At 46.7% G+C, this 143,043-nt stretch overlaps 2 protein-coding genes and 1 long non-coding RNA gene across 3 annotated transcripts; 2 read left to right on the top strand and 1 right to left on the bottom strand.

Moving 5' to 3' along the window:
* The first annotated feature begins 28,290 nt into the window (after positions 1–28,290).
* Positions 28,291–67,632, top strand: ERICH2 (glutamate rich 2). Its single transcript, XM_089328632.1, has 6 exons — positions 28,291–28,428; positions 30,060–30,384; positions 49,548–49,723; positions 58,107–58,164; positions 66,043–66,114; positions 67,439–67,632. The coding sequence occupies exons 1-6, from the start codon at positions 28,291–28,293 to the stop codon at positions 67,561–67,563; spliced, it is 894 nt and encodes a 297-aa protein (XP_089184758.1). The 3' UTR covers positions 67,564–67,632.
* A 1,082-nt stretch (positions 67,633–68,714) lies between these two features.
* On the bottom strand, positions 68,715–84,376 carry LOC149127388 (uncharacterized). The gene is made up of 3 exons (XR_016230819.1): positions 84,238–84,376; positions 71,325–71,434; positions 68,715–68,791 (listed from the first exon to the last, which is right to left on the bottom strand). It is a non-coding gene; the product is annotated as an uncharacterized LOC149127388 (long non-coding RNA).
* Positions 83,684–126,958, top strand: GAD1 (glutamate decarboxylase 1). Its single transcript, XM_002712277.6, has 17 exons — positions 83,684–84,000; positions 85,461–85,605; positions 89,002–89,064; positions 94,438–94,596; positions 95,738–95,980; positions 102,565–102,655; positions 110,550–110,662; positions 111,792–111,907; positions 111,992–112,071; positions 112,296–112,350; positions 113,587–113,703; positions 114,720–114,784; positions 119,838–119,916; positions 120,971–121,120; positions 123,214–123,321; positions 124,754–124,843; positions 125,613–126,958. The coding sequence occupies exons 2-17, from the start codon at positions 85,524–85,526 to the stop codon at positions 125,784–125,786; spliced, it is 1,785 nt and encodes a 594-aa protein (XP_002712323.1). The 5' UTR covers positions 83,684–84,000; positions 85,461–85,523; the 3' UTR covers positions 125,787–126,958.
* Positions 126,959–143,043: the final 16,085 nt, after the last annotated feature.

The following is a 143,043-nucleotide window of genomic DNA, read 5'->3' as shown; positions in this document are numbered from 1 at the left end:
GCGCTTCAGGCCAGGGCGTTAACTCGCTGTGCCACAGCACCGGCCTCTATCTTAGGTCTTCGCCAAATGCAGCTGAAATCACAATCCTTTCCTTGTCAAAATGTAAGCGTAGTGGCCAGCGCTGCGGCATAGTGGGTAAAGCAGTGCCTACAATTCCAGCATCCCTTACGGCCGCCAGTTTGAGTCCTGGCTGCTCCACTTGCAATCCAGCTCCGTGCTAAAGTCCTGGGAAATCAGTAGAGGATGGCCCAAGGGCTTGAGCCCCAGCACCCATGAAGGAGACCTGGATGAAGCTCCTAGCTCCTGGCTCCTGACTTCAGCCTGACCCAGACCTAGCCTTTGCAGCCATTTGGGGAGTGAACCAGTGGATGTCAGCTCTCTTGCTCTCTCTCTCTCTCTCTCTCTCTCTGTCTAACTCTGCCTTTCAAATAAATGAAATAAATATTTTTTAATGTAAGAGTAAAGACATTAATAGTCAATAGAATTTGCTAAATTCCCAACTAGAATTGGGTAACTTCTGAATAGAAGTCAGAAAAATTGAGATAAATAGGTATCTCATTCAGAGCTTGTATTTTTGGTGACATTTCAGAATCAAAGATTCATCAGAGTTTATAATTAAAATCATCTGACAGTCCTCCAAATCAAACCTGTTCTTTGTATAGATGAGGCAGCCAGTATTATCCAGGGAAGAGAAATGATTCACGCCATTGATTCTACAACCCAGGTCTCGTGCGTGTAACTCCAACCTCTGAAATCCCATAGGTTCTGTGGCCTAGGTGAGCTTACAGCCAGGTTGCCCTATGGACAGGATTGGAGCATTTCGCTACTACATGAATAGGGGAACATGGAGTGAATCAAATAGTCTCAAAAATATTTTCATTAGTATCACAGAGATCCTAAAGGAAGAAATAAGCATTTCAGGTCACGATTATAAATCTAGTCACTCTGTGAAAGTTATTCGCTTCTTCAACAAAGTGTACGAAGAGCCTCCTGTATGCCAGGCAGTGTTTTGGACATTGGGGTAGAGCAGCAAAAAACACAGACAAAACGCCAGCCCTCACAGAGTGTGCATTCTAGTGAGATCACTGTGTTGTAGCTCTTATTCCCTTCCCTATTGCCCTACCTCATTGTCATTCTGTTCACTTTCTTTCTTTTTTTTTTTTTAAGATTCATCTTTATTTATTTGAAAGAGAGTTACAGAAAGAGGTAGAGACAGAGAGAGAAAGAGAAGTCTTCTACCTGCTGGTTCACTCCCCAAATGGCTGCAACAGCCGGAGCTACGCCAATCCAAAACCAGCAGACAGGAACTTCTTCCAGGTCTCCCGTGAGGGTGCAGGGGCCCAAGGACTCAGGCCATCTTCTACTACTATCCCAGGCCAAAGCAGAGAGCTGGATCAGAAGTGGAGCAACCAGGACTAGAACCAGCACCCATATGAGATGCTGGCGCTTCAGGCCAGGGCTTTAACCTGCTGTGCCACAGTGCTGGCCCCCATTCTGTTCACTTTCAGCTTTATTTATTCCACAGATATTTGTCAAATGTCTACAGAGGCCAGAGACTATGATTATCCATCATGAAAAAGGTATACAGGACTGGCGTTGTGGAACAGTGAGTTAAGCCGCCGACTACATGGTGGCATCCCACAGGGGCACCATTTCAGGTCCCGGCTACTCCAATTTCAATCCAGCTCCCTGCTAATGTACCCAGGAAAGCACCAGAGGATGGCTCAATTCCCTGGGCCCCTGTATCCACCTGGGAGACCAGGATTTGGGTCTTGGCTTCCAATTTTCCCCTGGAATTTGGAAGGGGAGGAGGGAGCAGATGGGAGTCCTCTCACTCTCAAATAAACTAAATGTAAAATTAAAAAAAAAAAAAAAGTCATACAAACTCCTTGCCCTCATGGGTCCCACAGTCTGGAAGGAGATAGTTAAGACACAGTGCCTTGAGGAACCAGAGAGCAGGGGCTGTTCACGACTGCTCACCAGAGCAGTCGGGCCCAGCACGTAATATTTACTTAATAAATGGTTTTGTTGTTAATATAAGGCTAAGCATGGTCAAATATAAGGATGCTGTAGATTCCACTGGGACCCTCCCTTCCCATCAGCATCAATTGTAGAGTTAAAGACCAGAGACGCTTTGTGCCATTGGGTGAGGGTAAGGTGATGTTCTAGGAAGCTGCCTGCTGCCTCTCTCTACCCCTACAGTACCTTGGTTGTGACATCTCTGAGGAAACCTCAACCTCCCAGTGTCTAAAAGTTACTCCCTTGTATTTCCCAAGTCTCATCACCACAACTTTTTAGAAACTTCTACACTTTTTTTTCACTTCATTCAAAGGCAGAAAGACAGAGAGACAGAGAACATCTGTCTGCTGGCTCACTCCCCAGAGCAAAGCCCCAGGATCTCAGAACTCAGCCTAGGTCTCCCGTATGAGTGGCAGGGACCCCTCTACTTGAAAAAGCATCTGCTGCCTCCCAGAGTGCATATTAGTAAGAAGCTGGATAGGAAGTGGTGGAGTCAGGACTCGAACTCATATTCTGATACAGGTTGTGAGTGTCCCAATCACGGCACCAAACACCCAGCTCAGCTTTTAAAAAAAATCACCCTGCCACCTGCTTCCTGGTTATTACTATCAAAATCTAAACCCCTTTAGAAGATGATGTGAAATGAGACCATTCAAAGGCAAAAAACACAAAGGCAGGAAATGGTAGAATCCAGATCTAAGGAGAGAAGAGCGTCTTGGATTGGAAAAGGTTGTTGGTGGTGTGAGTGTGTGTCATGTAGAGTTGATGGATCTGGGGCCATGGAAGGACCACACTGCAGAAGAGACAGGTATGCTGTTCCTAAAAGGTTAGACCCAGAGCAGGCGACAATTCTTGACAAAGACTCCTATGTTTTTTCTTCCTTTTATTACCTGTCAGGTTCTGTGCATCAGAAGTCCAGGCACTGTTTAGTCACACCCTTTGCTGCAGGATCTCTTATAGGGCCGCAGCCAAGGTGTCACCCAGGGCTGGATGCACCCAGGGCTGGCTAATCTCAAGGCTTGCCTGGTGAAGGATCCATTTCCAAACACAAGTAGTTGTTGGAAAGTTTCAGTTCTTTGTTGACTATTGAGCTAAGGACCAAGGTTCTTGGCTGGCTGTTGCCTGGAGACTGGTTTCCATGTATGGTTTCTTGCTGTATGGACTCTGCAACATGGCTGCTTGCTTCGTTAAAGCATGCAAGCTGGGAAGGCAATAGAGGCTGCTAGCAAGCTGGAAATAGATTTTATAATCCAATCATGAAATTGAGAGCCTATTGACATTCTGTGCATTTGAAGAAAGTTATACAAGAGATGAGGATGACATAAGGCTTGAATAATACCAAAGGCAGGGATCAATGGGGGTCACTTTTAGAGACTGCCTATCATACCCTGCGACATAGGCTGTCCAAAATAATCATGGTAGGCCAGTGCCGTGGCTCACTTGGCTAATCCTCTGCCTGCAGCACTGGCACCCCGGGCTCTAGTCCTGGTTGGGGCGCCGGATTCTGTCCCGGTTGCTCCTCTTCCAGTCCAGCTCTCTGCTGTGGCCCGGGAGTGCAGTGGAGGATGTCCCAGGTCCTTGGGCCCTGCACCTGCATGGGAGACCAGGAGGAAACACCTGGCTCCTGGCTTCATAGCGGCCATTTGAGTGGTGAACCAACGGAAAAAGGAAGACCTGTCTCTCTCTCTCTCTCTCTTTCTCTCACTGTCTAACTCTGTCTGTAAAACACACACACACACACACACACACATACACAAAATAATCATGGTAATAGAGTCATTGATACAGACTACAGGGGTGCTTGAAAAGTTCATGGAAACTGGAATTAAAAGATGAGTTCATTCTTGTTGCATATACTCTTAAAGTCCGTGCATATTTTTCCATAACACACATTTCCTATGAACTTTCTGAAGACTCATAGATAGCTTGGACAGTCTCTCAGCATCAGCCATGATGCTTCCTCGCCAGTGAGAGACAACCAATTGTCCCCAAACATCCATCTTACGATTTGTCCTTTTAGCAATAGTAGTTCTCTGGTTTCAGGGAGGAGGCATATGAATGTCCACCAAAAGACTATATATCCCAGCCTCCCTTGCAGTTGGGCATGCTCATTGGACTGAGTCCCCACCAATGGGATGTGAGCCTAAGGGCTGCGAGCCACTTGTGGGAGACAGCCTTGAAAGAAAGCTGCATACCCTCTGCTTCTCCTTCCTGAGGCCAGAATGCTGATGGACACCCAACTCCCATGAGGATGAAAGCCAGAAGCAGGCAAAGTAATGCAACAGAAGGATTCAGGCATCACTTGAGGCAGAGCAGCCCAGGACTCTTGGCAAAGCAGCTGGGCTTTTCTTTGAGACATAAATGGGCCCCTTTGGATAAGCCCTTGTTATGCGGTGCTGATTGTGACACAGCGCTTCTAAGTCAGTTATTGGCAGTGCTGCTGCTGAGCTCTCTTGGGGCAACTGTGTCTTACGTCCCTTTAAAAGAGTGCTAAGACAGCAAGCCACGTGATGCCACAGGTGTCAACGTTTTAGCTCCTCCAAGGCTGTGTCTGCTGTTGTCCTCAAAATGAGTTCTCACCCCCTCTTAGGATGCAGCTTACGGAAAACTCCATCACCCCTTTGCAGCTTTGCCCGTACTCGGGCGTACCCAGAGAACTTCATTCACTCAATGATTCATTTCGTTCACTCTTTATGGCATCAGTGAACAGGACAAACGCAAGCTTTCTACTCTCGGGATGCTGGCAATCTTGGAGGGCAGGAAAGACCCAAGAAACAAACAAAAACTTCAGGGATTTGTAAAACAGCGCAGTAACATGAGATTCATCTGTATGGGCCCTACCAGATCCCACAGGCCAACTGTCTCAGTCACACTGCTGAGTGGCTGATGATCTCCGTGGAGCCAGCCATGCAGAGGGCCTCCAGCAATCACTGTCCCCAGACAACCTCAGACTGAAGGCGGCCCATTGCTTCCACGCACATTGCTTTGGTGAACACAGCGAGAAGCGGGTGCTGCCCTCCTGAATGGGTTAATGTGGTCGTTGTGGGAACTGGGCTCATTATTAGATGAGGGGATTTATTTTAAAAATGAGTTAGCCCCCTGCTACCCTCTCACACTTTTGAGTTCAGTCAAACAACTGCCAACACCTTCCAGCTCGGTCTTTGTAAATACACGTTTCTGTACTCTTTCGTCTCAAACCTTAGTTCCTTTTCTGTGTATAAGATGTCTTCATTTATAATCCTCCCCCTTTATTTTCACTCTAAAACATCTCTCCTAGAAAACACTTGGGCTCCACTAAACACTTCACCACACCCTGTAAGTGTGCTCTCAACCCTGTTTAAGGCTGCTATTTATATAGTCGAAATTTTTGATTTGCAAAAGGTACTTTTTAAATACCAGTGCTCTTAATATTAAACTGCTACAGATAAAACCTTTAAAGGGGAATTCAGGGGCTGGTGCTGTGGCACAGCGGGTTAACGCCCTGACCTGAAGTGCTGGCATCCCATATGGACACCGGTTCTAGTCTCGGCTGCTCCACTTCCAGTCCAGCTCTCTGCTATGGCCTGGGAAAGCAGTAGAAGATGGCCCAAGTGCTTGGGCCCCTGCGCCCATGTGGGAGACCCAGAAGAAGCTCCTGTCTCATGGCTTCAGATCGGCTCAGCTCTGGCCTTTGCAGCCATCTGGGGAGTGAACCAGCAAATGGAAGACCTCTCTCTCTGTCTCTACCCCTCTCTGTAACGCTGTCTTTCAAATAAATAAAATACATCTTTAAAAAAAAGGGGGGGGTGGGATTCAGTCCTGAGATCCACACAGATATACAAAGACGGGGCGTGATCTAGGAGAATCACTTCTCTGAGACCTGTTTCCTAATCTATGAATGGGAGGGAGGTTCAGGAGTTTCCAGATGGAGTTAGAACCCCTGGGGACTGATGAGGTGTCCTTGAGCCTCCACGTCGGTAAGATGTCCTGCTTCTGTCTGTTTCATAGCGTGCACTTCTCTGATCCAGCTCCAAGCAGCTGGAGGATCCCACTCACTTCCGTGTGGAGTCTGTACCCAGTGAACTACAATCATAACCTACACCTTTCAGGGCCATTGATCAAAACCCAATATGTCAATGCACAGTGCTGAAAAGGAAAATAGCGGAGTGGGAGAAGCCTCAGAGCTAGAAGGGAAGAGAAGCCAGGGAAGACTGATAAAGGAAGAAAGAAGTCAACAAGACTATGGTAATGGGAGGGCTGGCTCTTCAGCAAGGTGCTGTGGGGGAAGCTTCAGCTTAAAGCTTTACCCAAAGTCAAGGCCTGATCCCTGCAGAGAGCTGGGGCTTTAGTGAACAACCCTTTCCCGGCGGAGCACCTGCTCTTGTCCAGTTCATACAGATGCGCATGGCGCGGTGGGCGTGTCTCTGCTGTAAACGAAGCGGACTTCAGAGTCTTGGCCCTCCACAGCTGATCGCGTGGCTTCAGGCAAGCCCTGTAACTCCACGAGGTCACTTTCTGCATCTGAAAACTGAGGGAGAAAGACTAGATGATCTCTTGAGATCTTTCCTGCTTGAAAATGACATCTTAAGAACCCGTGTGAGGGGCCGGCACCGTGGTGCGGTAGATAAATCCTCCGCCTGCAGCGCAGGCATCCCATATGGGCACCCATTCAAGTCCTGGCTGCCCCTCTTCCAATCCAGCTCTCTGCTGTGGCCTGGGAAAGCAGTGGAGGATGGCCCAGGTTGTTGGGCCCCTGCACTCATGTGGGAGACCTGAAGGAAGCTCCTGGCTCCGGATCGGCACAGCTCCGACTGTTGGGCCAACTGGGGAGTGAACCAGCACATGAAAGACCCCCCTCTCTCTCTCTCTCTGTAACTCTTCCTTTCAAATAGATAAATAAATCTATTAAAAAAAAAAAAAACATGTGTATATATAGCCAAGTGTTCCAGTGTATCTGCTCCTGAGCAGAATCACCTAACACTTAACGGCATAAAATCACAGCCGTTGCATTATGCTCACGGATTCAGCAGGACAGGAGCTCACAAAGGGCACAGTGGGAGCGGGCTGCATCCTGCAGCCTCTCGGGCCTCCATTGGGAGTGCCTGTTGGGCTGACTTGCATGGCTGGGAGCTGGGATCCTCTGGACACTGACGTCTCTGGTACCTGAGCTAGAATGACTCAGGTCTAGAGGGTTTACTCTGTAAACAGGAGCACCTAGTCCCTCCTCCCCACGTGGCTTGAGCTTCACACAACAGGGCAGCTGATGGGGACACCCTGAGACTGTGCGTGCTGACGTGAGGCTCCCAAATGGGCAGAAGCTCCGTGGCCTTTTCATACCTAGCCACAGAAGTCACTCAGGGACAACACTAAGGCTAGCTTCGTGTCATCTAAGGCTAGCCTGCTTCCAGAGAATCTAGTCCTGGAGGGGAATGGCAACCTCACATTACGGAGGAGTCATCTTTGTTGCTACCCTTTTGGGAAAAGTACAGTCCGTGACTGTACTCTGACAACAACAGTTCACATCTTTCCCACACAGGAACTACACTCACCGCTGCCTGGAGATCCCCAGAGTCTCATCCCTTCATTGCAACAGTTTGAAGTCCAAGACCTGTCATCTGATCAGGTGCTGGGGCTGACGACCTCTCCTAGGTACAGTGGCTTTAGTGCAGTCCCTTGCAACCTGAACACCTGTGAACTAAACAGACAAATGGTGCTTTAAAATCTCAAAAGCCCCATGACCTGTTTGAAAAGGTTCGAGAAGCACCACCTTCAAACCCTCTGAGGTCTTATAAAAGTATCTACCCTCACACTGGTGGCTGCAGCTTTCCTCTGGCTCTTTCTGATGGTGCCCTGGATTTGACCTTCATACCAGAGCCTTCTGACTTTGAGACTGCTCTGCTGCCTAGAGACTGGCTTCAGCTTTCTATACTTCCTCAAAATTGTGCTGGAAAGTTGAAGAGGTCCTCCTTCTGCTCAGTTTTATTATGATTATTATACACATTTAAAGAAACAAGTTTCTGCCAGGAAATCGCCTTGGCCAAACGCAGATTCGTTAGCTACATTTTCTATTTTCCATGTTAATGCAGGCGACATCGTTGTTACACTTTCTGGTGCCAAAAAGTTTCAGCAGAAGTTTCTTGCAACCTAGTAAGGTCACCTTTTTTTTTTTTTTTCTACCTTCCAACAATAATTTCCTCTGTCTTCCAGCCTTTCCTTAAAGTCTTCTCAAAATTATTCCAGCTTTCACGAACAAACTTCTCAAGGCCATTTGAGCTTCAGAGATGGAATATATAAATGGACACTGGCCAGACAATATATAAAAATAGATCTCTGACCCAAAACATCTAGCAGCCAGCCTAGGAAACCAACCCATTATCTCCAGCAACCAGTCCGGGAAGCCAGCCCGGTGAAAGTCAGACTTGTAGAAAGTCGGACTGCTATCTCTATCAACAATCCAGGAAACCAAACAATGGCTTCTGGAATAATTGGCCCCAAATGGCAAAAACTTGATTAATAACTGAAAGTTTTCCTTGCCTCTGTCTTCAATTCTTAGGACCAACCAGAGAAAGCCAAACATGCGCCCTAACCAATCGTACAGGACGCCCTGCTTCTAGCCAGTCTATAACTCCCAGGTCAACAGCCTCCGTTCAGGACTCACTGGTCTTCCCTTTTTCCCACTATGAACCTTTCCTGCTCCTCTGCCTGCCTTTGTGTCTCTGCCTTACTCACAAGCCTGACACCGGGTGTCACTGGGGTGACGTGATGACTAGGCTCAGCTGCAACTGGCAACCAGGAAATTAGCCATGTGGTTCTCCTGTGTGGCTTGGGCTCTTCAAGGGCGTGTCCCAAGGGGCACAGCCAGTGAGTGTTGTGAGAAAAATGGTAGAAGCTGTATGAACTTTCCTGATGCAGCCTTAGAAGCCACAGATTCAAGGGAATCACTAGCACCAACCCAGAATCAAGGGGGGAAAGAATTAGATTCAGCCTCTTGATGAGAGAGCGACAGAATCCTTCTGCACACCAACAGGTGCGATGGAAGATATTGCAGTCATTTTTGGTAACAAATTTGACATTTCAGGCTTCCTCTTTCAGACATCTGTCTGCTGCTTCTATCTACCCTGCTTCCTTCCAATAGGAAGGTGAGGGAACTCTGCTGTAATTGGAAGATGATTCGGAAGGCATGGGAACAAAAACAAGGAAGTTGGTGGACCTCATGTGATAATTTCAAACAGGTGTTGTAGATGTGTCTCTCTCCAAATTTCTAAGCATGCTACAGCTCTTTTATGTTAACAGCTCGCTCTTCCCACCGGGTTCTTTGTCTCGTGTCCACAAAGATTTAGGCACGAGGAATACGGAGTGTGAGCAATGTGAAGGAAGTTTATTAAGCAAAAGGAAAACACAAAAGTGAACAGGAAAACTCTCAGCAGCATACTCACAAGAGGTGGCTGAAGAGGCCAGGGGCTTTAATACATTTTAAAATGGGGACCTTTCCCTGACTGGTGGCTATCTATGCTAATAAGGTGAAAATCCAAGAGCCACTAAGGGAGCAGTGTCTAGAACCACCTTTTTGCGTAAATAAGCTAACCAGGGGAAAGTGCAGTGCTCCTCATAGCCACTCAGAGGTCAGAGCTGGAGTAACTCCTATTGTGTAGGGAAAGACAAAGAGAGAGAGACCTTCCATCCTCTGGTTCATTCCCCAAGTGGCCAAAACAGCTGGAGCTGAGCTGATCCGAAGCTAGGGGCCAAGAGCTTCTTCCGGGTCTCCCACGCAGGTGCAGGGGCCCAAAGGCTTGGGCCATCCTCTGCTGCTTTCCCTGGCCATTAGAGGGAGCAGGATTGGAAGTGTAGCAGCCAGGACTCACACCTGTTTGGGATGCTAGTGCCACAGGTGGAGGCTTAACCAACTATACACCACATCACTGACCCCAGTTTGTGAGTTTTTAAAAAGTAATTTCTATTGGTTTTGGTAGAATGAGAAGGCCATGCCAAGATGGCTGCTGGCAACAGAAACTGCCTGGCAACAGGCTGTGATTGGATAGCTTCAGAAACCACCTGGCAACAGGGTGTGATTGGTTAGGGCATAGACCATCCCTTGACCAGATTGGCTGCCTTGGCTATATAAGCTGCTGCAGCAACTGAAATAAAGGAGTCTGTGGGCTGTTTGCCTCTGGCCTGCTTTTACTCGGCTCCTGGAGTCTGTGTGGTGACTCTGAGCCTCTTGCCCCCACCACACTCCTCCTCTCAGAACAAATCCACAGCAGCATCTGGCGCCCAATGTGGGGCAATTGGTATAATTCATGCATTCAAGAAATTAAACAGGAAAACTAATAATAATAAGCAGCATTCTGCTCTCCAACCTCTTTCCTACAAGTAGAGCCAACCACTCTAACTCTTTCCCTTTTTATTCTTCTCTTATCTTATCTTAAAATAATGTGCTGGTGTCTCTCTGGATTGACCAGGTGTAGACACGGCAGTGGACACTTCTCATGCACTTACTTGGATTTCCCAGGCTTGCCTGGCTCCCAGTCACTCAGCCGGGCCTGTGTGGCTGGAGGGATGGAGGGCTGGACTGAGTCTGAGCATGTGGTTCCACTGCAGGAGGCCTTTAGGCCATATGTCTGGTCCATCTTCCCGGGGGGGGGGGGGGGTGGCTACCAAAGCACCACAGACACAACCTGGGTACGTGGGGGCGTTAACTCCCCAAGCAGCAAATTTTGACCAGTGGAAGATGGAGGTACATTTTTCTCTTCCTTCCTCCCTCCCTCCCTCCGATGGGCTATTCCAGCCACAACATCACCACACAGTGTGTCCAAAGGAGTCCTTTGTGTCTGGTCACTCACCAAGAAGCCAACTCTTAGTTCTTCACGGCTCCTTTCTCTTTTCAAAGATTTTTAAGAATATTTTTATTTACACTTAGTACGGTGTGGTATTCCAATAAATGTGTAAAATGTATACTGGTGAAATCAGAGTAATTACTATTTCTTTATCATTACTTCATGTTTGGAGACATTGAACCCCTCTTTTTGTATTTGTTTATAATGTGCATAGTAGGTTATTGTGAACTGTGATCACCCCACTATGTTCTGGAGCAACCTCACTTATTCCTCTGATCTGACTGTTTTCATTCCCATTATCCAACCTCCCTCGGTCCTTCTCTCCATCCCTACCACCCTCCCAACCTCTGTTACCCATTGTTCTACACTCAAGTCCAGTTTTCTTTTATAGCTTCCATGTATGAAAGAGAACATGTGATATTTGTCTGTCTGAGTCTGACTCATTTCACTTAACATGATGTTCTCCAGTTCTATTTATTTTGCTGCAAATAACAGGATATCCTTTTTATGGCTGAAAAGCATTTCATTCTGTTTGTATACCTCTTTTCTTTATTCTTTCTTCTACTGATGGGCATCCAGGTTGCTTGCAGTAAACGTGGGAGGTATCTCTTTGAAGTGCTGATTTCAGTTCCTTTGGATAAGTACCTACAAGTGGGACAACTGGATCTCATGGTAGATTTGGTTTTAGTTTCTTGAGGACTTTGGCTGTTCATGAAGCAATGGCCAGTGCAGTAACCTATCGCCTTGGACTTGCTGACAATCCTTCCCTGGCTTCCTTCCTTTTTCCCTGACTTGCACAGCTGGGATTGTACCCCCTAAAAAAGCACTAGCACCTATGCCTTGCCTCAAGCTCTGTTTTCTAGGTGAATCAGAAAGACATACATTGCCAGTATTGTCTGTGTATCAAGAGCTATGCTTACATTGGCTCTCCCAACTTTCTCTCAAGTTCCTCTTATTGACTTGTCATTTTAACTTCTATTACCTATGCTTGTAACTCAATTTTTTGCTGATAACTTTACTCTATTATCCAGCCACCAGAGATGGTAGCTTTTGCCTTCATTTTGCAGGATGCAGATACCAATGTTCCTTCCTTTCCTCTTTCCTTTCCTCTCCTACTCACCTCCAAACCTTGGTTATCATAAGGTTGATAGGATTCACATTCTACTCTGTAATCATAATTATCTTCCATTATTTTCCAAAGTATTACTTCTAAGGTTAGAAATCAGTATGCAATGTCTCCATTCTGATGACTGCCTTTAAAAAAAAAGATTTATTATTTATTTGAAAGTCAGAGTTACACAGAGAGAGGAGAGGCAGAGAAAGAGAGAGAGAGAGGTCTTCCATCTGATGGTTCACTCCCCAATTGGCTGCAATGGCAAGAGCTGGGCCGATCCGAAGCCAGGAGCCAGGAGCCAGGAGCTTCTTCCGGGTCTCCCACGCGGGTGCAGGGGCCCAAGGACTTGGGCCATCTTCCACTGCTTTCCCAGGCCATAGCAGAGAGCTGGATCAGAAGTAGAGCAGCCGAGTCTCAAACGAGGGGCCCATATAAGATGCTGGCACGTCAGGCCAGGGCGTTAACCCACTGTGCCACAGTGCCAGCCCCCATGACTGTCTTTTGAACAAAAGTGATTAGTAGGAGTTTGCTGTGTTTCTAGCACTGTTCTCTCATCTTTAGGGATAAATCAATAAACAAAGCAGAAATCCTTGCCCTCACGGCTTTCATTTCAGTGGGGGAAACAATCAAAAGTATGTAAAATACGTAGTCTGCTGGATAATGGGAGTAGCAGGACGGAATAAAACAAGGGAGAATAGGAAAAGTCAGTCTAAGGAGCTGAAATTTTAGGCAGGCAGGCAAGGGAAGGCTCCACTGGGAAGGTAACCTTGAGGGCGCTAGAGAGCAAGACCAGCAGATTGCTATCTGGGGAACAGCATTCCAGGCAAAGGGAGCAGCAAATGTGATGGCCCCAGAATGAGTGTGCTCTTACTGTGTCTAAGCAGCAAGGAGGCTCATGTGGCTGGAGCAGGCCAACCAAGGCGGAGAGCAGAGGCAGTTCCATGAAGTAGTATTGGGAAAGGAAACAAAAATAAAAGTAACCCATCAGGGTGGGCATTTGCAGGGCAGTTAAGATACCACTTGGGATGCCTGTATTCTACCTTGGAGTACCTGTGTTCAAGTCCCAGATCCACTTCTGAGTCCACCTTCCTACTAATGCACACCCTGGGAGGCAGTGGGTAACGGCTCAGGTGGCTGAGTCTCTGCCGCCCACGTGAAATATTTGACTGGGTTCTGGGCTCCTGGCTTCAGCCTGACCCAGTCCCAGGTGTTGCAGCCATTTGGGGAAGAACCAGCAGATGGAAGATCTCTGTCTTCATCTGTCTTCAAGTAAAAAATCAGTTAATTAAATTGAGAAGGAAGAACTCAAACTATCCCTCTTTGCAGATGATATGATTCTTTATTTAGGGGACCCAAAGAACTCTACTAAGAGACTATTGGAACTCATAGAAGATTCTGGCAAAGTAGCAGGATATAAAATCAATGCACAAAAATCAACAGCCTTTGTATACACAGACAATGCCATGGCGGAGGAAGAACTTCTAAGATCAATCCCATTCACAATAGCTACAAAAAACAATCAAATACCTTGGAATAAACTTAACCAAGGACATTAAAGATCTCTACGATGAAAATTACAAAACCTTAAAGAAAGAAATAGACGAGGATACCAAGAAATGGAAAAATCTTCCATGCTCATGGATTGGAAGAATCAATATCATCAAAATGTCCATTCTCCCAAAAGCAATTTATACATTCAATGCAATACCAATCAAGATACTGAAGACCTTCTTCTCAGATCTGGAAAAAATGATGCTGAAATTCATATGGAGACACAGGAGACCTCGAATAGCTAAAGCAATCTTGTACAACAAAAACAAAGCCGGAGGCATCACAATACCAGATTTCAGGACATATTACAGGGCAGTTGTAATCAAAACAGCATGGTACTGGTACAGAAACAGATGGATAGACCAATGGAACAGAATTGAAACACCAGAAATCAACCCAAACATCTACAGCCAACTCATATTTGATCAAGGATCCAAAACCAATCCCTGGAGTAAGGACAGTCTATTCAATAAATGGTGCTGGCAAAACTGGATTTCCATGTGCAGAATCATGAAGCAAGACCCCTACCTTTCACCTTACACAAAAATTCACTCAACATGGATTAAAGACTTAAATCTACGACCTGATGCCATCAAATTATTAGAGAGCATTGGAAAAACCCTGCAAGATATAGGTACCGGCAATGACTTCTTGGAAAACACCCCAGAAGCACAGGCAGTCAAAGCCAAAATTAACATTTGGGATTGCATCAAATTGAGAAGTTTCTGTACTGCAAAAGAAACAGTCAGGAAAGTGAAGAGACAACCAACAAAATGGGAAAATATATTTGCAAACTATGCAACTGATAAAGGGTTGATAACCAGAATCTACAAAGAAATCAAGAAACTCCACAACATCAAAACAAACAACCCACTAAAGAGATGGGCCAAGGACCTCAATAGACATTTTACAAAAGAGGAAATCCAAATGGCCAACAGACACATGAAAAAATGTTCAAGATCACTAGCAATCAGGGAAATGCAAATCAAAACCACAATGAGGTTTCACCTCACCCCAGTTAGAATAGCTCACATTCAGAAATCTACCAACAACAGATGCTGGAGAGGATGTGGGGAAAAAGGGACACTAACCCACTGTTGGTGGGAATGCAAATTGGTTAAGCCACTATGGAAGTCAGTTTGGAGATTCCTCAGAAACCTGAATATAACCCTACCATTCAACCCAGCCATCCCACTCCTTGGAATTTACCCAAAGGAAATTAAATTGGCAAACAAGCTGTCTGCACATTAATGTTTATTGCAGCTCAATTCACAATAGCTAAGACCTGGAACCAACCCAAATGCCCATCAACAGTAGACTGGATTATGAAATTATGGGACATGTACTCTATAGAATACTATACAGCAGTCAAAAACAACGAAATCCGGTCATTTGCAACAAGATGGAGGAATTTGGAAAACATCATGCTGAGTGAATTAAGCCAGTCCCAAAGGGACAAATATCATATGTTCTCCCTGATCGGTGACAACTAACTGAGCACCAAAGGGGAACCTTGTTGAAGTGAAATGGACACTATGAGAAACAGTGACTTGATCAGCTCTTGTCCTGATGGTTGATGTACAATGTAATACTTTATCCATTTTAGTATTTTTTTTGTTTTAGTACCATTAGTTGAACTCTGTAATTAACACACAATTATTCTAAGGTGTTTAAATTTTAACTGAAAAGTGATCCCTGTTAGGAATTTGGAAAACATTATGCTGAGTGAAATAAGCCAATCCCAAAGGGACAAATACCACTTGTTCTCCTTGATAGGTGACAACTAACTGAGCACCAAAAAGGAAACCTGTTAAAGTGAAATGAACACTATGAGAAACGGTGACTTGATCAGCCCTCACCCTGACTGTTGATGAGCAACTTGATATGTTATCCCTCTTAGTATTTTTGTTTGTTTGTTCTACTTAATACTTTTGGTTGAATACTGTAATCAATACACACATTCTTCTTAAGTGCTGAAACTTAACTGAAAAGTGATCACTGTTAAATATAAGAGTGGGAATAAGAGAGGGAAGAGATGTACAATTCAGGACATGCTCAACCTGACTTGCCCCAAATGGTAGAGTTAGAAACATACCAGGGGATTCCAATTCAATCCCATCAAGGTGGCATGTACCAATGCCATCTCACTAGTCCCAGTGATCAATTTCTGTTCACAATTGATCATAATGATAGGACTAAGAACCAAAGGGATCACATAAACAAGACTAGTGTCTGCAAATACTAGCTGATAGAATAAAAAAGGGAGAGAATGATCCAACATGGGAAGCGAGATACACAGCAGACCCATAGAATGGCAGATGTCCTAAACAGCACTCTGGCCTCAGAATCAGCCCTTAAGGCATGCGGATCCGGCTGAAAAGCCCATGAGACTATTTCAGGCATGGAAAGCCAAGACACTCTAGGGAAAAAAAAAAAAACCTAAATGAAAGATCTCCGTGAGTGAGATCCCAGTGGAAAGAATGGGTCATCAAAGAAGGAGGTACCTTTCTCTGAAGGGAGGAGAGAACTTCCACTTTGACCATGGCCTTGTCTAAAAAATATCAGAGTCAGTGAACTCAGGGGGCTTCCATAGCTTTGGCAGCTCATGACAAGAGCCTAGGGTGATTACTGATGCCATAAACAAGAGTGTCAATTTGTTAAGTCAACAACAGGAGTCACTGTGCACTTACTCCTCATGTAGGATCTCTGTCCTTAGTGTGCTGTACATTGAGATTTAATGCTATAACTAGTACTCAAACAGTATTTTTCACTTTATGTTTCTGTGTGGGAGCAAACTGTTGAAATCTTTACTTAATGTATGCTAAACTGATCTTCTGTATATAAAGAGAAACGAAAATGAATCTTGATATGAATGGAAGGGGAGAGGGAGTGGGAAAGGGGAGGGTTGCGAGTGGGAGGGATGTTATGGGGGGGAAGCCATTGTAATCCATAAGCTGTCCTTTGGAAATTTATATTCATTAAATAAAAGTTTAAAAAAATCAGTTAATTAATTAATTTTAAAAATAAATAACCTACCACAACATAAGATGTCAGGAAACATGCTATCGGTTTTTTAAAATATAGGTAATTATCTCCTTAATCTGCACTGTTTATGTTCTCCTTTAAAAGACCTTGTATATGTTTATATATTTCAAAATGTCTTACATATGTTTACATATCTTAATGATATACAATAGAAGAGTCTACAAAATTAAATACCAAGCATAAAGTTAAAAAGAGATAAGAATAAATTGCTGCATCAAAGGACAAGAAGAAAATCATTAAAATATATTTTCCTTGCACATATTGTTTGCTTAATTAGCACTACTACTAATTAATTCCACTTGCATCATTAATCCTACTACTGTTTATTTAAATAATAGCCTTAATTAGCCTATATAGTTCTATTTCTCTTCTGTAACTTAAGTAGTTTATTTAAATTTTTGTTCGTGTACATGTTCAGTTGTCTTCCTGTATCCCCAGGGGATTCTTCCAAGACAGCCAGTGAATGCCAAAATTCCTGGGTGCTCAAGTGCCTTATATAAAATGATTTGCATAGAGCCAGTCCTCCCATATAATTTAAATCATCTCTAGATTACTCATAATCCTGACACAATGTAAATGCTATGTGCAGAGTTGTTATACTGGACTGGATTGTGAATAATCACAAGGAAAAAATCTGTATGTGTTCAGAACAGACGTAATTTTTTTTCTCTTGTATTTTCAACCTGTGGCTGTGGAGCTGTCACATTCAGAGGGCTGACTGTGTGGTCTCTGTTATTCTGCTTTTGAGAGTAATTTAATGCAGATCTGGAATAAAAATCAGAAATAATTCCATTAATTTCACTGGACTTCATAATTACATTTTCTGTTTATGAAATAGAAATAATATACCCAACTAAATAACGTGAATTTGAAGCTAGCAACCATTTTTTGCTAGGAGAGAGATAATATTTAACATTTTATAAGGTAAAGATTGACTGCAATTGAAATAAATATTTCATGAGTGCTTTAATAAAATAGGTACTAACTGCATTATTTAATAATGTACATCCAATCTGAAAGAAATCAGATAAAAGTCTTATCTTTAGCTTTCATTTAAAATGTCTTTTAAAAATTGGTAATCTCAGCTATCATTCCAAATACACTGAAAGTGTCGGTGTTACTAACTTACACTGATTTGCTGTACAAAAGTCTTTTTATTTCTAGCTAATGACATGGCCCTAAGGATCAGTATTGAGACCAGCTGAAAAGACTTGCTAATGTTTAAATTTGAAAAGCTATTTTTTCTCATCAACATTCAGTATTTCACCAACCTTCTCACCAAAATGAGTATTTTACTCCAATCCTCTTCCATTTCTCCTGGGCTGTCCCCCAAGAATGCTGTGTTTTTGTCAAGTCTGGGGATGGAGCCCAGTTCCTTCAACAAAGATGATCACCAGTTCTGTCACTCCACTCCACAAGTGTCAGAACTGAAAACACGTCAATGTGGCCAAAACACCCTGTTTCTAGTGTTGGCTTCACTTTAATAGACATATACTTAGGACAGAGAAAGGGACAAGAAATCTACAAATCATGAACAGCCTTCTGGGTTAGCCTTGGAGATGTTCACATCCTGGAGGCCCCACCCCACCCCCCAGCCTAGAGAGGGAGGACAGAGTGTGTTTCTTTGTTTCTTTTGTATCCCGGGAGAAGGAACTTAGTGATGTCAATCCAGGTGGATTCTCAGGCAGAAACATTTTAGCAAAATGTCCAAACTGGATGTTGAGGATCCAATAGCGGATTCCCTTCAACAATTTTTTTTCCTTGAAAAACCTCTGCACTTGTGTAGGCGAGAGGAGAGGGCAGAGAGGGTGGGCACACATGTCCACAGCTAGTATGCATCTTGATGTCAATCAGAATGAACTGAGGTGAGCTGGTCCTGTGTTGCCATCAGCCACTCTGCAAAGGTGGCATGAAGGAAGTAGAGATTTGCATTGAATCAGGGCTGTGGATTTAACCAACCAAGTATTTTTGAGAATTGACAGTGAATAACAGGGAAAAAAACGGAATGAGAAAGGAAATGCAACACAGTATACTGCTGGATTCTGCAGTAGTGCTTCTATATATAGATAGATTTTAGCTTCTGACTCGTCCTGTCTAAAATAGTCTGTCATGAATCTTGATGAGTTGTTTACCCACATACAGGAGTAAAGGAGATGAAAGTATTTGCCAGGGAGCGATTAAGATGAATGAGCGGGGCCAGCTCTGTGGAGCAGTGGGTTAATGCCCTGTCCTGAGGCGCCAACATCCCATATGAACACCAGTTCGAGACCCAGCTGCTCCACTTCCAATCCAGCTCTCTGGTATGGCCTGGGAAAGCAGTAGAAGATGGCTTAAGTCCTTGGGCCCCTGCACCCATGTGGGAGACCCGGAAGAAGCTCCTGGTTCCTGGCTTCAGATCAGCAAAGCTCCGGCCATTGTGGCCATTTGGGGAGTGAACCAACGGATGGAAGATCTCTCTCTCTCTCTCTCTCTCTCTCTCTTTCTCTGCCTCTCCTCTCTCTGTGTAATTCTGACTTTCAAATAAAATAAATAAATTAAAAAAAAAAAAAGATGAATGGGCATGGCATTTAAACTGGGTGAGAAGAGCAGAGAGGGCCTGAGGGTGGGGAAGGAGGCTCAGTGGAAAGGTGGTAACACCTATTAGAAGCCTTGGGGGTGCTGTTAGAGGTGGGGCCGCTCAGGGAGTGAGCTGAGGAAATGGTGTTCAGAGAACAGGATGATTGAAATGCAGATTGTAGAGAATTTGCTGATTTTGGTAATAAAACCTAGCATACTGCTAGTAGAAATATGTGAGTCACATAATGTAATTTTGTTTTTCTACGATCACATTTTAAAAAGTCAAATGAAACAGGTGAAATTCATTTTAATAATATTTTATTTAATTTATATATCCAAGGTATTATCACTACAACAGACAATAAATATAAAAACTATTAATATATCATATATTCTCTTTTTTTTTGCTATATTTAAAACCAGTGTGTATTTTACACTTAATTTGGCCAAGTCACATGTCAGGTGGTAGTGGCTGATTTTGGACAGCTCAGGCCTGGGGGCTGACCAAGAGAATGAAGCTTGGGGGTAGGTGGAAGACACACTCACTGCAAGAGATCAAGGAACTGAGCACAGGTCATTTCCATGGATATTGAAATCACCAAGAATAATGATCGGAAGAGTCAGAAGCGACCACAAATCACAAAATCTATGTAAATACTGTGCTGTGGCTGCATTTCCTTTCTTATACCTTCCTGTTGCATTATCTGCCTTTCTCACATCTCTAGGTTTTCAAGAATCCCTCTCGGTTCTCTTCTCAGATATTCCCAAGAACTGCAAAGCTGTCCTCCTTAGACGTCTGTGGATCCATATATCCTGCTTATCTAGAAGTCGTGTTCATCCTGGTGTCACAATGATTAAATTGGGTTTGGTATAGAATTCTCAGGCCTTTGATGGAATTCTTCTTTGCTTTCTAGAACTAAGCATTACTGAGAAGTCTGATATCAGGAGCAAGTGTTTGGCCTACCAGTTAAAACGCTGCTTGGGACATCTGCATCCCCTTTTGAAATGCCTGGATTTTAGTCCAGATTCTAGTTTCCTGCTAGTGTGCACCTGGGAGACAGCAGATGATGGCTTGAGTGCTTAGGTTCCTGCCACCTACATGGGAGCACCCAAACTGAGTTCCAGGTGCTGCCTTTGGCCTGGCCCAGTCCCAGTTATTGTGGGCCTTCAGGAAGTAAACCACTGCATGAGAGCGATCTCTCCCTCCCTCCCTCCCTCTCTCTCTCTTTTTCTCTCTCTCTGCCTCTCAAACAAAACAAGTAAATAATTTTAAAAAGAACTTCTGTGTTTTGGAAGAAAGTTAATTCTTTTGCAGGTAACTTTTTTTTTTTTTTAATTGAAAGCAGAGTTACAGAAAAGGTCTTTCATCTGCTGGTTCACTCTCCAGATGGTCACACCAGCTATGGCTGGCCGGGCCAAGTTAGGAGCCTGGAACTCCATCTATGTCTCCCATGTGAGTGCAGGGGCCCGAGCATTTGGGCCATCTTCCACTTATTTCCCAGGTACGTTAGGAGAGAACTGGATCAGAAATGGAGCAGTCAGGATCAGAACTGGTGCTGATATGGGATGCTGACATTGCAGGCAGTGACTTAACCCACTCTACCACAACACTGGCCCCTGTAAGTGACATTTTCTTTCTTTCTTTTTTTTTTTAAGATTTATTTTATTTCAAAGTCAGAGTTACAGAGAGAGGTAGAGCCAGAGAGAGAGAGATCTTCCATCCACTGGTTCACTCCCCAAATGACTGAACTTATCTGAAGCTACCAGCCAGGAGCTTCTGACAGATCTCCCAACTGGGTGCAGGGCCCCAAGCACTTGGGCCATCTTCCACTGCTTTCCTAGACCATAGAAGAGAGCTGCATCAGAAGTGGAGCAGCCAGGACTCAAACTGGCACACATATGGGATGCTAACCCTGCAGGTCGGGGCTTTAACCCACTGCGCCACAGCACTGGCCCCTGTAGGTAACATTTTCATTTTTTTATTTTTTTTATTTTTATTTTTTTTTTGACAGGCAGAGTGGACAGTGAGAGAGAGAGAGACAGAAAGGTCTTCCTTTGCCGTTGGTTCACCCTCCAATGGCTGCCGTGGCCGGCGCGCTGCGGCCGGCACACTGCGCTGATCTGAAGGCAGGAGCCAGGAGCCAGGAGCCAGGTGCTTTTCCTGGTCTCCCATGGGGTGCAGGGCCCAAGCACCTGGGCCATCCTCCACTGCACTCCCTGGCCACAGCAGAGGGCTGGCCTGGAAGAGGGGCAACCGGGGCAGAATCCGGCGCCCCGACCGGGACTAGAACCCGGTGTGCCGGCGCCGCTAGGCGGAGGATTAGCCTAGTGAGCCGCGGCGCCGGCCCCCCTGTAGGTAACATTTTCAAAAACTCAAGATGTTTTTAATTTCTTGCCATTCTGAAATTTCACAGTCATGCTGTACTAGGATTAAATCAGGAGAGAGAAACCATATGAAGATGGGGAATTTAATGAGAGGCATTATTCCCTGGTACAGGGGATTATCTACTAAGAGGGATGAGGAATGCAGACACATCAGATGTAAGGAGCTCCCTCATACCTGCACTGCTAAGGGGAGAGCCCAGGAAAGAATAAACATGGAAGAGAACTTTCAGTTAAGTTGACAATCAGACCTCGGTGGAAAGGGTGTCGGTGTGGCCCACTGGATGGCAGAGGAAGTTGCTGAAATACAGGCCAGCAAACAGGAAGTCCCCCCTCGAGGATGCTATCAGTGTCCCGGGAAGCTGCCCTCTGGGTTGCTGGCCAAATTTTCTGGTGAGTATGAACCGCTAGATTTCTTATACACCACCAGGAAAAAAGCATATGTTGGCTACTTTCTGGGGTTGATCTTTTATACAAAGGTTCGTGGAAAAATGCAGATAATGAAAAAATTATGCAAGTATTTCAATTTTTGGCACCAAAATGAATGCATACTAACTCTTTACAACATGTCTGCACAGGGTCTAGCTTGAGGCACTAAGAAGGATAAGGCATCATTGGAAAAGAGCCCCTATCAGAGCACCATGAATTCTGCTAAAATTGAAGCAAGGACAAACATCACATTCATGGTGAAGCTTGCATGGAGGAATGCTGCAATCACTGATGATTTACAAAAACTTGGTAGACACAGTGCCCCAAAGAAATCAGCCGTTTACATATGTATTAGGAGAGATGAGGCAATGTTGAAGATGAAGCCTGCAACAGCAGACCACCACATCAGTTTGCAAGGGAAAATCTTGTTCATGCCCTAATAGTAGAGGGCTGATGATCAACAACAATAACCAAAACCATATGTGGAATCTAATCTTTATTCATGTACTGTTACTTATTTCAAAGGCAGAAAACACACACACACACACAGAAAGAGAGAGAGAGAGAGACAAGGAATCTTCCATTTGCTGAGTTACTTTCCAAATGCCTGCAACAGCCAGGTTGAAGCCAAGAACCTGGAACTCAATCCGGGTGTCCCACGTGAGCAGCAGAGACCCAAGTACTTGCACCATCACCTGTTGCTTCTCAGGGTTTGCATTAGCAGAAAGCTGGAATCAGAAGCAGAGCAGGAACGTGACCCCAGGCGTCTGACTGGGGACGTGGACAGGCAAGCAGTGTCTGAACTGCTTCACCAAATTAACGCCTGCCCTGTGGAATCTAAGAGTAGATTTCACAGACGTGGAGAGAACAGAGGGGACAGAGCCTGGTGGGGAGGGTTAGCCACTGCTCACGAAGTGCTAGTTAGATAGCAGAAGTAAGCTCGAGTGGTCTGCACAACAAAGTGACTATAGCTAATGTGGATTTCAGAAATCCAGAAGAAAGGATTTTGAATGTTTTCACCACAAAAAAATGATAAAGCTTCAGGAGATAGAAATATTTACACTGATGTGAACAGTATACGATTCGTATGTGTATCAAAACATCACATGGTAACTACAAAAATGTACAATTTTAAATGTAAATTTAAGAATAAATTAGAATAGTTAAATATACACATACCAAGTGACCCAGCCATTCTACTCTTATGTATTTACCCCCAAAAATGAAAGTCTGCTTCTATACAAAGTCTTACATATGAATATTCTTTATAGCCTTATTTGTGATAGTCCAAAATTGGAAATAACCCTTGTGTCCATCAACAGGTGAATGAATGAATTGTAGTAAATTAATGCACTGAATATTACTTAAAAATAAAAAGACTAATGGGGCCGGCGCTGTGGCGTAGTGGGTAAAGCCACCTCCTGCAGTGCCAGCATCCCATATGGGTGACAGTTTCAAGTCCCAGCAGCTCCACTTCCAATCCAGCTCTTTACTATGGCCTGGGAAAACAAGTAGAAGATGGCCCAAGTCCTTAGGCCCCTGCACCTGTATGGGAGACCCAGAGGAAGCTCCTGGCTCCTGGCTTCAGATCAGCACCGTTTCGGCCGTTGCAGACATTTGGGGAGTGAACCAGTGGATGGAAGACTCTCTCTCTCTCTCTCTCTCTCTCTCTCTCTCTGCCTCTCCTTCCCTCTCAGTGTAACTCTGACTTTCAAATAAATAAATAAATATTTAAAAAAGATTCCATACTACATTATTCCTTTCATTTAAAAAATTATAAAAAGGGGCTGGCACTGTGGTGTAGCAGGTAAAGCCACCACCTGCAGCGCCAGCATCTCATATGGGTGCTGGTTCGAGTCCTGGCTGCTCCACTTCCTATCCCACTCCCTGCTAATGGCCTGGGAAAGCAGCGGAAGATGGCCCAAATCCTTGGGCCCCTGCACCTGGATGCAGTTCCTGGCTCCTGGCTTTGGCCTGGCCCAGCCCTGGCCATTGCGACCATTTGGAGAGTGAACCAGCAGATGGAAGATCTCACTCGGGATGCCCTCATCACATCTTGGAGTGGCTGGGTTTCAGTCCTGGTTCCACTTCAGATTCAGCTTCCTGCTCATGTGCACTCTGCAAGGCAGCAGGTGATGGCTCAAGTGTTGGGTCCCTGCCACTCGTCTGGTAAACCCAGATTGGGGTCCTGGCTCCTCCCTTTGACCTGGTTCAGTCCCAGCCATTGTGGCCATTTGGGGGCTGAATAAGCCAATGGAACATCTACCTCTCTGCCTCTTCTCTGTAACTCTGACTTTCAAATCAATAAATAAATCTATTTTAAAAACTTGTAAAAAGTACAAACTTATCCATGGTAGTAGAAGGCAGATCAGAGATTACTTAGGGATAAGAGGAGAAATAGAAGGTTTTTTGTTGGGTTTTTGTTTTATTTTGTTTTGTTTTTTGAAAATCAAAGAGAGAGAGAGAGATTTCAGCCTAGACTCTCTGGGACCCAAGGCCATGCATGCTCTGATGCACTCCTGCCCACACTGCCTGCCATAATTTTCTTTAGAAAGTGTGTTTACAATTTCTAGAGATACAACGTGTACTCTTCCTCCTCTTCCTCCTCCTCCTCCTCTCTCTTTTCCTCATTCTTTTCCATCCCCTCTCCAGGTTCAGGAATGCATGTTAACTTGTAGTGTTGAGCCCTCCCTATTCTATCTACAATGAAGATATTACCTTAGGAACCCCTTTATAATGCCAGGAAGTTAACAAGGGAATGGACCCGGGATAAAGTTGATAGAGCAGAATCAGCAAGAGACAACACCTTTAACTGAGTTCAATAGAAACTCGGGGCCTGTGAAAGGATTGGGAATTTATTAGACACCTTCCCCACAGGATGTGAGCGGAAGACAGGGCCAGGTGTCTCCTTATACCTCTGAGGAAGCCATCAACTAAACTACGGTAACTTTAAATTAAGGCACAAACTGGGCAAGGGTAACATATTTTGAGGTTTTGATGAGATAAAGAATCACGGTATGATGCCCACGGAAATAGAAGGCTGATTTACATTGTGAGTTGGAGAAGGGGAGATTATACAGCACAAATGTGGCAGTGTGGCAAGGTGTTGTCTGTAGCACCACTCATAGAAGACAAAGAACAACGGGATTCTGGTAGGTTGCATTATGATCCCTGATGACATCCATCCTGCACAGGCAGCCAACTTCCTCTCAATCTTTTATTTTCATAGTATTCTTTTTTAAAAAATTATTGTTTGGGGAGCCAGCATTGTGGCACAGCAGGTAAAGCCACTGCCTGCAATACTAGTATTCTATATGGGCACCGGTTTGAGTCCTGGCTGCTCCATTTCCAATCTTACTCCCTGCTAATGGCCTGGTAAAACAGAGGAGGATGTCTCAAGTCCTTGGGCACCTGCACCCACATGGGAGACCTGGAAGAAGCTTCTGGCTCCTGGCTTCAGCCTGGCCCAGCCCTGGCCTTCATGGCCATTCAGAGAGTGAAACAGCAGATGGAAGAGCTCTCCCTCCCTCCCTCCCTCCCTCCCTCCCTCCCCCTCACTTTCTCTCCTCTGCCTCTCTTCTCTTTGTAACTCTACCTTTCAAATAAATAAAATAACTTTCTATAAAAATATTTTTATTTGAAAAGGAAAGAGACACAGAGAGACATCTTCCATCTGCTAGTTCACCCTTCAGTACTCACAACCTCCTTGGCTGGTTCAGGCCGAAGCCAGGATTCAATCCAGATGTCCCATGTGGGCAGCAGGAACCAAGTTCTTGAACCATCACCAGAAGCTGGACTCAGAAGTGGAGCTGAGATTTGAATCAGGCACTGTGTTACGGCATGCAGGCGTCCCAGGCAGCATCTTAACTGCTGTGCCCAACACCTGCCCCTCCTTCCAATTGCATTAAAGTGATTTGTAAGCACAACCAACCTTTTCAGAAATGATTGCTATTTCAAACATACACTAGTATTTAATTTCAGCCACACATCAAGAATTGGAAGACGATTGTCATTTACATGCTGCCCATAATAGCAATGTTTTGGCTCCAGGCTCCCTCTACTGTCTCTGAAATAATAAACAAATGTTTTATGGCACCCTGGTGCTAGATTCCAATATTTATGAAAGTCAAAGCAAACAAACCAAATACCCTCAGTATGATAATCAGGAGGTTCAATATTTGGAGCAAGTTGGAAAGAATTTAAATTAATGAAATATTTATATAGATAGAACCATATGAAGCTGTCATTTCTTGACTATTTCTTATCTACAAATGGCAATTTCATATGGCTCAACCTAATGTATAAAAAGGCAATACCATTCTTGTCAATGAATAGGGTGTGTGTGTGTGTGCAAATGTGTGTTGTGGGAGTACTTATTGCTTTTAATAAATAATCTCTATTATGAAATTCCCTATGTGCACTGGTTAATTTACATGATTATTCTTAAGCAAAATTAATGACAGGATTTAAGTCCAGGCCTTAGAGGAGTATATGTGTCCTTTTTGGGGGAGAGGGGGGAGGGAGAAGAGAAATCTCTTGATCCAAAATGTGCTGTTGAGTATGTGTGTTCTACCTTGCGTTTAGAAGAAAGAAATCTGTCTTCAGGTTGGTGAGTTTGAAGATACAAAATGTTTCACACAAGAAAATAAAGACTGTAAAAAAGCCCTATGTTCACATTAGGAAATAAAATGGTGTAGTTAACGTTTTAACTGTGAGAGGAGGAAGTAGGATAATTTGCATAGACTTCAAACAATCTCAGAGCATTGAGAAACCAGCAAATCCTGGCAAGAATTAGAGGTAAAAGCCAAAGTCAATACTCTCCAAATACCCACGATGTTTGCCGGTAACTAACGAGAATGCATCTGCTGGGGAAGTCCACACTGCACACAAAATAAATACGAATTCTCTTGGTGGTGGTTTTCCAAAAAGTTAATATTTTACAGTTCAGAGTTCTAGTTTCTTAAGTTTGCCTTTGATGCTCAAAGAATGCTCTTTGAAGTTATGTTTTCATAATAGTAGGAATTCAGTCTAAGAATGAACGATACACCCAACGTTTGAAAGGTGGTCCTCAAATCCTTATTTTCCATAATCACTGTTTATCACTTAAGTCATATGTCTAACATAGTGTCTCATAGGTAGTAAACGCTCCAGAAATAGTCTTTGAAAGAATGAATTATAATAGAAAAGTTGGAAAGTTCCAAAATTGGGGCCTGGTTGGGTAAATTATGGATAAATGATGATTTATGCAAATTATATTATATAACCATTAAAATGTTCTGAAGATTTAAAGACATTAGGGAAATGGTCAAGAAAGAATGTTCAACAAAAAGGGATGCTAGCGATTATATGCCATGTAATATAAATTTTATAAAGTAAATATATATTTGTACACAAAAGACTAGAAGGAAAAATAGAATTACTGATTGAGGTTATGATTGGGTGGATTTCTGGGTATATTTAGTTTTTATTTGTGTTTCTGTTTGTGAGTTGCAAATTCTCTTTCATGAGCATGCATTAGTTTTATAACCAGAAAAATACTATATGTTATTCAAGCATTTTTTGTAAGATGGTCTGCTAACATTCAAATCTGTGTTAGGAAACTGGCGCAGTGGCCGAATGGCCCAGCTACCTGAGCCAGGCTCCACCCCCATCCTAATGGGATTGGCTGCTCCTGCTTCCCTGCCCGCCCTCAGGCAAAGTTTTAAAAGGGCCTGTTCCTGAACACGTGCTCTCTTGCCCCTTCTCTCTTGGCCCTTCTCTCCTGCTCTCTCTCGGTTCCTCTCTCTAGCCTCCTTCTCTTGGCTCTTGGCTCTGCTCTCCTCTCTCCTCTCCTCTCTCCTCTTCTCTGCTCTCTTCTCTCCTTGCTAGCTCCTCTCCTCTCTGTTTCTCTCTTATATTCTCTTTCTCTCTTTTTCCTTCACCGCCCCTTCACTCTATAGGTTGTTCCCCGATAAACCCTTTCCCTTACTCCGGTGTCCGGTGTGCTTTGTGATGGCTAACATTAAGATATAACAATCTGCAACAAGAATTTATCCAGGCTGGTGCTGTGCGTAGCAGGCAAATCCACCACCTGCAGTGTCGACATCCCATATGGGGGCTGGTTTGAGTCCTGGCTGCTCCACTTCCTTTCCAGCTCTCTGCTATGGCCTGGGAAAGCAGTAGAAGATGGCCCAAGTCCCTGGGCCCCTGCACCCGAGTGGGAGACCTGGAAGAAGCTCCTGGCTCCTGGCTTCAGATCGGTGCAGCTCTGGCCGTTGCAGCCATTTGGGGAGTGAATCAGTGGATAGAAGACTTTTCTCTCTCTCTGCCTCTGCCTCTCTGTAACTATGTATCAAATAAATAAATAAATCTTAAAAAAAAAAGAATGTATCCATTAACACCATGGAGATTAATAAAGGTAGTTGTGATGAAGTGATTCCATATTTGTATGAGCCTTTGGCTTTTCCTTTTCACTTTGTTAGAACAAAGCCTCACAGGATAGATCCTTTTGGTGATGTATTCCGCTGCCTGATTATGCAGGTCAGACAGAGCTAAACGGTGCATTACTTGTGAGTATTACACAAATAACAACTTTTGCACAAAAGTTATGAATGATTTCTGAACCTATACAAATATGGATGAGATGGAATGCTTTTTTCATCAGCAGAGTATAACAGCCATCACCGGTTGGAATAAGCCCTGGGACAGGCAGGGTGTTTAATCCTCAGAGCTGCCCTGAAATTAGGTACTTTGTTCACCTATGTATTATAGAAAAAGTAATATCAACGAAATACTGACTGACTGTCACTTGCCAGGGCCTGTGTCTGCGGCTTTCCCTTTCTCTCGTCCACCTTCTGAGCTGCAGGAGCACACAGTGCACACATCCCACTCTGTACTTGAAGCCCCTGAGCCCCAGGGTAGAAGCCAGATCCCTCCCAGGACTCCCTCACATGGAGAATATAACTTTTATTCTCAGAAGCTATCAATCTGTTTGCCCCTTCTTTCAGTAACAATAGATAAAGAAGATTGAAAACTACATTTCACGATGGACTTGAATTCTTCTCTTGGAGAGGGGCTGGGAGGCAGAGACTAGGAAGACAAAGTTTAATCAGTCAGATCTGATGTTTTCTTACATTTCCTGGAGTAGAACAATGGGAAGAGGCAGTCAACTGTTACCTGTGTATCAGTGCTTAGCAAATTCAGCCAAGTAACGGTTGCAAGGTCGCTGATCAAGAAATAGAATGAATTTGTCTTGTTTGAATGAAAGTCTTCAAACATAAGACATCAGCTATGCAAGGGTGTTCCTGTGATAGAGGAGGTGGGGACTTGCTTATCCGACTAGGAATGGGTTTGTCAGTGACTTCATTAAGTTGTTTTAAAACGTCCATTCTGGCATTTTTTCTTTGCCTCCCTCAATCACCCATGGCTCACAGGAGATTTAGAGAGCGAATGTGAACAGATGATTAAGAGAATTTCAAAATGACTCAGTCTCTCTACAAACTCTCGGTTCCTTCATGACCCAACTATTTTTATTGCATTCTTAATAAGCATTGTCAGAGCTTTACATTTTTTATTTGAAGTTCACATCGCTTCTCGGCCTTTTGGCTAAGATCAAGTGTGTGAAGTTCACAACCAACTACCAAGGTACACATTCCCAGAGGGAACCTAACACCAGAGGCTAAATAGCGATTATTATATGATTATACTCGAAATTTAAATCCAGATTTGATTCAAATTCTCTCGCTTCTTTCAAAAGGCGTTGCTGAGCCAAGTGGAGGCCAGGAGCCAGGAACACCATCCGGGTGCGCCCCGTCGGGGGCAGAGGCCCAAGGGCTAGATCATTAACCGCCGCCTTCCAGGACGCTGGAGCCGGCGTGGAGACGGGACCAGATCCAGCGCACTCAGTGCCTCAGGGCGGCTTAACCCGAAGCCCCACAGCGCCTGCCCCAATCAGGACTTCTTTTACTCCACAAAGTTAAAACATCGACGGGGCCACCCTGCCTCTTTCTCTTTACCCTCTAGAATCAGGATCGCATATGGACACCTGGCACGTGAGCGGGTCTGTCCCCGGGTGAGCGCACCCGACGTGCCGCTGGGCGAAACCCCAGGACTGGGGTGCTCTTGGAGGAAAGGACTGTCCACCTCGCCCCCTCGGTGGCTCTCCGAGCTAGCCCCGCCCCCGGCCCCGCCCCACTCCGCGGCCTCTACTCCCGGCCCCTCCCCCGGCTTCCGCCGCGCGGCGTCCAATCTCCATAGCGACGCGGCGTCTCAGGCCGCGCGCTCCAGAACGCGCGAGGGCCGGGCCGGGCTGGCTTTTGGTGTCCGCGCTTCGCGCGTCGGCTCCGGAAGGCTCCCAGCGGCTGAGAGGCTCGGTGCACAGCCGTACCCAGCCGGCACTCCGGACGACCGCAGACCCTGCGCCTGAACCCGCAAACTTCTGTGCTCCTCCAGCTTCGGGCTCGGGGGCCCACGGCTGCCGAGGCGCCGTCTTAGAAGGTAGGACCCGCGCGGCCGCGGGTGTGCCTGGCACTCGGCTTCGCCTTCCCGATGGAGGTGGGCACCCAGGGAGTGGCGTTTGTGGTTGCGAAGGTGCGGGTGATAACTGGGCGGCACCACCATCTTTCCACCTGACTGGCACGAGCCACACCCCCCGTCCCAATGCAAATAGCCACATTCCATTCAGGGCTTCTGGTTCCCGCTTCTGGACAAAGGGCGAGCACCCGCTGGCTGCAGTTGAGACGTCACTACTCGCTTAGCCGTAAAAATTTCGGTGGAATTTGTATATATCACTTAGCTTCCAGCATTTTGCTTTCATCTCCCGCAAAATGGGGAGTTCTGATAAACGGATCACCTCTAAGGTCCAGCCTGGGTGGAATTTGACTTGAGACTTCTAAAATCAAGATATTATGGACTTCTGCCTATTCAAACTACTACTCCCCGCGCTCCTTAAAGTAACGCCAAGGCTCCATGAGCAATTAAATTCCCGGTTGGCATAGGTAAATTGGCTGAATCTGTTCTCACTCCAGGAGCGCTCCTAGAAGTTGCTTAAATCCGAAAAGACACTGAAAACGTGTTTTGTTTCATTCTCCTAAAAAAAAAAAATACAGCGATCCCCAAATCCAATTTGTTAACTTTTTTTCCTTGCTAATCGGAGTTGTTTGTTTTTCCAATCTCCGGAAAAGAACAACAGCGCTACTTGTTAAGTGTGGAGTTTACCAGAGCCAAATGCGCACCTTCGCAAGGATTCCTCGCACCTGCTCCTGAATTCTGCAGCTTCCTACCCTGTCCCAGCACTCAGCCAGAGTCCTCTCGGGGCCTTCCACCCCTCCTCTGCCCCACAGTCTCATTGGCGCCCTTGGAACTGGCTTCTTTTGTCGGCATACACCTTCAGCACTGGCCATGCTAGGCTGTAGATGGTCATAACCAGGGTCACAGCCGCAGCGGCAGGAGGAGGAGTTGTGGCCATTGTAACTCTGGTAGGACACAAGTGTGCTCCTGTTACTATTAGCTACTGTGAGCTCTATGAAGCAGGTGGTATCTTTATCATCACTTTATAGGTGAAGAATGGACTCACAGAGAGGTTAAGCAACTGGCCCAAGATCACACAATTAGCTGGGATCTGAACATAGACAATCTGACTCCAAAGTCTGGGCTCCTGGCACTATATTATCATATAAAGGAAATATACAATATTTGCATTTAGCTCCTTTAAAAATGAATGTAATGAGTCATCATTGAAACCCATTTTGCACACACATTTTCCTGCAGTAAGCTCCTTGAGGATGGTCCCTGATCATCGTCTCTCCTTCCCACCTGAGCATGTGGCTGTCTCTTCATTTATGCTTCGCCTCTCACAATATAAGGTGTTTACAAGCGGGGTGAAGAAAAGCTATGTTATGTTCTCCAATATTGCAAGGGAAACCTAAAAAAAAGGATATATTTTGAAATCTGGATGAGTTGTTTGGCTTTTTGTTTTGTTTTCAGCTTTGTGTGTGTGTGTGTGTGTGAGAGAGAGAGAGAGAGAGAGAGAGAGGGAGAGGGCTCTCATTTGCTGGTTCATTCCTCCAGTGCCTGCAATGGCTGGGACTGGAGCCCTGCCACGTCTTCCACATGGATGGGAGGAACCTGGTTACTTGAGCCATGGTTGCTGCTGCCTCCCCAGGTCTGCATTGGCAGGAAGTTAGAGTCAGGAGCAGGAACGGGGATGGAACCCAGGTACTCTAACATGGGACAAAGGTAACCTAACTGGCATCCTGTTAGGCCAAACACCTTCCCCTGAAATCTGAATTTTAAATATTGATAGCTCATTGTATTAAAGGTTATTTGGTCTATAGAGTCCAAATAAAATCTATTTGGCCCTACTGGCTGCTGGTTAATGAACATGTACATAAATGAATGAGTATATCAGAGGTGGGATTTTTTTTATTGATTTATTTGGAAGTCAGTTACAGACACAGACACACACACACACACACACAGGTCTTCCATCTGCTGGTTCACTCCCCAATCGGCTGCAATGGCCGGAGCTGCAGCGATCCAAAGCCAGGAGCCAGGAGCTTCCTCCAGGTCTTCCATGCAGGTGCAGGGACCCAAGGACTTGGGCTGTCCTCTACTGCTTTCCCAGGTCACAGCAGAGATCAGAAGTAGATCGGAACTGGAGTAGCTGGGACTAGAACGAGCACTGGCCCTAGAACATAGCAATGGCCCTACCTGCTATGCCACCGCACAGGCCCCTCAGAGGATTTAATTCTATTTTAAGTACTACATCTTAAAGCTCTGGGGTGTGTACATTTTGAATTAATCACAGTTCAGTGTTCAAAAGCTACCATATTGGAAACTCTAGGCACTGGAGATATGTAACTCCATCTAGTAAGGAAGGCGGGCAAAGAATGAATGAATGAAATTATGATATTATATTTGACCTCATAGGAGGCCTCCATTTTTCTTAAGATGGATTGAGTTGATCTGTTCTTTGTACCCCCACCCCAAATAGCTGAACTCAGCAGGCCCTTGACTGGGCTTTTGGGTTAAGATAGAAATTATTATTTTTTTTTTGACAGGCAGAGAGGACAGTGAGAGAGAGAGACAGAGAGAAAGGTCTTCCTTTGCCGTTGGTTCACCCCTCAGTGGCCGCCGCGGCCAGCGCACTGCGGCCGGCGCACTGCGCTGATACGATGGCAAGAGCCAGGTGCTTCTCCTGGTCTCCCATAGGGTGCAGGGCCCAAGTACTTGCACCATCCTCCACTGCACTCCTGGGCCACAGCAGAGAGCTGGACTGGAAGAGGAGCAACCAGGACAGAACCGGCGCCCCAGCTGGGACTAGAACCTGGTGTGCCAGCGCCGCAAGGCGGAGGATTAGCCTAGTGAGCCGCGGCGCCAGCAGAAATTATTTTTCCCTAGGGGCTAGAATTATATCACATGAAACCTAGGAATTTCTGGAAGCCACATTTTCACCAGGTGTAGAAAATCTGTCTGCAGTGAGAGAGAAGAGTAAGCGCCACACGTGAGGAGAAGCGTGATGAGGCAGGAACAGACCCCTGAGCCCTGGAACACGACCCGATCCACTGCTCTCGGCCCTCCACACAGCTTGGGAGTCCAGTGAGTCGGCAGCGCGTTCCACACTGGATCTTTGCCAAAAGGCTGAGAAGCGATAGCAGCACATTCCTTCTTTGCCTATGCCTGGTGTGGTTTCTGTATCTTGCAAGCAAGAACACAGAGCAGTACAGCTAAGAACCCAAGAGCCCAGCCCATTCTCCTAGGAGGAGCCCTTCCTGACCTCTACCCAGCTGTGCCCCAGCCCCAAGTTCGTTTTTATTTATAGAACACACAGAATATTTTCAAACATATATATGCATGTAATTATACCTTTACAAATCATCTTGCTGTATACATATTTAATGATATAATCCATCTTCTGGGTAATATTACCCATGCTTCTATGTAAGTATGTGAGTATTTCTTTTTTTCTTATAAAACAAGTATCTCTGCTTTCCCTCAACTCTTTTCTCAGAGTCCCCCCTCCCAATTCTGTGAGCCTTTCTTTTTGCCTATTAGAGCACTTTAAGCCAATCAAGTTACTTTATAATATTCCAGTGGTTTTGTTCACTCAGTCGCTGTCTGTAAGAACCCATGTCTGCTCTGACCAAGCTTTCATCGTTCCAGCCCTCCGCAGTTACTCGTCTACATGTGTCTTACATGTATTTCCTTGCCTGCTGCTTTTCTGCACCTGCTTCTTAAGAGTTTCCCAGGATTCTGTGCTCAGCCTAGTCTTATTTGAATATGGGCAGTTCCATTGATTCTCAGGTTCTGTGTCGCTGTCCTGTACATCATCTTCTCTCTGGAGTTCTGCACTCCTCTTCCAATGAAATAGGACAACTTGCCGCTCCACCTCAGGATCTTCAGAAACAAACTCGTCCCCCAGAATGTGCTCCTCCTCTGGTACCCACATGCTCATCACCCAAGCTAGAATCATCAGTGGCGACAGTTGACATTGGAAATGTATGTCGGAACAAGTGAGAACAGCCATTAACTGCCAGGTGCTAAGAATGTAGGACTTAACCAGGAGGCACTAAAGAATGAACCAAGGCTTTTAAGGGCTGAGCACATGATTAGATGTATCCTAGAAGAAATTCTTGGAGCTGGCATTGCGATGCTGCAGGTTAAGCCAACGTCTGCACCACTGACATCCTGCATGAGTACTGGTTCCAGTCCTGGCTGCTGTGTTTCTGATCTAGCTCCCTGCTGATGCACCTGAGGCTAAAGTACTTGAGCTTATGCCGCCCATAGGGGAAACACAGATGGAGTTCCTGGCTCCTGGCTTTGGCCTGACCTAGCCCTAACCAGTGTAGCCATTTGGGGAGTAAACAAGGAAATAGAAGTCAATCTCTCTCTCTCTCTCTCTCTCTCTCTCTCTCTCTCTCTCTCCACCTCTTCCCCCTCTCTCTCTTTTCCCTCTCTTTCTCCCTTTTCCTTCTTCTCTGTAACCCTGCTTTTCAAAAAAAAATTAGCTAAATTAAAAAAAAAAAAAAAAGGAAGAAGGGATTTCTGTGGGGGATAAACCTAAGAGAACAGGATGGAAGGAGACTGAGAGGCTACTGGAATAGATCAGAGCAGGAGTTGGCAAATTACAGCCTATGGGCCAAGCATGACTCACCACCTACATTTGTAAATGAAGTTTTATTGGAATGCAGACAGACACTCTCATTTTTTCCTAGATTGTCAATGATAGCTCTTAATTACAATGGCAAAATTTAGTCGTTTCCACAAAGACCGTCTGGCTCAGGAAGCCTAAAATATTTAGTATCTGGGCCTTTACAGAATATTTACTATCTTCTAGTCCAGGGAAAAAAATGGTGATATATATACAGACTGGGGAGGTACGCTTTTCTTACCCCACTCCAGTGCTCCCCTGGCTCTCTATCTGACCTCTCTTTTCATGCCAAGTGGTTTGTTTTGTTCCAAGTTCAAGAGGCACAAATGGACATAAAGTAAGTCTTCCTCACATGCAAATCCCGCTGTTATCTCTTTTTGTTCCCCAGAGTCAACCAGTATTATCAGTTCTTTTCTGAAAGAAAGCGTTTCCTTTCAGATGGTATATGGTCCATATACCAGCCAGTCCTCATTCTGCTCAGCTTACCATGTGCTCTTGTAACTTCACCCGCGTTCTAAGTTACTGCCTTTTCCCTGGTGTCAGTGATCTTCCTCAGCAAGTTCAGTACTTTAGGACTTGTGTGGTTTCTTTTGTTAATTAATTAAAAGCCCTCAGAGTGAGTCTGCTTCTCTCAGTCATGGGAAAGCCTCCTTTTGGTTGCCCTATGCACGCCTAGCCCCGTGTGAGGTACCCGGCAGCTTGTCCTCCAGTACAACAGCAGGTGGTTTCCAGTGTCCCTCCCGTGTGCCAGGCTCTGGGCTAAACATTCTGCCCCGGTTGTGCCACTGAAGTCCTGTACTCAGTAAAGCAGGCCCCACCGGGATTCCCATTTTTCAGATGGAAGAACGAAAGCTTCGAGAAGGTAAATAACTTGCCCAAGTCCACCCGGGCAGCAGCAGATGTGAATCCAGTTTGTATTACTCTGCTCTGCCTGCCGTGGAGTTCAGTGTTATAAAAGGAGATTAAATGGGCTCTTCCTGGGTAATAAATGATCAGGCTGGGCTGAGAAGTGGTGGGTCTCCATCAAAAGCCAGGACCTGCCTATCACAGATTTTTCCCTTCACCAGGTGAAAATGGGAGAGGAATTATATGCACTGATGTGTCAGTCCCGGTAACAGGTGGAATGTTGCGATCCGTGAAGATCCTGGAGCTAGAATGGAGAGCAGGGCTCTAAATAAAAAGGTGATGCTCTCCTTAAGTGAGCGCCCACAGCACTGTGGGTGGAGCTGTGGAGGAGAAAAGCTCTCAGCAGGTTATCTTACACCCTTTGTTAAGGCCCCATTGAATTCACTATGGCCTTGTTCCTGCTTCCCAGTGCCCTGGAGAATTAGAGTAAAATCTTTCCTGTATCCACAGGATACAGGATCTTTTGGTTGCCCCAAAAGATGCCTTGCTTTTCTGATAGACTAAATGTAGCTCTCTCTGTGCCTCTCAGAAGGATAATCAAATTAATGACTTATGTAATACTTGGGTTGATCAGAGTTCTTCAGAAAGCAAAGCCTGAAGCAAGTTTCTGTACTACTGGTTTATTCAGGATGGCAAGTCAGTGGGTCTCACAAAAGGAACAAGAAGAGGTTTGGGGTGGGCATTTAGCGCAATGGGTCAGACTTCAGCCAACCTTATCTTGTATCACCTGAGAGCCTGGATTTGAGTCCCAGCTCTGCTCCCATTTCCAGCTAATGCACACCCTGGGAGGGAGCCAGTGATGGCTCAAGGACTTGGGTCCCCATGACCCATGTGGGAGACCAGGATTGAATTCTGGGCTCCCTGGCCTAGTCCCTGCTGTTGCAGGCATTTGGGAAGTGAACCAGCAGATAGAAGGTCTCTCTCACTCCCTATCTCTGTGAATCTCTCTGTCTCACATATAAAATGAAAATAGATAACAATTTAAAAAACAATATAAAATAATAAAAGCTACTCTTTTATTGTTCATAGTTTTGGCTCTGAATTTTGTACTCTAGAAATTCCTGGGCATGTTATGATAAAAATAATTTTTTAAAACCTGGCTTGGGATGTGGGGATGAGTGTTAGATTGTAGAACAAGTAGATTGTTACATATGAAAAATTGAAGTGTGGCCTCTTCTATATTTAAAAAGACCTTTAGAGTTTATTTTTCTGTTAACAATTGGAATGAATTGGAATAAATTACAATTGGAATTTTTCTGTTTACAATATGTAATGGGCTAAGTTATAGAAAAATCAAACCTGATGCTAGGTAGCTTAGGAAGTAAAAACTCACAGAGAAAACAGTGTGGCTTATAATTATTGATAAACACATAAGAGAACTTCAAAAGGTAAGAATTATTGTTTTAAATGTTTGTTTATTTTCATTTGCCTGAAAGAGCAAGAGACAGAGATAAAAAACAGCTTTCATGCCCTGGCTCACTCCCCAGAATCTGGCCCAGGCTGAAGCTGGAGCCCAGAACTTGGGTGGCACATGGGTGGCAGGGACCCACGCACTTGAGCCATCATCTGCTCCCTCCCGAGATGCACTAGCAGGAAGCTGGATTGGAAATGGAATAGCGGGACTTGAACTGACACTCTGATATGGGATATGGGTGTGCCAAGTAGCAGCTTAGCTTGGTGCATCACAGTGCCAGCCCCAAGAATTATATTTTAAATGTATCTTTGGGTAAACCAAAGGTCAATTTCTGTGTTTATTTAAATAATACTTTATTAAAATTATTATGTCTTGAAATATCATGGAGCAATGCCATGGTGTGCTGGCCCACATACACTCTAAAGGGTGTTCTTCATTAACACCAGTAAACTGGAACATGGCAGACAGTTTGATTTCCTTGTTGTGTTCTGTTCTGTTCTGTTCTGTTGAAGTAGGTGAGAGAAATGGTGCTGTATAGGGAAACAGAGTGAGTGTGGTTTCTGGGGTCTGCTCAGTAGGAAAGGGGGGTCCTTAGCTTGCTGTTGGTTTTATTTGTATCTAGGTCTAAAGCCCAAGTTATATAAATCCAAAAGGATAACCAAGAATTAGAGGCATATTTTTACATGACTTTTTTCCCATGCGAAATTACTCCTATAACTCTGAATTTTTAAAGATCTATTTATTTGAAAGACAGGGCGGGGGAAGAGATCAGTCTTCCATCCAGTAGTACACTCCCCAAATCCGCCTAACAGCTAGGGCTGGACCAGGAACTCCATCCAAGTCTCTTGGTAAAAACTCAAGTACTTAAATCATCAGCTGCTGCCTTCCAGGCACATTCACAGGAAGCTGGATCTGAGGCAGAGGCTGGACTGAATCCTAGACACTTGGATATTGAAGGCAGATGTGGTGTCCCAGGCTTAACCTGGGATGCAGATGTGGTGTCCCGACTTAACCTGCTATGCCACAATGCCTGCCCACCTACAGCTCTTTTTTAATAAACTCCCAGGGGAGATGATGAGAAAAGGAAGGGTTAATTTCTCTAGATTTTATTTTTAAATATAATCTCATGATCCAGAAGAATGAGGCTTTACAGTTAAGCTGGAAATAATGCTAATAATTAAAAAATACATATTAAAAATACTTAGTACCCTACTGATGACTGGGTTTCTGTTTCATTCATATTTTAAATTTATGTGAGCATTCAGAGACTGTTTAAAAAAGATTTATTTATTTATTTGAAACACAGAGTTACAGAGATGCAGAGAGAGAGTCTTCCATCCACTGGTTCACTCCCCAAATGGCTGCAATGGCTGGAACTGGGCCAGGCCAAAGCCAGCAGCCAGGGACCTTCTCTGAGTCCTCAGTGTGGGTGCAGGGGCCCAGGGATCTGGACCATCTGCTGCTGCTTTCCCAGGCACATGAGCAGGGGAGCTGGATCAGAAGTGAAGCAGCCAGGATCCAAAGCAGCACCCACTGGCACTGCAGGCAGCGGCTTTACCCGATACACCACAGTGCCGGCCCCTCAGAGACTGTTTAAAAGAAAAAAATTATTTTATTTTATTTGAAAGGCAGAGAGAGACAGAAAGAGGTCTTCCATCTGCTGGTTCACTCCTCAAAAGGCCACAATGGCCAGGAGAAAACCAGGAGCCCAGAGCTCTATCCAGGACTCCCGTGTGGGTAGCAGTGGCCGAAGCACTTGAGCCATCTTTCTGCTGCTTTCCCAGGTGCTTAGCAGGGAGTTGGATAGGAAGATGAGCAGCTGGGACTCAGAGCCATGCTCTGATATGGGATGTGGGCATTGCAAGCTGTCTTGGCCTGCGGTACCACACCACCAGCCCCTTCAGAGACTTACGAGGTAAATATTTTGGTTTCTTTTGCAGGAATTATTTAGACAAGATAGATGTTGTAAAACTATGAGCATATGACCAAATTTTTAAGGATGCTTTTGATCTTTTACTGTCATTTGTATATTTTTGAAATAATTGGCATTAGTATAAAATTACATTTTAGTCTAATGAATAGAAATATTTATACAAAGGTTATTATTTAAAATACTTCAAACTGATGTCATAATGATAATGCTACTTTTTATTTATGCTTCTATTTTAGGCACCAAAAAATAGGGTGACAGATTGCTAGTGTTTGATGCAAACGGTGAGTGATTTGTTACATAGAATGTGTTTGTGCAAATACTAAGAATATGGGAATGGTTGAATGTGATTGAATGACTTAGCAGTTAAATCCTTTATTAGTCTATATTTTTAAAAATCCTACATATTTACCAATTAGAAATTTGCTAGGAACATCTCTGTTGATGAAATACTGAGGATTCTTTTCCTTATTTTTCAGGAAAAGTGATGATTGAGCCAAATGAAGCAATGTCAGAGTAAGAGGATGTCTTTGAGCAGCTGATCCATCACATACCTTTTAGGCAATTAGAACTAGATAATGCAACCATTTGTCACCCAATTAAATTTGAAAGGCCAGAAATGCATGGATTAGCACTGTGGCTTGTGCTTCACTTAAAGCAATTGTTACATGGAAGATCATTTAAAATGAAAAATGAATTTTGATAAAAATGTAGAGGATTAGATAACATTAACTTCTCCTTTTAATGCTTTAACACCATAAAGTCTATATTTTACATATATAATAATTTTCATTGCTCATTCCTATTTCCCTTTGATACTTTTTTCTTCCAGAGTAGTTCTTTAAGTTGATATTTACTTTAAAATTAAACAAATTATTTGTTTACTATAACATAAACTGTTTCTACTAAATAAGGAAAACAATCATCTCAGCTAGTTGAAAAACTGATGTTAAAAAAAAATCACAATACTAGGGTACACACTGTGGTGCAGTGGTTAAGATGCCTGTATCCTCCATCAGAGTACCTGAGTTCCTGTCCACCTCTGCTTCCAATCCAGCTTCCTGCTAATGTGCACCCTGGGAGGCAGCAGGTGATGGCTCAAGTAGTTGCCACTCATGTGAGAGACCCAGATTGATTTCCAGGCTCCTGGAGGGCCCAGCCCCAGCTATTGTGGGCATTTGGGGAATGAACTAGTAGATGTAGGCTCTCTCTCTCTCACCCTCTCTCTGTCACTCTGCCTTTCAAATATAAATAAGTAAATAAATTTTTAAAATGTCTTTTTTTAAAAAATTGCAGTACAGTATCACTTTAGTAACTAAGTCATCAGTACCTGCTCTGTTCAAGGCATTGATTCTGATCATTCTTTACAGCCCTTTCTAATATGCTCATTTCTTAGCTTCTGAAAAAAAATTCCATTAGCCTGAAAAATTATAGATTGAAAGCTGATCATAAGACACAGTCATTCATAGGAATTATTGACAGATTGGTAGGTACCATTCCAATGGGATTCTTCTAGTCAAATTCTTATTATTTTTGTTTATTTTGAATACTATTGGCTGAAAAAATTCTACTTTATACAACTTATATATTAACTTTCATGCTTAAAGCTTAAACTGTCCCTTGGCTTTTGTCCTAAATTATAAATATTAAATATAAATATATAAATACACTATTTTTATGTTAAAGACATAAGCCCATCAGTGGTGGAGGATCAATATGTATTTCCATTTAAGGTTGCAACTAACGAGAAAAAAACCCTTTAAGTATGTCAATCTAATCTATGCATAATTAAATAATTATTACACAATTGAAAGCATATTTAAATCTCTAGGAAATGTTCCAAGAAATATGAGATGTAACTTTAAGTAATAATAATAATAATAATTATAATAATAGAAATCAACGGGTCCTTGGTGAAAATAAAGTATTGTATCCATAAGGAAGGCCTGATGTACACAGACTGTGATAAGTGATGTTGGAACTTAGAGCAAGGGCTAATCCACATCCTGAGGTTGATAAGCCCCAGGAATAAATCACTAACAGCCTGGGCCAAAATAAAAAAATGTAATGACTGCTTGTTTTCTTGATCTCAATAATAATTACATCTGCCTATGAAACTACACTACTTTTTGCAGAGGCAAACACGATCAGGTTCTCCATAATTCCTTTGTACACAAGAGCAGGGTAGTTTGTCAGCTTAGGTGACTTACCCAGAACTGCAAGTGAACAGAGCCAGGACTGAAAGAAAGGATCACATAGGAAATATTTAAAATCCTGGGGTCTTTTATTGAGGAAGAGAGTACTTCTCTACAAATTGGGTTAATTTTCTGAGCATGATTTCCACTCCACTGCATTGCTAACTGGTAAGTGGGGGTTTGCCAAAAGGTGCTATCCCGACTGGGTCAGGGGAAGCCAGAAGTTTTCTTTCTCTTTCTCCAGCAGTGCTTTGCCCTAATCTTCTGATTCTTCCCTGTGGGCCCAGCACAGGGGTGTGGTTTCCATAAACCAGGAGTTTCAGATGTCTGTGAACACAGAGCCCACTTTTATCATTTCCATTTTGCTCCCATGAATCCCTTGTATGAAAAATTTTATCTACCCAACAGATGCTGGTTTAAATGACAAAATATTTTCAACAGTAAAAATAACTGTATTTTGAATTCCGGACAGAGTTTTCTAGATCTTGAATCTCTGGTCTGTTGGGTTTTGATGTTGTTGTTTGTTGTTGTTTTGAGATGGAAAGCTCCCATCTGCTAAGTCATTCTTCACATGCCTGCCATGACTGGGACTGGCCAACCCCGTAGCTGGAACTCGGTCTGGGTTCTCACACGTGTGGTAGGCACCCAACTACTTTAGCCGTTACTACTGCCTCCGAGGCTGTGCATTAGCGGAAGCTGAAATGGGGAGCAGAGTGGCCCAAGTGTCATCTGAACCCTTGGGTCAAATGCCTACTCCAGGCCAGCGTCGTGGCTCACTTGGCTAATTCTCCACCTGCGGCACCAGCACCCTGGGTTCTAGTCCCAGTTAGGGTGCTAGATTCTGTCCCGGTTGCTCCTCTTCCAGCCCAGCTCTCTGCTGTGGCCCGCGAAGGCAGTGGAGGATGGCCCAAGTGCTTGGGCCCTGCACCCACATGGGAGACCAGGAGAAGCACCTGGCTCCTGGCTTCTGGCTTCGGGTCAGCGCAGCGCGCCGGCCTTAGCAGCTATTTGGGGGGTGAACCAACGGAAGGAAGACCTTTCTCTCTGTCTCTCTCTCTAACTCTGCCTGTCCAAACAAAAAATGCCTACTCCAGATCTGTTGTTTTCTTTGGTCAAACTCTCAAGGACACTGAGAAGTATGAGTGGGAACTGAAGCAAATCCACAGCATTCAACTCTAGAACTGAGCTTGAAAAAATTCTGTCTTGGGGCCGGCACCATGGCTCACTTGGTTAATCCTCTGCCTGCAGCGCCGGCATCCCATATGGGCGCCAGGTTCTAGTCCTGGTTGCTCCTCTTTCAGTCCAGCTCTCTGCTGTGGCCCGGGAAGGCAGTGGAGGATGGCCCAAGTGCTTGGGCCCTGTACCCGCATGGGAGACCAGGAAGAATTACCTGGCTCCTGGCTTCAGCCCGGCGCAGGGCTGGCCATTTTGGGAGTGAACCAACAGAAGGAAGACCTTTCTCTCTGTCTCTCTCTCACTGTCTATGACTCTACCTGTCAAATAAAAAAAGAAAAAGAAAAAGAAAAAATTCTGTCTTACAGTTTTTTATTATGTAATCACGTTTTTATAAACTTTTTTCAAAATGAATGACAAGTTTTTTGTTGTTGTTGTTGTTGTTCCTGTTTTCACAAGTAAACACCTCTTCAGACCCAAACCAAGATTTGCAAGAAAATGTTATACCTCGAGCCGGCGCCGCGGCTCACTAGGCTAATCCTCCGCCTAGCGGCGCCGGCACACCGGGTTCTAGTCCCGGTCGGGGCGCCGGATTCTGTCCCGGTTGCCCCTCTTCCAGGCCAGCTCTCTGCTGTGGCCAGGGAGTGCAGTGGAGGATGGCCCAGGTGCTTGGGCCCTGCACCCCATGGGAGACCAGGAAAAGCACCTGGCTCCTGGCTCCTGCCATCGGATCAGCGCGGTGCGCCGGCCGCAGCGCGCCGACCGCGGCGGCCATTGGAGGGTGAACCAACGGCAAAAGGAAGACCTTTCTCTCTGTCTCTCTCTCTCACTGTCCACTCTGCCTGTCAAAAAAAAAAAAAAAAAAAAAAAAAAAGAAAATGTTATACCTCACCAACACAAGTCTCTCTCAGTGTAGCTAAGACATTCTCAGGAAAGTAAGTTTTTTATTGAATTTTGTTTTTATGCCCATGTATGATAAATATAAATCATCTTAAAGCAAAGTTTAAAGTATAAATCTCCTAAAAAGCTGCTAATTCTAATAGAAATTTGGGGGATTTCCTAAATATGACTAATACTCTTAACACACTTAGAAAAAAATCCTAAAACCTATGTTTATCCATTCTTTAGCATAAATATGTTCCAATGAAATAGCTAACATGACCTGAGTTTGTAACTTTAGTAACTACTTTTTTTTTTTAAAGATTTATTTTATTTATTTGAAAGACAGAGTTACATAGCGAGGTAGAGCCAGGGTTGGGGGGTGGTCTTCCATCTGCTGGTTCACTCCCCAGATGACCACAATGGCCAGAGCTGAGCTGATCCAAAGCCAGGAGCTTCTTCGGGTCTCCCTCACAGGTGCAGGGACTTGGGCCATCCTCTACTGTTTTCCCAGGCCATAGCAGAGAGCCGGATCAGAAGTGGAGCAGCCAGGACACAAACCAGCACCCATGTGGGATACCGGTGCTGTAAGCCATGGCTTTAACCTGCTGCACCACAGCGCCAGCCCTTTTAGTAAGTACTAAATTAAAAACATTCCATTTCCAAAGGACATTATTATATAAAGTAAGATTTGAATTTTTCTTGGTTGTAACTGTATTTAACTTAAAGCTAATGAAAACAAATCTTTTAAAGTGGACTAGTGGGGCCGGCATCGCAGCTCACTAGGCTAATCCTCCGCCTGCACACCGGGTTCTAGTCCCCGTCAGGGCGCTGGATTCTGTCCTGGTTGCCCCTCTTCCAGGCCAGCTCTCTGCTATGGCCTGGGAAGGCAGTGGAGGATGGCCCAAGTGCTTGGGCCCTGCACCCCATGGGAGACCAGGAGAAGCACCTGGCTCCTGTCTTCGGATCAGTGCGGTGCACCAGCTGCAGCGCGGCGGCCATTGGAGGGTGAACCAACGGCAAAGGAAGACCTTTCTCTCTGTCTCTCTCTCTCTCTTCTGTCCACTCTGCCTGTCAAAAAAAAAAAAAAAAAAAAAAAAAAGTGGACTAGTTATGTTTTTCCTGAAAGGTTGGAGGCCTTACTGCCGTAAATCATATCACTTTCTCAAATGGAAATTATGAGATTTTAGTTGAAGAGAAAATTTAACTTGGAACCTCTGATCCTCTGAAACTTTATATAAGAATGACTACAAAAAAGAAGCAAATAGGAATGTTTTTTCCCTGCTAAATTCATGATTTGGAGCCTGGCACTGTGGCACAGCAGATTAAACCACAGCCTATAGTACCGGCATCCCATGTGGGAGCTGGTTCTAGTCCTAGCTACTGGGCCTCCAATCCAGGTCCCTGCTAATGTGCCTGGGAAGGCAGCAGAGGATGACTCAAGTGATTGGGCCCCTGCCACTCATATGGGAGACCTGAATGAAGATCCTAGCTCCTGGCTTCAGCCCGACTCATCCCAGGCCAAAGCAGCCATTTGGGGAGTAAACCAGTGGATGGAAGATCTCTCTCTGTTTCTTTCTGTCTGTAAAATAATCTGCCTTTCAAATAAATAAATCTTTAATTTAAAAAAATTCCTGGGGCCAGTGCCGTGGCTCACTTGGCTAATCCTCCGCCTGCGGCTCTGGCATCCCATATGGGCGCTGGGTTCTAGTTGCTCCTCTTCCAGTCCAGCTCTCTGCTGTGGCCCGGGAGGGCAGTGGAGGATGGCCCAGGTGATTGGGTGCCTGCACCCATGTGGGAGACCACCTGGCTCCTGGCTTCAGATCAGCACAGCACACTGGCCATGGCGGCCGTTTGCGGGGGAACCAACAGAAGGAAGACCTTTGTCTCTCTCACTGTCTAACTCTACCTGTCAAATAAGTTAAAAAAAAAAAATCCTAATTTGGTCAAGTGTCATTTAGGTATTTTTCTTGCATGATCACTGCTTCCAAGTGGTAACGTTCCATTTATCCTCAGGCTGTTGAGTATTGTTGGATACCTCCATGTGTATTTCACTAATATTATAAAAGGCATTTCCAAATACACACATACTCAGAACTGTACTTGCTAAATTCCCTTCCTTAAGGATATAAATATATAAGTTCCATATTTTATAGATTCTAAAGCACACTTTTTTCATACTTTAACATCTTACAATTGATGTGCTTTTATATTTGACAGTTTTTTCTTAGTGATACATAAATGGTATACCTTATAATGAATGGCTGTTATCTTAGATTCAATGAAATATTGTAATTCAGACTGGAATAGCATCAAAGCCCTTAATACCTACATTCAAAAGTAGACATTTAAATTCTGGTAGTCACTTGTATAGTGACCTTTTGCCTAACAGGAATCTCACATGCTGGACAGTGAATATTTCAGTAACTTCTCAGCTCCTCCTTTTCGTAACTTCTCAGCATCCTCTTGGATGCTTGCTTTCACAATGGGAAAAGCAGTAGGCAAAAGTAGAACAAATGTTGATCATTGCTGTGCATTTTTCATTTCCAGAGAGGGTTTCGCTTTAGTTGTGTTTACTGGGGATGCAAAGATTCCATTCCCTCCTGTAATATTAAGAATTTCACAAGCTGGGCAACCTGTTTGCTACAGGGGACAAGCCCACTAGCTTAACTGACAGTGTTCTGGATTCACAATCCAGTGGGGAAAAAACAGAACCCCCATAACTCTGGGGGAAATACAATACTCGATACCTTGTTACATCTTTCCATGCAAACTGGAGGTTGAATAAAAAAAGAAAAAAAAATTTGTGAAGGAAACATATTGGAAGAGTCTTAAGACCTCAAAAAAGAGACTTGGGGTTATTTTCCACAAGCATAGGTACCTGTCTTTGTGAACAGAATACCATACAAGTCTCAGTGCTTTGTTTCAGTCTTGAAAACTAAAAGAGAAAGTTAACCCAATTGAAGTTTAGCTCCTTAATACAAAAGGCTACTTTAGGGCCTAATATGTAGCAGTGTGTAGGCATCTCATAACAGAATACCAGTTCGAGTCCCAGTTGTTGCACTTCCAATCCAGCTCCCTACTAATGAGCCTGGGAAGGCAGCAGATGAAGTGCTGGGGCCCCTACCACACACATGGGAGACTTGGATGGATTCCTGGCTCCTGACTTCTGTGTGGCACAGTTGTAACCATTTGAGGAGTGAAGATCTGTGTGTATGGGTGTGTTTCTTCCTCTCTGCCACTCTGCATTTCCAAAACAAGGCTATATTATGATTAAGGGTTAACATTAATGTTGGACTCTCTCCATAAGTAAAGCAAATATTTAGCAATGACAGGAATCCATTCAAACCTAAAATATCTCGACTAATTTCCTTAAATAGTTTTTTCATCGTATCACAATCATGTACTAAAGGTACTTATATTACTGATTGCTTATGTGCTCTATATTAAAGAACTCTGAGAAGACTCTAAGAATGATATACAGCAAACGTCAAGTAGAAATAGAATTTTAATCATCAGCACAAATTATTTGTAATATTCTCCACAAAGAAGCTATGTTTTAGTCATTTTATTGTTGGCATATTAAATTGTGTATTTGTATCAAAAATAGTGTATGTGTTTGTGAACCCATAGAAAGCATCAAACAATTTTAACCTAAGGAGGTATGTTTTCACTATATTCTTAATCCTTAGGAAAGAAGTCTCTTCCAAGAACACTGAAAATAAAGTTTCCTTAGAGCATTCTGGAAAAAGAGTATCTTCAAAGGGTATTAAAAATAAAGATACCGTAACAAGTCTTCAATCTGACCTATGGTCCTCTTCCTTCTTAAAAGAAAGCACAGGTAATAACATTTGTTTTATGAATTGAGTAACTGTGGCTTCTAATTCAGCCTCCTTTTCTGCAGCCTTTGGGAGCTGACAACTCGAAGTCTGGAGCAAGTCTTGGGAGTCAGTTTTTCAAATCGTGTACTGACTGGTGATTCTGATACAGTCAGGGGTAGGATCCTTGAGTATACATTACATAAGATGACAATGATAGGGCTTAAATCTTAGAATGAATTCACATACCCGTGAAAGCATTAACCAATTCCATTCATTTAACAAATGTTGAAAACCAGTGTGCCAGAAGCTGTAGATAAAATAGCAAAATAAAAGTTCTTGCTGTTATAAAATTAATATTCTAGTGAGAGACAGCCAGCTATTTAAAATAAAACACATAGAGCAGATGTTTGGTGCAGTGGTCAGGTTATCATTTAGGATGCCCACATCCCATATCTGAGTGCCTGGATTTGAGTCCTGGCTCTGCTTCTCACCTAGCTTCCTGTTAATAACGAACATCCTGGGATGCAGTATGTGATGCCTCAAATCCTTGGGTCCCTGTCGCCCACATGGGAGACCTGGATTGAGTTCCAGCCCCTTGCTTGGCCTGGCCCAGCCATGGCTATTGCAGTCATGTGAGGAGTGAACCAGCAAATTGGAAGGTATCTGTCTCTGTCTCTTTCTCTCTCTGTCTCTCTTCCCCCCTCTCTGCATTTCATATAAATAAGATCATTTTTAAAATGTAAAAACAAGATCATCTTAGGTTGTGATAGGTGCTATGATGTAGGTAAACAGTACCTTTAGGGAGGACTATTCAATCTAGGCATCAGGAAATTCCCCTCATGAGGTTGGCTGTGAGTTGAACAAGACAGTTCCTATGACATCACAGGATGTCCTTAATTCCTTATTATGACCTTCCCCTGATGACATCAGTGTGGTGAGTTGGTGCAGAGGCTGGGTGCAGACTGGAAGATTAAGGTGGTTGTGAGCCAATGGAGACACTAAACGAGATAGATGCAGGTAGATGGAAGGCCTGAATAATCCAGCCGTTGCTCCTTAGGAAGGATTTGGTATCGCTTTTTAGGGTAGCATTTTCGCTTTAGTGTTAGTCTCTCCCCCAACCCCCTCTTTCTCTCAGCCTGTGTTTTCCTAGAATTGTCTTCTGTCTCTTTGGGTCTGTTTCTTAGCATTGTCTTATCTGGAACTCTCCTGGGCTTCCTCATATTATTCTTTCTAACACAAGCATCTGTACATTATTTAGACTAGCTCATGGCCACACTCTCATCAAAGAGGGCATTGCACAAGACTTCTCAGGCACTCACAATCTTATGCGAAAGGGGTGGGTGTAATACAAGTTCAGTTTGAAACTGTAAAAGGTTTTTCTGAGACCAAAGGAGCTAGCAAGCTCACTTAAAGTGTTTCCCAAGGAGACAATTTTAGGAGACACAGAGTTAAGCTTTAAAAATTATTTTAATGGTTTTATATGTGTATATGTATATATGTATTTAATGTATATTAGAAAAAATAATACAGAATGTAGTGGGGAATACAAACTCTGGGGTGGGCATTTGGTGTTGTGGCTAAGGCACCCCTTGGGATGCCTGCTTCCCATAATGGAGTGCCTGGGTTCCAGTTCCAGCTCCATTTCTGGTTCTAGCTTCGTGCTAGTGCACACTGTGGGAGGCGGCAGCTTATGGCTCAAGGACTTAGGTCGGTCCCTGCTGCGTATATTGGAGACTCAGATTGAGTTCCAGGTTTCTGGCTCCTGCCTGGCTTGGACCTGGGTGTTGTGCGCATTTTGGGAGTAAACCAGTGAATGGAAGATCTCTCTTTGTCTTTATGTTTCTCTGTCATTCAAATAAATAATTTTTAAAACAAATGGTTATGAATTTTAGAATCAAACTGACTCCCAAAGCTACTGCTTACTAGCTATGTGAAGCTGGGCAGATTATTTAACTGTTCTGTCTTTCCATTTCTACTTCTCTAAATGGGAATAAAAGCAGTACATACTCTACTTTGCTGTTGAGAGAACTAAGTGAGCTAATATATATAGAGAGAGAGCTCAGAAGGGTGATGACATCACTTTCTTATGCAGATTATGTTACTTTTATTAGTATATCTTGGATTATAATAGGTTTGAGCAAGTTGTAACTTTTCCATGTATGTTGATCAAGTCATATATGATCTGTTTTAGGTGAAGGGGTCCAAGATGCAGTGATTGCAAAGCAGGAGAAAAGTGGTGAATTCCGCCTTCAGGATACGGATGAGAAGTTGTCAGAATCAACAGATGATGATGGTGAAGATGACGCCAATGATAAAGACATTAACCCCAAAAAGGAAATCCGAGCCCCGTTAGAGTTAATGGCAGAAGTGAGTGTTACTTGCACATTATAATTTAAGAAACTTAACAGTATTCAAGTAACTAATATTTAGCCTTGAAGATTTAAAAGATTAGTGAAAAGATGCTTACCTGGATATTCATCTCTCCTCGTACTTTCATCGGGTGAGAGATGAGGAAGACATGAAGTGCCAGACAGCACTCTGTTAAGGCAGAGGCATGAGTACGAGAAGTTTGTGTATAAAATTCTCCAAAGACTGCTTCAAAGAATGCTTTCCACATACTGGGCACCATGCTGGTTGCTAGGGGTAGAGATTAAGAGAGATGTGTCCTTGTCCTTGAAAACAGGAACATATGTAATTACAATAAAATGAAATGTATGCTAGTGAAAGTATTAAGTTCTCTGGGAACACAGCAACTTAGATGAGTAATTGAGAAATGAGGCAGGAGGAACAAGAGATAAGAAAAGTACTTTTAGAAGAAGAGACATGAGTGGAATCTTAGAAACTTGAATGAAGATAGAAGTATAAGAATTCTTCGGTAAACAAGAGAAGGCATTCCTGGGATGGGAGATCGTATGTGCAGAGCCGTTTGAAGCTCGAAACGTCACTCTCAGAAATTGTCCATAAACATTTATTGGTGACTCTATGGAGAACAAAACAATTTTTGCCTCACGATATCACAGTCTACCTTTAATTGCTATTATACAACTTCAAGTACATTTTAAGAACTTCCTAACCATTTACTTTCATTTCCCCTTCTCATACTTGTATTGTCATACATTCCATTTCTACTTATAAGCCCTCATAATACATTATCATTATTATTTTTTTATATGACAGGTAGAGATACAGACAGTGAGAGAGAGAGAGAGAGAGACAGAGAGAAAGGTCTTCCATCTGCTGGTTCACCCCCCAAATGGCTGCTACGGCCGGCATGCTGCGCCGATCCAAAGCCAGGAGCCAGGTGCTTCTTCCTGGTCTCCCGTGTGGGTGCAGGGCCCAAGCACTTGGGCCATCCTCCACTGCACTCCTGGGCATCAGCCGAGAGCTGGCCTGGAAGAGGAGCAACTGGGACTAGAACCTGGCACCCATATGGGATGCCGGCGCCACAGGCAGAGGATTAACCAAGTGAGTCACAGCACTGGCCCCTATTTTTGTTTTAAATGGTCAATTATCTCTTAAAGAGATTTTTAACCTCTTTTAGAATATGATTTTAACTTACCTATCACTGTTTCCAGTGTTCTTAACTTTCTGTGGATCCAATTTTCTATCTATGATTTTTCTTTCACCTGAGAACTTCCTGTAGTATTTTTTATGATACAGTTATTCTGAAAATATTGTTTGAAAACAATCTTAGTTTTTGCCTTCATTTTTAAAGTCTATTTAGAGAATGATGGGTTGTGAGGTTTTTTTGTTTGTTTGTTTCTTTTTGTTTTTGGTCCTTGAAAAGTTGCTTCATTGTCTTAGAGCCTGCATAGTTTTATATGAGATGTCTTCTGTTATTCTTATCCTTAGTTGTGTATAATATGTCTTTAAACATTTTTTCCTCCATATTGTTACATCTGGCAATTTGCTTATGATGTGCCTACCTGTGTTTTTCCTCATGCTTCTCTTGTTCATTGGGATTCTTGGATCTGTGGGTTTATAATCTCCATCAGGTTTGGAAAATGTTATTAATCTATTTTTATGACTTCTACTTTCCTTCCCTTCATCTGAGCTGCAATTGCATATGTGATAGCTACCCAATAATGTCCCAAAGACCACTAATGTTCCATTTTTTTTTCCAGTTTGCTTTTTCTATATATTTCATTTTAGATCATTTCTATAGCTTTGTCTTCAAGTTCATGATCCTTGCAGGGTACCCTGCAGTTAATCTCATCCTGGGTTGTTTTTTATTTCAGTTATTGCATTTGTCATCTCTAGAAGTTCTGTTTAGCTTTTTATCATTTCTCTCATCCTTATGTTCGTATTTACCTGTTTTTCAGCATGTGATACATTTTTGTAACAGCCGTTTGAACTTACTTGCCTGCTATTCTATCATCTTTGTCAAGCCTAGGTTAGTTTCTATTTAATCAGTCTGCTTCTGCATAGGAGGCTTATTTTCCTGCTTCTTTGCCTGCCTAGTAATTTTTCACTGAATCCCAGATGCTGTAAATTTTACACTCTGAGTACAAACTCTTTGTTTGTTTGTTTCTTTTAAGTATGTTGGACTTTGTTTTGAGACATAGTTAAGTTAGTTGGGTGCAGGGTTTTTCTTTGATCCTTCCTTTTCAGCTTTGTTAGGGAAGTTCCAGGATAGCCCTTGCAGTACAGGGACATTCTGGTATATTTATGGAGAGTCTTCTCAGTGCTCTGTGGATTAGAGAGCCCTCCCACTATGGTGGTAACAGCCTGAGATCATTTCGACCCTCTGTGAGGTCTAGTGATTATTCTACCTGCTCATTAGAGTAATTCTTTTTCCCTTCTTAGATAATTTCTTCACACTCATTTGTAGATCATTACCAGCCAAGGACTCACAGAGATGCCTCTGCAGATTGCTGGAGCCCTCTGTCTTTGTGAAGCTCCCCTTTCTCTTGAAACTTATAACCTCTTGGGGCCGGCGCTGTGGCGCAGTAGGTTAACACTCCAGCCTGCAGTGTCAGCATCCCATATGGGCGCTGGTTGGAGACCCGGCTGCTACACTTCCAGTCCAGCTCTCTGCTATGCCTGGGAAAGCAGTGGAAGACCCTGCACCCACATGGGAGACCCGGAAGAAGCTCCTGGCTCTTGGCTTCAGATTGGCACAGCTCTAGCCCTTGTGGCCAATTGGGGAGTGAACCCTCTCCCTCCCCTTCCCTCTCCCCTCCCTTCCCTCTCTCTCTGTAACTCTGACTTTCAAATAAATAAATATTAAAAAAGAAAATTATAACCCTTTGGCTTCTGCGCTGTTTGGACTCAGAGGTCGCTAGTCTCTGTTGGATTCCTTTTTCCTGTGCTGGTGCTTGAAAACAGTCTTCAAGCAGTAAGGAAAAGCACCTGAGGATCCACTTTGTTCCCCTTCTCTCAGACATCTCACTGTCTGTGACGTTTGTTGTCGAGTTCCTGAAAGCTGTTGTTTCACATATTTTTATCCAGCTCTATGGCTGTTTAAGAAAGGAAAGTAAATAGGATCTGTGACTTCATCATTTCTAGATTCCTCAATTAGATTGTTAGCACAAAGAGGAATGCATTCAACCAAAACGCCAACCCTGGAATCATGAAAGGAAATCCATCATATTTACTTTATTTTCCTCTTAAAATAAAGCATATATAGGAAAATTTGAAACTTCCTAATATTATAAGGTGCTTCTAAGAAGTAAAAACAAATACTGGTGCCAAGTGTTAGAAAGAATTCACTTAACTGATCTTCCTCTTGGCATCTAAATCATGAACTAGAGAACATTCAAAGACCCTACTACCATAAACAAATTCTCTGGAGTTGTTTATTTTCTTTATTTTCTCCTTTTTCCCCCAATATTCAGTTATAACAGTGATCCATTCATTCATTTGAAAATAAAAATTCAGATAGTATGAGATTTCCTATTCTCATATACCTTGTGCTATATCTGTGCATAAGATGTTTTGTTTTCAGAATGTATCCATATTTTCCCAGCTTTTTATTTTGAAGTTTTTCAAACCTATACAAGATTTGAAATAATAGAACAACAGAAAGCTATATAGGCTTCACCTAGATTCACTCCTTGTTAATATTGTGCTACATTTATTCTCTCGCTCTCTTTCTCACTTGTTAGATGAGGCATAGACATAGCCTACTTGTGGCTGAAACATTTTAAAGTTGCAGATGTCATAAAACTTCAGCCCTAAACATTGAAGAATGAGTTTCCTAAGAATAAGTTTCTTTTTTGGTGTAATGCTATATCCTTATTTTATCTAAAAAAAAAAAAAAAAAAAAAAAGTCTGTGATATTATATAATATTCTACCCAGATTCAACCTTCTCAATTTATCTTTTTTTTTTTTTTTTAAAGATTTATCTAAGCCGGCGCTGCGGTTCAATAGGCTAATCCTCCACCTGCGGCGCCGGCACACCGGGTTCTAGTCCCGGTCAGGGCGCTGGATTCTGTCCCGGTTGCCCCTCTTCCAGGCCAGCTCTCTGCTGTGGCCCAGGAGTGCAGTGGAGGATGGCCCAAGTACTTGGGCCCTGCACTCCATGGGAGACCAGGAGAAGCACCTGGCTCCTGTCTTCAGATCAGCGCAGTGCACAGGCCGCAGTGGCCATTGGAGGGTGAACCAATGGCAAAAGGAAGACCTTTCTCTCTGTCTCTCTCTCTGTCCACTCTGCCTGTCAAAAAAAAAAAAAATCTATTTATTTGAAAAGAAGAGTTACAGAGAGGCAGACACAGAGACAGAGGTCTTCCATCTGCTGGTTCACTCCCCAGATGGCCACAATGGCCAGAACTGGGCTGATCCAAAGCCAGGAGCTAGAAGCTTCTTCCAGGTCTCCCATGTGGTTGCAGGGACCCAAGGATTTGGGCCATCTTCTGCTTTCCCAGACCAATAGCAGAGAAGTGGATTGGAAGTGGAGCAGCTGGGACTCGAACCGGCACCCATATGGGAAGCTGGCACTGCTGGGAATGGCTTTACCTACTACGCCACTAGCCCCTCAGTCTATCTTTAAAGTGGCTTTTACAGCTGGAATTTTTCCTAGTCAGATTACATCAATGTTCATGCTTTGTGTTTAGTTACTAAGCATCTTTTGACTTTGAATATCATTGATAATTTAACGTATGCCATCTTTGAAAAACCTGTCTTCTGGGGCAGGCTTTTGGCACAGCAGCTTAAGTTGCTGCTTAGGATATCTGCAGCTCATATCAGAGTGCCTGGTTTGAGTCCCAGCCACTCTAGGTCCTATCCAGCTTCCTGCTACTGGTATCTTGGAAGGCTTCAGGTGATGGCTCAAATACTTGGGTCCCTGCCACCCACGTGCGAGACCCAGATGGAGTTCTGGGCTCTTGGCTTAAGCCTGACCCAGCCCTGGATGTTATGTAATTCGCATAGAGTGCCAAATACCCAGTGCAAGAATTTCATAATTTCACTGCATTTTGAACTGTTAAAAGGAAATATATTTTATGTTAACAACAAATAGGTCAATACAAAGGAGCCCTTGGAATTGATTCTGTGTTCCTTTGTCAGAGGCTAATATTAATATTTCATTAAGTAGGCTAGATAGAAGAAGTTAAGTAATCCCTAACAGAGCTCTAGGTATGTTAGTGATTTGTGATTTGGTTTTACTGTAAAGTGAAATGGAGATGATATCTGTAAGCTGTTTTAAATCTGAATCTAGAGTTGACAGAGGATGTGTGACCAAATTGATAAAATCAAATTGGTAAATGTTAATTTTAAAGTTGAGAATTGGGGACATAGGCTTCTTTCATTATTCTCTCTACTGTTTTAAAAAAAAATTTATTTATTTATTTGAAAGTCAGAGTTACACAGAGAGAGAAGGAGAGGCACAGAGAGAGGGAGAGAGAAGTCTTCCATCCGATGGGTCACTCCCCAATTGGCTGTGCAGATCAGAAGCCAGGAGCTTCTTCCGGGTATCCCACAGGGGGTGCAAGGGACTTGGGCCATCTTCTACTGCTTTCCCAGGCCATTGCAGAGAGCTGGATCGGAAGTGGAGCAGCCAGGACTCGAGCCATTGCCCATGTGGGATGCTGGCGCTGCAGCTGGCGCCTTTACCCGCTACGCCACAATGCTGGCCCCTCTACTTCTACCTATTTAAATTTTTTAATAATAAAGGACATTTAAAATATAAACAATAGCTGCATATTATACTGATCAAATTCTCTGATCATAATAAATAACATTAACAAGGGGCTGGCGCTGTGGCATGGCGGTAGAGCCGCCGCCTGCAGTACCAGCATCCATATGGGCTCCGTTTTGAGGCCCGGCTACTCCACTTCCTATCCAGCTCTCTGCTATGACCTGGGAAAGCAATGGAGGACAGCCCAAGTCCTTGGGCCACTGCACCTGCCTGGGAGACCTAGAAGACGCTCCTGGCTCCTGGCTTTGGATCAGTGTAGCTCCAGCTGTTGCGCCAGTTGGGGAGTGAACCAGTGGATGGAAGACCTCTCTCTCTCTCTCTCTCTCTCTCTCTGTCTCTCCTCTATCTATGTGACTCTTTCAAATAAATAAATAAATCTTTAAAAATTAGCAAATCAAAACCATTTAAAAAAAAACATTCTAGATGACACTTGAATCAAAAATAAAAATCAGGGGCCAGTGCTGTGACGCAGCAGGTAAACGTCCTGGCCTGAAGCGCCGGCATCCCATATGGGCGCCAGTTCTAGTCCCGGCTGCTCCACTTCTGATCCAGCTCTCAACTATGGCCTGGGAAGGCAGTAGAAGATGACTCAAGTCCTTGGGCCCCTGTACCCACGTGGGAGACCCGGAAGAAGCTCCTGGCTCCTGGCTTCAGATCAGCACAGCTCTAGCCGTTGCGGCCAATTGGGGAGTCAACCATCGGATGGAAGACCTCTCTCTCTCTGCCTCCCCTCTCTCCGTGTAACTCTTTCAAATAAATAAATAAATAAATATTTTTAAAAAAATATAAAAATAAAAGCTAAACTTAACAAACTTTTAGAATATAGTGATAGTTATAATACCAAATAATATGAAGTTTTGGGGGCAGGCATTTGGTGCAGTGGTTAGAGCACTGCTTGGGACACCTATATCCCATATGGGAGTGTCTGGCTCAAGTCCTGGCTCTTCTGCTTCCTGTCCATGCTGTTAGCTTCATACTAATTATGAACCCCAGAAGGCAGCAGGTGATGGCTCAAGTACTTGGGCTCCTGACAGCCATGTAGGAGAGCTGGATTGAGTTCCCAGCCCCTGGCTTTGGCCTGGCCTAGCCCTGGCTGTTGCAGGCATTGGGGAAGTGAATCTACAGATGAGAAAACTCTGTATCTGTCTCTCTCTGTCTTTCTCTTTCTCTCTGCCCTTCAAATAAAATAAATAAAATAAAATAAACTGATTTAATTTAGCCATCCTTTAAAAAATTTGAAAGTTTCAAATGCTTTTATGATGATGATTTAAGATATAATGACAGTAAGTGAGCTAAATATTAATGCCAGAAATTAGAAATATAAGAAAATAAACATAAAAGAAAACAAGAAAAGAATGTTTAAAAGAAACTAGTAATTCAAAGTTGAACCCAAATGAACATATCTAAAGCTGAAAGCTGTAAAAAAGAGTAACATAAATAAGCCACTGGATGTAATTAAAATGGGAGAAAAACACAAATAGGAATGAAAATGTCTTAAGCTTAGACAAGAATACATTTTGAAAATATAAGAATTCCATTGCATGAATTGAACATAGCATGTATTAATATGTAATAAATGAGAATTTTATGAAATTATTTATAGAAAATCCCTAGAAAAATTCTATTTACTTTAGAAAACTATATTTTTTAAAACTCATGATAGAAACAGGAAACTAACAGAATTTCTTCTTAAAATTGTATCTAGGTACTTATCAAACATCTGGAAATGTGTGAGAAGTGTCTTTTTTGCATTACTTAATTCCTTATCTCTTGTAGAGTAAATCTCATGTCCCTGCATGTGGTCTAATATGTCATACACAACAAGAAAATTTGAAATATAGAATTGCTTTTTAATGGACATTGTCTGATTCATAATAGAATGTTAGCTTGGTAAATTGTACCCTAAGTAAAAAAATACAAGAATATTTAATGTCATGGAAAGGAAATGATCACAATATGAGGTTCATTTTTGGAAAGTTACTGAGTAATCCTAATTTTTGCAAGTACATGGGTTCATTTATGGAAAAACATATACGATGATGATCATCTCCAGATAGTAGAAATAAGGGTGCTGTCTTGTTGGAGACAGAATATGTTTATTGAGCTTTAGATTCTCTAAAAAAATACATGAATTACTTTGTTACAAGAAAAATATAATAAAAATAGTAAAAACAAAGTTGGGTGATATAAGAGCAATGCCAGAAAAATACTGATGTTCATAATTAGAAGTCTACAAATATTTCAGTCAAGTAGTGCCACATGGTTAGGGTCTAGGTTTATCAATGAAATCTCTACCTCAGCCCAGGGGATATCGAAATAAAGTGACCCATGTCCTCACTCTCTGTGCCAGATGAATCAATGCATGTATTCTCAGATTGTTCCATGGTACTGCACAGTGTGACTACAGCAAAAGAGAGGTACACTACGCCATGTTGTCTTGGCATCAAAAGTCCTTAAATATCAATTGCTTGATTAAAGACTCACTCCTAGAAATGTATGTAAATATTAAAATAAAACAACTAATTATTATTGGAATATTTTCTAAGAAGTTTTATAGCTGACGTTTAAATTCTGTCTGAAACTACTTATCTGAAGAATTTAATGTTTTCCAGTTCCTGAGAGCAGAAATGGGCCGAGACTACCATCTGGCAAAAAAACTATGTCAGATGAGTAAGTACAAAATACTTCCACATTTCCTAGTCTTCTTTTTGTTCCTAAAAATAAATTCCATAATATGTAAGATGGTTTGAGTTTTTAAGCCTAGTGAATTCCATGATGGTGTTTTAGTGATTTCTTGATATGCATTCAATTCATTGGTATAAGGACTAATTCGGATTTCTAGAGTAGCTTTCAGTGGAATAAACTAATATAGACTAACATAGACAAGTTCACCTCAATTGGAGAATAGGTCAAAATCCTTACCCCGGTGATAATGGGTTACTAATTTTACACCTTTAGTTTCAAAGAAGTGCCAGGTGGTACAGCAGTCAAATGCTACTTAACATGCATTTATTCCACAAATATCTGAGTGTCCACCTGTGCCAGGCACTGGAAATACAGTAGTCAACAAGACAGGATTTTTTTTTTTTTTTGAAAAATTTATTGATTTATTTCAGAGACAGAGGGAGAGACAAAGAGAAAGGTCTTCCATCCACTGGTTCTCTTCCCAAATGGCTGCAATGGCCAGAGCTGGGCCAGTTTGAAGCCAGGATCCAAGAGCTTCTTCTGGGTCTCCCATGCATGTACAAGGGCCCAAGCACTTGGGGCATCTTCCACTGCTTTTCCAGGCTATCGCAGAGAGCCTGATAGGAAGAAGAACAGCCAGGACATGAACTGGTGCCCATAAGGGATGCTGTCACTGCAGGTGGAGACTTAGCCTACTATGCCACAGTGCTGGCCCCACAAGACAGGTTTTTATGGCTTGTGTTAGGCAAATAATAAACTATAAATAAATAGTGTCATAAGTAATGGGTGATATGGAGAAAAATAAAGTAGGGAAGAGTATATAGAAGGTACTGGGAGAAGGCAAAGTGGTTTTAAATGGGATGGTCCAAGAGGGCCCCACTGAAGGACTTGGGGGAGACTAGAGGAAGCTGTGGAATCAGCCATGTGGGTATCTGGAGGAAGAGTGTGGCCGGCAAGGGGGCGGAACAGCACATATTCTGAGGAGGGAGTGTGCCCGAGAGGAGTGGAGGGCATGATAGGAGACGGGCCAGAGGGTCAGGGGCAAGGGGTTGTGCAAATAGCATAGGATCTTTTCTCCATTTAAGGACTTCAGCTTTTTCCTTGTGTGAAGGAGGAAACCACTGGAGGCTTCTAAGAGGAACAATGCTAACTGCCCTGTTTTTCTGTCTTTGATTTTTAGTGGTGTGACTCAATGTTCATATTAGTTAAGGTTTTCTTTGCTGTTTGGTGGAGCAGGGGAGTGTTGAATGTCTTAAACCTGTAGATTGATGTTTTTATCACCTGACAATTTCTTGGCCATTACATTTTCAAATTACGCTTCTCCCTACTCACTGTCTTCTATGCCTGGGTCTCTAATTATACATAAATTAGACTTTGCTTCATGATATTCCAGATATATTGTTTGGTTTTTTTTTCATTTCTTCTTATTTAATGCATAAGTTTATATGCTTTCTACTGACATGTTTTTTAGTTTATTTATCCTGTCTTCTGTCCAATCTACTCTTAAAACTATGCAGTACATTCTTAATCTCAAAGAATTTCTCAGATGAAATCTACCATCATTCCAACTATTTTGCCATGATTTCCTCAAATACATTAGTTGTAGTTTTTTTTATTTTTTTAACAAAATTTTATTTACATAAGGTGAACACATTTCATGTATTTTATATATACAGACCCAACAGCATAGTGATACTTCCCACTCTATCCTCCCTCCCACTCATAGTCCCACCCTCCTGCCTCCTACCTTTCTTAATCTTTCTTTTAATTTTTACAATAACATATTTTCGGTTTATTTTATAATCATAAGCTTAATTATTTTTAAAGGTAAAATGACAACTCTACAGTTAAGCCTTCTTTATAATACAACTCAAAATAGTACCTAGTGGCCGGCGCCGCGGCTCACTAGGCTAATCCTCCGCCTAGCGGCGCCGGCACACCGGGTTCTAGTCCCGGTCGGGGCGCCGGATTCTGTCCCGGTTGCCCCTCTTCCAGGCCAGCCCTCTGCTGTGGCCCGGGAGTGCAGTGGAGGATGGCCCAGGTGCTTGGGCCCTGCACCCCATGGGAGACCAGGAAAAGCACCTGGCTCCTGGCTCCTGCCATCGGATCGGTGCGGTGCGCCGGCCGCAGTGCGCCGGCCGCGGCGGCCATTGGAGGGTGAACCAACGGCAAAGGAAGACCTTTCTCTCTGTCTCTCTCTCTCACTGTCCACTCTGCCTGTCAAAAAAATAAAAAAATAAAAAAAAAAAATAGTACCTAGTGTTGGACTTAAATTGGTCTTACGGCAAAGTGGCTGCAGGGCAAATGTAGTCCAAGGGTTGCGAGGGTCTCCCTCTCTTGCCTCACTGGGTCCCCTCCATGGTAGAACGCTTTGTAAATCACTGGCTCATTTCTGAAACAGGTTACTTGCATACTTTACACTTTGCACTGTTTAATCCTTTCATGCACATTTAGCCTTTAGAGCCATTGACTAAAAATGTTAATCAAAACTATTTTTGGTGACCCACAAGATAGAATTTCCAATCAGAAGAAATCTTTAAAGAGAATCCTGTCCAGCCCTCTGTTTTTATAAATAAGCTGAAGCAGAGTGAGGTAAGCAGCTGGCTCAGCACTGTTGGCAGTGACGGTGATACCCAAGGTGACACAGCCGGCATGGGAACCGCAGCCTCTTTCCCCCACAATGTCGTCTCTCTAGGTGCTGATGAAGAAGTTCATGGTTGTGTAGTTTTAGCTCCTAATTTTGAGTTTCTTAAGGAGCCTAATAGTGGAAACGTTTATATATATATTTTATTTCCATCTCTGTCGATCATTTTAGAAAGCCTCTGGCTGAATATATGCAGTGACATCACCCCTTCTGTCTGTCATTTTTGACCATTAGCCCTTCATGATGCTACATAAACAGTAGGTGCTCAACAAAATGCTTGCTGACCTGTCTTGAACCAGTTGAACATACAGAAAGTACCAGGTCATTGTGGAGGAAAAAGTTCAAACAATCTGTCTTGATGGGGTTATAGCCCTACGGGGTGGGGAACCTTTTTTTCTGCCAAGGTCATTTGAATATTTATAACATCACTCACAAGGCCATATAAGATTATCAACTTAAAAATTAGCCTGATTTGGGTTTGTTGAATTTCAGCTCCCTCTTGCAATTGCCTTTGCAGGGCCAGACCAAATGATTCCTTTGGTGCTGTAATGGCCTGTAGGCTAGACCTTCCCCACCCCTGCAAAGTATCCTCCTCCTCTCTCTTTTCTTCTTTCCTTCCTTCTCTCCTTTCAACAGATTCATTCTGAGCACCCACTGCATGCCAAACATTGTGATGAGAGCTGAAGAGAATGGAGGAATTGTAGCACACATGCTATAAATACCTTCTTGGGGCTGACATTGAACAGCTTGGTTTTCACTCCTCCTGGCTCACCCCGTAACTCAGTTCCCTCTCTTCTGTCAGGGTGAAATAGTGGTGCCTCTCCAACTAGGGATTGGACAACAGTAAAAGTAGCTGCGGAGGCCCACAGATAGGCACCACGATCCAAGGAGCCCACTGGGAGAGAATCCTGCTCCCCAAAAGGGACTGACCAGAAATGAGGGCCAAGAGGCTCCAAGATAAGTTGGTTGGGCTGCCCGTGCAAAATAAGATTGGCTATCCTGAGGCAGATTCCTACCAGGGTTTGAAATGAAGGAGGCCCAGGTTTAAGGATGCCAACCAAGGTCAAGAAAGAGCATTGAGCTGGCGAAGGGGAGGCTAGTTCTTATTTTATTTATTTATTTTTATTTATTTTTTGACAGGCAGAGTGGACAATGAGAGAGAGAGACAGAGAGAAAGGTCTTCCTTTACCGTTGGTTCACCCTCCAATGGCCGCCACGGCTGGCGCACTGTGCTGATCCGAAGCCAGGAGCCAGGTGCTTCTCCTGGTCTCCCATGGGGTGCAGGGCCCAAGCACTTGAGCCATCCTCCTCTGCACTCCCGGACCACAGCAGAGAGCTGGCCTAGAAGAGGGGCAATTGGGACAGAATCTGGCGCCCCGACCGGGACTAGAACCCGGTGTGCTGTCACCGCAAGGTGGAGGATTAGCCTATTGAGCCACGGCGCCAGCCATGGGAAGGCTAGTTCTTAAGGCTAATAGGAACATTTGGTGAGAGCTGCCCCAAAGCCCTCTTTATTATGTAGAGCAATAGACAAAATGAATTCTTCTCATGTAGCATGGACACCAATATTTTATATGTAAATGCTGATAGTACAGATATTATTTTGTTTGTTTCCATCTTTGAGCTTTTTTACATAGTGTTCTTCCTTTGTGTATTTATAAGTATATAACTTCATGTCTATAAATATGGATTATATACAATGGTACTTCAAAAACTGTGTGGAAAATGGAATTAAAAGATAAGTTTATTTTGGTGCAAAAAATTTTTTGAAATCTATCCATATGAATGGTCTTCAAGAACTTCATGAAAAACATGTATTATGAAAAAACTATGCATGGGTTTCAAATTTTTTGCACCAAAATAAACTTTTCTATTATTATTACTATTATTATTTGAGAGAAACAGACAGGCAGACTGGTTCATTCCCCAAATGCCTGCAACAGCGCTGCCTAGGCTGGGCTGAAACCAGAAGCTGGGAACTCAATCCAGGTCTTCCACGTGGGTGGAAGGGACCTGACTACTTGAGCCATCACTCACTGTCTCCCAGGGTGTGCCTTGGCAAGAAGCCAGAATCAGTGCCCCAAGCCAGGAATGGCATGCATGTACTCCATTATGGGATGCAGGTGTCTTAACGGCATCTTAACCCTAAGCCAAATGCTCGCCCCTAATTATCCAGCGGTTTCATTTCCCAGGAAGCACTATTGAATGCATTGTATAGGTTGGGTTTTTTTTTTTTTTAATTCTTGTTTACTTATTTGAAGAGCAGACAGACACACACACAGAAACACAGTGTTATCTTCCATCTGATGGTTCTCTCTTCACATGCCCATAATAGACATGGCTGGGACAGGCCCAGTCCAGGTGCCAGCAACTCAACCCAGATCTCCCACAAGTAGGAATCCAACTACTTGAGCCTCACAGGGTGTCCATTAGCAGAAAGCTGGAATTGGAAGTGGAGCTGAGATTCAAGTTCCGGCACTCTGTGTGGGATGGGGGCATCCCAAGCAATGTCTTAACCACTGCACCAAATGCCCACCGCCATTGTTTAATCCTTCTGACACTTGTATGTGGCAGATATCATTAACCTCACAGTACAGGTGGGGAAACTGAGGCCAAGCAAGGACAACAAATTGTACAAAGCCACACAGCTACTGAATGGTAGAGGCGGAATTGCATTCCAAGTCTACTAGAAAGCAAATCCTACGACATCCCTAATATATTTCTATTTCTTCATTTGATTAATAAAATTGTTTCTGATAAGAGAGATGGAAACTTGGAAAATAAAGACTTTCATGGATCAGTCAGGCTAGAAATATCTGCTATGGTCAACTGATAAGTTTATTTATCTTATTTGTATGCTATGCCAGTTACATAAAATAATACATTCTTATCCCTTCAGAGATGTACACATCCATTTTCCTGCATGAAGTCACTGGTTCCTGATGTTTTCTTGCTGCCCAGTTATGGTATAGTCATTTATGTCTGCATTTGGCTCTAGGGCTTCCCACATGGCATCCAGGTATCCATGGATTCTTTATTCTTTGCCTGCTTGAAAAGAAGTTCTATCTGTTGTCACAGGCTTGGCTTTCGTCTGACTCCCACACACAGTGTTTTTGTGGTCCTAATATTTCCTCAGCTATTTCCATGCCGTCTCATGCAGAATTGCTAGCTCTGCTTCCTGCCGTTTCCTGCCAGGCAGCATGGGCAGCCTAGAGAAATGGCTCCTTAATGGGACTGAAGGTACTTTATCCATCCATCTTATGAGTGACTGAGATTTTGTGCCAGTCTTCCTATTTCTTGGTCATGTCACCTTGTAAGTTGGAACCTGCCATTGTCTTCCCAGGGAGCCAGACTTCTCATCACAGAAAGCCTGAGATTCTATGTAGATATTGAGGTCCTGGAAGAGCAGTTAAAATAATAATCAATTGTTAAAGAATAATGGCTGGGATAGGCATTTGACCTGGAGGTTAAGACACCAGATGGGGCACCTGTGTCCCATATCAGAGTGCCTGGTTTTGAATCCCAACTTAGCTCCCAATTCCAGGTTCCTTCTAATGTGGGCCCAGGGAGGCAGCAGGGGATGGCTCAAGTTGTTGGGTTTCTGCCACCTATGTGAGAGATCTTGATTGAGTTCTTGGCTCCTGACTTTGGCCTGGCCGGGCCTTGGCTGTTGTGAGCATGTGGAGAAGGAACCTCAGCATGGAAGATCTCTGTTTCTGTTTCTGTCTCTCTCTGCCTTTGAAACCAAAAAATTTTAAAAGTCCATAGAAAGTATGTATTATGAAAAAACTGTATATCAGTTTCATTTTTTGCCCCCAAATAAATGTTTTTTAATTCCATTTCTCATTCTTTTGGAAGTACCTTTATATTAAGAAACTAGTATCTTTCAATTGTTGTGAAGATTTCAGAATAAGAATTTGTTCTTTAAAAGTTTAAAAAAAAAAAAGAAACTAGTATCTTAAGAAACTAGTGTCTAAATAAGCAAGTTGGAGAAACCCTGTTCTAGAAAGAGGCTAATAAAGAGCTTCACAGGAAGATTTAGGCTACTAATGATGAGCATATTTAAGTCCAAGATAAAATGTGTAAGAAAGTACTTTCACTGGAAATGTATACATGTATAGTGATGCATAAAATACCTGTAGGTCCTTAAAATGTGGCTTCTGAGCAGGCACACAATCATGCTAACCCAGATACACTGTTGGTGGATTAGGAAGTAAAGTCATTGGTTTGGTATATTAGGATGAAAATTGTGGTTAGGGTCCTCTGAACCAACGGAGCCCTATTGAACCATCTGATTCTCTCAGCCAAATAGCACACTTGATGTTTCAGCGCCCCCTGGGGGCCACCAAGCTATTGCGCAGGAATCCCAACATTAAATGGATGATACAGAATTAACGAATATTCCTCAAGGTAGGTAGGGAAAAGGTAGAGATCTTTAGAGTAAGCTCTAAAAACAATAAATAGTCCAGAAAACTCTGAAATAAAATGTGTAAGTCTTCTGGCCTCTGGCACTTTGGTAACGTACCATCAAGCCTTGAAAGGTCTATTGGTGTGGTCCAAAGGAAAGATTAGACAGGGTCTTGTCAAGTATCACCAAATGGGAACAAATAATGCTGAAAACAGTGGGTCTGCTGAAGAGGGGGAGAATGCCTTTATGCAGCATAGGCCAAAGAGACTTGCATAAAAGTTGTCAGATGAAGAGAAAGCAATAACATCAGTTATATCTATTTGAAAGATTTTGTGAAAAATGAAGGAAGTGGCTTTGTATTCTGGCTCTTCGTGTTCAGATGAGACCTTCACAACAGGATGTCATCTTAACACTGCGTTCAGGAAGCGAGGTGGGGGTTAACAAGCTCCAAGCACATCGTCTTCTCATTCGCAAAGTCTCCATATTTTGCAGGATTTGTACCTGCTTTGAGGAATGATGATATCCATGAAACACTTTGGCCACTGGCCTGTGAGGGAAGCTGTGTGGAGGTGATAGAGATTGCATTCTTTGAATAGGACGTAGAAAAAATGCTGAGGGTCATGTCTCTTAAATACCGGGTGTAAGGGGAGCATTGTCTCTATTTGCATTTAATACACCTGTGGTATAATTGTTGTTTACTGCTTTGTGCAGTTTCACCTGCCCTCGTTGACACTTTCAGTCATATTCTGAAGACCCTGTTTGCTGAAATGCTTTGAACATTAATTCCACACATTCTGTTGTCCATTTTCAGTCCTGATCTATGAACCGGAAAATCCAGAGGCCAAGGAGTTTCTCTCGCTTATTGAAGAAATGCTGCTGAAGGGTAATTGTAGAAATTGGAATTCCTCCTTTCTCACAGAGCCATGAGCAGTCGTCCTTTAAAAATCCATCATCCCGGCCAGCACCGCGGCTCGCTAGGCTAATCCTCCGCCTTGCGGCGCCGGCACACTGGGTTCTAGTCCCGGTCGGGACGCCAGATTCTGTCCTGGTTGCCCCTCTTCCAGGCCAGCTCTCTGCTGTGGCCCGGGAGTGCAGTGGAGGATGGCCCAAGTGCTTGGGCCCTGCACCCGCATGGGAGACCAGGAGGAGCACCTGGCTCCTGCCATCGGATCAGCGCGGTGCGCCGGCTGCAGCGGCCATTGGAGGGTGAACCAACGGTAAAGGAAGACCTTTCTCTCTGTCTCTCTCTTTCTCTCGCTGTCTACTCTGCCTGTCAAAAAAAAAAAAAAAAAAAAATCCATCATCCCAGGAGGTTGCTGGAATGCACCTTCGGGAAGTGGCTGAGAAAAGGCTAAGTGGCCACCTTGGATGGCTTAGTGAAACCAGCTTGTCCTCTGGGAATAGTCAAGATGAGCCCCTCTCTCTGTGGGGTGGCACTGCCCAAGCAGAACATGTTCATCACCCCCATGTTCTAAGAAGTTGCCCTGTAATTCCAAGGCAAGCTGACCCTCTAAACTACCCAAAGTCTCACATCCTCTTATTCTGTTTAAAGAATTTGATTGATAATAGTAAAAAGTATTTTTATAGACATATATTTTTCTTACCTTTTTTTTAAATTTGGTTTTTCCATGAGCTTTTCTTTTTTAAGATTTATTTATTTACTTGAAAGTCAGAGTTACACAGAGAGAGAAGGAGAGGCAGAGAGAGAGAGAGAGGTCTTCCATCCACTCGTTCACTCCCCAGTTGTCCACAATAGCCAGAGCTGCACTGATCCGCAGCCAGGAGCCTGGAGCTTCTTCCGGGTCTCCCACGTGAGTGCAGGGGCCCAAGGGCTTGGGCCATCTTCTACTGTTTTCCCAGGCCATAGCAGAGAGCTGGATCGGAAGTGGAACAGCCAGGACTGGAACCAGTGCTCATATGGGATGCCGGCACTGCAGGCGGCAGCTTTAACCATTGCTCCACAGTGCCGGCCCAAACTGATATTTCAAATTAACTTTAAAACTATAATTATCTTTATGCCAATAAGAACATATTTCTTCCTTGTACTGCTGCTCTGACCCTACACATAATAAGCAGAGCTTGGCTCAGTTCCCAGGTGCCAAAATTACATACTTCTTAGTAGAGGGAGGGGCAGAGAGACTTGTGACTTTGTTGAACGGTAGAAATATTGAGAACATTTTAAGCAACTCTCTTCCTTTCCATGGCAGAGAAAGAGCAGACTGTTGAGGAGGAGGATGAAGATAGTGAAGAAGAAAGTAGCGACGAGAGCAAAGAGGAGAGCAGCGAGGCGGAGAGCGAGGAGAGCTCTGGTGAATGGGAGGACGGGTCATAAGTGCTGCTTTAAGCTTCCTGGCTTTTCATTAATGTGTGCCATGCAAATATAAACAGAGCTGCGTTTTAGTGCAACTGTTCTTTATTTGCTACCTAGCAAGTTACCCGTACTCTGAGAGTTCCTTCCTAATAGTTAGGCCACGGCTCAAAGTGAATTGCTCAAGAAAATAGTCATTTTCTCATTTGAAAGTACTTTATAGCAGGAACTATTCCAACTGCTCCATGCATATTATTTAGTCTAACAGTCCCATGAAGTAAGTAGTTATTAATCCATTCAACAGATAAGGAAGTGGAGGCGTAGACATGGGGAGCCGTATTCCCAGCATCATACACCTATTGATCTGTAGAGCCTGGATTTGTACTGAGACAGCACGGCTCTAGAATCCATGCTTTTAGCTGCCCAGGAATGACCACTACTTCAGGTGTTATCTTCTTTGGAATTTTACTTGTTTACTTAGAGAGAGACTGAGATCTGTCATCTGCTGGTTCACTCCCCAAATTCCACAGCAATCAGAGCTGGGCCAGGCCCAGACCAGAGGCTGGAACTCAGTCTTGAGCCACTACCTGTTGCACCCAGGGTGCACATTGGCAAGAAACTGGAATCAGAATCAGAGCTGGGACTTGAAGGCAGGCGGGCAGCAATGTGATGGCTGCGCCGAACACTGCCCTGTACTTCAGGTACTTTTGTGTCATTTGTTTTGTGTTCTTTTTATTTTATTTTATTTTATTTTATTTTATTTTATTTTATTTTATTTTATTTTATTTTTTTGACAGGCAAAGTGGACAGTGAAAGAGAGAAAGAAAGAAAGGTCTTCCTTCCATTGGTTCACTCCCCAAATGGCTGCTATGGCCGGCACTGCACCCATCTGAAGCCAGGAGCCAGTTGCTTCTCCTGGTCTCCCATGCGGGTGCAGGGGCCAAGCACTTGGGCCATCCTCCACTGCACTCCTGGGCCACACCAGAGAGCTGGACTGGAAGAGGAGCAATTGGGACAGAATCCGGCGCCCCAACCAGGACTAGAACCCGGGGTGCCAGTGCTGCAGGTGGAGGATTAGCCAAGGGAGCCGGGGCGCCGGCCGTTTTGTGTTCTTGATAGCACAGATAGAATGTGGAGTGTTCACTTAGCTATTTGTTACTTTCAGTTTCTCCTTACCTGCCGGAGAATATAAATGCCATGAAGCAAGACTTTGTCTTTTTCTCCATTATCTTCTTACCAATTGGACAAGTGCCTGGCAAATAATATATAAATAATATATAAGTCTCAAGTGAATGAATGAAGTGAAAGTTAATGAAAATGAAGTTTCTTCCTCTGAATGCTAATAGGCCACCACACGCCTAAAGAACAAACTGTGCTGAGAGCACTTTGGATATGTGAATGAAAATTCAAACTATTACCCTCAAATCAGATAGGCATATTCATAAACAAATTATTTAGGAATATTTTCTCATTTTTTTATCTCAGTTATAACCTAATTTGAAAGAGGTAAACATTTAAGCAAGACTGATACCTACAAAAGGCACAATCTGGCCGCCGCCGCAGCTCACTAGGCTAATCCTCCACCTGCGGCGCCAGTACCCCAGGTTCTAGTCCCGGTCGGGGCACCATTTCTGTCCTGGTTGCTGAAGTAGTGGTCGTTCCTGGGCAGCTAAAAGCATGGATTCTAGAGCCGTGCTGTCTCAGTACAAATCCAGGCTCTACAGATCAATAGGTGTATGATGCTGGGAATACGGCTCCCCATGTCTACGCCTCCACTTCCTTATCTGTTGAATGGATTAATAACTACTTACTTCATGGGGCTGTTAGACTAGGCTGTTAGATTCTTTCATGAAACATAAGATCATACCTTGTGGGCCAGTGCCGCGGCTCAATAGGCTAATCCTCCGCCTAGCGGCGCCAGCACACCGGGTTCTGGTCCCGGTCGGGGTGCCGGATTCTGTCCCAATTGCTCCTCTTCCAGGCCAACTCTCTGCTGTGGCCCGGGAGTGCAGTGGAGGATGGCCCAAGTGCTTGGGCCCTGCACCCGCATGGGAGACCAGGAGAAGTACCTGGCTCCTGCCTTTGGATCAGCGCGGTGCGCCGTCTGTAGCGCGCCGGCTGTGGTGGCCATTGGAAGGTGAACCAACGGCAAAAGGAAGACCTTTCTCTCTCTCTCTCTCTCTCTCACTGTCCACTCTGCCTGTAAAAAAAAAAAAAAAAGAAAGAAAAGAAAAGAAAAAAAAAATCATACCTTTTGTTTTGGTTTGGTTTGGTTTTGACAGGCAGAGAGAGAGACAGAGAGAAAGGTCTTCCTTCCTTTGGTTCACTCCCCAAATGGCCACCACGGCCAGCGCGCTGCACTGATCCGAAGCCAGGAGCCAGGTGCTTCTCCTGGTCTCCCATGGGGTGCAGGGCCCAAGCACTTGGGCCATCCTCCACTGCCTTCCCGGGCCACAGCAGAGAGCTGGCCTGGAAGAGGGGCAACCGGGACAGAATCCGGCACCCCGACCGGGACTAGAACCTAGGGTACTGGCACCGCAGGCGGAGGATTAGCCTAGTGAGCTGCGGTGTCGGCCAGATTGTACCTTTTGTAGGTATCAGTGTAGGTATCAGTCTTGCTTAAATGTTTACCTCTTTCAAATTAGGTTATAACTGAGATAAAAAATGAGAAAAATATTTCTAAATAATTTGTTTATGAATATGCCTATCTGATTTGAGGGTAATAGTTTGAATTTCCATCACATATCCAAAGGGCTCTTTGTTCTTTAGGCGTGTGGTGGCCTATTAGCATTCTGAAGAAGAAACTCTGCTGCGCAGGTTCATAGGGGTGACGGAAAGAAATGAAGACAGGTGCGCGTTATGCTTGAGTTACGCTCCTTTAATTTGCAGTAAATTCTCGGGGCCTTGTGCATAAATAACCAAATAGTATCAGAGGTCTGGCTAACACAGATCTCAGGAATGACCTGTCCTCATTTTTATGTGGGTTTAATGTTCCTTCCCACCACTGGAAAGCCACCACATGCAGTCTATTGATGCTTACCTGATTAAAGAGCACGCTCCCATAGCAGGTTCATAAAATACCTAAAACTGGTATTGCAGACTAAGTATATGACAATGAAATTTTCATTTTCTTTCAAGGAAGAAACTCTGTGAATAAAAAGCCATGACCTCACAGGCCATGTTATAGCTAAATCTAAGAATTTATGAGGCTTGCTCATCCAGAATAATCAGTACTCCCAATTCATATTCTTTATCCTACTCACACCCTTAATCAATGAAACATAAAATGATAGCCTAACCTGGTAATAGGTATGTGTGCCTGTATGTCATAATAATGACTGAAAAATAATCTCCAAATTATTTTCACATTATATAACTTCCTGGTTTTTCACAGTAGTCCTAAGAACATGCTATTATCTCTGTTAATTACAGAAATTGAATTTGGGATGACTGAGAGCACCCAAAGTTAAATGTTAGCTGGAGTGCTGGAATTCAGGTGAGGCCATTAAAACATAAAGATGCTGGGTTATGTCCTGTGTGCAGCATCTACTGAATCTGAAGGCTGGCATTCCATGTCGTCTCATACATGGCTAACCTCTGAAAGCTAACGAGCCAGCCAGCAAGTTCTATCTGTAGACACTTCAGTTCCAGACCTGTGCCCCCTTACTAAGTTTATAACACATGACAAAGATGTTAGAGAACTCAAATATCCAATAGTATGAGAAATGTAAGACTGCCCACTTCCTAGACTTGAGATGGGAACCCATCAAAAATGTCCCATTTACCTATGAGATGATAAATGCCGGCATTGAGGAAGTCCAGTTGCCAAGGCAGCACGCAGGAGGGGCCCGACCAGCACAGGCATCCCGGGAAAGCGTCCTGAGCGAAGTGAAGTCTATGCTCAGAAGATAGAAGAAGTGAGAATTAGCTACGAGAGGCTGTGCAGAAGAGAGTGCAGGCAGGCACCACACCTTGGAAAGGCACAGAGACACGCCAGAAGTAAGCAGATGAGTAGGATTGCAAGACAAAAATCAACCAATTAAAGAACAATGAAGCTCTAGTGTTAAAAGGACTGAGTAATGGAAGATCTAGATGTCATATTAGAGTTTGAGGTTGATCCTTAAAATAGCAGGAGAGATTTTAAGGAAAATAACTGTTTTAGAAAGAGCATTTTGAGGCCGGCGCCGTGGTTCAATAGGCTAATCCTCCACCTTGCGGCGCCGGCACACCGGGTTCTAGTCCCGGTCGGGGCGCCGGATTCTGTCCCGGTTGCCCCTCTTCCAGGCCAGCCCTCTGCTATGGCCAGGGAGTGCAGTGGAGGATGGCCCAGGTGCTTGGGCCCTGCACCCCATGGGAGACCAGGAAAAGCACCTGGCTCCTGGCTCCTGCCATCGGATCAGCGCGGTGCGCCGGCTGCAGCGGCGGCCATTGGAGGGTGAACCAACGGCAAAGGAAGACCTTTCTCTCTCTGTCTCTCTCTCTCACTGTCCACTCTGCCTGTCAAAAAATAAAAAAAAATAAATAAATAAATAAAAAATAAAAAATAAATTAAAAAAAAAAAAAAAAAAAAAGAAAGAGCATTTTGGTACCCAGGTGAAAAAGAAAAAATTCTTTCTCAAATTCCAGGTCATGATCCACTGGGCAATTGTGAAATCAGGGTAGTGAGTCACAGGTAACTGAGTTTTTAAAAAAATTAAATATGGGCCAGTGCCGCGGCTCAATAGGCTAATCCTCTGCCTGCAGTGCCAGCACACCGGGTTCTAGTCCTGGTTGGGGCGCCGGATTCTGTCCTGGTTGCTTCTCTTCCTGTCCAGCTCTCTGCTGTGGCCCGGGAGTGCAGTGGAGGATGGCCCAAGTGCTTGGACCCTGTACCCACATGGGAGACCAGGAGAAGCACCTGGCTCCTGGCTTCGGATCAGCGCAGCACACTGGCCGCAGTGGCCATTGGGGGGTGAACCAATGGAAAAAAAGTAAGACTTTTCTCTCTGTCTCTCTCTCACTATCCACTCTGCCTGTCCAAAAAAAAAAAAAAAAAAATTAAATATGAAGAATAGAGAATAGCAGACACTGCAGAATATGGCAAGTATTGTTTGATGAAACTGGTTTCAAGAGTGTATGTATTCTAGATATTTATGTGAAATGTATTTTTAAAGATTTATTTAATCATTCATTCATTCATGTATTTGAAAAACAGAATGACAGAGCAATTGTCCACCTGCTGGTTCACTCCCCAAATGGTTGCAACAACCACAGCTAGGCCAGGCCAAAGCCAGGAGCTAGGAACTCCTTCTGGATCTCCCACATGAGAGGCAGGGACTTGAGCACTTGAGCGTCATCTGCTGCCTTCCCAGGCACATTAGCAGGAGACTGGATCAGAAGCCAAGTAGCTAGGGTCGGGACTGGCAGGCTGATATGGGATTCCAGTGTCACAAGCAGCAGCTTACTACCCCTGTGTGCTGCAACCTTGTCCCTGAAATGTATTTTCAATAAAAATCTGGGGGGCCAGGTGCTGTGGCATCCACAGGTTGTCACTGCCTGTGACACTGGCATCCCGTATCAGAAAGTGCTTGTAGTCCTGACTGCTCCACTTCCAACCCAGCTTTTGATAATATGACTGGGAAAGCAACAGAGGATGGCCCAGGTCCTTGGGCCCAGCCACCCACATGGGAGATGGGGATGGAGTTCTAGGATTCTGGGTTCAGCCTGGCCCAGCCCTGGCAGTTGTGGCCATATAGGGAGTGAACCAGCTGATGGAAAATATCTTTCTGTCTGTCTGTCTCTCCGTCACTCTGCCTTTCAAATAAAATAAATCTTTAAAAATAAAATAAAATCTGAAAGCATAGAGAACAGTCTAGAGTGGGACAGAGAACTCCACTCTTCAGCAGTTCATGTCAAAATTGAAACCTGCAAAGACAACAGTGCCCAGGAGGTGCAGTGGAATGGAGGAGTCACTTCCGACATAGAATCGACAGGACCTGGTGAGTGAAATCTGGGGAGACGGTAGATGTGGGGGATGCCTCGCTAGCCCTGAAGCAGGAATGCAGGAGGAAGAGCAGCTTTGCTGAAGGCCAGGGCGATTCTGCTGCACAGGCTGAGAAGGGGAGGTGTGTCCCTGCTGCGGCTCTCGTAAGTCATCACAAATGCTGTGGTTTAGAATGATACAGATTTATTATCTTATAGCCCTGGAGGTCGCAAGTCCAGAATGAGTCCCCTTGGGCCAAAACCAAGATGTTGGGAAGGCCAAGCTCCTTCTGGAGGCTCTAGACGAGAATCTGTGTCCTGCCTTGCCTCCTCCTAGAGCCTGCTCACATTTCTCAACTCATGACTCTATTTATCCATCCTCAAAGCCAGTAGTGTCTGGCCATGTTCTCATACTGTTTCTTTCTTTCTCTCTCTCTCTCTCTCTCTCTCTCTCTCTCTCTCTCTCTCTCTAGCTCCTCTCTTCTCTCTCCTCTCTCAAGGATGCTGTGATTCCATTGCACCATCTGTATAATCCAAGATGGTCTCCCTATCTTAGAGTCAGCTTAATTGATGAGCAACCTTAATTCCATCTGCAACCCCAATTCCCCTTACACCCACAGATTCTAGGGATGAAGCTATAGCGATCTTAGAGATAGAGGAGTGGATTATTCTGCCTACCATAGGAAGTATTGGGTGTTTACTAGTTTTTTTGGAATTATGATATGGAGCTTGCAAGATACACTTGGACTGGAGATATGCCTTTACTAGAAGTCATCAGATTAGAAATAGCTATCAAGTAAACAGAATGAATGCCTCCTGGGGAGATTGTAGTCTGAATAGAAGGGGGCCAGGGGAAGAATTTAATGATCACATTTCAGTGGTAGTCCAAGAAAGAGAACTACATGAATGAGACTGAGCAGAGCAGCCAGGAGGAAAATCAAGAGAGCCAATACGGGGAGGAGTGTTGGTTACCTACTCAGCATCCATCCTTCTCTGGCTTCTTTGCAGAAAGAGCCCTGATTCTGTTCACACAGCCACTTCCCCTTTCCTCACATGAATCAGTGAGACTCAGGACCACTGGCTCCGCCCTCAGCCATCAGTGTGTGGCATTTCTGTGACTGTTACTGTTCCTGAGACAGAAAAGGGACCTTCACTGGCCCAATAAGCCCAGCATTTTATTTCCTTGTTTGGAGGAAGTGTTCCTTCAATGGTCTGGTTAAGTTCAAGAGAGCATGCTGCCCTGTGATCGCTCGTGGTCAACTTCTGGTCATGAGAGAAACTAATCTTAGGATGGAGCAGCTGCTGAGGATGGAAGACCACAAGGAACCCAGGTTCCTAGAGGTGTTCAGCTGTTGAATCGCCTGCCTGGGAGCCAGGCCTCTGCATGTGCTCACTGTTAGAACATCAACTTCCTTATTGTTTAAGTTAGTCTGGGTAGAGGTTTACTTACTGTCAGAGCATCTCAAGGTAGATTACCACCACCCAAACCCAGAAGAGAGTTTCAAGGTGGCTGGAAAGATCTACTTTGCCAAAAATTGCAGAGAGGATAAAGAACTAAAAAGGGTAACTGGATATCATCAACAGAGAGGTGGTTGGTGATTTGGGAAAGTACTTAAGTATGGATGGGGAAAGCCATATTTCTTTTTTTCTAAAATTTTTAAAAGATTTATTTTAAAGGCAGACTTACAGAGAACCAGAGGCACGGGGTGGGGAGAGGGTCCTCCATCTGCTGGTTCACCCCCTAAATGGCTGCAACGGCCGGAGCTAGGCCAGGCCAGAGCCAGGAGCCCCCTCTGGGTCTCCCACCCGGGTGCAGGGGCCCAAGGACTCAGGCCATCCTCCACTGCATTCCCAGGCCACAGCAGAGAGCTGGATCAGAAGTGGAGCAGTCAGGACCTGAACTGGCGCCCATATAGGATGCTGGCACTGTAGGGGGCAGCTTTACCTGCTAAGTCACAGAGTGGGACCCAAGCCATATTTCAATGAGTTTGAATGCTTTAGATTTGAGAGAACAAGGACTTTGAATATGAAGAAAAAAGGTGAAGTGTCATCAGAAGACAAGAAGTAAAATGAGTGCACTTGTGCATCACTTAAAAGCAGGACAAGCTCGAGCCGGCGCCGCGGCTCACTAGGCTAATCCTCCGCCTAGCGGCGCCGGCACACCGGGTTCTAGTCCCGGTTGGGGCGCCGGATTCTGTCCCGGTTGCCCCTCTTCCAGGCCAGCTCTCTGCTGTGGCCAGGGAGTGCAGTGGAGGATGGCCCAGGTGCTTGGGCCCTGCACCCCATGGGAGACCAGGAGAAGCACCTGGCTCCTGGCTCCTGCCATTGGATCAGCGTGGTGCACCAGCCATGGCGGCCATTGGAGGGTGAACCAACGGTAAAGGAAGACCTTTCTCTCTGTCTGTCTCTCTCACTGTCCACTCTGCCTGTCAAAAAAAAAAAAAAAAAAAAGCAGGACAAGCTCTAGGAAATGCATCTTTAGGCCAATTTATCACTGTGCAAACATCATGGAGTGTACTTACCCAACATGGTCCCCTGGCATGTTCTGCAGTGTGTGACCATGTTACTTTTTTAAACATGTAGGAGGAGCATACTTAATAGCAAGGATGATACATACCGACAGTTCAGAAGCTGAACCACTCCTCGTGACACCCCCATGGGATAGACATTCTCATCCCTAATTTATGTATGAAGAAACCAAGACCTGGAGAGAGTGCAAGTAGCTTTCTAAAGATCCCATACCTAGGGATTGGCAGGTTCAAATCCGGTCCTTTTACTCTAATGCCCTGCCTTTTGTGCTGAGCTTTCCTCCTGCAGAGGCCAGTAGTGAGGAACAGATTGGCGGGTGTGTGTGTGTGTGTGTGTGTGTGTGGATAATTTACACAACTAATTTAATTTATCTAATCCCTTAGAAAATGCATATAGGCCGGCACCGCGGTGCAGATGTGAGTTAGGACAGAGAAGGAACAGTGGCCAGAACTTGGAGAGGTTTTGGAAGTAAAGGACTGGGAGATGAGACTGACTTGCACAGCCTTGTTCAACAGGAACCCTTTTGTACCAGTGGTCAGTCTACAGAACAGTCCAGTGGTTGACCCCTCCCTATAGTCCTCTCAGCCTGGATTATAAATCTCACCTAATCATATACCACTAGTTATTAGCAAGCATGGGTAGAACTCAGCTGACTGAGTGGATAATCATTTGTAAGTGTATAGTTCAGTGGCACTGAGTTCATTCATTATTGTGCAACCATCACCACCATCAATCTCAGCACCCCTATCATCTTCCCAAACTGAAACTGTACTCACTGAACACTCACTTCCCTTTTCCTCTTCCCCTGCAACCACCTTTCTACTTTCTGTCTTTGAATATGAGTGTTCTAGGTACCTTATATAAGTGGAATCATAAAATGTATCTTCTTTTGTGACTGGCTTATTTCACTTAGTATAATGTCTTCAAGCTTCATCCATGTTGTACCATGAGTCATTACTCATTCCTTTTTTATTGCTAAAACAATTCTATTCTGGGCCAGTGCCATGACTCACTTGGCTAATCCTCCGCCTGTGGCGCTGGCACCCCGGGTTCTAGTCCCAGTTGGGGCGCCAGATTCTGTCCCAGTTGCTCCTCTTCCAGTCAGCTCTCTGTTGTGGCCCGGGAAGGCAGTGGAGGACGGCCCAAGTGCTTGGGCCCTGCACCCGCATGGGAGACCAGGAGGAAGCACCTGGCTCCTGGCTTTGGATCAGCGCAGCATGCCAGCCTTAGCAGCCATTTGGGGAGTGAACCAGTGTGGATGGAAGATTCTCTCTCCCTCTCCCTCTTCCCCTCCTCCCCCTCCCCTCCCTTTCTCCCTTTCTCTCTTTCTCTCTTTCTCTCTTTCTCTTTCTCTCTCTCCCCCCCCCAATTTGGAAAAATAAAAAAAAAATTACTTGAAAATAACCATTCTGTAAAGATGGTCCTTGCCTACCATGGAACAATGTGTGTGGAAAAAAATCTCTTCCCCATCATAACAGGCACTAAAAAGCTTCTTCCTACTGGCATGAGAAGAACTCAACCAAAGATAGTGACAGTCAATAGCAGCAGACCATGTTGTCATCCCAAAGCTACCTTCTCTTAGCTCACAACCCGCCAGTGAGAGAAAACAGTAAAAGTCATGTCACTAAGTGAAATTGAGAGAATACGTTGAGAAGCCTATCTCAACCTAAAACTTGCTGGATTGAGCTATCTTACAACCTGTTAAAGTAATAGTTTGGACTGATTGCTCCTTTAGAAGCCAACTGAAGTCTTCTTGGTGGCTCTGATCTCAGGGATTTATTTCTTCCTTCTGTCCTCTCCCTGCCCCTCCTCATCTAAGTCCAGATACAGCAAAGAAGCAAAGTGACACAAAATGACTGCCACAACTCATTCATCAGTTGCCAGGCACCTTCCAACTCTGCTTGCAAACCTCAATGGCCACCTGAAGATTTTGGAAATACATTGCCTATTCAGCTGTGCACAATAAAAATCAACAGAGTATGGTTACAGGGTTTAAGAACCATTGTATAGTAGGAATACATTGGTGAAAAAATGACATCCTTAAGGAGCTTATATTTTAGGAGGAAGAAGTAAGAAGTAAAAACCTACAAGAGGTCAAGGGGTAAAAATTGTTGGAAAACACATGCAGGGGGCATAGGGAGTACTGTGGCAGTAGAGAGCTGCCATCTCCAACACAAGGAGAAAGGAAGGCCTCACTGCTGAAAGAACATTTGAGCAAAGGCCAGAATGAGAAGGAGCAAACCCTGTGTATACCTGGGGGAAGTAGAGGGAGCTTGCCTAGAATGTTCAAGAAGCATGAAGGAGGCCCTTGTGACTGCGGCAGAGTGAGCACGGGACAGAGGACTCAGATGATATAGGGCCTTGTAGGCACTACAGAGACTGGCTTTAATGAAGAGACAGGGATTTGGAGGGTTTTGAGTAGAAGAAGGCCATGATGTGGCAATGACTCAATGATGTGTGTTCTGAAAAGGAATGGGAAAAGAGCAGAAACAGGTTGGAAAAGTTTGAAATTCAACAGCGTTTACTGACAGATGGAAAGGGAGGAGTGGGTGATAATGGTGAGACTTTAACCAGACCAGCCAGAAGGATGGAGCTGGCTCTAGCTGTTGTATGTTGACATGGAGAAGACTGTAATAGGGCGGGTCCAGGACAAAGGCTCAGAAGTTCAACTTAGGGCATTCCAAGTTTAAGGCGCCTGTTTGCAATCAAAGTGGGAAATTCTGCTCGACATATGAACGTACAGTGTTGGCCAGAAGTTCAAATAAAGACACAAATTCAGAAGTCAGCATCCTATAGATGTTATTTAAAGCCATGTGGCTGGACAAGGTTACAGAGGGAGGAATCAAGGTAAGGGAAGAGATCCAAAGAGTGAATCCTACAGAAAGTGGTAATTATGTGTAAATGTCACCTCAACACAAAACTGCCCCCCTCTCACCTCTTGTTAGGTGGGTCTGAAAATTCATCAGAACGTTTTCTCCTCTAGGAATCAAAACTTCTCTGCGGGTGAGAAACCCCTGTCACTGAGGAAGAGGGCCCAGAGTCCTCCATCGGGGAATGGTCAGCCACTCTGCCAAAACAAATGGGAGACAAGAGAACCAATGTTGCACTGAGCTTAGACATTCCAGGGGAGAACATTGATGTGGATGAAAATCACTGTTCATCTAAGGGAGAGGAGCAGACACAACTGACGTTCAGGGAACAGCATAATCCAGGCTGAGCTGAACTCGATTACATGAGTTTTATAAGCATCAAATAATTTGGCCCACAAAGCTGGTTCAGCCCCTGTTTTCTAGATGCGAAAGCAAAGCAGTCAGTCGATGGCTGCTAGGTAGAATCCAAGTTCAAACTCAAGTCTGACTGCCTTCAAAGCCTTTCCCTCCAGTAAAACCTGTCTTGACGATCTTAGATCCTTGGGTCCGTATCGTGTACATCATGAGAAAATGCCCCAGTGAGAAGAGTTTGAGTTTTTAGAGGAAAGGAAATGGATAGAATAGTCCCATGCCCGCCTCCCAGTCAACACTGCGTTTTCCTACAGCATCTGTGGCGAATCCTCTTCCTTGCGCCCTACTAGGGAAGGCACTGGTCTTGGTCTTTGTTGAAAGGAGAACAGAAATACATCTGTCAGGGTCCCTTTCAGAGTCGCGCGTCAGATCCATGATTTCCTGGGTTTCCAGTTCTCAGCCTCACAGCAAAGGGGTCACTCCTTAAGGCCACCTTTAGCATGCGGCTGTGTGGGAAAGCAGCAGATGCCGGGCATCCTCTTTTCTTTCACCACGGGGACAGACGGGCCTCCCCCCGGGGCATTTGCGGTCACTTCTGGAGCATTTCTTGGCCTTTGAAAAGGACCCGCTCGGTGAACCGCGACAGGGCTGCGTGTGGACCGGGAAGACCCGCGCGCTTCCCTAAAGAACGGATCCCTGGCGGGCGCGTTCTTTCCTCCCAGAAATTGTGATCTAGCACCACCTGGTGGTCGCTCGATACTGTGTTCAGAAGAGCAGGAATTGGGTATTTTCAGATGAACCCAAGATTTGCCCAAATACAAATCGCCCAGTCCGCCTTGGTTAGTTTTCTTTATGTTCGACTATTTTCATCCTCGGCATACCGAGGAGGAAGGGGCATTGGACAGTGTAAGGAGGAATTCAGCTCGATTCCTTAGCAGAAATGATTTCCAGTGTCCGCCACCTCCCCGCCACGCTTTTAACCCCTTGCTGCCTGCCGGGAGCCGGTAGTGCGTGCTCCGCTGGGTCGGACGGAGGTTGCGGGGCGGGGGTTGGGGGTGAGTATTGGATTTAGCGAGGGTCCTCGTAATAAAGTTCAGGATGATTCGGGGCACAGCCTTTAAGGTGCACAAGCAGCCTAGGGACCTCAGCTCCAGGCCCGAGGCAAGGTTAAGCCGCGCTGTCCCCGCCCTCAACCGCGAAGAGAGACGTTCACTCGGTGAGCATCGCCTTTCTTGAATGTTATTTTGGTCATAAACAGAACAGTCAGCTGAAATGAACCAACGCCTTGGCTCTGAGTTATCTGTCCTGGAGGCTAAAATCGCTAAGTGCATATATAAAAAAAAAAAAGAAAAAGAAAAAAAGAAAGAAAAAGAAACCACCTGGCGTTTTTCGTCTTCCCACCTTAACGCACCGAAATTTACGCCTGAAAGTCTCCCCGCAGCCCCCTACGCTGCGCCCCCCTGCCCGCTGGCTTCATTTGCGGGGAAGGCCCGGCCGCAAATCCTTTTGAAATATCTTTAAGCCGCGCAGGAACAGTCCCCGCCCGAGCTGACTGGACGGGCAGTCGGGGGCCTGCGGACCCCCCCAGCATCGTAGGGAGAGGCCGAGGGGTCGCGCGTCGACGCTGTCGCCGCCTCCCCTTGCCTTTGGGCGTCGCTTTCCCATTTATTTTTTCCAGGCGCTAAACCTTAGATCAAACGCTAACGAACAGCTGGGCGGACACCGCTCCCTTCCGGGCCACCCCTCACCACCGGTCCGAGACCCTGGAGAGGATGTCTGTTTTCCACCCCCACTATCCGAACCACCCTCCCCCGGGAGTAATAAAAGATTAAAAGAAGAGTGAGATGCAAATAACACGGGCTCCAAATGTTCTGAAGAGCCAAACGACAACCGCAGCCGCCCTCAGGCCACATTCTTACCAGGGAGAGGTGGGCCAAATACCACCCTCCCCCCAAACCAGGCACGATAAACTCGGCAGCACCAGGAGGAAGGGGAGAGGGCGGGGAACTGGAAGCCCAGGCTGCTCTAGGCGCTCTGTGAGTGTCGCCGCGGCGGGCGCTGTCCCCGGTGCTGAACGCTCTCCACAAAGCTCTGAACTCCAGACCCCCGACCCCCGGACTGGGTGGAATGCCAGGCCCTGGATTCCTTACCATCCCTGCTGAGCCCACGAGTCTAAACTGAATTGGGAGACAATTGCCGATTAAATCAAAGCCACGAGGTCCTAAATCGGCTACTCTACCTGCCACACTGGCGTGTCAACTCCTTGAGGGAAGCATGATAATAGACATGGTGGGAACCATGTCAGCTCCCAGAGACCAGTGCCTGGCTCTTGGTCGGTCGTTAATAAATGTCCATTTGATTAATTACTGATATTTAATTAAACATTTCAAAATTCAAGACGAGCAGGAGCCTGCCTTCCTCCCCTCCCTACCATAAGGGGGAGGGTGTGAAAGGTGTCCTCACAGCTGGACACACTCAGCTTTAATTTGCCATTCCCAGCCTTGTACGCGATTCTTTTTTTCCCCCCAAATACTGTTTTGTTGGCTAAAACGTTAGTGTAGGGGGGACTGGCTTCTGCCTTTGGAGGAGGAGACGATTGGAAATTTCTCAGTCTAGTGCCACAGGTGTATTAAAAGAATCTTCCTATCCAGGGAAGCTTGAGCTTGGGAGAAGACTGAGGAGACAGAGGGCGAGCAAGCACCTACGCGTGACAGAGGACACCCGGGGACACCTGGATTTGTCTCCGCCCTCCTGTCTCCTTGCCCCTTGCGTCTCCGATGATTTAGCCCTGGCACCCTGCTCCCTGATTGGCGCGACCGTGTCTTTGAGGGAAGGCTGGAAGAGGGGGCGTGGGTGGAATTCTGAGCTTCACCCGGTTGTAAACCGCACGTTTCCAGCAGTGCGCGGAAGCGGTGGGTGAGCGGCTTGTGGTGGGGGCATCTCCTACGAGGAGCGGGCACTTGCACCCTGCTCACTCCTGCGCTTTAGCCCCTGGGGCTGCTGTTACCGCACACCCCACCGTTCAGGGTGCTTTTGTGTCCTTCAAAAGCACCCAGGCTTTCACTGTAAGGTGGAGAGACGCCGACAGCATTTTCTTTATATTAAAGCCAACGTGGATATTTCAAAACGCACGGTGGTCTTTTTTTGCTGACCGGACTCGATTTTCGCAGGGCGGAATCTTCTATCTCCTTGATGGAATGTGGGTGATTTATTAGATTTTCGGCGTTTCTACTGTGTCGTGGTGAAAGGCAGTAAGACATTCAGAGAGAAGGCAAGGGCTTAGAGTAAACCAGCAAACCAGCGAGGCCCCGGAGGTGCGCACGAATAACCCCTGACTGTTGAATAGCAATGGGGGGGGGGGGGTGGATCACTGTGAAAATGAGTGAAAGAATCGGAGTGTACGATGTCTCCCAGACACACACAAAGATCAGCTTTGCTTCGTCGTAGAGCAAGGAGGGGGACGGAGAGGAAAGGGGCACATCAGCGAGAGAGGAGGGGGTAGAGGGACGGCAAGTGACGGCCGGCGGGCCGGAGGGCCTGGCCAGTTCCTCCCGGGGTTGGCGCGGGCCTCCCAGGAGAGACCGGGCCAACACAGGGCCTCTGGGTCCCTGGGCGCTTGGCGCCCTCTGGTGGGAATTTTCCCGTCAACGCCTTTTTATTACGAGGGTCTTCTCCCAACGTAAATGTGCTCAGATGTTGGAAAGGGAGAGTCCTTAAAGGATGTGTAGTCGTAGGGGGACTGAGGCGAGGGGGCCAGAGCAGGGAGAGCCACTGGGCCTCTCCGGGGCCACCGGTGCGCTCAGGGCCCGGGTGCGTGCGAAGCGGCGCCCGAGCGTGGCGTTAACCTTCAGACGCCATCCATCAGGAGGACCGCCTCTCCTGTCACTGAGGAGGCCAAGCTAGGAGGGCGCGCATAGCGCAGTTAAACGGGACCCCTTTCTTTGCCGGGGGCAGGTGGCTTGGCTCAGGCGAGGTACTTCGGGGAGGCCCGGAACTGGATGGGGAAATTGGAGTGAGGAGACTGAGGTTTCTCTGCGGTCTGAGCGGTCCCGGCTCAATCCTGACTCCTCGGAGAAGCCGGCCAGGATGCGACCCAGAGAGCGCCTTCGCTCAAGCAAGCGTCGTGGGGTCACACCTCTGGGGGAACCACGGGAGAACGGAATGAAGCAAAGCCACAGTTCTGGTCCCCAAGATATGGGAGGGGGTGGGGTAGGAAGGGGAGGGAAGAAGAAACGCTCAGCGAGGCAGAATTCTTCCGAGAATTATCTTTCCCCTCATCAGACACCCTGCCTGTTTCAGAAAACAGTGTGTTGAGTACGTTCTGGATTACTCATAGGACCTCCCCCCACACCCCCCCCACACACACCCCGGGCGCAAACCCATGAGCTGGATTTATAGTCGCCCTATAAAGGTCCAGAGGCTGGCAGGCAGGCACCTGCAAAGGAGCCCGCCGCTCCGCCGGCGAGCTGCCCCCGCGAGCAGCTGCCTCGTGATTCCCCCGCGGAGCCGGTCCCCGCCTCCCCACTCCGCCCCCGCCTCCCCTGAAGCCGAGCGGCAGCTCTCCGGATCTCTCGTCTCCTCCAGGCGCTCTCGTGCGGGACGGGGCTGGCAAGAGCGAGGTAGCAGCTGGAGGTGACGCCGGGCAGATACGCCTGTGGCAGGGCCGGGGCGAGAGGAACCGAACAGACAGCAGGACGCTGCGCGGAGGAGCGGAGACAGTGCGCGGATCGAAGCGACCCAGCCGAGGCAGGTAAGCTTGCGACCGCCTGGACTTCCTAGCGCCCTTCCTCGGCTGCCCAGTGGAGTCCTCTTCTCACCGCAGCTTCCCGGCCAACCCCTGCCCCCGGCGTCGACCACCCACTCTCCCCAACCTAAAGAGCGTCTCGCTCGTCCCAGTCCCTGCTCTGGCTCAGTGCACGGCGCGGGGACCCCCGCCCTCTGCTCTCTTCTCGTCCCTGCCGGACGGATTCCTGCCCCGGGGACTCACAGAGACTGAGGCTTTCGCTGAAGTGGAGCGAGAGCGATTTTCCCTGGCGCATCCATGCTGTGAGCTCCGGTCTCTCCAAAGGGCGCCGGTGCAGCTGCAGCCAAAGGCGCACCAAGCAGCGATAACCTGTTACTTCCTCAGTCGCCCCGGTCCCCTCCGCCAGCCGCGTTGCTGAGGGACCGCTAAGTCAGCTAGGTGGGGGAATCGGGGGGAGGAATGCGGAAGCGGTGGCTGGTGGTCGCTGCTCAGCGGGGTCTTAGATCTACCCAGATTCGCCCGCACTTTGTCCCGGGGCCTTGGGGCGCCATCGCGCCGGCGCCGATCAGGGGCGCCGCGCAACCATCTTTGTCCGCTGCCTCTTGCGCCCTGGGCGCAAGTTCGTTTCCCCCGTGACGATCCCCGTTCTTTTCTCCCCCTACCCTCTCCGGAGGTCTACAACTAGCAATCTGGGGTCTTGGGTCGCAGGAGGGCTGGATAGAAGAGAAATATCAAGACTGGGATGGAGCCTCGTCCTGGGCTTGGAGATGGCTCCGAACCAGGTGGGATAAGGCAGACGAGCGAGGTTCCGTGCTGCTCTCTGGCTGTCCGGAGCGCAAGGTGACTGGTTCTTCCCCAGCCAGGCCAAGTTCGAGCGAGGACGTAAAGGTGTGGACCTTTTTTCCCCCCTCTCACCTTGTCTCCCCCAAAGAACCTGGTCCCCAGAGCAGAGAGACGCTTTCTTTCCAAGGAATTAACCAGACACAACAACGGGAACCAGACGCCGATCCAGACGTGCCCGCCCCGCGCACCCTGCCCCCATCCTGCCCGCTCGCCGGCTGCCGGGAACCCAATGGGGCTTGTCGCGGTTTGGATGGCAAATCGCCCACCGAACGCACATGCGCTGGTGCCCCTAGCCCGGTACCCCCATACCCCTCACATCCTGCACTGGACTTGGGCCCCCCTTAGCTGAGCGCTACAGTTTTGGTCGCGCCGCCAGGCAGCCAGACTGGACAGTAGCCCGGGGCTGTGTTGCTCTCGCCGGGAGTCCCGGAGCTAGCGCGCACGTCTCCTCCCCCCCCCCCACCGCCCCGCCACTACCGTGCACCCCGACTCGGCTGGTTAGCTGCCCTGCCTCCCCCAGTGCCGGGACCTCCGGCGAAGCGCCGGCACCCAAGCTGCCCAGCCGCCGCCCGCGTGCAGGACCCCGGAAGCCCTGGCCGCGCAGCTCTCGTTTGTCTTCGCAGCCTGTGCCCGCGCCCGACCCAGTGAGGACTCCGGACAGCAGCGGCCCCAGGACCACCGAGCTGATGGCGTCTTCGACACCTTCTTCGTCCGCAACCTCCTCGAACGCGGGAGCGGACCCCAACACCACCAACCTGCGCCCCACAAGTAGGTGCTGCCCCAGTTTCCTATCGAACGGTCTGCGGGGAAGATGGGGGCGCTGGGACGAGGGAGGCTGTGCTGGCGGAAAGAGCAGGGGGAGCGCGGCGATGATGGAGGCTGAGAGACAAATGGGGCCCTGACCCGCGGCCCGGACAGAGGTCATTGGGCTCTCGGAGACATTGGGTGACTTCCAGGACACCGCAGAGCGAGGACCACGCAGGGTACGGGAGTCGGCGATTGTTGGCGGCTTCGCGCTGGGGGAGGACGCGCGGCGAGTGTTGGTTCCGTTGTGTTGTGTGTGGTGGGGTTTTTTGTTTTTGTTTTTGTTTTGTCTGGTGAGAAACCCGGGCTGAGGGCAGGGAGCGCCGTGCGGGGCCGCGAGTCTTCGCGGGAAGGGAGTTTTCTGTCCCCGGGTTTCGTTGAGCCGAGATCTGACCTCCTCCCCTCTCTGCGCTGTGCTCCAAGTCTATAATCAGCGGAAATCTCGACGTTAATTGCAGCTTTTAGAAAACTCAGGGTCCCTAATTGCTCTAAATTTGTGTGAGCTATTGACGAGTGAGGCAGAAATCAGGGGCGGGGAAGGTGCAGAAACCTGCTGGAGGGAGCCCCGACATTCCGTGCAATTAATGACATCTCAGAGAAAAAGAGTGGGGGGTGGGGAGAGCAGGCAGCACCCTCCGTAGCAAGAGGCGGAGAACTGGGAGCCGGAGAGACGTTGGCCTGGGCGCCTCGAGAAAGCATCCTTCTCCTTTCTCCGTGGCGGGAGCCCGGTCAGCAGGTGACAAGTACAGGAGAGAGGAAAAAAGGGGGACCAGCAAGGGAGGGGGACTATGCTTCCCCACCCTCAGGTCCACCAGTGTTGAAACCAGCTCTAGAATCTGTTTGGAACTGGGAGTGACCGCCTACCGCTCCAGAGGCATGCGCATGAGGGAATTGTTTTTCCAATTTGGAGTGGTGTCCCCCACCCCAACCCCCAGTCTCTGAGCTGCAGACAGCAACGCCCTCGGATGTCTATATAGGTGGGGATGTCTATATAGGTGGCGTTTGGAGAGGCCTCCGAGGTTAGGGTACTTGTGGCTCTGCTTTAGTGGCACTTTCTAGAAGCTTGAGGAAACAGCGTCTTCATCAGCAAGGGTGGGGCGTGTTCCCCCAGGGAAGCGCCCCTCCAACCCTTTGGGACTGGAGTAGCTCCCCGGTGGGAGGCCTTGACTTAAATCCTGGAGCCGCCTTCCAGTCCCCTTTGCAGCTCCCCCTTCCCGCCACCCTGGCAAGCTACAATTACCCACACAACAAAGAGCGGCTCGGGAGAGCAGCCAGCCCCGGTGGCACGTGAGCCAGGCGAGGGCGGAAGGGCTGGCCCAGCAGGCCTGGAGAAACGCGAGGCCTGCGTGCCTTTTGTTTTTTACTTTGGCCTCCATGGATTTTTTTTTCTCCTGTTGGTCTCCATGCTTCTGGCGTCCTTTTTGCAGTCTGGAGGACTTGGGCCACAGTTGTATTGGCCCTCTCTCCCGGCTACCGTCCTCCCCGCCCCCCATCTGCCCAGTGGTCCTATTTTTTGGCGGGATGCTCAACCTCTGATCCGGGTCCCAGGATGGGGCGAGGAACAGGGTCCACACTTGACCTGGCATGTCCAAAGCCATGCAGGCGGAGGAGGCAAGAAAGCTGAAGAGGCTGTCTGGGAAAAGCAGGCGGCACCTGTGCCAGGAGCAGGGCCGCGAGTCCTCCCCAGCCCAGTGGCGGCGTCTGCGCCCCATCCACTCTCAACCCCCCTTACAGATACACCCTCGCTTGCCCAGCTGGCTCCGCTTCTCTCTGCCCCGTCAAGGTCTCCTGGGACATGTCCCTGCTCAACCTGCGCAATCTTACCCTACCTCTTGCTCCAGCAACCCCTGGGCGGGGCATGGAGCCCCCTCTGCCCTGGGCCCCTAGGTCTTCCCGACCCTGGCTGCATCAAAAAGGGCTCTCTCTCTCTCTCTCTCTCTCTCTCTCTCTCTCTCTCTCTCTCTCTCTCTCCTTTTCCTTTTCTTGCATTGTAACCCCCAATTCTGAAAGGCAGTGCCATTTCCAACTCCAATCTCCTGGCTGAGTGACCTTGGAAAACTTGCTTAACCTCTCCGAGCTCCATTGTATTGTTTTTGTTTTTGCTTTTGTTTTTATCCAGTGAGTCTTGGATCAGCACTCCCTCTCCTTGCTTCCTACGGTTGCCATGAGAATTAGACGAGATGTCGGAAATGAAAGCGCTTTACCCGCAGCAATGGCTCCTTACCCGCTTGCTATTATTATTACTAGGGCTTTGCTTTAGCATGCTTCCCTGGCGCTGGAGCTCCATCTGTGACGCGCTGTCCACCGCGCCACGTCGGGATGTCTCCCCAGCCCTCTGGGGCTCTGCTGTGCCTCGGGTGTAATGGATGTCACTCTCCTTATCGCAGGAAACACTCGCGCCGCTGGAGGCGCAGGCCGTGGTGGGCTGGGGGGGGGGGGGGGGGGATGGGATGATGGGAGGCGCCTGCCTGGCGCTGCGGGATGGGAAGGGGATTTCTCGGTGCGCCCATTACACCGCCCTCGGGCTTCGCGGACGCCGGGCTGCTTTCCGCGATCCTCGTTTGGAAAGCTGGCCCCGAAGGCAGGCAGACCCCTTTTTGAGAATAGCTTGGAACAGAAGGAAAGCCCGGCGGTCCTGGGTCGCAGCTCAAACCCAGAGGTAAAGCGCCCGATCCCAGTGGCCTCCGTCCGCTCAGGGCGGGGTAAATCCGAGGGAAGGGTTAACCAGCGGCAGGTCGGGGAGAGGGGCAACGGATGCGCACGGGAGACGCACCATTGTCTCTCCGCCTCCCCGGCCCGCCCCAGGAGCAGCCATGCGAGCCCGATCACCTAGTCAAATACTATTTTTCACCCAATTAATTCCTGAACTCTTCCGCGACCCCATTTCATGCCAGTTTATTTTAAGCTGCCACTCGGCTGGAGACCCGCCAAGAAATTATGAGACGTTTCGGTCCCAGATGCCTCTGTGTTCCCTTTCTGGGCCGCTGTGGTCGCCCTTCGGGTCTGTTGGGCCGAGACCCAACAGCCGGCACCGCGTCTGGCCGGTGGGTGCTGGGCAACCCGAGCGCCGGGGGCTGGGGCCTGGCCTTTGTCGCGCAAGGTCTGCCTGCTGCCCATTTGGACCCCGCCAAAGTGGCTGGCGGGAGCAGCAAGGGAGCGCGGTGGGGGCTTAGAGGGCATGAGTCTGTCAGTCCGCCCACTGGCCTGGTACCTCGCTCCTTTCTGGAAGCTTTCAGTGGAGAGCCTCGGGGAAGACCTCCAATCGCCAGGAGAATCTGCGCTCCACGCCGTTTCCCTCCCTTACCAATCTCTCTCTCTCTCTCTCTCTCTCTCTCTCTCTCTCTCTCTCTCTCGTCCTAGCGTACGACACCTGGTGCGGCGTGGCCCACGGATGCACCCGAAAACTGGGGCTGAAGATCTGCGGTGAGTGCCAGGACCCGGCGAGCCAGCGCTCGCCAAGGGAATCCCGTCTTCGGTCTAGTTTCCTACTGTAATGACAGCCCCGACGCTTGGCGGAGACTCTCGGCTGGAGGCCCTGACCCTCGTCCGCCCGAGGCCAGGGGCGCAGGGTGCGGCTGCGAAAGCGCGAGCGCAGCGCCCCCGCGCGGCAACCCCGCGCTGCGGGGCCGCTCCGACCCGAGCGCTCTGCCCGCGGGTCTGCGTGGCGGCGCGGGAGCGGTGAACGCGCCCGGCTTTCCCGGAGAGCGGACTCCCGCGGCTAAAGCTGTGGCCGCCACCGCCCGCTCCCCTCGCCCCCTCTCCGCACCCTGTTCTGGCCTCGGGCTTGAGGTTGTCGCCCCTAGGTGCCGAACGGATTCGGATTTCGTTCCGTGGAGCCTCAGAGGCCCGGGGCCGGCCGGCCGGCGTATATTCTAGAAGGCGAGGAGGGCAAGGAAAGGAATGGGGCAGGCGGGCTGGGAGGACAGGGGTGTGTGGCACGGCTGGCAAATAGCCGGGAGGGCGAGAGGAGAAAGAACTGCTCTCCAGACTCGTGGGTCTGACAAGAAAACGCCCAAAGGGAGGGAATTGTTTTCAAAGGAGAACCGGAGGTTTGTTCGAAGGGGCACAGCTGAGCGGCCCCGGCTGAACAATGAGGACTGGCTGCGCTCGCCACGTTTTATCGCCTCGCATTTTCTCCAGCCTTATCGGGCCCAAAAATACGGACTGTCCGCTGGCGGGGGTAGAGAGCGGGGGAAGATTAACGAGGGGCTTATTAAAGAGCCATCCGTCAGCCGCTGCGCCGCGCCGATAGCGCTGGGGCCGGGGTCGCGCGCAGAGCGGGTGGGCGCGGATACACTCCGGGCCCGGGCCGAGTAAAGAGGCGTTGTTTCGCGGCCGTGGGGAGCCTGCATTTCCGGGGCCCTTGGTGCCGCTCCCGCAGCAGTACTGGACAGGAAGGGCAGCCGGGGCTATATGGCCCGAGTCCCCGCACGCGAGGCCCGCGGGGCGAGGCCAGGGCCGGGTCTGCAGGCCACCGAGCTTTGTTCTATAAATAGCCTCCGCCCACCCCGCCCCCACCGCCGCCGTTCCCGGCTTAATGGCCCGTTCCGCGCGAGGTCCCCTCCGGGGCCCAGCGTTCGGCTTCTGCAGCCGTCATTGTCATGCAGCCGGGCAAGCAGAACCGAGTTGAGCCCCGGGCGCGCGCCGTGGCCGGCTGAGGACTGGGCAGGGGCTGGCTAGAGGCGAGGTCCTTTCCTGCGGGTCCCGGCCTTGGAGCGTGTGCGGGGACCCTCTGGGTCGGCGGAGAGCAAAGGTCTTAGCGGGCCCCCCCCCCCGCGCTCGGAAGGGACAAGGGACGGCAGAGAGAGCACGTTCGCAGGGTCCAGGGGGTCCTTGAGTGGCACCGACTTCCGCCGCCCTCTGCCCACCAATGCCGGCCGGGAGGACGTTGAGACCGTTGGGGACGACCTTCCTTTCGGAGTTTCTTCCCTGCCTCTCGCCCCTTAAGCTCAGGAAAGTTGCAATCCAAGTCCGTGGAGGCAAACTGCCTTCAGCTAACTCGTTCTGTGGTTGGGACCCCAAACGAGCTGGCTTCCCGTAGGTTTTATTCCACACATTGGAAAGCCAGCTCTGGTTTTCCATTGTAATCTGGTGGAGGCGGAGTGCAGCCTTTTGTTTCGGTCCTGGATCCACCCAGCCCAGCCCCCACCTCCCACCTCCCATGTCCACACTCACCCACCTCTCTAGACCTGGCCCTAGAACTTCAGGGACCGGCCTCCTTGACCTAGCACCATCCCGGTTGGTTTTAAGGCAGCAATGGGACTAATCATCCTCTTTTTCCACTTGCAAATCCATTGCCCTGGTTGATCCCCAGAGCATCCTTAGTGCTTTGCCAGCCCCCTCCCCCTCCCCCCAAGCCGGGGAATGAAGCTGCTAGGAAGACCTGAGTTTTCCCTAGGGATACCCTTAGCTCTGGAGGCAGAAGCCCCATGGGAGAGTCATCAGCTAGAAGAAAACCAGGGTCTTGCCAAGAGCTGGAGAGTGGCTGCAGGCATGGTGGCGTGACCTACATAGAGTGAGTTGCCTGGATCCCTTAGCTCTGGCCCTGGGCCCTGCAGATTTCTCAGTGTGTCCTTGGGCTTCCATCTCTTATCAGTGCAGAGGCCCCAGACTTGCTGCCAGTTTCAATCCCCGAGCCATTGTAATTAGAGTGTGTTTAATTTTGTATTGGTTGGCAAATCCTAAAAGTAGAGACCTCAAGTGTTCTGTATTTCTGGTTTCTCTGGGAAAAGGTGGATGGGGAAGTCTGGAAGATGCTGTCAGCCCATGAAGATCAGGCAAAGAACCTGTTTTCCAGAGCGGCAGCAGTTCGGTGCTGCAGCCTGGTGGGCAGAGAACACACTGGCCTCAGCCCCAGGCCCACTTATGCTGTGCATAGCTGGAAAGCCCCACTTGGAAACAACAGCTGGAGCTGGGTGCTCTCTGGGACCATACGCACTTACCTGGGTTCCCCTATTGGGTTTGAGAGTGCAGGTGTGAGGAACCAGGACCAGAGCTGCCCTCCGCCCACTGAACAGGTGGAGTCACGGCAGGGCACACTACCAAGTCTCCCCTTGGGGCTGGCCAGGATGCTACCAGCTGAGCTCGGCTCTCCTCTTTCCTTTTTGCTTCTAAGAATGCAGAGCTTAAACTAGGTCCTCATAGTTGAGGTGCAGAGTGAGAGACCGTGCAGTCTGCCTCAGTCTCAGGGACCCTGCATCCAAGACCCCGTACTTGCTCAGGCAGTTGTCACAACCTCAGTGTCATCTACTACCTCTTCATCCTTGAAGGAGCAGAAACTCCTTCCAGTACCTCTCAGAGGAGAGAGGCCTAGGGGTCTTTGACCTCCTTTGAGAGTCAGGATTGCTTAGAAAATAAATATCTTCCTAAGCAAAGTGAAAGAAATGGCAGTATACATTAAAAGTGCCTGTCAGCAAATTGATGGGATTTTTTTAAAAAGATTTATTTATTTATTTGAAAGGCAGAGTTACAGAGAGAGAAAGAGAGGTGGGGGGAGAGGGTGTGTCTTCCATCTACTGGTTCACTCCCCAATTGGCCGCATCAGCCATAGCTGTGCTGATCTGAAGCCAGGAGCCAGGAGCTTCCTCTGGGTCTCCCACATGGGTACAGGGGCCCAAGAACCTGGGCAATCCTCTACTGCTTTCCCAGGTCATAGCAGAGAGCTAGATCAGAATTGGGGCAGCCAGGACTCAAACTGGTGCCCATATGGGATGTCAGCACTGCAGGCAGTGGCTTTACCTGCTATGCCACAGCACCAGCCCCAAATTGATGGGTTCTGATGCAAATTATAAGGCAGTGTAGTAAGTGTGCCATTCATAATTTCAGGATTTCATGAAAATGCTAATTCCCAAGGCACTACAGGAAGTGTGGTTCAGGAATGGGATGCAAGGTTAAAGTCAGGTCCTCAGGTTCATCTCTCAGCCCCATCAGGACTTCTCTGGGAGAGCCCGTGCCAAAACCTTTTTTGGAGACAATGTCCAAAGTCTGAACTGAGTTCCTGTTCCCTGCCGCTGCCTGGAGGAACGGGGTTTCTAAAGGGTTTCTCAAGTGGTGGTGGGTAGGGGAGGGCTCAAGGCTTTCCTAGGGAATGAATCAGAAGCCCAGAGATCTGAGAATACACAGCAGGGGTCCAGGTGGGCAGAACCTCACCCTCATTCAGGCCACATGGATTTGGCCTTTCCAGACAGGCAAATTCCATCCTCCCTGATTTGGAATTGGGCGGAAGTTTCAGAGTTCAGGAGCCAGGTGGCCCTTCATCCCTTTGGCAAGGGAAGCTGGCTGCTGGCTCTGGTCTCAGGATCTGGAGGAGGAATCCAGAAAGTAAAAGAGGGGAGGGAAAAGAGAAAGGATGCAACCCTCAGCTATTACCGTAGACATATACCCCACCCCACCCCGCCCCATCCTGCCCTGCCCTGCCCTGCTATGTCCTTTTGGCCTTTACTGAGGAGCTTCAGAGGTGTCTCTGCCTTCATATTCCTCCCTCCAGAAATAGAGGCTGGCTCCTGTGTCGGGGAGGGTCCTCATCCCCCTCCCTGCATGCCCCCTTCTCCTACCCACCACACTGAACTGCAGCCCTAGGGAAGTCAAGCCGAGTGCCCCAGATTCACTTGCCTGTCCTTGCACCTCCTGGGACTTTCTTCCAAGCCTGCCTTGTGATGTGTGTGACTCCCCAAGGAGCTTGATCTCTACAGAGACCACTCTGGGGTCACCAACAAGCTTAGAACTTGATTCCCCTGCTCAGGGTGGTGCATTCTGGGCTAAGGCCGAAGCTACATTAGAGGAGGAGATACTGACGGAGGAAGGGTTTGCAGGCCCAGCGCCCCACAGAGGATGGAGGCGAGGGGAAGATGGTGGTAGATTCTCCAGCCCTGTTGGCCCAACCCTGCTTCCTGGTTTGCTGCTAGTGTTGTCCCAGCTGGTCACTCCAGGCCAGAGAGATTCCTGCTCCCTCTGAGGGTCCCAGGTCAGAGGTTGTGGATCCCATCCTGGGCTCAGGATTCATCGGGGGCGGTTCTTGGATGACTTTCCAGCTTTATGACAGTTTCGGTCACCGTCTGCCAGGCTGTGTGCCCTTGGCGTGTGTGCATGTGTGCGTGTGTGTGTGTGTGTGTGTGTGTATGGGGGGGGCAGGGGAGGAATCTGTCCAAGTCCACAGCAGAGTGCTGTTAGACAACAGGTGCTGCTGAGAACTGAATGCATAAGACTTGAAATTCTCCTGTGTCTTTCCCCAGTACCTTTATTCAAAGGCAGGGAGTGGTAAAGGAAAAGTTACCCTTATATTGAATCCTGCGGGTGTTAGTGCTGCTAGAGGGAGGTATTTCCTAATCCTCATAGCTGGACCTGACGCCTCCTCCCTCTGCTGTCCTCCCCCTCCTCCCTAGGCTGTGCCCCCCCACCCGTGTCCTCTTCCCTCTGCTGTCCTCACCACCCCTCCAGTCTGCCCGCTGTGGTCGCGTAGCCCGGAAGCCCAGAGCTGGGAGCTGTCCTGAGCCCGGGTCCCTGCCTACGAAGCGGGCGGGGGGCTGGCTGCTGGAGCGGAAGCTGTCTGACTGACAGTTCTCAGCTCCCGGTCACGCCCAGGGAAGAAAACAGGCTGCTTCGCTCACTGTTCCCCCCTTGCGCATGACTGGGTCCGTGCCGCTGACGACATTTGGCACACCCCTGCCCCCCGAAGGCCAGCGGTGCCAGAGCCACTCTCTGTCATTCCCGGAGCGAGCGCGCGGCCCGACCCGGCAGCTGAGCCTCGGCGGCGCCTGGGAGGTCGCACCCTCCCTGACCTAGCCTCTCACGCCTTAGGGTTTTTGCAAAGGACCAACAGCCTGGAAGAGAAGAGCCGCCTCGTGAGCGCCTTCCGGGAGAGGCAGTCCTCCAAGAATCTGCTCTCCTGCGAGAACAGCGACAGGGAGGCCCGCTTCCGGCGCACCGAGACCGACTTCTCCAACTTGTTCGCTCGAGGTAGCTAGCCCTCCCCTGCCTGGCCCTGGGGCCGCCCGCCGGCTCCTAGCTCCTAGCTGGATGTCTTCATCTGTTTCCTGAAATTTTACTTCTTTCACCAAGAAATGCCGTTCCCTGAAGCCTCATGCAATTGCTTTTCCCACACTGGACCACCTCCCTCCTTCCCTAACTGCTCCCTTGGTTTGGGAGCTGGGTGAGGGTAGCCAGTGATGGTCTGCTCAGAAAAGACACTCATGGGGACAGAATCTTAGAACCCAAAGCAGTCTTACCCGTGAGAAAAAATCCAGTGAATCCCTCCATAGCACTTGTCCCCAAGCCTGGGCAAAAGAGTGACAGTGACACACCCCCCCCCCTCCAGGAAGCTGTATTCTGGGCCTCATAACTGAGACTGTCCTGAAACTCATTTTCCTTCTGGAGATCGATCGATTGATCAATCTATCGATCTATCTATCTATCGATCTATCTATCTCATTCCAGCTGCCCCCGTAGCACTGGTTTCAAGGTGCTGTACCAGCTCAGAGGTGGACCTGCCCCCACCCCTTCCATTTGTTCTCCGCAGGGCCACAGGGACCAGACTAGAACATTTAACAAGACATGGCTAAAACCTCAGAGAGAATCCAGGGAGCAGACAGAGCATCAGCCTGCTGTTGACTATGGCTGAAACCTCAGTAGGGACTCCCCCCCCCCCCCCCCGTCCCTTCCCTGCCTGAGAACACCACAAAGGCTGACCCTCTTCGGGGAGCATCTGAGCCTCTCTCCAGAGCCGCCTTGCCTTCTCCCTCTGCAGACTGAGCACAGCAAAGGTACAGGGGCACACCTGGTGCCAAGGTAGTATGACAGGAGTTCCCTCCAACACACGCCTCACAGGGGCCCATTCAGCCTGCAAATGGACAAGTGCCGCAGGCAGGTCACTCGCAGTATCCATCGCACGGGTGAGCAGCCTCACTATCAGAAAATTCTTGAACCCCAGAAAGGGAGTGCAGCACTGCTGGCGATGCGGTCCGTCAGATGCCCTGCACACGCACGTGCCGGAATGAGGTTCAGCATGTCAGCATACTGCAGCTGATGCGAGGGATCTTGGGCCCAAGGTTGGGAGTCAGGTGACAACTACTCATTGACTCATTGCCCCCCCTTTCCCCAGATCTGCTTCCAGCTAAGAACGGAGAAGAGCAGACCGTGCAGTTCCTGCTGGAGGTGGTGGACATCCTGCTCAACTATGTCCGTAAGACGTTTGACCGGTCCACCAAGGTGCTGGACTTCCATCACCCACACCAGTTGCTGGAAGGCATGGAGGGCTTCAACCTGGAGCTCTCCGACCATCCCGAGTCCCTGGAGCAGATCCTGGTTGACTGCAGAGACACCCTGAAGTATGGCGTCCGCACAGGTGAGGGGGGGCTCGCACCTGCAGCTTGCACCTGCCCTCCCTCCTGCCCTCGTCAGTGGTGAGGACAGCAAGCTCACGTTGAAGGAGAAATGCAGTCTTGGTAAGAGAAGGCAGAGAAGTTCTTAGAGATCCCAAAAGCAACAGCCCTGGGCAGTAACAGCTGGAGGAAGGCCCCAACCCTGGTGAAAACTCACCACTCTTTCTTGTGAAATTAGGTTTAAAATGTGCAGCTGCATGGTGCTAAGGCGACTTTTGTATAAAGTTTTTAGTCTTGGTTGGAAGCCATTTAACACCAAGGGGGAGCAGAGTGACCTAACCTCTTTTCTTGCCTCCGTGATCGTGTCTATTTCATTCTGATAAATCTCACCTGCCCTTCCCCATCCCGATGCTGGGGAAACAGGATCTGCTTCCCTCCCTTCCCGCGTCTGTTTCCTAGGACTGCCATTATACATTGCCCGAACAGGTGGCTTGAAACAGCAGGCATTTATTCTCTCGCCATGCTGGAGTTTGAAAATTCTGGCGATGTCCCCTGGCCTCTCCCAGCTCCTGGTGCTTGTTGTGGGCTTTCCTTGGCTTGCATATGCATCGCTCCAGTCTCTGCCTTATCCTTCCCTGGCCCTCTCCACTGTGTGTGTCCAAGTTTCCCTCCTCCCTTAGGATGCTAGTCTGTCTTAGTGTCCCCACCCACTCCCTGCCCCAATCCAGCAGGACTTCATCTCCACTGCATTACGTTTGCAAGCACCCTATTTCCAAATAAGATCACATTCATAGAAGTGGGGCGAGGACTTCGACACAGCTTTCTGAAAGATACAGTTCAGTTCATACCACCTTCTGGCTAGGCCAGAAAGTCTCACACACACATGCACACGTGGACACACATGCATGCACACACACACAGACATACAACCTTTCCAACCTCTGAAATGTAGACCCTCTGGGTCACTAATCCTGTTTCAACTGTGAGTTCTTGGGGTCGTCCTCTTGCCTCCTTTTTTTTTTTTTTTTTTTTTTTTTTTTTGACAGGCAGAGTGGACAGTGAGAGAGAGAGACAGGGAGAAAGGTCTTCCTTTACCGTTGGTTCACCCTCCAATGGTCGCTGTGGCCAGCGCGCTACAGCCGGTGCACCGCGCTGATGCAAAGCCAGGAGCCAGGTGCTTCTCCTGGTCTCCCACGCAGGTGCAGGGCCCAAGCACTTGGGCCATCCTCCACTGCACTCCTGGGCCACAGCAAAGAGCTGGACTGGAAGAGGGGCAACCAGGAAAGAATCCGGTGCACTGACCAGGACTAGAACCTGGTGTGCTGGTGCCGCAGGCGGAGGATTAGCCAATTGAGCCAAGGCGCTGGCCCTTCTTGCCTCCTTTACCTCATACCCTCTCTAGCCAGCAGTCCTGGCCAAAGTACTTTCCAGTTGCCTCAAGTTCAAGGACGTTTTGGATGTGCCTAAGCCCAGGTTTGAGGCAGTGTTTTCTTCTCTCCAGCCTGAGCTCTGGGGTGGCTAGGTCTACAGGAAGTCGCAGGACAGAAGAGGATTTCCCAAGGCCACAGCTCGCAGCCCCTTGTTCTTTTTCCTTCCTTCTCTCTGCTTTGCCTTTATGCCCTCTCACTCTTAGTCACTTGAAGATAGATTTAAGATACAGACTGGAGAGGCCGATGGGGGATGGAGCTGAGTAAGGCTATTCGGTGTCAAAACCAAAATGTTGCAATGAAATAAGAGGGTGGCCAGAGAAGCTTTTTTTTTTTTAAAAAAAGATTTATTTATTTATTTATTTGAAAGTCAGAGTTACACAGAGAGAGGAGAGGAAGAGGGAGAGAGAGAGAGAGAGAGAGAGGTCTTCCATCCATTTGTTCACTCCCCAGTTGGCTGCAATGGCCAGAGCTGTGCTGATCCGAAGCCAGGAGCCAGGAGCCAGGAGCTTCTTCCGGGTCTTGCATGTGGGTGCAAGTCCTTGGGCCATCTTCCACTGCTTTCCCAGGCCATAGCAGAGAGCTGGATCGGAAGTGGAGCAGCCGGGACTCAAACTGGCGCCCATATGGGATGCTGGTGCTTCAGACCAGGGCATTAACCCACTGTGCCACAGCACCACCCCCTCAGAGAAACTTTTTAAAGTAAGGAATCCCAAATAGCATTTGAGGTTCACCAGTACCGCGGGAATAAGGATAGCTCACTAAGTACCTGCTGGATGGACAAGACCCGATCACAGCTACATCCTCTGTGTTTGGTTTTTAAGGAGAAGCACTCCTATCAGTTTAGTGCCGTCTCATCTTAGTCTGGCAGCTAAACCTATTCCTGATGGAGACCAGGTCACATTACGTGGCTGGATGAGGAAGAACCAGAATTCCCTATGTTTGTTTTAGCTTGTCTTGCTTTGGGCCAGTGTATTTTATTTTCTCAGTCACGCTATACACACTTTCTCAGAAACATGAGAACCACACATGAGGGTACTTCAAAGAGTTCCTGGAGGGGCATTTGGCGGAGTGATTAAACCCTCTCTTAGGACCTCCTCATCCCATAGCAGATGCCTGGGCTCAAGTTGCAGCTCCACTCTCCATCCCCACTTCCTGCTAATGTGCCTCCTGGGAGGAAGCAGGTGGTGGCTCAGGGGCCGAGTCTCTGCCACTGACGTGGGGGACCCAGACTGAGTTCCTTGCCCCCAGCTTCAGCCCGGCCTAGCCAGGAATGTTGTAGGCATTTGGGGAGCGAACCAGTGGATTGAAGTGCTCACTCGCTTGCTCTCTCTCTCTTTCTCTCTCTCTCCCCTCTCTGCCTCTCTCTCTCTCTCTTCCAAAGAAACAAAATTGAAACAAATTTTTTTAAAGTTCATGGAAAATGCACATTTGCATATAACTGTTTTCTACAAACTTTTTATAATACCCTCATATTTTTGTCCTGAGTAATGTTGTCCCTCAGAGAAAAACACAGGACTTTATCATCACAAATTCTCATATCAGGGGTGAAGCTGCAGGCTCTTCTGGCCAGGCAAAACCTGGACTGTCATGAGTGCAGTGTGTGAAGCCACTCGGGATTCAGCCTGCACCATCCATTCCTGTTCTTCAGAGATGTAGCTGAGAGCAAATATTCGCGTCTGCAGGGTTTTTAGTTTTCCGAGCACCATGGTGCCTTCTGCTACATCTCATTTTGACCCTGCGAAAGCAGACTGGTGCTGGCACATCAATGAGGACAGCTCCTGGTTGTGGATCTGTGATCTAGAAGTAGATACCGAAGCGACAGAGCACAGCCCATGTGTAGCTACACACGTGGGCAATATTTTTTAAGGTATCAGTGCATTAATGCTCAGTCCACATAATGGTTTGGTTTAGTAGTGAGAACCATCTGATGGGGTTATAGCCTACACAGGGATGATGAGGCATTTGGAAATTCTTGACAAGTTAACAAAAGACATTTTTTTCTTTTTTTTTCTTTTTTATTTGACAGGTAAAGTTATAGACAGTGAGAGAGAGACAGAGAGAAAGGTCTTCCTTCCATTGGTTCACCCCCCAAATGGCCGCTACAGCCGGTGCTGCACCAATCTGAAGCCAGGAGCCAGGTGCTTCCTCCCAGTCTCCCATGCTGGTGCAGGGACCCAAGCACTTGGGCCCTCCTCTGCTGCCCTCCCGGGCCACAGCAGAGAGCTGGACTGGAAGAGGAGTAACTGGGACTAGTACCCGGCAGCCCAACCGGGACTAGAACCCAGGGTGCCAGTGCTGCAGGAGGAGAATTAGCCAAGTGAGCCACGGCGCTGGCCCATTTTTTTCTTTTTAAGATTTATTTATTTGGGAGAGGCACAGACAGAAAAATTTTCCATCTGCTACTTCACTCTTCAAGTACCTAGAGCAGCCAGGGCTGGGCCAAGGCAAATCTAGGTGCCAGGAACTCCATCTGAGTCTCCTGCATGGGTGTCAAGAACCTAAGTCCTTGAGCCACCTTCCGCTGCCTCCGGTGCAGGTTATAGGAAGCTGGAGCAGAAACAGAGTAGCCAGGACTTAATCCAGGCACTGCAAAATGGAATGCGGGTATTCAAAGCAGTGGCTTAACCTGCCGCACCACAGCACCTGCCCCCACAGACTTCTTCAAAGAAAGAACCAGCATATTGTGTTCCGCCAGCTACAAATCAGCCCTCGGTCACAGCAGCTACTTAGGTGATTTGTAGATACACCAGACTTTCTTGGCTAGTCCTTCTTTAACTTTTTATTACAGAAAAAATGTCTTAAATTGCATTTTCATGTTTGAGAGGTAGACAGATAAAGGGAGAGAGTGCACTCCTGTGTACTGGGTCACTCATCAAATGCCAGCAGCCACCGGGCCTGGACTAGGAGCCAAAGCCAGGGGTTGAGGTCTCAATCTAGGTCTCCCTTGTGGGCAGCAGAAACCCAGTTACTCAAATCATCACTGCTGTCGCCCAGAGCCTGCACTGGCAGGGAGGTGGAGGCAGGAGCCAGAGCCGGGTAGTGAACCAAGGCACACTGATGTGGGACACAGGCATCTTAATGACTTGGCAGAATGCCTGCTCCTATCCTAGCAAATTTTAAAACTATACAAAAGTAGAATCATATAATGAACGCTTTATACCCAATACCCAGTTTATTATCAACTCCGGATAATTTTGTTTCACCTGTACCTCCAACCACTTCCTTCTCTTCTGTATTATCTGGAAGCAACTCTCCAACATAATATTATTGATCCATAAATAGTCCTTGTCCTCAAGAACTCTGTTAACAAAAGGCATAACCACGGAGTCATTGTTATACCTGAAAAAATTCACAAAACGTACAGTTCCTTAATATGAAATATTCAGTGTTCAAATTTCCAATCATCTCATGAATGTATAAATATTAATATTTATAATTCTTTTGAAGGAGAATCTAGGTTCTTCACATTGCAGTTGGTTGATGCGTCTCGTAATCAATAGTTCCCCGCTCCACTCCTTTTCTTCCCCCTTACAGTTTACTTGTTGAAAAACTTTCCCTTAAAAAACCAAAAACTTTTTTCCTCAGCCTAGTTGAGTTTAGGTGCTGCTCAGTATCCTATATAGCGTCCATTATTTTTATGGAATATAGAGAATTGAAATTGAAATTAAAACTATGTTATTTTGTTACTTGATAGAAATTCTGAGCTCAGATTTTGGGAGGCACAAGGTTGTAGCCATAAGCTAAGTGTAAGGTCTGGGGGGACTTTGAGTCTTGTGTATTTCAGTGGGCAAAGAGTTTGTCTTTTGTCTCTGCCATGTGAAGTTGTTTTTATACATTATCAAAAATATGATTGCATTTATTTATGGTTCATTCCTTCCTTAGAGTGAAATATTTGTTAAGAGTGTTCAGATGGGGTGTTGCGTAAATATTTTAATGGATTTCAACAACCTTTGTTACGTTGCAGGAGTTGTCATGGATTCTGCTGGCACTGAGCAAACGAGTAAAATAGAATAGTTTAAGCTATTTGGAATAGTGTACGTGATCATCTGGAATCCAGTTGCATACTTATGCTGTTTATTGTTTATTCCACTTTTATTTATCTATTTGGAGGTCTCTTGAGAGACAGAGCTTGGTCTCTTCCGATATAATCATAGTCCGGATGCCCTGAATGAGTCTCGCTCCCATCTAGGGAAGACCAGGCATCCTCAGGGGATTCGGAGCAGGAACACTCACACACTAGCTCCCTGGCAGTTACTTCAGAGGCAAAGGCAATTTCCACTGGAAACCTAGGCGTCAGCATATCTTCCTAGCACCAGTTCTCTGTCACACCTCCCTAGACAATCTATTGTGTTGACTCCGTGACAGCTGAGCCAAGCCTGCTGATGTGGAGTTGAGTTTTCTGGTGAACGCCAAGTTGGCCAACAACCCTGAATTTGCTAAGCACAAAGCCTGCTAAAGCAGACTGTGGGTCGCACAGGCCTTTAGAATTGTGAAGCCATAACAGTTATTTCTCCAGCAACTCAGTGGGTGGATGAGGCTGACTCTGTCCAGTTCATAGTGAAGATGCTAGGGTGGTCTCAACAATAAATTTAGTTTAATGGGCACCTGATTATGTATGGGCAAAACACTGCTTGATGTCGCATGTGTCATAGAGCACCACGGAGTGATGGTTGCTAGCAGCGTCAGCACTGGAGCTGGTACTTACTCCAAGCTTGGTTTGGCCCACAGAGCCAAGAACCCTCGTGGAGGCCTACAGCCTCTTCTCTATCAGAAAACCTCGATTTGGGGATTTAAAACTTTGAGATTTTTAAGCAGGGGGAAAAATCAGGATCAACTACATTTTCTTTTGTAATGGAAAAAAATACATGTGAAATAGGAGTTTGTCTGGAAGTCAACAAGTAAAATATTCGAAAGCATCATTAGTTGCATGATTTTGGATTTCTTTTTAAATTTAAAGCATGATGCTTCAGAAACCTAGAAATTTGGGAGGCCTCATTAATGCTAAGGGTTTTTATAGAGTGGGTCCACCTTCCCTTTCTCCAATATCCTTGGGTAGCTTTGATAGAACTGGGATGGAGGCTGTATGAATGTTGCCTAATGGGAGAAGCCTTTTGCTTTGAATATAGATTGAAAAATCCAGATTTGCGTTGATGCTTGCCTGTTACTCTTCTCTCTAGGTCATCCTCGATTTTTCAACCAGCTCTCCACTGGATTGGATATCATTGGCTTAGCAGGCGAATGGCTGACATCAACTGCCAACACTAATATGTAAGTCCCACATATTCCACAGTCATGATGTATGACTATGGCTTGTTTCTTTCCAAATTCAATGCCAATGGTCCTATTTTATTAAAGTTGCCTTGGTCATCTTTTCTCTTAGAACCTCTTAGGTTTATCACCATTCTGCTTTAATAGTACATACATATAAACTATTTTTGAATTGAATAATGCAACTTCAGAAAAATATTTAAGAGAAGTAATAACTCTAGCTTTCAAAGTTTAGAGTGAAATTTGATGTTCAAAGGCTCCATTTCTCTGAACAGTACATGTAAAAGGTCAGGTTGTGGTGTTTGATCTCGGTTTCCTTTTCCCATTCAAGCACGTGGTCCTTACTATTCAGGTCACATTTCCTCTATAAGTGAAGCTTCCTTAAAGTCACAAACCTATTGCTCCACTTAAAATTCTAAAGCAACATTCAGCTGGTAGTGATCCACTGTATATTCCTTTGAAAATTGCTGTTTTTCTGAATTTGACATTTATTTCCCCATACTTGTGTGTGTAGACAAAGCCCTTGTTTGTTTCTAAGTTCTTGTAAATTTATATGAAACTGACTGTAAGGTCCAGAGAGGGCAAATATTGCTCAGGGTGGTTTTCACAGGGTCCCTTTCAAGTTTCCTCCATGTGTGCATGCCCTAAAGGCAGACAGGTCAGAAGGTTACAAGGGTTCGTCACCTCCTAGTGAGTTCTGTCATTTCTGTCAACACCAGACCATGCATCACATTCTACTAAAAAATTCAGGGGCAAATAATGAAACACATTTCTTCCAATGATTTAATAATAACCATGTAAGAATTATATGAGGATTACTCACTATAGAATATTAAGAAACTAGCCACCTGCTTTAGAAGTTCATGGTAAAGTAGATTCTGAAAAATGAATTTAGGTGAAAGGGTGGTATTGTTTAAAATGAGAAATTCCATTTGACATCAAGATAGAATGAAAGTTATTAAAGCTCAAGGTATTCTATTTTTCTTTAACAAACTGCTACCAGCCAAAATCTGAAAGGCATTTAAAAATTATATACTGATGCATGTGTGTTCAAAAGTTGTTTAAGGCAATGACCAAGATCCTCAACTACATTCAGAAAAGTTTCTGTTAGCTAAGGATTCCTGCTTTGTATGATAATTTAAAATGACAATGACAAATTTTAAAAAGCAAATGTGACAAGTGAAGCCTTTAGTGCTGAAAGCCATACAAGATTAAACTGATTGAAAAGAGAAAATGGTTTTCATGCTCCCTGCTCACAAGTCATGGTTGACATCACAGGGTGTCCATGCAGATCACCGACACTCCAAAGGGCCAATGGCAAGTCAGGTCAAAGATGCAATTGCTTGGATGATGGCCTTGAACAAAACACTTCCTTCTGTGGTCTTTACTGTATTATGATTTGTGGTATAGAAATAAACTAGTGAGTATAGACACCATAATCTACTAATTTTAACTTGAAAACAGACAGTAACATTTAGTTGTAGTATCTAATACTAAGGATCAATGTAAATTAGAAAATACTGAGTTGGTTTTTTTTAAGTCACCTATTTGGAAAATACTTGAAAAAAAGCAAAGTGAAAGGGACCAGCATTGTGGTGCAACAAGTTAAGCTGCCACCTGCAGTACCAGCATCTTATATAAGCACCAGTTTGCATCCCTGCTGTTCCACTTCCAATCCATCTCCCTGCTAATCTGCCTGGGAAGGCAATGGAGGATGGTTCAAGTTCTTGGGCCCCTGTACCCAGTGGGAGATTTGAATGAAGCTCCAGGCTTCTGGCTTTGGCGTGGCCCAGCCCTGACTGTTGCAGCCATCTAGGGAGTGAACCACCAGATGAAAGATCTCTTTCTCTGTCTTTCCCTTTCTCTGTAACTCTGCCTTTCAAATAAAGTAAATAATTTTTAAAAAAAATATTGATTTATTTATTTGAAAGTCAGAGAGAGGAAGAGAGACAGAGGCAGAAAGAGAGAAGTCTTCCGTCTGCTGGTTCACTCTCCAAATTATTACAATAGCCAGGGCTGGGCCATGCTGAAGCCAGGAGCCAGAATCTTCATTCAGGTCTCCCACATGGGTGCAGGGGCCCAAGAACTTGAGCCATCTTCTGCTGCTTTCCCAGGCACATTAGCAGGGAGCTGGATCAGAAGTAGAGCAGCTGGAACTTGAACTGATACCCATGCGGGATGCTGGCACTGCAGGTGGAGGCTTACCCCACTATGTGACAGCACTGGCCCCAAAGAAAATAAATCTTTAATAACAGCAACAACAAAAAAAGTGCATACTCATGAAGGCCCAAGTATATATATTAATACAGACACCAAATTCCTCAGTGTTTTCCGGTATTGTATTCTGCAAGGATCTTAGCTGCAATTTCACAGTATATAAGCTCAAGGTAAATAAAAGGAACTCAACCCTTTGAACCAAGTCTTTCTTGAACCTGAAAAATTCCACAAATTCTCCTTTTCTTGTCTGTGTTCATAAAATCAAAGTCCCCTACTCCTCTCTTACATCAGCCCTGCCACGAAACACTAAAATATGCCCCAGCCATCCGAGGTCAAGGCCAGTTCAACTACATGACATGTAGTACTTGCAGCTGCACTGAACAGTAGATATTTATAAAATATGATGTGATTCCAACAGATCGATAGAGAAGGTTATTTAAAATAGGGAAACAGTTTCTGTCAGTTCTGGAGACAAGGCACTGTCTGAAGAAGTAATTACCATTACCTAGAGGTTGTTCTAAGCTGGTTCCCCAGGCACGTGTGCAGTGTGGTGGCACTGTAGCAGCTCTGCAGGAACGCTGTGCCCTTGTTGCAGTGCCTTCTTCAGCTGGGAGTGGTGTGGGGAAAGCATGGCAGAGGAGCCTGCCTCTGTTTCAAAGAGCACGGCTTAGTGATCTACTCGCTTTTTTGACCTGCACTCTCATTGAATTTGAAAAAATTGATTTCTTTCTTGGTTTGATTGATTGATTGATCGATTGATTGAAAGGCAGAGAGATTTTCCATTTGCTGGTTGATCCCCAAATGCTGGCAACAGCCAGGGCAGGGCCATGCTGAAGCCAGGAGCTTGGACCTCAATCCAGGATTCCCATGTGCGCGGCAGGGACCCAAGTGTGTGAGCCATCACCACTGCCCCCCCCCAGATGCACATTAGCAGGAAGCTAGAATTAGAAGCAGAGCTGGGGGCCTGGTGCTGTGGTGTAGAAGATTAAGGCTCCTCCCGCAGGGCTGGCATCTCATATGGGTGCCAGTTCGAGTCCCAGCTGCTCCACTTCCAATCTAGCTCCCTGCTAACACAACTGGAAAAGCAGCACAGGATGGCACAAGTACTTGGGTTCCTGCCACCCATGTGGGAGACCTGGAAGAAAATCCTGGCTCCTGGCTTTGGATCGGCCCAGCTCTGATCATTGTGGCCATTTGGGGAGTGAACCAGCAGATGGAAGATCTCTCAGTCTCTGTGTTTCCCTCTGTCTGTAACTCTGCCTTTTGAATAAAATAAATAAATCTTAAGAAAAAAATAGAAGCAGAGCTGGGACTCAGACCCAGGCACTCCAGTGTAGGACGTGGGGGGTTTTAACAGCTGCACCAAACACCCACCTTTCATTGATTTGGGGTAGCCATTGATAACAGAGAATAGTAGCTCTCCTCCTCAGTACAGTCTTTGTAAAAGAACCTTCCCAAATCCTAATTCAAGTGGCATAGTATAAGGTGTCTGACTATTAGAAAAGAAAGAACGTCTTATGTCCGCACTCTTATACCTGCCTGTGCATACATCTCTCAAACATACAAACATTCTTTCAAGTGAGGGCCCAGGGAAGAGCCAAAGAAAAATTTGCAAATGTGTGGTCACCTAAGGAATGTTCCACTCCTTCTTTCCAAAACAAGGCCGCCAGGCACAATTGTGCAGGTTGAACAGTGCCCCGGTATGAACAGCAGCAGCCTGCCTTCACACAGCCAGTAACAATACAAAATCTCAGTGGCAAGCTACAGCTCAGTCCTGTGTTAGCAGGTTAAGATCTCAAGCCTTTAGCACTTTACTTTCATAGAAATTACATGGGAGAAGCTTTCTGTAGGCGTCATCAGTCATCCTGTGCTGCTGGGCGGGCTGTTCGAGGGGAGCTACAGGAAGCAGTTCTCCTTTGTCAGAGAAAGGCCCCTGGGATGGGAAGGACTCGGGGGTCTGACTCAGAGATGTGCTAACTGTGAGATCTTCATGCAAATCAGTTTCCCTCGGCCTCAGTTTCTTCATCGGGAAGGTGGGGATAATATCCAGCCTACAGAGTGGTCCTCAGACTGAAGGGTCCCCAGGCCTCAGAGCCTGCTGCATGCTGGTATACCACGTGCACTAGGAGACACGTCTGCTGCTATCAGAGACTCCTTCCTTCACTCTCCTGGTTCTTCTGTTTCACCTCTTGTCATCTCTGGACGGCAGAGGGTCTCACTAGGTTTCCCTCAAGTGTGTAACCTTTTAAGGTGAAGATATGCTACATCCCACATCTGTGATGAGAAGTCTAATACGAGAGACAACACAGAAGAGCCCTTCCTTCTTTCATTAAAGAAGTTCCCAGTTTGACGGTCATCAGGGGTCTTTGTGCCTTTCTGATCCCTAGAGTCATCCTTGAAGTTACTTCATGGTACAGGCTGGCTGTTAGAGCTCTAGCCCTCACCACTGCGTTCCAGAACCAAGGAAGGGAGGAGGAAGTGGAGTAGAGAAGTAAGGGATGTAGGGGGGACAGAGGGGGAACCTAACTCCCTACTGCTAAGGCACTTTCTCAGAAGCCACCCATTTCCCATAGTGCCTCTTTAGCCAGAACTTAGTTCCATGGCCACATCCAAGGAGACCAGAAAATATGGTCTGGGTGAACAGCAACCCTAAATGAAATGTCATGAAGCAAGAGAAACGGATGTGGTTGGAACCAGCAGACGCTTCCACAGCGAACCACAGCTTCTTACAATGCACTTGCTCGAGTTTCACATGAACCCCACTAGGCAGGTGAGCTGAAGCACTGCAGCAGGCCTGACTCCCCTCCCGACTCAGCACGTGGAAAGACTCAGAGCTCCTCTTTTGTGTCACTCCATGAACTTTACCTTCTTAGCGTTTTAAACCCCTACTTCCGGTCCATGTTGTGATGCTTCGACCTAGAGCTCTCGGCAGACTTAATGTCTGGTTCTCTGATTCGGGAGGGTCATCTCGTACTCTGACTTCAGCATCTCACTGGTCTCTTCTGATCAACAGTGGGCCTTCACCCTCTTGACTGTATCCTCTTCCATCTGTCACTGGGGAAAGGGGTGAGTAATCTGGGGTCCAGGTTGCAAGAGGAGAATTTTTATCATTTGAATACAAAATGATGTGCATATTCTCATTGTTTAACCGGAGAGAGGGACCATAGCTTTTCTAGGATTCCCAAAGTGGTCTTAACCTCCATTAAGGTAGGACCCACTGCTCCAGGCTTCAAGGGCTTCTTTAAGGCTTTAGGTGTAGGCAGACCCCAGCACCCTCACCATCGATTGTCAACCATGGCCCAGGATGGGAAGGCAGTGTCAGAGAAAGTGTCAGAAATGGGTAACACCATGTTAGTGCAAAGATCAGACCTGGCTGCGAACCAGCAGCTAGGGCCAGCCTACCAGCTTCCAGGATAGGATGTCAGGACCAAGCTCATGAGTCAGGGTAGGCTTAGCGTTAGCTGCAAGATACTTGGTGCTTCAGGTTCAGGCAGGGACTATCAAACAGCATGCAGCTAAGGCCAAGGAGCAAGTGCTGGATTCATCCTAGTAATCTTCTTACTCAGCTTGGAAATGGTGTCTTATAACATCTTGGACTCCTTGGTACATAGAATGGCACCTTGCAGGAAATCGTCACTCAGTATATTTATTGAGCACACCTGAAAAAAAAGTGTAGGAATCAGGTACCCAGCTCAGATAAGGACCTGTAATACTGGAGATCCAATGGTGTCATGATCAAACTCCCTAGATGCTTCCTCCTGATCCTGGGAGTAGTGGCCGTGTTCCTGGTCCTCAGCTAGGAAGGCTGATTTTGCTCAACTCACGAATCACGAACCTAATTTTATGTAAAGCATGGGCCACCCCTTGGTCTTCAGTACCATTCCATCTCCCTTCCCCATTTGGTTCCTGTGTGGCCATCTAACGCTGACTTGGTTCTCACTCAACTTTCATCCAATCCTTGATACAGTTCTAAAGTTTTGTTGTATGATTCCATATGTTCCTTACCTTCCACAGACAACTGTATTTGGTATTGTGAATTTCTAGCACACACCTGCCACCAGTAGCTCTTCACCGTTCAACATTTTTACCATTCTGACATTTCCAAAAATCACTGGAACTATTGATAACACTTTGTTCAAGAATGGTTAGAAGCACATCATGAGTTTGCATCTCAGCAGCACAGGCTAAACCAGGAATCCTTCTCTTCTTCTTCCTTTATCAGGCCATCAGACATGAGGGAGTGTTGTTGCTACGGTGATGGGGCTCAGAGCAGGACCAAAGCATGATTGTGACCTCCAGAGGTGATGGTAACTGAACACATGTTTCCCAAGGGTCTTCCTCCTAAGTTTCCAGGGGCCTCCCAAAGAAAATGGATGTTGTCTTTTTGGAAACAGAATTATCCTACCAACAGATATCCTGAGGATCCTCCAGGATCTTTTTGTCTTCTTCTACTGCCATATGATTAATGTGACTGCTTTTTTCCCTCCATCATTAAAACTTGGTAGCTTCATTTGTGTCTTATGTGGTTATCTAATCTTTCCAAATAGATTTTCTAAACCATTAACCTAGCAAGAATTCCCATTACTCCTTGACATTGGCGTTCAGCCTACACTCCCTAACCAATGATAACCTCACCAACCAGTTGGCTGTGTCCTTGTAGCATCTCTCTACAGCAGGGATGGCCTGAACCCACCCCGCAGACTAGTGCTGAAGACGGCCAAGCAAATACAAGAAAGGCCAAGATCCTCAGAGCTTAATGAAGATTTTTTTTTTTTTTTCTACTTTACTTTTCTGTGGCTAGATCTGCCTTGAATCCTCTCAGGACATATGTTTGGTATCATGATCCCATTCCAATGACTAGTCCACCAGACTAGGCTGTTGCTTGGGATTGCTTTGCAAAGAGCCTTTTTTTAAAAATCAGTTTATTTGTAGAAAAATGTAAACTGCCAGGATGTCTGATGCCCACAGTTAGCTATGTGTGCCAGTTGACTGTCTTCTTGTTATTTATAATTAGTAATTAGGAAATCATTGCTAATAATTATTCTTGACAGATATTGACTTCAGAGAATTATAGAAACATAGTTGTGATTGGGGATTATCAGTAGAAAAACTATGCTGATAATTATATTGAGATCTTTAAAACCTGGGTCAATATTTCCAATTATCTTCACAGTTAGCTTTCAGATATTTACATTGTTTTGAAAAGATAGACTTTGGCTTGCCTATATAGATTCTACAAGTGTGAAACTGGCAGTCAGTTTTTAAAATATGTTGCAAAGCAATTATATGTAGAACTGAGAAAACATTTTTTAAAATTATCATTTGCACTGTCCTACAATCTTAGTAGTAAAAGGGACGCAGAAAAGTCATTTTCTTTCTTTTGTTTCCTCTGCGTGGATCATACCTACGACATTCCATTCAGATGAGAATCTGGTTGGTCGGTGAAGTATCACAGAGCAGGCACTTCCACCGCCTGCCTCAGTAACCCAGCCTGGTTTCTGACATTTGATGATTGATGACTTAAAGGATTTCCAGGAAATGAATTGTTTTAGTGGTTTTGAGCATCTTTTTTTTTTTTTTTAGAAACCAAGCACAAACACTATATCAATCATTTGTGTTCTCACAATGGAATGGCTGGACTTCCTCATTTTCATCCTTTTTCTCGCCACCTTTCCAGGTTTACCTATGAAATTGCACCAGTGTTTGTCCTCATGGAGCAGATAACACTGAAGAAGATGAGAGAGATAGTTGGCTGGTCGAGTAAAGATGGTGATGGGATATTTTCTCCTGGTAGGTTATCTTCTCTTTGACTCTCCTCAAGGTCTGCAGTATGGAGCCTTGGGAACCCTAAGTACAAAGTGGGGTTGAGGGAGAACAATGACTTTAAAAAATAGTTTTGATCCCATGTCTTCCTGTCTTTGTTAGGATGAAGGCTAACAAGAATGCTGCATTCAATGTGAACTAACAAAGGCTGAGCCTGAATCTGTACAAACTGACAAAAGCTGTGTCTGGTTAATGCTGGACAACTCCATTCTACCAACAGCTGTTTGATTTTGTTGGGGATCAGTGAATCGAGACTATCAATTAATTGCTTGAGTTCAACCAAAATAGCATATCTACTTTGAATCTCAACTTCAAAATAGATACAATAAGAATCTTTAAAATAAATAATTCTTGGAGGGCAAGGGGAGTTATAGAAGGTGTCAGAGACAGTGTAATTGTGTACAGGTGAAGAGAAGAAAGAATTGCAATTATCCAGGCCATTCAAGCAGACCATGTATTTGCATGTTTAATTGTGTAATTAATGTGAAAGTGATGGATCTGTGTTGGCCTGACATAGGTAGATAGTTCCCTTAGTCCTCCCTGTGTCTTTATTCAGTCAACACGAGTTTGTTTTTATTCTCATCAATTTAGAGCTCTCCTAAATGACTCAATAACTGATCCTTGAAGAAAGTTCTCAGGCAGGTGACCCAGTAATGTCATGGTTTCCTTCTGAAAGCTCCATTGCTTTCTCCTTCTCTGTCTCTCTGACTTCAGGAACAGATTCATCTTTGTTTGGCAAATAGATGGAGCAGAAAGTGGAAGCAAGAGGGTTGTAACTCACCTCTTTCTCTCTCTCTGCAGTCACTGCCCCTGCCTCCTCTTTATATTTCTGCCTAGGCTTCAGGTGGGCAGGGCACTGGAGTGTGTGAATCCCTTCCTGCGAAACTGTCCAGCTAGCTTTGGAACAGTGTCACTGTTTGTGTTCCCAGGGCAGAGTCCTGAGGAAAGCCCCTGGCAATAGGAAAGTCAAAGTCAGCAAAACTTGACTTCCTTCCTTCCCCTTTGGGACCTCTCAGCCTTGTCTCCCTCAGCCTTTGTTGTTAGCAACAGTAACAAAACGCCCCCAACACCTCCCAATCTGTCTGCTTGCTGACAGGGGGAGCCATTTCCAACCTGTACAGCATCATGGCTGCCCGCTACAAGTACTTTCCGGAAGTTAAGACAAAGGGCATGGCCGCCGTGCCCAAACTGGTCCTCTTCACCTCAGAACATGTGAGTTGGGGGTGCTTGCTCATGGATTGTGGTATTTTCAATGGGACTGTCTAACTTCTAACCTCGAACCTCTGTTTGTTGTAGAGTCACTATTCCATCAAGAAAGCTGGGGCTGCGCTTGGCTTTGGAACCGACAATGTGATTTTGATAAAGTGCAATGAAAGGTAGGCGAGGGAGAGTGAATATTAGGTTCTTGATATATGAAATGTGTTCATCTGTTAAATTTGTTTTATTGTGCTTAAGGACTGGCTCAGTGCAGTGTGCCAAGCTGCTAATGGTCTGTTGAAAATATCCGATTAAATTACTTTTTTAGCTGCCGCTCAAGTTGTTTCATGTGCAATCTCATTGATTCTTCATTCTAATCTCTCTCCTTTTGCAATTCTTACAGGGGGAAGATAATCCCGGCTGATTTAGAGGCAAAAATTCTTGAATCCAAGCAAAAGGTATATTCTCCATGGAGCATTTAAAGTCCAGCGGATATAAATTTTTTAAAAATTCCCTGCTTTGTGCCCCTAGACAATAAAAGTCCTTGATAACGTAAGAGGGCATTTTATTGTGTTCTAAAATTCTTTTAGCAGATATTTACTTGTTGCTAGCCTGTGAAATGAATTTAAAGCTGTGTCTGTATCCCACCTTCATTGTGCCAAAGGATTAGTTTGGCATTCTTCAATAAATCAACTCCCTGGGCATCATGAAGGGACATAACCGAGCTTTTCAGTTGCTCCTGGTTAGGTATCATCTCCTTTTAACAAATACTATTTTAGCCTAGGATTCTTTTTAGCCAAGTACTTCCATGCCCTGGCAAATGGCCCATGTTACTTGGCAGATCCAGCCTCAACAAACTCCATTAAACAAAAAAATTTCATAGAACAGATATATCCACAAGTCATTGCCAGGTAGCCGGCAGGCCATTTACTAACACATGGTTGTCCTGGTCGCATTCCTGTACCTCCTTCTATATTTGTGGTTAGTTGTTGGGGGTCTCAGCAGAGACATGGATGGACAGAGCAAGGATTCAGATGGAGCTGAGCTTCCAAAACTCCAACACTCATAGGTTTTCCCACAGCTTGTCTTAGCTCTATTACTCCATTTCCTCATTTATGTCTTGATTGTGTCAACATTTCACCATGTTTGCTATTAGTGAGTGTTTCGGCTTTTGTAGTAGGTAGGTCATTTTAAATAACCAAACAGTGCTTCAGTATAGTTATTATATCAGCACCGTTTGAACAACACAGCACCCAAAAAGAAAATGTCCAGCTGAGATTGAAAACCACTGCCCCTCACTCCAGAACCTTATGACTCTGCCCTTCTTTATTTCTTTGCCATAAGAACTTAACGCTATCAGACATACCATATATTTGTACTTGACTTCGCTACTGTCTCTCACTGCCCTTTCCCCCACTACAGCAGAATTCCTCCTCTGTTGTGCTCACTGCTGTATCCCTGACACCTCCCACAGGACCTGGCATGTGCGAATCACTCACAACATATTTGTTGAGTAAATGAACATGTGAGTGCATGGACCAGCGGAGAACACTGCCCGATGGAGCAGCTGATACGCAGCGGCTTTGCCGATCGCCGTTGGAAATAAATGCCCCTGCAGCTCTTCTGTGTCCTGTGGAAATGAGCAAAGGACAAAGGTGACAAAGACTCATGCTCCTGTCTCTCTCCCCTTGCAGGGGTATGTTCCTCTTTATGTCAACGCGACGGCCGGCACGACTGTTTATGGAGCTTTTGACCCGATACAGGAGATTGCAGATCTGTGTGAGAAGTACAACCTCTGGCTGCACGTCGACGTAAGTGCCGTGACTCGCAGGGGGCTCGGTCCCTCCGGGGGTAGGAGCAGCTCTGCTTTGTGACTTGCCTCAGGCTTCTCCCCAGCTGGCCCCTCTTGCCTGCATGCCACAGTGGATCCAGCCCTTCCCTGGCCCTCACGACTGGCACGTGCTGTGGACCTCGGCCGTCCTCTGGGACTCGTCCAGTCCCTTCCTGGCCAGTTGCTGTCCTCTGGGGGTCATCCTAGAGTACAGTCTCCATCACCTTTCCAGGTAGATATTTTTGATCAAATGGTTACAGACTAAAATACAGCTGATTTCAGAGAAATACAGAGATTTCAGAGAAAAAAGATACAAAATGTATTAAAAAGTGCCATCAGTGTGCACACTCAGCGACCTGCCTTTGCTCCAGCCATCTATGACATTTCTCTTTAAAAAATGTGTATCTGCTACCTGTGGGACAAATCAGGCAGTGCATGGAAGGCATTATCAACTAAGAGATTTAATCCTGAGTTTTCCCATCAATGCAAAACGAGTGTTTTCACAGGTGTGATTAGGTGCAATTTTTCTTTCCCTCGGTCCATTCCCTTATGGATTTAAGTTCTTAGAACTGACCAGCGGGGTGATCTGCCCCGGGACAGAGCAAACACGGACTGCTGCTGTGTCACGTGGCATCCCACACTGCTCAGCGAGGGTGCGCGTGAGCTCCTTGCCATCGCAGGAGCTGTTGGGGGAGCTGCCACCCTGGTGGGAGCTGCTGGAATTCTGCTTGAGGGGGAGCCAGGGAGCGGGCCCCAGGGCTTTGCCTGGGTTCCAGGGCCATCCCAGGGGCTCTGTGAGGACCTTGAGGCGCTCCAGGCTCAGACCTGACTGGCCTGCATCCCGATGTTGCCCTGGAGGAAGTTTTGGGGAAGTGTCCCGCAGTGAATCATCACTACCGCTTGCTTGTTGCTTTGAGTTCCGTCTCACGTGGCGTGACCGGCTCGGGAGCCTTACGCATCACCACAGCTCTGTGCCTCTCTTTCTTTTCCTTGCAGGCCGCGTGGGGCGGGGGGCTGCTCATGTCGAGGAAGCACCGCCATAAACTCAGCGGCATCGAAAGGTAGGGGCGAGCGCATGGGGCCTCCTCCTCCATCCGGAGCAGCAAATGCACGGCCCTGGGCTGCCTGCCGCGCCTGCCCGCCCTGCTCCCCAGCATCTCCATTCAGTCTGTGCACGCTTCGTTCAGCTGGCCTTTCTTGAGCACTTTTCATTTGTTCCATTTCCCAGCCAGAGGAGTCCTCAAGGAGCTGGCAATTTTTTCTTTTTAAGATTTATTTAGTTACTTGAAAGAGTTACAGAGAAGGAGAGCCAGAGGCAGAGAGAGAGAGAGAGAGAGAGAGAGGTCTTCCATCTATTGGTTCACTCCCCAAATAGCCACAACTGCCGGGGCTGGGCCAGGCCGAAGCCAGGAGCCAGGAGCTTCTTCCTAGGCACTTTGGCAGGGAGCTGGATCAGAAGTGGAGCAGCCGATACTGGCACCGGTGCCCATATGGGATGCCGGCACTGCAGGTGGAGGTTTAACTTCCTACACCACAGCACTGGCCCTGCAGTAGGCAATTTAGAAGGGAGAAAGTAAGTAAGTGGTTGCAATACCCTGTGGTAAACCTAACAGTCGATGAAACTGCAGGTACCAGGTAGGAGGGAAGGGAGGCCAGGTAGGAGAGCTGGCCAAGGGCTTGGGGAGGGCCCCTGACTCCCGTTCCACTTCCTCCCGCTCTTTGGCCAAGACCTTGCCTCCCTTCACTTCCTATCTTTTCCATGGTCTGAGTTCAGTGGGTGGTCTAAGCAACACAGGAGACTGACCTGACTCCCAGGTATCCACCCATCATGAACTCACGTGCATTCATGCCACGTATGCTCTTCAAAAGGTTCCTGGAAGAAGACTGAAAGCAGAAGTGTGTTAAATTTTGAACTCCATCGTAGTTTTCCTGTAATGCGCCTTTTTATGAGTGTGTGAATTCCAGGAGACGCCTGGCATTTCCTGAGTACCGCTGAGCACCACGCGCCCAGTGGCATGGATATGAATGTTCAGTTGCCTGCCTCTGCCCAACCATCCATGGGACTTTTCTTTTAAAAATGCACATGGGGCCAGTGTTGCAGTATAGTGGGTTAAGCCACTGCCTCTGACACTGACATCCCCTCTGGGTGCTGGTTCGAGTCCTGGCTGCTCCATTTCCCATCCAGTTCCCTGCTAATGGCCTGGGAAAAAGCAGCAGAAGACGGCCCAAGTGCATGTGCACCTGCACCCACATGGGATACCTGGAAGAAGCTCCTGGCTCCTAGCTTCAGCCTGACCTAGGCCCAGCCATTGTGCTCATCTGGGGGCCGAAGTAGCAAATGGAAGATCTCTCTGTATCTCCCTCTCTTTCTGTAACTCTGGCTTTCAAATAAATAATCAAATGAATCTTTAAAAATAAAAACAATGCATGTCTGATGCAGGCAGGAAAAATTAGGCGGCACATGGAAGGGTTTGCTTACATTCCAGTGACCTCAGTGTTCATAAATACAAGTAGGTCTCTAACCTGTCTCGTTGCAAAGAAAACTGAAACAGGCTAGGTAACAGTGAGTACAAAATAAGCTAATATTTAAAATTTTATGCCGGCGCCGTGGCTCAATAGGCTAATCCTCCGCCTTGTGGCGCCAGCACAACAGGTTCTAGTCCTGGTCGGGGCGCCGGATTCTGTCCCGGTTGCCCCTCTTCTAGGCCAGCTCTCTGCTGTGGTCTGGGAGTGCAGTGGAGGATGGCCCAAGTCCTTGGGCCCTGCACCCCATGGGAGACCAGGAGAAGCACCTGGCCCCTGCCTTCTGATCAGCGCAGTGCGCCAGCCACAGTGCGCCGGCTGTGGCGGCCATTGGAGGGTGAACCAATGGCAAAGGAAGACCTTTCTCTCTGTCTATCTCATTGTCCACTCTGCCTGTCAAAAATAAATTAAAAAAATAAAAAATTTAAAAAATTTTATTGATTTATTTGAAAGAATGACAGACACAGAGAGACAGACAGACAAAGAGAAACATCCACTGGTTTACTCCCCAAATGCCTACAACAATCAGGGTTGGGCCAGGCTAAAACCAAGAGCCCAGAGCTCCCTCTGGTCTCCCATGTGGGTGGCCCCAGCCCAAGTACTTGGGCCATCATCTGCTGCCTCTCAGGCATATTAGCAGGAACCTGGATCGGAAGCAGAGACAGGACTAAAACTCAGGTGCTGACAGAGGATGTGGGCATCCCATGCTGCAGCTTACCTCGCTATACCACAAAGCCCACCCCAAGGAATGCTATTTTAGCCTGGGTAGTCAGAGGCCTTTCCAAGGGCTGACATTCAGCAGATGCTAGGCTAAAGGGAGACAGGAAGCAAGGATATGGAGAGGAATGTTCTGGGCCGTGGGAATGGCAAGTGCAAAGGTCTTGAGGCAGGACAGTTCTTGGTGAGATGAGGGCCAGCAGAGAGGCTGGGGACTGGAGCAGCGTGGGAGAGGCGAGAGCAGACGGGTCAGAGGTACAAGCAGCAGGTGTCAGGAAAGCACACGAGTGGCCTCTTGTAGCAGAGCTGGTGCTCCTTTTGCTTTTGCTCACTCTGCTCTCTGAAGTCCGAAAGGCCAGGGACAAAGCGAGTGAGTCTGGCTCCTTGAAGCTTAAATATCCAACCCTATACCTTGGAGGATGATACATGAAGTACAGATGAGCCAGCCTAACTGTAGTTTAGATTTTTCAGGCAATTTTCTTTTCCATCTTTGAGCCTGGGAAAATTTGAATCATTTTGTGCCAGATTTGTTTTCCTTCCTTTTTTATTTTTAAATATTTATCTTATTTATTTGAAAGTTAGAGTTACACACAGGGAGAAGGAAAGGCAGAGAGAGAGGTCTTCCATTTACTGGTTCACTCCTAATGGCCACAATAGCCAGAGCTGTGCCAATCCGAAGCCAGGAGCCAGGATTTTCTTCCAGGTCTCCCATGCAGGTGCAGGGGCCCAAGGACTTGGGCCATCTTCTACTGCTTTCCCAGGCCACAGCAGGGAACTGGATCAGAAGTGGAGCAGCTGGGACTTGAACCAGCGCCCTTATGGGATATCAGCACTGCAGGCGACGATTTTACCCGCTACGCCATAGTGCCAGCCCCGATTTTTTTTCTAACATTTTAAAGCACGTATGTATTTTAAAGGAAACTGAATCCATGACATGTCTTACTGCGTTCCATTTGTAGCAACAAGGAATCATTTGCTTCAAACCTTTAGGGCATTCAGAAAACCATTTAAGACATTTGATGAGATCTAAATATAATTTTTTAATGACTTGGCAAATGATAGCAATGAGAACACTGATCAAGTTCACTACCATTTAAATATGGCTCACCCTGCTGCTTGTTCACCAGATAAGTTAACTTTTCTCAGAACTTTTTCTCATTGTCTTTCATTGTGCACACCAGGAAAAGCACTGCAGGTCCTCATCTCCTCTCCGTGAGGACAGCACACATGTACATTACATCCGTTTCCCTCCACAGGGCCAAGGCAACATGGAGAGGTTACAGATTCATAGCAGGGGCTCAGCTCCAGGGGAGCATCAGCAATCTAATTCCGAGACATTGTTCTGTCAGGAGGTTTCCTTCACAGAGATCAACGCGCAAAGTCCAGCCAGGCCACTGGGAAGGAGTCTGAAACCACTGAAGCAGGCTGCCCAAGTTTTGATCATAATATATGACACTTGATCATAATATATGACACTTAGTTGTTTCTGCAATGTCCTAGCGAGTGTGCTCCTTTACCAATCTAATCATGTCTGACGGAGTGGCGCGGTTGCTAGGAGACCGTGCTTGTAAAACTATCATCGCAGCCCAAACTGGCAGAATCATGCTCACTTAGCATGTAAACAACACTGCGAGGTCGGCGAAGTCCAGAATAGTCCAGCTGATCTTAGCTGTCACTCTTCCTAGTGGCTCCTGAGTAGCTAGGTCAGCACCGCCTTCCAGCCCTTTGTGTAAATTAGAACAGAGAGGCCGGAAGGAGCCGAAGTGTGCCTACAGGGAGTGGTTAGGAGCGCTGGCTCTGCAGCTAGGTTCCTGGGGCTTGAATCTCGGCTCCACCGCTTCCCAGCTCTGTGGCTTTAAGTCATACATGAAGGACCTTCAAAAAGTTCATGGTAAATTTCCATTTTGGGGGGCACCCAATAAACTTACCTTTTCATCCTGTTTTCCTGTGAACTTTTTTTTTTTTTTAAGACAGGCAGAGTTAGACAGAGAGAGAGAGAGACAGGGAGAAAGGTCTTCCTTTTTCCGTTGGTTCACCCCCAAAGTGGCCGCTATGGCCAGTGCACCGCGCTGATCCGAAGCCAGGAGCCAGGTACTTCTCCTGGTCTCCCATGGGTGCAGGGCCCAAGGACTTGGGCCATCCTCCACTGCACTCCCGGGCCGTAGCAGAGAGCTGGACAGGAAGAGGGGCAACCGGGACAGAACCAGTGCCCCAACTGGGACTAGAACCCGGTGTGCCGGCGCCGCAGGCGGAGGATTAGCCTAGTGAGCCGTGGCGCCAGCCATCCTGTAAACTTTTTGAAAGGCCCTCTTGTTTAACCTTTTTGTGCATCTGTTCGTCCATCTAAAGCAGAAGTGATAATAGTGCCTACGTCATGGGGTGGTTGTGAGAATTACGTGTGCTAGGCACCACCCTAAGCATTTTCTGTTAACTCATTTTGCCTTTTATTCAGTGTTGTGAGGTGGACCCTGCCCACTTTCCAAATGAGAAAGCTGAGGCACAAGAGAAGTTATGCAACTCATCCAAGTTGGCAAAAGCCAGAGCCAGGACCCAGACTTGGAGAGTCTGGTCCCAAAGCCTGAGTTCTCACCCATGATGCCACAGTGATATTCTACCACAGCTCTCAGGACCCCAGGACACACGCTCAGTGCCTCGTGGACATTAGCTCTAGTGTTAGCAGTTACTTAGAAGGGACGGTCTGCAATGTCACAGCCTGGCACTGCCTGGCTGTTCTCTGCTTGGCTGGTCAGTTTAGAAGAATGGGCATCGGGAGCATTTATGTGTGAGCCGACACGGGTGGCGTTTTCTTCAAGAGGATGCATGCCTCTCTCAGTTCATACGCCTTTGCCCCAAACTCTCACGTGCTTCTTTCAGAGCCAACTCGGTCACCTGGAACCCTCACAAGATGATGGGCGTGCTGTTGCAGTGCTCGGCCATTCTCGTCCGGGAGAAGGTCTGTACGCTGTCCCCAGACTCGCGGGTGGCCCGCACGTCCTTGAGAGGGCACGAGAAGAGAAAGCCTGGGGTCCTATTGCAGGTCTTGCCGGCTGTCTTAGCAGACTGGCAGCCCGTTGTGAGAGCACCCCGTCCTGCCCTTGTGGCGAGCCTGGCTTCTCTGCATGCTTGCTGCCAGCTGCCCTCACTCCTTGTTCAGTTCCCAGGTGCTGTGAGTGACAGGGACGCTAAGGGAATTATAGGCATGGAGGATCCCTTCGTGTCCGCACAAACAAGGGTGATCACGTGCAGTTGGCTGAGGCGTCCAACGAGTTCTGTCCTCGGTGAGGACAGAAGGTGCTCTCTGGAACATACTTTGCATTCTTATATTTTATGGTCCCAAGAGCTGAAATAAACGAGGTAGAACCAGAACTACAAATAGCAACTTAGGACAGCAAGGAAGGTTAGCCACTAGGTTTTTGTGAATAGGTTCATGCTCTTTTCCCTTCTTTACACACCTAACAATGTGTGTTGCATTGCCCTGCAATGCACTGCTGCTCCAATGATGCTTCTGCATGCTGGGGCATTCCAAAAGTCTCCAGCCAGTGGGAGCCAGGATCTGTACGGGCTCTTTACTTCGCTCACCTGGGAAGTCCCTATTGACCTCCTAGGAGATCCCCCAGAAGTTGGGAGGACAATTCTTCACAACGGGAAACCGTGCCACCCCCTGAGGAGGTTCACATCCCTAACCCTTGCCCATCGGCTGCCACAGCACTTCCCCGTCTTTGAAACAACCCAATTACCCACGCGTAGTTCCAAATGCCACTTAAAGGGACAGTGGGGCCCTGTTGTAGGCATCTGAGACCAAAGATGAGCTTCTAATCTGAGTGACAGAAGAAGGGGCAAAGGTTTATCCAAGGGTGAGTTGAGGACAAGACATCAGAACAAGGGCAAGGTCTGATGAACACATCAGAGGCCAGGTTGCCCGTGACCCCAAATCCCTCCTAGCCGGCCCCACTTCAGGGTTGTGTCACCTGTGGATACAAACGCACCCTTCTTGATTCTCATGATAGGGGATACTCCAAGGATGCAACCAGATGTGTGCAGGATACCTCTTCCAGCCAGACAAGCAGTACGATGTCTCCTACGACACCGGGGACAAGGCGATTCAGTGTGGCCGCCACGTGGACATCTTCAAGTTCTGGCTGATGTGGAAAGCAAAGGTATGAAGCGGGGATTCAGGAAATAGAGCAGAAATGCAATTTTCAGACTGGCTGGCAAAAGAGAGGCGAAGTTGTGTCACAGATAATTCGATCTGGGTGTAATGAATATCTGCATAATGGAGTTAACCCTATTGTTTTTGCTTGCGAAAGAAATAACTTTATCTCCTGTTCCCTCCTGTTCAGTCTCCTGAATTTGAATGATCATAAGGTTTTTTTACAACTTCCTCTTACGATGAAAAATTATGCCAAGATAAAGATTTCCGCAGCAATCCTCAGGGATACTGACATGATTTAGTACAGAGAGAGATGACAGGTAAAATGACTGTGTTACTCTGAATAGAAGTCTGAATCCCTTTAGGAGGCCTCTCATCGTGAGACGTATAAGATAGTTTTAAGTTCTGTTGAAATAATGGCATTCCCATTATCTATATTTTCTTCACCATTTTGGACAGTGCAGACTTTGGATAAATCCTGCTACACTGAAACATGGCTCGCCTGTGTACATCACCCCCTTGGTTTGCATTCTAGCACCTTCGGGAAAAAAAGCTAATAATTGGAATTTTCCCCAAAATTTGAGTGAGGGCCACTGTGTGGGGAGTTTCCTGCTTGGCCAGTGCTGGACTCCATCTGCAAGTCAGCCTCGTGCGTCTGCCCTCCTTGTTAACATAGGCCCGCTCAACAGCCCTGGTTCTGCTGTTGTCATCAGCCATGCTGGTTTTCGAGACTCACGCTCAACCAGTTTGTCAGTAGTTGGAGCTGTTGCAAGCTCCAGGCAAGCCCTGGGCGCCCTGGCAGTGATGATATTGTGCCCTGTGGAAGGTAGCTTGCCTAGAAAGGTGTGGGATAAGTGTGGCCAGCATACACTGCTGGGAAAGATGGCGGGAACTTTCCAAGTGTATATGAAGAACCAGTTATTTGCTCTTTTTTTAAAAAGTCTTTAGTTTTATTTATTTGAAAGGCAGAGAGAGAGACAGAGAAAGAAACAGAGATCTCCCTTCTTTTCACTCTTCAAATGCCTACAGCCTGGAGCTGGGCCAAGCAGAATCCAAAAGCCTGGAACTCAACCACACTGAGCCATCATTGCTGCCTCCCAAGGTCTGCATTGGAAGGGTGCTGGAACAGGACGTGGAGCCAGGGCTCAAACCACGCTCCAGCGTGGGACGTGAGCCTTCCAAGCAGCATCTCCACTGCTGTGCCAAACACCCAACCCCAGCTGCTTGTTCTTTTAACCTCTCCTAGATCAATGCAATAAAGATGAATGGCTAGAGAAATGAAATATACAAAGTACAAGCCGCTTTTTTAAAAAATATTTCATTTATCTATTTGAGAGGTAGAGTTATAGACAGAGAGAGGGAGAGACAGAGAGAGAGATCTTCCATCTGCTGGTTCACTCCCCAAATGGCTGCAACAGCTGGAACTAGGCTGATCTGAAGCCAGGAGCCAGGAGCCTCTTCCAGGTCTCCCACATGGGTGCAGGGGCCCAAGGACTTGGGCCATCTTCTACTGTTTTCCCAGGCCATAGCAGAGAGCTGGATCAGAAGAGGAGCAGCTGGGATGCCAGCACAACAGGCGGTGGCTTTTACCTGCTATGCCGCAGCACCAGCACCAAGCCACAAGCCATTTTTTTTTTTTTTAATTAGATCCAATGGACATAAAATGACTCTGTCAAGTTGCTTCAAACATTTCTTTATTGCTTGATCTCAATTTCTGTACTGATCTCATTGTGGACCAGTTACAGTTTGCAATCTGTGGCCTGAGTCCACAGATGACACTTTGAGTGTTGCTATCCTAAAGCAAACCAACAAAAGAGGCCTCGAGACCAGGCTGTGAATAACCGGCAGGAAGCTACAAGTCCTGTTGAGAATAACTGTCAAGAGACGAGAGTGCTTCAAATGAGAGAGCAGGCCCCCTTCATTCGTTGCAAGCAGAACTGCGGAGGTGCTGTGCGTGTTTACTTAGATGGTTCTTCCTACCCTCTCTAAGAATGCTCTTTGTGTATTTCCCATAGATAAGAACAGCTTAGCCTTCCCAAAGGCCCATCACCGGGACATGCAACCTGTCACTAACAAATGCGACTTTTCTCTTTAAAACAGGGCACTGTGGGATTTGAAAATCAGATTAACAAATGCCTGGAACTGGCTGAGTACCTCTATGCCAAGATTAAAAACAGAGAAGAGTTTGAGATGGTGTTTGATGGCGAGGTAGGTTGTCATCATGGCCCAGGGGCACCATGCTGCCAGAGCAACCGCCGAGGGCAGCTCCTCCAGCCAGGTTGCCCCACAGTGCCGGCAGCTGCTTCCGCATCTTCACCCAGCTGCACCCTTCGTTAATTCCCTCCGTGATCCTGAAATTTTCTTTTGGGAGCACTGAGGTGACTTTTCCCCTTAACCCCTTCTAAAACTGTTACTGTCAGCCAGCGTTTGCAGACAAGAGGTCTCTCCTTGCCTGTCAGGACTGAATTCTTCATCATTCTTGGGTCTGCCTTGTGTTAAACTCCCATGATAAAGTGCTTCTCTTGTCTAAGAAGCTTATATGATGGGGCTACCCTGGCTGCCCAACTCCGCTTCAAGAGTAGGGTTCTACTTTACAGAGACCCCTTGAAAGGATGGCCAGATAAAATCATCGCTGCCCAGAAATCACACCCAGTGAAGTACCAGGGATCTTCCAGAAGTTCACAGGAGCTGCATATGAGGAAAAAACCAGGCACGAGTTCCAAAACTTTTGTACCAAAATGAACTTAACTTTTAATTCCATTTTCCATAATTTTTAATGTACCTCCATATTTATCATATCAGTGTTTACTGAGTGCCTGCTATATGCCAGATCTTATGCCAAGGCCTGGGCCAGATGGCATTGGCCCAAACACTGCCTCTGCAGCTCCCAGTTGAATAAAGAAAGAAGAGGAGCCAGGGTTGAATGAATGAAAAATCCACTCAGAACCCAGTAAATGCTTGGGAACACCATCTGCATTCAGTCCTTATCTATTTATCAAGCAACCTAGTTTTATCGGGGAATAAAACCCCAAGAGTCACAAAATGAGCAAAAAAGAGCCCTGAGCAATTAAAATCAATGCGATAGCGCTCAAACATTTGACCCCTGTGGTCTTACTCTGGTGTTTACACTAGGTCATATATGCTAATACTCGCGGCAGATTGAACACAACAAATTTGATGTCTCAAGGCAGTTAGAGGCAGGCACGGAGGGAGGGAACTGACAAATGATAACATGTACTCAGGAACATTTCTTTATCAACAAAATAAATTGTCTCAAGCACCTTCTCTATGGAGGGGACCACAGTTTGGCAAGATGGGTAAGACCGTGTTTTCAGTGACACAGGTGTAACGAATGGTAACATTTCCGTGTTTAAAGGTGGTGACATTTCCGTGTTTAAAGGTGGCGACGTTAGTTACGTAGAAGATTGGCTGTGGGGCTCTCTTACCAGACCTGATTGGAGAAAGCAGGTCTTGTTTTCCCCAGCGTGGAAGTGACAGGGCCTTTGAGGTAGACCCAACCTCTTTCTTTGATCTGAGTGACGCCATCGAGGCCACATGGGTTTAGGAACAGCTTTCTTTCAAGTGCTCATCATTTTCTTCGTTTTTGTTTGTTTCGCTCGTTTGTGACAAATCTCTACAGCCTGAACACACCAACGTCTGTTTCTGGTATATTCCACCGAGCCTCAGGGGCGTTCCCGACAGCCCTGAGCGGCGGGAGAAACTCCACAGGGTATGTGTGTGTCAGCTCACTCTTTGTCTCCTCTACTCCTGACTGTTCAGGACTCATTTGTTCCAGTGTGCCTTCTGGCGGGGGAGAAAGAAAACATAGCAACTTGAGGTGGGCTTCCAGCAATGGGGTGTTGGATGACATCTTGCCGTATTTTTCTTGGGTCTGCATTGTCCCCTGGCTGTGGTTCAGATACAATAGGATGCCTTAGGTGTGCATTCCACCTGCAAAAGAGGTTCAATGTAGGGCAAGTGAGTCACAGACATATTCCTAGAACACTCTGTGTTAAAGTGTATCTGATAATACCTTTTACAAAGTTCCAATCTCCAGCCATCCATTTCCACATCTAGCTTATTCCGAGTTGGTATGGTGGTGTTGAGTTTATGTAATATTTCATTCATCCAACCATTCAACAATTTGTGAAACACAATCAGTGTGCCAGGCAGTATCCTGGGTCCTGGGTTACACAGGAACCATGGTTCGTGGTGTTCCCTGTGAGAGCGTCTTTGATCTTGTTTTCCTTTTTGACTTTATCATCACTGTTCCATGACTGACTTTCAGAATTCAGCCACATGGTACTTTCTAGGGAAAAGATTGGGTAGATTTAAGTAGTCATTAGATGTTAGCCACTGAAGATAACCTGGATACAAAATATTTCCTTGCCTTTATGTCAGGATAAACACAACTAGTACAAAGCAAGCTGCACTGAATTGTTAAAAAGAGAGGATGTGAATGTCGGTTTTGAGTGTTGTTTTGTGTTTTCCATCACAAGGTGGCTCCCAAAATCAAAGCTCTGATGATGGAGTCGGGCACCACCATGGTTGGCTACCAGCCTCAGGGGGACAAGGCCAACTTCTTCCGGATGGTCATTTCGAACCCAGCTGCTACCCAGTCTGACATCGACTTCCTCATTGAGGAGATAGAAAGACTGGGCCAGGATCTGTAACCACCCTTGGCGGAACACGAGTTCGTGGGAATTCTCGCTTCCTTCTGGCCCTCTAGACCCAACCTCTATGAGTTGCTGACCCGCCCTGTCCAAACCTTCCTTCAGCTTGTTTGTTAGAGTTCGCAGGAATAATGCTCTTTTTAACAAGTTGCACATTAGAAACACAGCACATATGTACAGTTCTATATATATACCTCTCTCTATATATATGAATAGCGAGTGGGGCTTAGTCATAGACCACAGCATGTCGCTGAGGGGCTAACCATGCTGCAAACCAGCTTGCCCATCAACCGCAGACAAGATGTTTTCCAAAAGGCTGTGACCTGGGGGCTCAGGGGGAGTGTTGTTGGTGGGAATGGGGCTCTCTGCCAGTGCTTCTCCCACTGAAGTCACCATGGATGAGAACACACACCACGGGCTGACAAGAGCCACACCCTCCCCGTTAGCGTCCTGCTGGGGGACAACAGTCCTTGTTACAGGTGTACTATTGCCGTTATTTTTAGAGATTATTTTGTGTAGACTGTGTAAATTACTGTTACCTGGGGGGCAGTGGGGAGGGGGAAGGGAAAACTCATGTAATGATTCCAATGACTGTTTAATTGTAGGTCAGTGAAATATTTGCTTATTTATATCCAGAGATTTACCATGTTAAAGAGCATCTTGTATTTTCGTCCCATTTGTAATGTATCTTATTTATATATTAATGAAGTAAGTTCTGAATACTGTTTATGGTATTTCTGTGCTTTTGTGAGCCAAAGAGAAAAGATTAATATTAGCGAGACTTGTATTTATCTTAAGAGTGCCCTTACAACAATGATTTAAACGTAAATGTACTGTGTGTGAAAGAACTCTGATACTGTACATAGAGTAATATATATGGAAATCCTATTCCTTCGTAGCATCTGCTTCTTACCCTCTCTGTCTGGCTGTATGTCTTGGCGTTCTCGATGCTTTTGTAGCAACTGTTGGATAATACCTAGCTCTCCTGTCGTTTTGTAGTGTTCATGACCAATCTCTGTGACTCGCTTAGCTGAAACCTAAGGCAATGTTTCTGAAGATCTCAGATAAATCGGCCAGTCTCACAAAGAAGGGAAATTCACACTGTGCGGTTTAGAGTATGCAAGAAGAATATAAATAAATAAAAATATTCTCCATGGAGAATTTGAACAAAATTTTCTTCCCGTTTGTGTCTCATACAGAGGGTGGTGTTTCCAGCTGGGGTTCCTCGGATCACCCCCGGTCTGTTCCCTTCCCGCTGGGTGACGTGCAGCGCCCCATTGAAGCCGAGGCTGGACGCCCTGTGGTAGTTCCCTGAACCTCTGGTCTATAAAATTGCTACGACTGCAGTCCAGGCCTTGAGAAAGGACAGTGGCCCTGTTTCTTATTTGCCTTATTAGACTCAGCATGTAGGTCCAGTCATTCAGGCTCTCAGCAAACATTCCTTCCTGTGCTGCCTCGGGCACTCAGGTGAGCATGGTGTGTATGACAAAGACCCCTTCTAATGGGACGTCTGTGATATCCGAGTGTCTCCAAGACCACAAGTCACTGTGCAAGCTGCTTCGGCATGTGCATTGGCTCCAGTTCACTTCCTCGGGAGAAACATGTTTTGGTGCTGCTATCATTAGGACTTTCTGTGATGTCCCACTGAACTGTGACAACACTGTCTCGATCATCTGGAATGCAGGGTGTTCCCTATTTAGCAGGTGTAGGGATTAGAGTAGAGTCATTTGTAATGAGCACACTGACTGCGTGTGTAACCGTCGCACTAAACAAGCCAGACTCCACGGGGGTGACCCTGTTTATGTTCTCTCCCGCTGTTCCCTTGAATCCTTTCTGTGAGCTGACTTCTTGCATGTTCCTGCTTAAATCCAGTTCAATCTTGTGGCTTTTCTGGCCTCTTGGGCAGTTCCATTTTCATGCTGACACTCAGTACTGTCAATTTTTTCTGAATTGTAGCCGTGCCGCAAGTAGGATCCTGTGGTTTTAGTTTGCTTTGTCATAAAGCGCTTTTTGGAAGACTTCTGCTGGGGTCCTGCCCATGAAGGGGTCAAGGTCTCTCCTCCTGCAACCCCCTAGGAGTCAGATGCTTTGCCCCGAGGTCCTGGCAGTCTACTCTGTCCCGACCGTAGGCTGAGATTCCTCCTTCAAGCAGTACTTTCAGACGGGGTCCTGTTTATTTAAAGTCAGGAATTGTGGATCACAGGAGGGAGTTTTTTCTAAAAAGATCATACATGTGTAAGATAAAAGCTAACAGTGACACTGTACTTGAGTGCCAGCCCTCAGCCTGACATCACAGGACACGATCGGTACCTTGCAGCCCTGCAGCCCTATTGCATATCCGTCTCGAGTACCTCCCTCCTCAAGAAGCAATCACCATTCAGAATTCTGTGTTAATCGCTACTGCTTTTCTATTCCACCTATATAAGCATGCTCACTCTTCACGTTTACCTTGTTTCCCACTTTATGTAAACAGGATAATACTTTTTAAAAAATATTTATTTATTTATTTATTTGAAAGGAAGAGTTACAGAGAGGCAGAGGCAAAGGCAGAGAGAGAGGTCTTCCATCTGCTGGTTCACCCCCCAAGTGGCCGCTTTGGCTGGAGCTGGGCTGATACAAAGCCAGGAGCCAGGAGCTTCTTCTGGGTCTCCCACGCCGGTGCAGGGGCCCAAGGACTTGGACCATCTTCTTCTGCTTTCCCAGGCCACAGCAGTAAGCTGGATTGGAAGTGGAGCAGCCGGGTCTTAAACCAGCACCCATATGGGATGCTGGCACTGCAGGCGGCAGCTTTACCCGCTGCACCACAACACCAGCCCCAGAATAATACTTCTGTGACTTGTCTTTCCTATTTAACATTACAGTGTTGCAGGTCCAGAGCTAGCCCATATGGAGACAGTTAAAATAAACAAACAAACAAAAAAATGTACTCATTCCTTAAGGGATAAATATCCTTGTGCCACTGGAACTGGAACAGATTTCATTTAATTTCTAAAAAACATTTACTTATTTGAAAGGTAGAGTGACAGAGAGGGAGAGGCAGAGAGAGAGATCTTCACTCCCCAAATGACTGCAATGGCCAGAGCTGGGTCAGGCAGAAGCCAGGAGCGTGGGACTCCATTTGCGTCTCCCATGTGGGTGGCAGGGACCCAAGTACTGATCCATCTTCTGCTTTTCCAAACACATTAGCAGGAAGCTGGAATGGAAGCGGAGCAGCCAGGACTCAAACCAGCACTCCGATACTTGATGCTGGTGTCTCAAGGGCACCTTCACGTGCTACGCCACAATGCTGGCCCCTGGAGTAGATTTTTGCATCAGATAGATTTTAAGATCTTCTCAACCATGGGCACAATCTGCAAGCACAGCCGCCTGTGGAAGCCTCATGTTTTTAAGATTTACCTTTGCTGGTGCTTCCAGCTGTAATTCACAGATTCTTATGGCTGCAGTGCTAGTCCATTGTGCGAAAATACTTGATCAGTTTACCCACTCTATTAGCAGTGGGCGGATGAGATGTTCCAGTTCTCTGCTTTTAGGGACAATGTTTCTATGAGTGTTCTTGTAATTGCAAAAGTGAAAATGTTTCCCCAGGATGTATACCTGGAAGCAAAATTGCTGAGCCACAGGGGACTGGTTAAGCTCTCCTGGGTAAGGCAGAGAGGTCTCACCATGTTATGCTTGGAGCAGCAGGTTCTCATTGTTTCATAAGCTCACCATCACCTGGCCTCAAAGTTTTGACAGCCTGGTCAGTACGAGATAGTATCTCTTGTGGATATGATTTTCCTTTCTCTGATTACAAGAGAGGTTGAGTATCTTTTACCATTAGAAACCACATGACTGCTTCTATTCTATGCAATGCTTCTCATCCCCTCAGTCCAATTTTCAATTTGGTTGCTTGTCTTTATTCTTTAGGTGTTCTTTATGTATCCCCAAATTCATTCTTTTTGATTCTGTGGTTGGCAAATATCGTCCAAGTTGGGGGCTTCTCTTTTCACTCAACTAATAGTCTTTTTGAAAATAGAAGTTCTTTAATAATGTAAAATGTACCAATATTTTTCACTATGGCTTCTGCTTTTCATGTGTCTTCTTTAAGACATTCTCTCGAATCCCAAAGCTGTAAAGACATTTCCATATGTAGGCCAAGTGCCATGGTTTTGTGCTTTTTATATTTAAGTATTTAATCCACTTTGAATTGACTTTTGTGTTTGGTTCTGCTTTGAGGCTGAAAGGGCTGTTATTAGTTCTTTACTCTTTCATATACATCAGCTCATCAAGTCTCACCAGAAAATCCTGTTGGAGTTTTCTTTGGAATTTTATTGATCAATTTGAAGAGCAGTCACATTGTTTCAACACTGAATATAGTCACCATAAGCATGGTGTACATCTCCATTTAACTAGGTCATCTTTAGTGTCTGCCAATAAAGTTTCATAACAGACACACACAACTTTAGATAGATTTACTTCCAGGTGCTGTTATTTTAAATGGCATCTTTTAAAAAATTACATTTTATATTTTCTGACTATTGCTTCTGAATAGAAAAGTAACTGCCTTTCAGGGAATGACTGTATGTTGAGAGAACTTGCTGAAACTCAAATAAGTTTACTTCTTTAGTGTTTTCCAAAAGCCAAATATCCACGGATAACGACGGCTTCGTCTATTCACTCCTGACTCCTGTAACTGTTTCTTCTTTTTGCTGGTGTCCGCACGGGCCAGGATAGCCAGTGCAGAGTGGAAAGAAGCCTCGGTAAGAGGCAGCCCTGCTTCTCTCCCTGATACCACAGGGAATGCTTTCGCCGCTCACTGTTAAGTTTTCTGTAGCCTTCAGGTTATTGTAGATGCCATTTTCTGAATTAAGGACACTCCTTTTTATCCCTCATTTGCAGAGTGTCTGTAAAATGGTTGTATAATTTCACTGATAATTTCTCTGCATTTGCTGAGATGGCCATGTCTTTCTTCTTTATATTAGTGAGGTAGGTGAGGTGTTTCTCATAAACTAAGATCCCCATGTCCTCTTGAGTCACTGTTTGCAGGTTGTATTTTTCCAGGAATTTACACATGTTTTTAAGTTTTCAGTTTTATTCATAAAGTTGCCCATAATATCCTCTTTTTTAAAAAAATGCTTATCTTTATTAGTTACATTTTCAATTTTCCCTAATAGGATTAATTTGTGTCTTATTTCTTTTGTCATTGTTAATCTCAGCAGAGGTTTGTTGGTTTCATTAAGCTTTCAGAAAATGGCTTTGTCAAGACTCTCAATTGTGTAATTGCTTTTTACTTCATTAATTTCTCCCTCTACATTTATTATTTCTTTCCTTTTACTTTAAAAAATGGGGGGGGGGAGTGTTGTTTGCTGTTCTTTTTTCTAATTTCTCAAATTGAATGCACAGATCATTAATTTTGAACATGTCTTCTTTCCTAATGGAAGCATTTAAGAATATATACTTCCTACATGCATCCCTTTAGCTATCTAGTTTTGACACATAATATTTTGTTCTTCTATTCTAAATATGGTGATTTTGTCGATTTTCCCTTGTCATTTATTAATTTTTGCTACATTATTAGGTATAAGTAAGTTTATAATTTTCATACTTTTCTAATGATTTCAAACTTTTTTTAAAAAAGTATTTGAAGGGTCAAGTTAGAGAGAGGGAGATGCAGAGAGAGAGAAAGAGAGACAGAGATCTGCTATCCACTGGTTCACTTCCCAGATGGCCACAATGGCCAGCGCTGGGCCAGGTCAAAGCCAGGTGCCAGGAGCTTCATCCAAATCTCCCATGTGGGTACAGGGGCCCAAGTACTTGGGCCATCTTCTACTGCTTTCCCAGACTCATTAGCAGGGAGCTGGATCAGAAGTGGAACAGCCAGGACACAAACCAGTGCCCATATGAGGTGCCAGCACTACAGGTGGTGGCTTAACTCTCTGTGCCACACTGCACTATGTAGCAATCACTTTTTTATTCCTTTGTCTAATAGTCTATTTTATCTGATATTAATGTAGAATTAACTATAAATATTATGCCATATTTCTTATATTAATCTTTGCCTGATACACATTTTCTTCTCCTTGAGTTGAAATATTTCTATTTCTTAATGTTTGAGGTTTTGCTTGTATAAATGGCCCATAGCCAAATTTATGATTTTTTTCTTCTATGTGGAAATCTTTGTTTTTAACTGAAGGATTTCATTCATTTCATTTATGATTATTACTGGATGTGGCTTTAATTCTACCAACTTATTTTATGCTATTTGTTTCACTTTTCCTGTCCTTTTTTTTTTTTGCTGTTCTTGTCAAAAATGCAGATTAATTGAAGTTTGCTTTTTGTTCCTGTTCTGTTTTTTTCTCCTCTGCTCATAGATTGTATGCTTTCTGGTTTTTGTTGGTTACCCTAGATAGACTAGCATTTTACCACTTCAAACATTCATAATTTTGTACCTCTCAGGAGTCAGAATAATTTTGCTCTGATCATCTTCTTCCCAGTCTACATTGCTGAACCTATCGTGTATGCTAGTCTCATGCAGTACTCCAAGTCTGTCTTTTTATTTTATTTTATTTTATTTTTGACAGGCAGAGTGGACAGTGAGAGAGAGAGAGACAGAGGGAAAGGTCTTCCTTTGCCATTGGTTCACCTTCCAATGGCCGCCGCGGCCAGCGCGCTGCGGCCGGCACAACGCGCTGATCCGAAGGCAGGAGCCAGGTGCTTCTCCTGGTCTCGCATGGGGTGCAGGGCCCAAGAATCTGGGCCATCCTCCACTGCACTCCCGGGCCACAGCAGAGAGCTGGCCTGGAAGAGGGGCAACCGGGACAGAATCCGGTGCCCTGACCAGGACTAGAACCCGGTGTGCTGGCACCGCAAGGCAGAGGATTAGCCTAGTGAGCCGCGGCGCCGGCCCCAAGTCTGTCATTTAACCCCTCAATTTATACCTTATCGACAATTTGATTCAGCTGATTTTTGCTTAGTTATTCCCATGTGGGCAACTACATTTGCATGTGAGTCCTTCTTTTTTTAAAAATATTTATTTATTTACTTGAGAGGCACAGTTACAGACAGAGAGAGGGAGAGGCAGAGAGAGAGAGGTCTTCCATCTGCTGGTTCACTCCCCAGATGGCCCCAACAGCCAGAGCTGGGCCAAACCAAAGCCAGGAGCCAGGAGTTTCTTCTGGGTCTCTCACATGGGTGCAGAGGCCCAAGCACTTGGGCCATCTGCCACTGCTTTCCCAGGCCACCAGCAGGGAGCTGGATCACAAGTGGAGCAGCCGGGACTCGAATTGGCACCCATATGGGATGCCGGAGCTGCAGGCGGATGCATGTGATTCCTTCTTACATTTCAGACCTTCCACTGGGTCATCTCTCTCCATGTTGTGCATGCATCTGCACTTCCTTTATCGAAGACTGTTACAGCCTGTCTCTCAGAACAGACCCTCTAATGTGGCCTAGGGGGCATTCTTTGTGAGGCTGGATTGAAAGCACAGTGATCCAGGTGATCTGTGGTCTTGAGGAGGGAGAGGTAACTGAGAAAAGGCAGAGTTGAGGATTCTGCGTGTAGGCATCGCAGGGGTTCTGCTGCCTCTTACGCAAAGAAAACCAGATTCAGGCATCAAATCTACCTGCCAGAATCTTATATCCTTTCATCTGAGCAGATGGTGTGAAGCAAATTAATGGAAGGGAATCTCACTATATTTTGGACTGAAGAATGGAATTTTTTATAATAACTGATATGCAAGTTGCTTTTTTTTTTTTTTTTTTTTTTTTGACAGGCAGAGTGGATAGTGAGAGAGAGACAGAGAGAAAGGTCTTCCTTTTGCCGTTAGTTCACCCTCCAATGGCTGCCATGGCTGGCGCGCTGTGGCCGGCGCACCACGCTGATCCGATGGCAGGAGCCAGGTACTTCTCCTGGTCTCCCATGGGGTGCAGGGCCCAAGGACTTGGGCCATCCTCCACTGCACTCCCTGGCCACAGCAGAGAGTTGGCCTGGAAGAGGGGCAACCGGGACAGAATCCGGTGCCCCGACCGGGACTAGAACCCGCTGTGCCGGCGCCGCTAGGTGGAGGATTAGCCTATTGAGCCACAGCGCCGGCTGCAAGGTTGCTTTAATACGCCAATGCAACCACTTCAAAACTGCTCTTCCCAGTTCCTTCATTCTCCATAATGGATCAGAATGCTTTATGCCTGCCCAGCATGTATGCTTTTCTCTTCTCATTTTCCCTTGAGAAACTATCCTGGGGCAGGTATTGTGATCCGGAGGATTAAGCTGCTCCTTGGGACCCCTGAATTCCATATTGGAGTGCCTGGGATTGAGTCCCACCTCGGCTTCCCTCCCAGCTTCCTGCTGATGCACAGCTGGGAAGCAGCAGATGATGGCTCAAGTAAGTACCTGAGTCCTTGTCACCCATGTGGGAGATCCAGATGGAGTTCCTGGCTCCTGGCCTCATCTTGGCCCAGCCCTGATTGTTGCAGGCATTTGGAGAGTGAACCGCTGAAAGGAGGATTCTCCTCTCTCTTTCTCCCGCCCTCCCTCCCTCCCTCCTCTCTGGCACTCTGCCTTTCAAATTAAAAAAAAAAAAAGTCTCCTTTCTTCATTCTCACCCAGTGCAATGCGGAAGGATGAGGCCACTGAGTCCAGAAGTGGCCACCTGCCTCAGGTGTGGTCAGTTTGGGCATTCCATCCCCTGAGCCTCATAGATGGACACTTAACCTTAGACAGGCCAGGCTGATGAGATCCTGACATGAGGTCGTGAAGCCCTGGATCGGTAAGGAGTCACTGAGCAAAGCCAAGTGCAAGAGCCTCTCCAATCTTGGCTTTGAAGCAACACATGGAACAAGGGCCCATCTTGCAAGTCCACACTGTGTTCACCCTAAGATGCTTTGCTAACAACTGAGCTTCACTGGAGGGCTGCAGTAGTGTCCTGGTGCCACAGCTGATTACCACAAGTGTAGTGGCCTAAAACAACACAAATTAATTTTCTTACAATTCTATGGGAAGTCCAAAAGCAGGCTCAGCAAGCTAAAAACACGGTGTTGGCAGAGCTGCGTTCTTTCTGGGGGCCAGAAGGGAGTCTGTTTCCTGGCCCTTTCCTGCTTCTAGAGGCTGTGTGCCTTCCTTAGTTCATGATCCCATGTCACATCTCCAGCCATGACTCTCCTGCCTCCCTCTTTCCGTTATGAGGACCCTGGTGATTGCATTAAGCCCATCTGGATAATCCACAACTAACCCCTCAATAAGCTTCCATCACCAGAACCTCAACTTCATCACATCTGCAGAGTCCTCTTTGCCATGACAGACATAGTCCTAGGTTCCGGGGGTAGGATGGATACGTTTGGGGGCCGTTGGATTCTCCACCCTGAGACCCTATGGGTGACATCCCCCTTGAGTAAATGTGCTTAGGAGCCAGGGTGCCTCCTTACCGAAAACCTTCCTGGGAGGGTGGAACTTGCCCTTGTTTTTTCTTTTTTCTTTTTTTTTTTAGATTTATTTTTATTTACTTGAAAGAGTTACAGAGAGAGAGGTCTTCCATCTGCTGGTTCACTCCCCAGATGGCCATAATGGCTAGAGCTCCGAAGCCAGGAGCCAGGAGCTACTTCTGGGTCTCTCACGTGGGTGCAGGGGCCTAAGGACTTGGGCCATCTTCTACTGCTTTCCCAGGCCACAGCAGAGAGCTGGATCAGAGGAGGAACAGCCAGGACTAGAACCGGTGCCCATAAGGGATGCTGGTGCTTCAGAATAGGGCTTTAACCCACAACGCCATAGCGCGGGCCCAGAACTTGTCCTTCTAACACCAGCTGTAGCCTCAAACCACCCTCCAAACCCCAAACCCTTTTGTGAGAGGAGGGAGGAGACCTGACAGGCCTCTGAGGTCCAACACCCCTGAGCAGCTACAGCCTGGAGGCTGGAAGGGAGGAGGCATCCCACAAGAAACACAAGCTCCTCCCTTTGGAGCTGAGGGGCAAAGCAGAGGAACAGAGAGTTCATGGCTGTTAAGGGTTAGACAGGACTTGGTGCCTCAAACTCAGGGAGGCGTTCAAACTCCAAATTTTATATTAATAGTTAATAAATTCCTGATAATGGTAGATGGATTTGGATAGAGATTTGGCATAATTATGGCCACCAGGAGATGGGGTCAGTGGGAGGTCTCTAAGGTCACTGGTGCTTGTTTTTGGAAGGTTGCAAGAGGGTTGGTTGTTTAAGCCAAGATCAGCATAGTTCTCTCTCTGCTTCCCGGCTCATCACGTGACCTTTCCTCTGCACCTGCTCTGCCATCACCAGACTCAACCAGATACAGGACCATCTCATCCTGCATGCTGAACCTCCAAATTGTGAGTCAAAGCAGCTTTTGAGGGGGCCAGTGGGTTAAGACACTACCTATAATGCCGATATCCCATATGGGCACCAGTTTTTGAGTTCTGGCTGCTCCATTTCTGAACCAGCTCCCTCCTGATGCACCTGGGAAAGCGGCAGAATATGGCCCAAGTACTTGACCTCTGACCCCCATGTGTGAGACCCAGATGGAGCTCCAGGCTCCTGGTTTCAGCCTAACCCAGGCCAGGCTATTGTGGCCATTTAGGAAGTGAACCAGTGGATGGAAGTTCCCTTTCTCTGTCTTTCTCCCTCTACCTCTATCACTCTGCCTTTCAAATAAATAAAAAATTTTTTTAAGAAAGTAAGTCTTTGAGGACTGGCATTGTGGCCAGTGTGTGTAGCAGATAAAGCCACCGCTTGTAATGCCAGCATCCCATATAGTGCCGGTTCATGTTCCAGCTGCTGCGCTTCCCACAGAGCTACCTACGGATGCACCTGAGAAAGCAGCAGCAGATGGCCCAAGTGTTTGGACCCTTGTCACCCACGTGGGAGACCCCAGAGAAGTTCCCGGCTCCTGGTTTCAGTCTGGCCCAGCCCTGGGCCTTGAGGCCATTTGGGGAGTAAACCAGCAGATGGAAGATCTTTCTGTTTCTCCTTCTCTCTCTTCTCTCTCTGTAACTCCATCTTTCAAATAAATAAATATTAAAAAAAAAAAAAGTAAGCCTTTTCCTCTCCCCCAGAAAGTTCCTCCCAGCATTTTAGTTACAGTTGCAAGAAGCTGAGTAATCCTACAGCCCTGCCCTGGCACTTTGTGTCTCCCGAGTCACAGGGTCACAGGCCTGGCAAGACGGGAAAGCAGACAGCTCTGAAACGCTGGCTGTCCTCCATAATCAGGAGGGGTCGAGGAGGTCACGGGCTCCATGCTGTCACTAAGGGCTCCACCACCTAGTGAGAGGGCGAGATGCAACCACTGGGGCCAGAGATCGGAGACCAGGAAAACCATTCACGTTTTATCCCACTCTTAGGATTGACCAAAAATGTGTACAGCCCACTTCAATAATGGCATCTGACTTTCTTCTGGGAGCTGTTGAGCTGCCTGACTTTCCTAGGAGGGGACTATCAGCTGGAGAGGTGGCTATTTCCCCCAGGGTACTTCAGACAACAAAACAAAAGGGCACAGAGAAGGCACCTGTTGAAGGGAGAAGGGCAGGGCTTTGAGGGGATGAGCAGCTGAGGACACAGGACTGGGACTCGATTTCTTACGGACGTGAACATTGGGAGGAAGGGGCACCAGGAAACCACGTGGCGTCCAATCAAGGAAAAGCCTCCATGATGCTGGGGCCTGAGGGTGCGTCCCCTGTCTGTGGAGCATGGCCAGTAGTCCCAGGACAGCACGCCCTGGCGACTCGGGACCCCAGATGGGCCTCTGCTGTGTACATGTCTGGCTGGAGGACGGGCTACCATCCCTACATGGGGCTTTCTAAACCAGCTGGGAGGCATGGGTGTTGTAGTGCCACAGGGTATTGTAGTGCCACAGGTTAAACTCCCACCTGGGATACCAGCAGCCCATGTCAGAGTGCCTAGTTTGAGTCCTGGCTGCCCTGCTTCTGATCCAGCTCCCTGCTAGTGCCCCTGGGAAGCAGCAGAAGCTGACCCAACTACTTGAGTCCCTGCCAGCCGTGTGGGAGACCCGGATGGAGTTCCTAGCTCCTGGCTTTGACCTGGAGCAGCCCTAGCTATCATGGCCACTTGGGGAGTGAAACAACGGACAGAAGATCTCTCTCTTATTCCTTCCCTCTTTGACACTCTTTCAAATAAAACAATAGCTCTTTTTCAACAAATAAACTGGCTGGCAAGGGTTTGAGCAGGCCTGGACCTCCCTCAGATAATGGAGGGGGAAGTCCCAAAAGAAATAGGGTTTTGCTGATGCTGTGACCCTATACTTACCCCCACACAGATGCGGCCTGGGGAAAGATGAGAGTGAGTAGAACACTGCATTCAGGAAGCCAGAGGCAGTCCTCGAACCTCCGTCTTCCCCTTCCCTGCATCTGAAAACTCACTGCTAAACTATGAACTGAAGTCCTTGGGAATGACCACATCGGAAAGGTCCCCACAAAACACACCAAACACAGGTGTAAGGGAGAAGGTTTATTGTCGGGTGGGGGAAACCCGACAGGCTGCCTCCCCCTGCACCACAGAACAGCAGCCTGTACTGGGAGAACGGGTCTTACATAGCTTTGCAGAGGCAATGAAGTGGGAATAGCGAATTCTGTTAGGGTGGGGCTGGAGCTTACGCTTGTGGTTGTGCCATTTGGTCACCTGACTTCGAGTAAGCCAGCCTGGGCTTAGAATCCAAGCTTATTGTACAAAATGGCGACGGGGCGGGGGGAGCCTAAGATGATGCCCCAGATAAGACCATATCATTTTACTAACAATGTCTTTTATTGGTATAACTCGTCTTTATTTTGTGGGAGCAAATCAGTATAGACTCTCTCTTCTCCGGGGGCCAGCTCATGCCCTGGTGCCCATAGGCGTGCAACCACGTGGTCCTGGCTTAGCTGACCATAGAGATTCACTTCTCCTGCTGCACCTCCTTCCAGAACACAATTTAAAAGGAGCCAGAGAGGGAAGGAAGGCAACCCTGTGGCTTACCTTCTTAATTGCGGGGCCTTGGAGAAAGCTGAAAGGAAGGAGAGGGATGAGGCCAGGGTCACGGGCGCTCGGGGACTCCAATTACAAGCCCACAGCTTTCAGGCAGGAGGATAACAGCAGCCCTTTGACTTGGCCCTGGGCAGGGGAGTCTCGGGGAAGCTGCCGTCCCCCTGGGAGGGAGAAGTAGAAAGGGGCCTTGTTTTAACGCTGCTTTTAGGATGAGGGGTGGAGCGGGGAGCTATCAATAGGAAGGAAAAAGAAAAGCAAAACCACATTTCCTTTGTGCTCTTCTGACTGCAAAGCCCTCATGGTCACCTCTGGCTCCACGGGCGCCACCTAGTGGGAAAGCAGCGGGTCTCCACTCGGCCCGTGCGACCTTGCCCAGGTACTTTGCTTCGCCGGCCAAGGGCAGGAGAGCGGTTAGCGTCGGAGGCCCGTCAAGCGACAGGGAGCAGCTGATCAGGACCGGGGAGCCCCGCGCGGTGGGGCAGAGCTCTGGCGAGGGTTACAGCTGCCTGGGGGCCGCAACCAGCCGAGGCCAGCGACCTGGGCTGTCTGGTGAGTGTGGTTGTGCTGTTTCTTTTCCTTTCTTCTTTTACTCAAGTCTGAAACCTAGTGGCTGGAACCCCTTGGTTCCAAGACAGAGGTCTGGTGTTTATGGTAGCAGCAGCCAGCAGAAATTGTATTGAGTTTCATTCTGGCTATCTGTCCACCAACTCGTGATGCCACAGGGGAACTTCAAAAAGTTCGTGGAAAATGGAATTAAAAGATATTTACTTTGTTGAAAAATTTTTGAAATCTATACATCATTTTAAAATAATACATATTTTATGTGAACTTGTTTTTAAAAAGATTTGTTTATTTTGAAACCTAGAGAAAGAGAGGGAGAGAGAGCAAGAGAAGGAGATTTTCCATCCACTGTTTCTCTCCCCAGATAGCTGCAACCGCCATGGCTGAAGCCAGGAGTTTCTTTCGTGTCTCTCACATGGGTGCAAGGGCCCAAACGCTTGGGCCATCCTCCGTGCTTTTCCAAGGCCACCATCAGAGAGCTGGATTGGAAGTGGAGCAGCCAGGACACAAACCAGCGCCTGTATGGGCTCCCGGCATCACAGATGGTGGCTTTACCCACTGTGCCACAGCACTGGCCCCTACATGAATTGTATGCACAGTGTATTTTATGCCGCCATGTGTGATTCAGGGCGTAGAGAAGACTCCTGGGGCCAGGTTGTCCAGGAAGATGGGATATTTCAGCCAGTTTGAAGAGTTTAGTACACTTACAATCAAAAGATCCCTAAATAATACAGCTGCTCAGGGGTGGGCACTGTGTCACAGAGGGTTAAGATACCTCTACGACACCTGCATCCCAGGTCAGAGTGTTTGGGGTCGAGCCTCACCTCTGCTTCTGATCTGGCTTCTTGTTAATGCACACCCTGGGAGGCAGCAGGTGATGGCTCAAGTGCTTGGGTCCCTGCCACCCACATGGGAGCCTTGTAATGCGTTCTGGGCTCCTGGCTTCAGCCTGGCGCAGCCCCCAGGCCCAGCTGCTACAGGCATTTGGGGAGTGAACCGGCAAATAGAAAATCCCTCTTTCTGTCTCTCTGATGCTCTTCCTTTCAAGTAGATGAAAATAAGTTTTAAAAATGATAAATATTTAAGAAAAAAACCCAACTACAGCTGCTCAATTTACAAAGGACTCAGGAGAAAGCCCATGATCAGAAACGATGGGAGAGTGGGCAGTAAACTTGGTCATTCCAGCCACCTGTGTGCTACCCCACCTGAGGGCCTATTCTTGCCTAGAGTAACTTGATGAAGGGGTGGGGTCAGACAGGGGTCAGGCAGTGTAATCCTTCACAGGGAGCGAACCTGATCCTTTTTTTTTTTTTTTTTTTGGACAGGCAGAGTGGACAGTGAGAGAGAGAGAGACAGAGAGAAAGGTCTTCCTTTGCTGTTGGTTCACCCTCCAATGGCCGCCGCGGCCCGCGCGCTGTGGCTGGCGCACCGCGCTGATCCGATGGCAGGAGCCAGGTACTTATCCTGGTCTCCCATGGGGTGCTCCACTGCACTCCCTGCCACAGCAGAGAGCTGGCCTGGAAGAGGGGCAACCGGGACAGAATCCGGCGCCCTGACCGGGACTAGAACCCGGTGTGTCGGCACCGCAAGGCGGAGGATTAGCCTAGTGAGCTGTGGCGCCGGCCGAGCGAACCTGATCTTGCTGAGCAGTTATACCCTCTAGCTCAAGCAGCCAGTCCACAGGCTGGGACCCTGAGACACAGAGGTGCGTCGGTCGGAGTAGGATAAACCTCTGCATCCAGGTGCTTGACATCATGGTCTTTCTCTTCTGCATCACAAGGCGGCTTGATGCCCTGCGGGCAGCTGTGTTGTAATCAGGATCCCGAGTTTCCTCCCACATAATGACTGCACCATCCTTGGTGGCCTGGGAGTCTTCTTCCAGCTGGCTAACAGGGAGATAAAGGAGATGAGTTCCACACTGGCCCTGCGCTTCTCAACCACAGCTCTGCACTCTGAGGAGGGAGCAGACTCTGCGGGAAGCTGGCCAGCTCTGCTGCAGGCATTCAAAGACAGAGATCGGTAGGGGCAGGCCCATGGCACAGCAGTGAAGACACCTACACCCCCATCAGAGTGCCTGGGGTTCAGTCCTGTGCTTCCAATTCCAGATTCCTGCTCATGTGCACCCTGGGAGGTGGCAGGTGATGGCTCACGTACTTGGGCTCCTGCCACTCATGTGACTGAGTTCTGGGTACCTGGCTTCAGCCTGACACAGGCCCAGCTGTTAAGTGAACCAGTGCATGGAAGATACATATTCTCTCTCTCTCCCCCTCTTCCTCCTTTCATCTATGTCTATGTCTCTCTCCCTCTGCCTTTCTAATGATAATAACATTAATAAAAAGATAGAGCTATACGGAGCTCCAGAGTTCTTCAGCAAACACTAAAGGAATTTTCTAGTTTGTAATTGAGCTGTAGCTAAATGATTCGATCAGGATTGGGTCGAGGTGGTGATGATGGGGGACAGAACCAGCAGTATTAAAAAGAAGCACGTTTCCTACCTTTGAAGGTCCAGAGATGGGCAGCCCAGGGCTGATGTGGTGGCGCAGCTCCACAGAGTCCTCGGGGATCCAGGCTGCTTCTGTTTTGTTGCAATAGGCACAGCCTCCATTCCCAAGGAAGGGTTCCCTCCTAGTTCCCAGTGGTTAGGCCATGCCCACTCACCTGTACGTAATCGAACCAGCAAGTTGGCCTGAAGATGAGGAAATTAGCCTGATGATCCAGATGGGCCCACTGCAGTCCATCGAGCCCTTATAAGCTGAAGAACTCAGAGGGAGATAGCAAAAGGAGAATCAGTCTACCAAACACTCTCGACTCAAGGGGTGCAAACTTGAAATGGCTCTGCTTTTCTCCAGCCAGTGTTCCCCACCTTATATGTCACTACCCGTTGGGTAACAGGCACCCTAAAAGTGTCTTTTGTGGTTCCCCCAGGCCTCTGGTCATTTTTAATTATTAAAAGTCTACTTAAGGACAGGTGTTTGGCCTAGAGGTTAGAATACTGGTTAGGACACCTGCACACCATATTGGAGTACTTGGGTTCGATTCCTGGCTCCACTGCTGATACCAGCCTCTTGCTAATGTGAGCCCTAGGAGGCAGTAGTGATGGCTCTAGTCGGGTCCCTGTCACCAGCACGTCAGACCTGGATTGAATTCCTGGATCCCGACTTCAGCCCAGCCCTAGTTGGCATGGGCATCTGGGGAGTGAGCCAGTGGGTGGGATCTTGCTCTTTCTCAAAAAAACAGTCTACCTAATTTCAAGCTCCAATGTCACAACAGCTTGGAAGCTTTCCTTCCCTTCATCACCTGACAGCTTGTGACTCCAGGGAACTAAACTGAAGGGAGCAACAGGGATGGCTCTTTGTTGTTTTTTTTTTAATGTGTGTGTGTGTGTTTTTTTTTTAAAGATTTATTTATTTATTTATTTGAAAGAGTTACACAGAGAGAAGAGAGGCAGAGAGAGAAAGAGTGAGAGAGTCTTCCATCTGATGGTTCACTCCCCAGTTGGCCACAATGGCTGGAGCTGTGCCGATCCGGAGCCAGAAGCCAGGAGCTTCTTCCGGGTCTCCCACTTAGGTGCAGGGGCCCAAGGACTTGGGCCATCTTCTACTGCTTTCCCAGGCTGTAGCAGAGAGCTGGATTGGAAGTGGAGCAGCAGGGTCTTGAACCAGTGCCCATATAGGATGCCAGCGCTTTAGGCCAGGGCATTAACCCGCTGCACCACTGCACCGGCCCCAGGGATGGCTCTTCGAC

The sequence above is a fragment of the Oryctolagus cuniculus genome, chromosome 3, assembly GCF_051225735.1.
Source record: "Oryctolagus cuniculus isolate XC-2025 breed Fujian yellow rabbit chromosome 3, ASM5122573v1, whole genome shotgun sequence".
Classification (NCBI taxonomy): domain Eukaryota; kingdom Metazoa; phylum Chordata; class Mammalia; order Lagomorpha; family Leporidae; genus Oryctolagus; species Oryctolagus cuniculus.
Note: the sequence above shows the minus strand (reverse complement) of the source record. Positions and strands in the feature narration are given on the sequence as shown.

Bases quoted from the DNA above. Each gene is read 5' to 3' on its own strand.
- ERICH2 (XM_089328632.1), top strand. From the start codon at position 28,291: ATGGAGATTAATAAAGGTAGTTGTGATGAAGTGATTCCATATTTGTAT. The intron at 28,429-30,059 runs GTCAGACAGAGC...TCTCCGAGCTAG, and splicing joins TCCGCTGCCTGATTATGCAG to CCCCGCCCCCGGCCCCGCCC. The intron at 58,165-66,042 runs GTAAGTACAAAA...GTCCATTTTCAG, and splicing joins AAAAAAACTATGTCAGATGA to TCCTGATCTATGAACCGGAA.
- GAD1 (XM_002712277.6), top strand. From the start codon at position 85,524: ATGGCGTCTTCGACACCTTCTTCGTCCGCAACCTCCTCGAACGCGGGA. The intron at 85,606-89,001 runs GTAGGTGCTGCC...CTCTCGTCCTAG, and splicing joins CACCAACCTGCGCCCCACAA to CGTACGACACCTGGTGCGGC. The intron at 119,917-120,970 runs GTCTGTACGCTG...TTCTCATGATAG, and splicing joins CCATTCTCGTCCGGGAGAAG to GGGATACTCCAAGGATGCAA.